The sequence below is a fragment of the Felis catus genome, chromosome C1 (assembly GCF_018350175.1).
Source record: "Felis catus isolate Fca126 chromosome C1, F.catus_Fca126_mat1.0, whole genome shotgun sequence".
NCBI classification, from domain to species: domain Eukaryota; kingdom Metazoa; phylum Chordata; class Mammalia; order Carnivora; family Felidae; genus Felis; species Felis catus.
In genome coordinates, this window is record NC_058375.1 from 193,847,839 (window position 1) to 193,963,630 (window position 115,792).

The 115,792-nt window shown below is 36.8% G+C and overlaps 1 long non-coding RNA gene across 2 annotated transcripts; it reads right to left on the minus strand.

The window, feature by feature from the left end:
- Nucleotides 1–52,435: 52,435 nt before the first annotated feature.
- LOC109502836 lies at nt 52,436–83,029 on the minus strand. Of its 2 annotated transcripts, none has more exons than XR_002161703.3 (5): nt 82,948–83,029; nt 77,898–78,039; nt 69,153–69,240; nt 63,168–63,258; nt 52,436–53,689 (listed from the first exon to the last, which is right to left on the minus strand). It is a non-coding gene; the product is annotated as an uncharacterized LOC109502836 (long non-coding RNA). The 2 variants fall into 2 exon arrangements; XR_006583511.1 differs by having other exon boundaries at nt 77,898–77,959; nt 82,948–83,016.
- Nucleotides 83,030–115,792: the final 32,763 nt, after the last annotated feature.

Here is a 115,792-nt window from a genome sequence, read left to right on the forward strand (position 1 = left end):
TGCCACTCAGTACTATTTGTTTTGTAAGGGTGTATATACTTGCAAAGTGCATACTTGCAAGTGTGCTATAATAAAATTAAAAAACAAAGTAATATTTGTATCTTCCTTGAGGAGTGCCTTACTTACTGAACACAGCTCATGAAGATAGAATATAGGGATATGGAGCTGGGGTTCAACAGATATTTGAGAAGTGTTAATTTGGGTCAGGTTCATGGAGGATGTAAACTGAAAGAAGAGCACACATTTTGCCAACATAAAGGAAGAAGGACATTCTAAATAGTAATAACAGCAGGTGAATTAGCTCAAAACTTTGATTAGGGAAACCAGGTGTATAGTTTCTGACTATAGGATACATCACCCAAAATAAGTTTTTAAATTTATTTATTCCTTATTTCCACTGTTTTAAGACAATAAAAACAAAGATCTCATAAAGCAACATAAAAATAAGAATAAAGTGATAAGAGAGTCAGAGGGAGAGGTTCTTGACCATATTTACTGCCAAGAGAAACTTTTTTTGAACAACTATTGCTGTCATGGGAAGCTTTGTTGTGTCTGGATCTTTCTCCAGCCCATTTATTGTGTTCTTAACTTCCTTATCCTCCATTGTTATTCCACTGCCAAATAAATTTTGAGTCAGTAATTGTTTCTTATCCATATTAACATGGTATTTGAACACAAAGAATACTAAACTAAGGTGGTCAAAATCAGATTGGGGTTTAAGACTATTATATTGCTTATGTGATAATTTACTTTAAAATACTCCATTTGAATTATATGATGCTAGTGGCTAGGTATTTTACCTTTAATATATAACCTTGTATATATTGTAGTATACACACTACAGTAGGATAGTAGCATTTGGAAGATCTTAGCTAGAATATCATACTCCAATTTTGTTTTCATATATTCTTTAAATATTACAACAATCTACTCTAAAAGATTCACTAATTAGTTTGAAGAATGTTAAAAATTTAATTGGTGAAATGAGTGAAGTTCAAGATATAAGACTGGCTAAAACAGTGGTATAGGCACTATTACCTTCCATGATCCAAGTACAAGATCATTAAGCCTGGCTGCCTAGCACTTATACAGTGTAGTGTTGCAGACCTTAGAGATTTATTTAGTACTGTGTATCCTGCATGTTGCCTGTTGCTTGTCCCCAAAATGTTGGATGACCTATCAGGATATTTTTTATACATAAAATTATAAGATATATCTGTCTTTATCTGTCTGTCTGTCTGTCTATCTTAGAATGAGGATCTCCTGCATCCTGTGGTGGGCTTGTTGGAGTGAATCTGGATGGGAATTCCTTAGCGGCTGAGCATAAAAAACAGGCTGCGTGGCTTTTTTTTTGTATCTTGCTAATAAATGTTCATAAGTTTGTCATTTGCTTTTACTATAACGTAACAGAGAGATTATTGGAGAAGGAGGTGCCTAATTTTTCTTTCTTCTAAGCACCAGAGGTCACTGATATTTATCCTAAAGAACTTGGTATTACTAACTGCCAAATGAGCTTGGTAAGTGCACAGCGCAAAATCTTTGAAAAAGTATAAGAATACATTCCATATTTTCCCCTAGAACCTGAATGTCTAGCTGCCTGTTGATGACCTGACTTTTTATGCCTTCTCCCCATGATCATTCGTAACATGTGAGGTCAACTATAAAAAGAACTATATCACATACTTCTTTTAAAGCATATTTTAATAGAAAACAAACTATGGACCTGAAGTAGAATTGTGACTTTTTTAGTACAGATATACGAAGATCTTTTGAAAGAAATGAAGGACATCAAGCTGTTGGACTTCGAAATTTTTGAGATTTTATTGGCCAGTAGGATGAGACCAGGAAAAGATAGAAGTCATGACACAAAAGAACAAAGATGATCACTTTGAACAACAGAGTTTTTCTAAGGCCCTGCTGTATAGAGAAACACTGGCAGAGAGGTAGAAGATCTAAAATAGAACTTCGTGCCTTTAAGGGGTGACAACAACAGGAATGTAAGTAGAAGACAATGAGGAAGTCTTAGATGAGAAATCACTGTGTGGTAAGTCTTAGATGAAGACTTAAACAGAGCGTTTTCTTTCCCTTTTCTTCGTTTAATTAAGGAGTTTCATCTCCTTTACAGAAAAGAGATGGCGTTAAGAAACTTATTTGGAATTGGGGTATTAAGAAGTATAAGGACTGACTGAAATGACTGTAAATGGGGCAAGGATCTCTCCAAAAAGATCCCTTCTACCTTTGGTTCCTATTGTCTGTTTTGAGAGCACTCTGGCTTTTGGTCCTTTTATTTCTGATCAGTATTTCTTGGACCCAAAGTGCACTCAACACCCAAATATAATTTTAATATCAATGAGTGGAAGCCAGAATAAAACTGGCTAGTACCCAACTGCTTTATCTACTTCCAAGAAATCATTCTTTCAGGAAAAAGGAAGTGAGACTTTTTAAAATTAAAAACTGGGGTGAAGAATTATTCTTTTCACTTTTGGTTGAATGAGCTCTGACCTTTATAGTGTGTTATTCAAAGACCTGGGATTTTAATAGCACACCCCTCTAGCTATGTTTCTTAGCTCTTTAATGAAAGCTAAAAATGCCCTTCTTTCTTCTCCTTTTTCCATATAAAAAGATGTATTTTTTAGTTGCTGAAGATCTGAAATCCTATAAGATCTACTTTCCCAGTTTAAACCTTATCTAAGGCATTTAGCACTTTACATTTTAAAACATGTATATCAAATGAGATAAGATTAAGGCAAGAATCTAAAAGGGGAGAATCTGTAATGTGACTCCTAGATTAGTCTAGGATACCCCATGGTACAAATTTAAAATACCTTCTGATATCTCTGGTACTTTTCATGTCTAAATCATTGATAAGATAAGTATTACTTGAATATTAATTATGTGCTCCTTTCTCTTCTATATAATTAAATAATAGGAAGTGAAGGATAAGAAATGGTCTATGCATTCTCAGCCGCTTCTGACCTGTTGGAGTTTATTCTCCTGTATTGCTCATATGTAGAGACCTTGCATACATAGTCCAATATTCCCCGAGTATTATAGTATTCTGGGGCCTCCCTTTGCTTTAATGTCCTAATGAAAGAGTTCACACTCTGTGTCATGTAAAAATGGAAAGCAGAATCCTTTGTTTATATTTTTCAAGATTCTACCTGGTGATTTTCTATCACTTCTTGCCTTGAATTTCTCTTCCTTACTCAGTTGATTCCTATCTGTCAAGATACCTTCCTAGGCTGCTGTTCCACTTTATTTTGTTCTTCAAGTGTCCTCTTCACCTTCGTTACTTATAGTACCACTAACACGAGGCTCTTGTGTAACAATCTTTTGCTGGAGATTAGTAGATAATAGGAAGACTTAAGCAAAGCACAGAAACAAATGAAAACAATATTAAATATCTTGAATTTCACCATTCAGTTCCTTTTCAGAAAATTGGTTTCCTTTTTTTGCCCTGGCTGCTACCCTGGTTACTGGACTCCTTTACTGAGTTTCTTTCTTTCTCTCTTTTCTCACTCTGTCAATTTTTCTCACACGTTTTCCTCTTCAAATCCCAAAGCAACCAAAACTTCTATCTTGAGTGCCTCATCAGTCACTTTACAAGTCTGTTTTATCCAAATCAAGAAATTCAATTCCTTTTTAAAATTTATTCTCTTATGTCCATATTTGTTCTGGGCTTTCACTTTCACACAAAATGACCCCAAGCAGATCTTTCCAAACTAAAAGCAGTATTTACTGAAATGAGGAAATCAGTTTGAAGATGGGTTACATTTTAAATGGTGCCATTTTGTTTTGCCTACATATATACATGATTGTAAATTACAAACAGTTTATATATACTGTTTACTGAATTCTTAAGAGAACACTGTGGATAAGTATAATACTTCCGCTGGAGATTGTACACAGGCATTCCACATTTATTCCCAGCACCTTCTAGTGCCTGTTGTATGGGGGCTAAAAGTCCAAGAACTGCATTTTCCCAACTCCTTTGTCAGAAGGGTTGTGCTAATTGGATGCATTACACAAAATTTGGAAGATAGAAGGGAGGTAGCAGTCAGTTTTCCTCCAACACCAGTGGGCTTTGGCAGGCAGAATTTATGTAGCAACAAACCTCCTCATTTCCCTACTAATACTGGTTTTGGGGAGTGTCTAGAATGGTGTCCTGAAGCTTTCTGAATCTGGATTTAGTGGTTTTCCAGCTCTTCCAACAAGTTTGTAGTATTTAATTTCCACACTTAGATCCGTTTTTTCTTTATAAATGTTGCTTAATAATTCACCCCAAAATTCAGGGGCTTAAAACAACAATCACCTATTCTCATGTATCTGCAGTTTGTCTGGGGTTGGCTGACCTAAGCTGTGTGTGACTAAGCAGTGTGGTTCTGTTTTAAGTTATCTGTCCAGCTGGGCTTGGCTTGGGCAACTCTATGCCATGTATGTGCAATCTTGGCTCTCTGTGGAAGATGCAGAAGCTACCTAGCCGGAGGGAAATTCTTATGGCAGTGGCAGAAGTACAAGGGGGCAAACAGAGACACGCAAGGGTTCTTAAATCCTGGTTCCGAATGGTACCTTGGTATTTTTGTCTACATATCACTGGCCAATGCAACTTACATGTCTAAGCTCAAAGCCAAGAGCTGGTGGAGCATAGTTTTTGCAGCAGTTATGCCAATGGTGTTAGTAACAAATATCCAAATTTAGGGAAAAGACTTCTGAGACTCTGCAGAATATATTCCTGCAACATTTTAGTGACAAAAGGGTACAGTGAAGCAGGAGAAAGAAAGCATGAACACATTAAAGAGGGCCAAGTTCCTCGGGTTAAACTTGGTTTTTGCATCATAAACCACTAGGAGATGCATGAGATACCTTGATTTCAAAGAAGTCATAGTCTCATCTGAGGAAGAAAGGTCTTTTATACCCCACTGGCCATATAGCTAAAGGCAACCTGTGTGATCAAACTCAATGCGAGAAATTCACAGAACATAACAAAGCCAAGAGTAAACCACCAATGCATGTATTTCCTATAAAAAAAAATACTGACAAGTTCATACAGGCTTCTGTTTGGTATGTTCTGAACTCTAGCACAGGACTACGCTAATGATTTGTTTGTATATTCTCTTCAGGTCTTGTTAAGGGTCAATACCATGATTCCACAATTTCCTGGAGAAAAGCACAAGGTTGTAATGCACACACTCTGTTAATGTCGAGGTCATGGCAAAGATGTGGAGAATTGAAATCTGATGCTATCTCCAGACGGATCATGTCAGAAGTAAGCTGATGTGTGCTGGTGTCTGAGAATTGCTTGTTTGTGTGGGGAAAAAACCTCCACACATTTGGTGATCACAATGAGCACCGGATTACATTCATGTGAGAATCCACTTCAAAATTCCTCATTGCTTCTGTTTTTCTAAGAACAAAGTCCAAGCTGCTCACCATTGCTTACTAAAACCTTTTTCATTTGCCTTCTACATGCCTCTCTAGCTCTATCTCTCACTGTGACCCCTTTATTCTACCCTCTTGACACAGGGAACCACCTATACGGATTTCTAGGTTTACCTCAGTTGTGTCCTGCTTGCCCATATTTGTTTACATTATCTTCTCTACCTGGAATGCCTAGATCCCTTTCCTTCACCTGCCCAACCTCTGCTCACTATTTCTGATCATTTCCCAGTTGCTTAGATGCCTCCAAAGCACCTTTTTTATAGTTCTGGCATAGGCACTATTATACCTCATCATAATATTCTTCTAGTCAGTATGTGTGCTTGGAGACTGAACTATTTAAAGACAATGGAATGCTCTTTTACACCCTAATTCCCAGTGCCTAACACAGCAATTGATGTTTATCTTTTTTCAGCAAATATTTATTGAGCAAATACTATGTACCTGCTGCTGGGCTAGGTTCATGAAATGCACCATCAACAAGATGCTCAATGACCTCCCAACAGGTGAAATAGGCCATAAACAGGAATTTGGAATGCCAGTTAGCCAATGAGAGCTGCTATAAGATCATAGAAGCGAAGATGTAGTTTGCTTCCTGTAGCTCTGAGAATTATTAGAAGGAATCTGGCAGGCAATGAAAGGGGGGCTTAAGTTAATACTATATTTGTGGGCTGACTGAACAATTGAATGAATTACCTGGATGAATAAATGAATGAAGAGGGAGCTTTATCTTCATGAATAATTTTTTTCCCCCCAGGAACCAGTGAAAATGACAGGCTTCAAAAATAAGAAATTCTATTCATAGGGCTCTGAAAGCCACTTTTTTTTTAATGGCTTTCCAACAGAGATAATGTTGGCTCATAATGACAAGATTTGAGAGCTTGCCTCTTACAGGTTAATTTGAATTACTATGATTTAATAAGGGTATCTGGTTATTTCCTTATATCAATGAAGTTTCCTGTAGATAGATAGGTATCAGAACTAAAGAAAAGGATTCAAAGACTACAAAATACATTATGGAATACTCGTATAGAGGATGCTAAAGAAAGTTAGCAATATGCTTCATGCATTTCCTTAGAGATAGGCATTCCATATACATATTAACATTATTGTCAAATATTAAAATGCAATACGTGGTAAGGTGAAAATCCTTTAGATCTATAGGGTGTGAACTTCCATCTAATTAGCTAGTTTTCCTCTCTGAATTTCAAGTTCTCTATTAATTATTTGTGTTCCATCATGGAATATTTTTGTTGTTGTTCTAAAATTTAGTGTCTCTGATAGAGTGGGTGCATTAATTTTCTACTGTTACATGACAAATTACCACAAACTAGTAGTTCAAGGCAACACGGTTTTATTAATATTGCACAAAATGTTAAAATATCTCAAGTTCTTCAGGACACTATTCAGGGGGGCTCAGCTGGGTTCTCCATGTAGGGTCTTAGGAGCTCACTCAGGTTGTTGACGGAATTTAGTGTCTTGTGGCTTTAGAACCGAGGTTCCTGTTTTTGCATGAACTGTTGCCCAGAAGGCTGCTCTCAGCTCCTGGAGACCATTCTTAGGTTCTTTTAATGTAGCCTGCTCCATCTTTAAAGCCAGCAAAGGGGCGCCACCTTCTTCTTGTGCTTCAAATCTTTCTGTCTTCTGCAACCAGACGCAAATACTCTCTTTGCTTTTATGGGGCTCACGTGATTGGGGACCACACCATAACCACATGTTCCACCTACACTCAAGGAGAGAAAGTTATTCAAGGGCAAGGGTCATTTTGGAGTCATTTTAGAATTCTGCCTACCACAGTGGGGGTGAAGAAAAGTCTGTGGGTAAACCTTACTTCCACCTAGAGGAATGTTGCACCCAACCTGTGTCCTCTGAATGTCTCATCTTAAAAAGGGAAAACCCCAGTCTTTCCCTCCTATTGTAGGAGAAAAAAAATCCTCAGTTCAGTCTATCTCCTGTATGTTTCTTCCCTGTGAGTTTCCTTTACTTTTACATAAATACTTCACTTCTGACACTTCTGATTACCAAATGTGTGGAGATTTTTTTCCCCACACAAACCAGCAATTCTCAGACACCAGCAGACATCAGTTCAATTCTGACACTATCTACCTGGAGACGGCATCAGATTTCACAGATTAAGGGCTCATCCCACATGACTTCCCCCTGGCCCCCCAACTTCAGATGCCAATAGCAAGCCCAGATTGTCACGCCGGCTTCTGATCAACCAGCTGTAGATCAGAGGTTCCAAAGATTCCTCCTCAGGTTTGATTAATTTACTGGAGAGGCCCACAGAACTCAGAGAAAATTTAATTTACTTTTACCAGGTTTTTATAAGAGGATATGATAAAGGATACAGTTGCCCATCCAGATGGAATGGAGATGAGTATGGCAAGGAATGTGGGAAAGGATGCGGGGCTTCCCTGGCCTCTTTGGATGCACCACTTTTCTAGGACCCTCTGTGTTCACCAACACAGAAGGTTTCCAAACCCTGTCCTTTTGTTTTTTTTATAGTGGCTTCTTTATACAGTCATGATTTATTAAATCAGTAGCCATTGGCAATTGATTCAACCTCCAGCCTCTCTTGCCCTGGAAGTTGGAGGGGTGGAACTTAAATTTCCAGTTCTCTAATCACAAGATTTGTTCCCTGGCAGCCAGCCCCCATTCTCAGGGCCAGTCCAAAAGTCACCTAATTAACATTACAAAATCCATTTAAATTGCTCTCCTCCCTTAGGAATTTCCAAGGGTTTTAGGAGGTCTGTGCCAGGAACTGGTGGGCAGAAAACAATATGTATTTTCTATTATCTCACACATCTGAAAGGGCCACCCAGGGAATTTGCCAACCGAGAGCTGCTAATTTCACAGGGAGGGATGTTTCTAAAGAGGTAACTCCATTTCTGATACAGGGCTTGATTTTCCCAAAGGAGAGCTGCTGTTACCAAGGCTTAAGATAGAAATCAGAAAATGTGTACTCTGTTCTCACTTCTGTTACAAATCGAGGAAGATCTTGTATAAGCCACATATATATTCTGCTCCCTATTTATTCAGGGAGTAGATCTTCTTGGCATTATCAAGAAGTTAAAAGATCAAATTTAAGAATCAATTTGGAGTAGGAAATGAAAGAGATTATGAAGAATAAGTTTGTGTTGGATTACAAAGTGTGAAAACTTCCAAGTCTTTGACCTTAGAAATGTGATAAAAACTCTCAAAGCATTCTTTGATTTTGATCAAGGTACCGTTTAGGAACTTTGAGTCACTGCACAGAATTTTATTTGACTAAGTAAGCGTCCAGCTACTTTCTAAGTTCTATATGCTCTTGGCTAGTTATAATGAAGTCCTTCAGTTTGTCCTTCAGTTTGTCAACACAGGCCACATGCTGAATTCCTGCTGGAGTTTTACTTTAAGAAAAAAGTCTGTCTCTAGAAATGACTGAATCTGCTTTTACTTGTCAGAAAGTGAAAGTGGTACAATGAAAGCAAGCTCATTGCTCAAATGCTGTAATTTTTAATTTTAATTTTTTACATTTATTTTTGAGAGACAGAGCACAAGTGGGGGAGGTACAGAGAGAGGGGGACACAGAATCCAAAGCAAGCTCCAGACCCTGAGCTGTCAGCACAGAGCCTGTCACGGGGCTCGAACTCACAAACCGTGAGATCGTGACCTGAGCCGAAGTCGGACGCTCAACCGACAGAGCAGCCCGGACACCCCTCAACTGCTTTAAATCAACTCTACTATCTTTGTTTTATGTCAAATGGACTCAAGTCCATTTTAAAGCAAGAAGTTTGTTCTTTTGAAAATCTCACAATATCCCAATCTTTTAGGAATCTCTTTTACTTTCAAAAAGAGGCTTGACATAACTTTTCAGGAATATATACTGAAAAATCTGAGAAAAATGCTTACAGCTTCCTATCAGAAAGAAAAATCATTCTTTGTCTCCCCTAGGCCCTAGAAAATGTGCAGTGTTCTCTGAGAATGAAGTCTGAACTACATAGGTTATATAATACTTAAAAGATGCATTTGTCATCACCAATATAAAGAAGGTTTGTAATGGGAAGCCTCATTTTCTGCTTGCAAAAAGGCAAAAAGGAGAGAGAACTTCTGAGTTAATGAAAATGAATTTCAATCAATTATCTATTTACAATTACTTGCAAGAAATCCCTTCCCATTGCCCAGCCAGAGCACTAAAAATTTATTCTTTTCCTATACCATAGAAGCATCTTATGTGAAACTTCAAATTTAGTGTAACTTTTTTTTCCACATTGATTATCCCCTCCCCTTTCAACAATTCCTTCTTTCATACCATCCCTTCTACCATCTACTTCTTCATCATGTTCTTTTCTTATTGTTTATAATGTTTTATTTATTTTTGAGAGAGAGAGGAAGAGTGCGAGCAGGGGAGAGGCAGAGAGAGGGGAGACACAGAATCCAAAGCAGGCTCCAGGCTCTGAGCTGTCAGCACAGAGCCTGAAGCGGGGCTCGAACTCACAGACTTAGAGATCATGACCTGAGCCGAAGTCGAACACTCAACCACTCAACCCAGGCGCCTCTTCATCATGTTATTTTTTAAAAAGTATTAAAATTCAATAGATTAATCCTCTTTACAACCCACCTATATACAGACACATTTTCATAGGAAATTATTAAAGATCCAAAAGCTTTTAAAACCCAAGGAAATCTTCTCTCATGTCAGGCTGTCATTATGATAGACAGTGGGGGAAAAGTTAATTATCAATTTATTGTTTCAATTTTTAACAAGTTTTCCAAGAATGGGAGGCAGGTTATTTTCATGTATCTACTCAAAGCACAGGGGGGAAAATACATTCACACATAGCTTCTCCATAGTCTCATTTCATTTTTTTAACTAAAAATGGTGTTCCCCACGCAACTTATTCAACTTATTCAAAAGTCTTGGTTGGTGCCGAGTATATTTGGGTTATTTCCATACAATGATTCCAAGTCAAGTAAGAAATTTGTTCTCATGGACAGTAGTCAAAAGAATGCATCAAAGGCTATAATGGCATTTCCAAAAGAAAGTAATCCCCAAAGCCCTTCTGAAAAATGGCAGTATTATTAGAAACTTTATTTATTTACTTACTTACTTATTTATTTATTTATTTATTCATTCATTCATTCATTCATTCATTCATTTATTTATTGTTTATTTTTATTTTTTTGAGAGAGTGAGAGAGAGAGAGAGAGGGCAGGGGAAGGGCAGAGAGCACAGAGCCAGACTTGGGGCTCGATTTCAGGAAACAGGAGATCATGACCTGAGCTGAAATCAAGAGGATGTTTAACTGACTGAGCCCCCAGGCACCATACAAGCATTGTTTAACTACCCAGCAGAGCTACTTTGAAAAGCCAGTACACATGTTTTTAATTAACTTGTTTAAACATTGAGACATATACTATATATATTAAAAATCCAGTGATGTGAACTTCTGACATTTTTCTTAGGTAGAGCATGAACTCTTGATGCCTGACTACATAATACATGAAAACCACATCTGAATTCTTACCTTCTGAAGTTTGCTGATGGCCTTTGGAAAATTCAGTGGAGGGAGTTCCATTCCTGTCTCTGACCAGCCCCCTCTTCTACAACTGTGAGTTGTGCAAAGAAGGGACTCCAGACTATTCTTAACTCTGACTTAAATTTTTAAAAGAAAGAGGGAATTTTGTCCATTTTCTTGCATTATTTTAAGTAAAGCCACTTGTATTTTCCTGTGTAAAGATAACTTTTAAAAATGGGATTGTTTCTGATCTTTCAAGACTTGTAAAGACTTAATTCAAAACCTAGTTGCAATCAGGATGTTGATCATACCCACAATGGAAACTCACATATATACTTGAGTTAGTGTTGTCTGGAGACCTGAGTGTATCATTTAGGAAGTTTTGATTTGCAAGTTACAGAATACTCAATCTAAATTGAAAGAAAAAAAGTGAATTTTATGTAATTCAACAGTCCAAGACTAGATATACCTTTAGCCAAGTTTAATCAGCCAAATCCTGATTAAATCCATGATTTAATCAATGCAACTAGTTCCACTTTCTTTCTTTATCTCAATGTCTTGCTGTGTTCAGACAGTCAAGATTTTATTAGAAAATGACTCTGAGATGTGATTAAATGTGCAAGGATATTATTAGGGGAAGTGACTATGTGAACAGAAATGGGAGGAAAGCTGGGAGTATCTAGAGAGCCATCAGACTTCAATGCTGCGAAGGCCAAAGAGAGAGAGACACAGAGACAGAGATAGAAACACAGAGAGAAAATTGGTAGAAGTGTCCTAGACATCTGTGCAATGTAAGGAAGTCTCAGTAAAACTTTCTGGGAGTCCCTGAGCTAAAGTGGATGAGCAAAAAATATTCTGTGTCTCCTAGGAGCTCAATCACCAGTGGGGAGCAGTGCTTGGTACATAAGACCTTGTCACAAGTCCAGTAATGAGTTTCAAAATGCAGCTCCTGAAGTTCCCTGTCATGTTCGTATGGTAGGAGGTCTGTAGGCTCATTCTGTTGGCAAGTTGTCCCATCACAATTCCAAGAGAGCTGCTAGTAAAACCTAGGGCAATGAGTATTCTTATTTATATTCATTGAGAAATAAAAATAAAGTCAATGTCCCCCAAAGTTTAAGGTTCAGATTCAAACCCCTTTAACGGTGATTGGCCCCCCCTGGTGATATGCTCAATCTTGACCTACTCGCTATAGCTGGGGTCTGGATACAATTATTGGCTTAAACCCAAGAGGGCATCTCTGGAACTGAAAGAGATAGTCCTTCCCTGTATCTGTTGCTTAGCAACCCTGGATAGGTTGTTTTTGACTACATGTGAAAGAAACTGCAGCTCAAATTAGCTTAAAAATGAAGATAGTTACGATTTTGTGTAATAGAAAAAAAGAGAATGTGGGTTCTGGGAATGGTTCAAATATTAACTCCATCTATTCACAATTATCTAGCAATTAACTTTATTAACAGGCTTATTTCTCATGAGGTTTCAAGATGTCTATCAGTAGCAACTGAGGTAAAATGCTCCCTTCGTTCATACCAAGCATAAGAACCAACCATGGAATGAAAGACAGTCACCTCAGCCTAGTTGGGCCACATGTTCATCATATACCTATTCTTGAACAAATAAGGGCTGACAGGAGAATTCTATATTCGTTTGGCTCACACCTGGCTTCTAAGGTAACCACTGGAAAAGAGAACAGGACCACTATGATTGAGTTGTAACAATCAGAATCTGACCTTGAGCTGGTGATGAGATCAGTTTCCTTGAGCCATACGGACAGGGCGATAGTTACTTTTATGTGTCAACCTGGCTAGGCTGTGGTGCCCAGTTGTTTGGTCTTCACATCAGTCTTGTGAAGCTTTTATGTGTGGTTAAACATTTCATCAGTCAACTTTGAATAAAGTAGATTACCCTCTATAATATGGATGGGCCTCATCCAATCAGTTAAAGGCTTTAAGACCAAGGACTGAGGTTTCTCAAAGAAGAAATTCTGCCTCAACTTTGCAACTTAGAAATCTTTCCTGGGTTTCCAGTCTGCTGGCCTGCTCTTGAGATTTCATGCACAAGGACTACATTAGCTCTAATTCGAATTTCCAGCCTGCCTGCCTGCCGTACAGTTTTGACTTGTCAACCCTCACAGAGGTATGAGCCAGTTCCTTAAAATAAATCTCTCTCTCTCTCTCTCTGTCTCTCAATCATTAGTTCTGTTTTTCTGGAGAGCCCTGACTTAAAGACCACACGGGAGAGGATTAGATACTAGAACAGAATTTTGATTTCTACGAGAAGCAAAATGGAGGAAATGGCTGTACAGTTGTCAATAATAACATTTCTTACACTGCTAGTAACTCCCATCAGGAAATTTAGAAAGGAAGGAAGAATGCAAACAGGCGCACTGACTACAAATGGTCCTACAACGATGTAGGGTTTTCCTATCAAATTTTGTTGATGAAATGAATTAGACTTTAGTACATTTTGATAACTGAGGACCAATCACTCCTAAAACAAAACACCTATAGATTTCAATTTCAGTTACATTATAAAGGAAAGGCTCAGCTCACCTAGTTTTGGTTTGAGTCTTAGGACATGCAAAGACAATCTGACACACCATTTGTGAGAGAAAGAAGCAGGAAAATGTAACTGGTACTTGAAAAAATTAAATAAATGACATGTAATAAACTGTGCAGGTTAATCTCTAAAATTATTGTACTTATTGTCATTATTATCTGATTTTATGATGGCTAAACCATTTTCTCACAAATGATATTCTTTTTAGTCTTGGTTCCTGTGATGGAGAGAGCACACACATTAGACCAAAATCATGCTTCTTGCATGGAAGGTGCACCTTTCCACCATTTTCCAACCTGCCACTTCTTGCTCTTGACCTTGGAGGTTCCTAAGAGGGGTCATTGGAACAGAATTTGACAGTCCCTGATGAAAAGAAGTAATTTTTTATTTTTTATTATTTATTTATTTATTTTTACATTGAGACATGTATTTACTACGTAGGATGACTACTGCATCCTAAGGATCTACACTTTTTTTGAAAATTTTATTTATTTACTTATTCATTCTAGAATAAACCAGCTCCTCTGTGTTCAGTCACACCTTTTGTCCTGCAAGAGGTCACTTCTTTCTGCTGAATGCAGTCATTTCTTCAGTGTTTATTCCCTGATTCCTAAAAGAAAGATTTCCAATTCACTCTAGTACCTGTTCCGTGTTACATCATACTGAGTGGCAATAGTGGCTGTGGCTAAAAGACAAAGTAACCCAGAATTTGCTTACTCAGATCAGACCAGCTCTCAGTTCAACCACTCACTGTCCTTTCCCTGCAGAATCCTTTGGGTTTCTTTCCTTCCCTTTCTTCCCCTGATTAGCTCATCATGCTTCTGGTTTAAAAGAAAGAAACGAAAAAGAACGGGGCTAGTATAAATGACATTTTAAAAGTAGATACTAAATCCTGAAGTTATTGTACTATGAGAGCATTTCCTGGACTGCGAAATAATTTACCTGTGAATTTAAAATAGAAATGCATTAGGTGAAATCCTATCAATATGTCAGGAGGCATTACCAGAGTTCAGAGAACCAAGAATTTCTGTTCTAAGATATTCTTGTCTTATTTTATGTCAGTATTGCCAGTTCAGGTTTTCAGGGAAAACCAACTATGGTAGGCTGATTTTTACTTTTCAAGTATCCTATCAAACTAATATAGTATTTTATAAGTTTCAAGTACACTAACTCTAAATAAAGAAAAGAAATTAACCTCACATTTATTGGGCCCTTACTCTGTGCCAGACACTGTGTTTCTCTCAATATCTCCATTTTACTGATGAGACAACAGAGGCTCAACAGAGGTTAAGCAAACTGTCCAAGTTCACACCAGTGTCAGTCCTCTATAGTCTGCTGAGCTGAATATTCCAGTGTCTTTAAATGTGTTTCATTGTGAATCCCCAGATTAATAGAGCAATCATTTTCAGGGAGATGAGAAAGTCACCCCCAGATATTGAACAGCCAGTTTTCACCAAGGGGGCAGATTCATATACAGCATCATACATTTCACCAAGGGGGGCAGATTTGTATACGGCGTCTTACATTTACTTTCTAGATGATGAAACTAATAGTTTGAGAAAGTAGGTAGGGAGCCCAGAATCATATGGGTGTGAGTAAGGAGCAAGGAATTAAAACCAAATACTTCTGACCTCACTTTCCTCCACTGGGCAAAAGAGGCATCACCTTGGGTTAAAGTGTTTGAGACTTCAATGTACCATTGTTACTGGGACTAAGTGATTAGTATCCTTGAATATCATTTTGTAAAATTTGCAAAGCACTTAAGAGCAAGTAATGATAAAGACCAAGAAGAGGTATGTAGAAATTCGGAGACTGAGAAACATATCATGTCCTCTTCCCACATATGGATAGGCCAAGAAAGGTTGGGTCCTGTGAAAGCAGTTTAGAAAATGCTTCATACTCTTGTGTTCATAAATCCAATATAGTTAAGTCAAATATTAATCGTGTTGGAAGAATCCATTTTCCTCCATGCATGCTCCTTCTCCCTCTCTTATATGATGTCAATATCAGGGCGTTTTCATTGTGAAATAGCAGCTTTGAAAGAATTAATTAGGGTCTTCCTTACAATGCATTAGGCCATCCCACCTTCCTTAGCATTACTGTGGATATGACACACATATAAGGAAAACCCTAAGTATGTTTGAATTGGGAGTCTTGTCTTTTATAGCAAGATCTGAAAGTTATGTGACTATATTTCTATACTAACACATACTATGAGAGTGGACAATTTTAATTATCCTAACAATTACTTTTCAATTTATTCCACCGTAACAAATATTTTTGGATACCTTTCATGTTTCACGTACCAGACTAATGGCTAGAGATGTTTAGGTAAGCAAAGCAGCACCTGTGCAGCTGTCCTTAAGGAGACAGATGGATAAACAGATGGTTCCCACATGCTGGGGTAGAGATAAGAGAAAGATGTAGGAGAGCACAGGAAGGTGGGAATATACAGCTGGTAGACTTTCTTGGATCAGATGATTCAGATTCTGAATTCATAGACTTGTTCATGGTCTGATCTCTCTGTGGCTCTTGGCTCTTAGTGAAAGAGGACAGGAGCGTTCTAAGTTCTGCTTCCTTGCATATATTATTTTCGTGCTTGCGTCTTTCTTAGATAACTTGTAAGTTAACTTACAAGGGGGAACAATGTGGCTTTTTAAAATTATTTTTAGAATTTATGATAAAGGATTAGTTACATCAGGAAAATATTTAATACATTCAGAAACTGACCTGAATTTTGAGCTCCTATTTACTATTCTTTAAAGTGTTAGTATTTTTCTTTTTTTCCCCCTTTTTTAAAAATTGAAGTTGAAGGGTGCCTGGGTGGCTCAGTTGGTTATGCGTCTGACTCTTGGTTGGGGCTCAGGTCATGATCTCACAGTTCGTGGGTTTGCGCCCTGCATCAGGCTTTGTGCTGATGGTGTAGAGTCTGCTTGGGATTCTGTCTACCTCTCTCTCTGCCCCTCCCCTGCTCATGCGCGCTCTCTCTCTCTTTCTCTCTCTCTCTCTCTCTCTCTCTCTCTCTCTCTCTCTCTCTCTCAATAAATAAATAAATAAATAAACAAACTTGAAAGAAATTGCAGTTAACACAATGTTACCTTACTTTCAGGTGTAAAACATAGTGAAGAATGTGGCTTTTAATGTGGGTTACTCTGAATAAGATGTATTTCTAACATTACACTGAGATGAATATAACCATTAAGTATACACCACATGTGTGATCTGAATTGTATATTAAATTTGATCTAGAGATTTATAAATTTTTTTAATGTTTATTTATTTTTGAGAGAGAGAGAGAGAGACAGAGCACGAACGGGGGAGGGACAGAGAGGGAGAGAGGGAGACACAGAATCTGAAGCAGGCTCCAGGCTCTGAGCTATCAGCACAGAGCCCATCGTGGGGCTTGAACTCACCAATCATGAGGTCATGACCTGAGCTGAAGTCAGACGCTCAACCAACTGAGCCACCCAGGCATCCCTGAGCTGGAGATATATAATTTGATCCTATAAAGCTGATTTTCAGGTTACTATTTGTGGAGAATCAACCTTTGCAATTTATCTCATTCCCATTGTTTAGTAAATGGGCTATTTAGGTCTTAGAGCAAAGGTTTTTACAAGACCAATAATGTTCATTAGCTGTTACAAAAACAGTTCATTAAGAGAGTGAGGATGTAAAGAAGTTAATAAATAGGTCAAAATTTGGGGAAGCTTACCTTAAATCAGGATTTAAGTTATCTCCATGTCTTTGTTGGATGTGCTCAAGTATTCTAATAAACATGCTAATGGTGGACAGGAAAGCAAAGTTTTCGATGAAGTCACAAATAGGAGGATACCTAGCCATCTGAAAAGATACTCCACCTCATTCATAATAAGAGAGATGTAAAATAAAACAATACCGATACATTAGCTTTTCCTTTTATACGGGAAAATGCAACATTTCAACAACACACTCTATGGGAAAGAATAAATAGATACTATAATATGTTGATGTTGAGATTGCAAAATGGTGCAATACCAGTGGGGGAGGATTTGGCAGTTATGTGGTGTATAAATTGATTACTGATGGCTAGCAAACTACACTGAAACTTTGTAGCTTCAAACAACACATTTATTCAGCTTACAGTTCTGTGGGTTGGAGATTTAGGCTGCACTCTAATCATGGCTTAGCTCTCACACGTCTGTCATCAGCTGAGGGCCAGCTTTGCTGATCATGACTGACACATCTCACATATCTGGAGCACTGGCTGAGAAAAGCAAGTTGACATGGTTCTGTCCCAGGTGGTCTTTTAGACTTCAATAGACTTGACTGAGCTTGTTCACCTGATGGAGGCAATGATCCCAAGAAAGTGAGCAGAAATGTCGCAAAACCTTTTGAGGACTGGAATCAAAATTTCATGTAGTTCACTTTCACCACATAATACCGGCCAAAGCAAGGTAAAAAGCCAGTCCTGACTCAACCAGTAGGGAGATAGCCTCTATTTGTTGAAGGGAAGATTTGAAAAATCTCAAGACAAGAGTGTATAAATGCTATACATAGGAGAATAGTTGAGTTCATTTTTGCAAATAATGTACCACATCCAGTAAAATGACAATTGCCTTTACCCTTTGACAAAAAATTCCCAAGTCTAGGCATTTACTTCATAGGAAACATAAAAAAGTCATATGTATAAAACTGTTTATTGGAACACTGTTTACTGTCTTCTAGAAAAAGACAAAAAACAGCCCAACAGTCCATCGATAGTCAATTTGCTCAATAAAATATAGTGGACCTACTCAATGGCATATTGGGCAAGAGTACAGGGGAAATAAGTGATAGGAGTTCAACATTGTTGATTAATTTTTTTCTCTACTTTCACATGTGTATCAACCGTTTCATAATAAAGAAGAAAAAGTGGACATGATTCCTTTTTTCATGACCAGATACACACAAAATTAAAAATAAATGAAATAGAAACTGAACCCCATAATCAAGTTCTTGTCAGAGGATAATGTCTTGTTTCCTAGAAGTAAGCTATTTACATCTCAGGTGCTGTAAACAACTTAGCAGCATTCCAGAAATACTCATCAAAATTCAAGTTTTCTTGGCTGAGGGAAAGTTTCTTCAATCAGTAAGACTGACAGCATCTCCCTAGGGGTACAAATGTTACAGGAAGAAAATAATTGCATGTTCAGAGTAAACATTCTCCAACTTTTCTACAGCCCACATCTTGTTAAATAAACTACTTGAAGTGAGTTTTAGAAACCAGCAGTTGATGTAAAACAATATGGTTTTCCCTTTTTGACATGTCTTTTTTTCTTTGCCTTTGTTATATCAGCACTTTGTGTAAAACATAAACTGCTACTGTTTATTAAGACACCACACATCCAAAAGTTTAGCTCTTGTCCTGAACATAGATTGTCCATAGATTTTTTTCAAAATAACCCTATTCTCATATCTCAAGTTTCATGAAGAGCTGCTCTCATCCAACGGTTTGACAAATATTTCCAACCACACAAGTTGCCATAAAATATCAGAAGTGTCATATATTTAAGAGGGAAAAAATCTCTCCCCTGGAGTCCCTCTTGGGGCTGAGGAGAAGGATTCTGTTGTATCCCATTTTTGGAATGGGAATTTATTCTGAGGACTGAACAAAGGCCTATAGATGTGTTGACCAGTCAATAAAGTAGAAAGCATTTTGTGTTTCCAGTTTGCCAAGTTATCCTTCTAGACTCACAACACTGAATATTATAACAGTTCCAGAGAATCATTAATTGGGCTTGAGATTATCTGACCTGTTTTGGTAGGTGAATGAGTGCAGTGAGCAGACAGCAAGGCAGCTGCATTAAAATTTTTTTAATGTTTATTTTTTGAGAGAGAGAGAGACAGGGCATGAGTGAGGAGATCAGAGAGAGAGAGAGAGAGGGAGACACAGAACCCCAGGCAGGCTCCAGGCTCTGAGTTATCCATACAGAGCCCAATGTGGGGCTGGAACTCATGAACCATGAGATCATGACCTAAGCCATAGTCGGATTCTTAACTGGATGAGCCACCTAGGTGCCCCAGGAGGCTGCATTTTACAGTGACTTTGAGTTCTTTTTAACCATTTGCAACTGATCTCTTCATTCACTATGCTATTAAAACTTTTAATGGTTACCAGATTGTGTAGCTTCTTCTCCATGTTTATTTTCAGTTGATTGCCATTTAATTTTTTTTCATCAATTTACTTCCATTAGCTCACCAGGAGCCTCCCTTATCTGTAAACTGCCCCCCTTGTTCATCCCACACTCTCCTTGAACATCTCTGACCTGTTTATGGGTTAGCCATCAAGCTGATCCTTGAGTTTATTTATAAGCAATAACATGAAGCATATAGTAGCCAAAAATGTATAAAATATCTTACACTTCCAAAACAAAGTATTTCTTTGTGAAGCACTGAAAAACAATTATCTGGATGAGGGCATTGGATCATATGGATCTCTAGTCTTTGAAAACACAAATTGCAGCTGTGATAAAAAATGCATTCACCAAAAATAAATTCTGATGTTAAGGCAGACGGGGGTAAAGAGAGAGAATAAAAGAATAAAAAATTGAAGTTTATGGATTTTAATTCTATTTTATAATTGCTGAGCTTTTTTAACCAAAGGACCAAAATATAATAAATTTCAACTATCTTATTTCATATTATTTTACAGAATGAAAAGTAAATCCAAAACCCAGGGAACAGGATTAGTGATTGTAGATTTTTTTAGGGGGAGGGGCTTGCTATTAACATACTCATTTTAACAAACTTGGTCCTTAAAGAAGTTAATCAGAAGGAAAGATGTGACTAAAAAAGAATTTCCGTGGAAGTCAAGTTCTCATCTGACACTCAACTTCTTTGAATTACCAGCATTAATATCCTTAGTAGAATCATCCCCATGACACGGATGTCAGCAAGAACATCAAAGTATTTTTAAAACCTAGAGAAATGCGTGTCGATCAATTAACTTGTTTTTAATCTGTGATTCTCTTGTATGTTAAATTAGTCAATTTTGTGTAAAGCAGACTCCTAAAAAGTTGAAGTCTGTGTTTTTGAAGAAGGAAAATGAAAATACTGAATTGAGGTTAAAGTTAGCTTAGAATCCAAATAAAATACAAGAAATTTTATCATGTAAAAAAGTGAGAACATAACTAGTATGATTTTGGCCAAAGATACTGTGGCAGAGAATATTTAACATGAGTCAGAATTGTGTTGCCAATTAGCTGAATGACTCTAGGTAGCTCAAGTCAAGGCTCACATTTTCCTTCCTACAAAATAAAAAGTTCAAGCTATTTAAGCTTATAGAATATCTTCAAGATATAAAAATCTATTTTATATTTATCAGGGGGAAGATTTAAAATTTATCAGCCAGGGGTGCCTGAGTGGCTCAGTGGATTAACCTTCTGACTCAGGCTCAGGTCATGATCTCACAGTTTTGTGAATTTGAGTCCTGCGTTGGGCTCTGTGTTGGCAGCACAGAGCCTACTTGGGATTCTCTATCTCTTTCTCTCTGCCCCTCCCTCACTCGCACTGTCTCTGTCCCTCTCAAAATAAATTTAAAAAAACTTAAAAAAAAAATCCCGAAATGCAGCATCCGTATGAATATACACTTGTGGTTGTATTGGGCTACCTTTTTACATGAGATGTTTCTCAGATTACCTCTGATTTTAACAGGCAAATTAACTCATCATTCTGATGAAGATCTCATTAACAGAAAAGTATTGTTCCTTAGAAAAAGGTGTTTCAAAAGCCTTACATCATTTTAATGGATCTCAAAATAATTATTCTACCTACTCTATCAGGGAAATGAAGTAACTTCATGATTAATATTTTGCTCTTTGTGAATATCTCCTTTCCAAGTTCCACCATAGTTAACTCTAATGTCCAAAATTTTTCTCAAATATTGCCCCAATATTTTCCTTAAATAGCTTCTACCTGAAAACACGAGACTTGTTTATCTATATCAGAGTTAAATCACCATGATTATAAATTCTTTAACAGTAAAAGTTAAAAGTGGAGTCAATGAATTATTCTTGATTATTAAAATTCAGGAAGAAGAGTAAAGTCTCCATAAGGAATATGAAGTGATGAAAAACAAAATTCTTTAATAGCTACTTTATTTAACAAAATAAATGTGTATATTATATAGTATGTTAAAGGTGATTAGTACTTTAGAAAAAAGAAAGTACAAAACAGGGGAGGGTGGGGGCGCCTGGGTGGCGCAGTCGGTTAAGCGTCCGACTTCAGCCAGGTCACGATCTCGCGGTCCGGGAGTTCGAGCCCCGCGTCGGGCTCTGGGCTGATGGCTCAGAGCCTGGAGCTTGTTTCTGATGCTGTGTCTCCCTCTCTCTCTGCCCCTCCCCCGTTCATGCTCTGTCTCTCTCTGTCCCAAAAATAAATAAACGTTGAAAAAAAAAATTTAAAAATAAAAAAAAAAAAACAGGGGAGGGTGATCAGTAAAGCAGGGGAGGGGCAGAGAGGAGAGAATCAGTTTCAGATTTAAATGGAATGCTCAGGGAAGCCCACATTGCACAGACATCTGAACAAACACTTTAGAGATCAAAGAGTTAGTCATGAGGGCTTATAAGGAGAGGAGCATTCCTGATGGAGTGCAAGCAGTGCTTGCAAAGGCTGTAAATGAGTCTGGTTCATGGGAGGAACAGCAAAAAAGAACATTGGGGCTGGCAAGCAAAGCAAAGAATGGTAAGAATAAGGATCCGATAGATAACAGGGAAGGAAGAGTCTTCGAAAAGCATTGTAAAGACTTGGCTTTTGTTCTGAGTGAAATGTGGGGCCTTTGGAAAATTTGAACAAAAAAGTAATAAGATCTGACTTGCATTTTAAAAGGATCCAATTCTTGTTGGTTGTATTGATAATGGATTGAATGAAGCGGCAAGGGCAGAATCAAGGAGCCCAGTCAGGAGGCAACGGCAGTAATTTAAGGATAAAATGATGGTGGCTCAGAACAACATGATAGCACAGAAGTCATGAGCAATAGTCAGATATTGATCATGCTCTGAAAGTAGAACCAAAGGATGGTTGTATTTACTTCCTGGGGAAGGCTGAGCTTATACCAAGTGTTCTGGTACTGAACTGAATTCCCATGATAGAGTTGAAACTCCAAGTGCTTGGGCATCCTCTCCTTTTCTAATGAGGGTGGAAGGTCTGGGGGAGACATGTTCTTAGGCCAGTGTAGGGTCATTTTGGACCCCAGTTGGGTTGGGATGAATTCACTCCATATGTTGTCTTCATCATGCACCCTGCTGATGGATGTTCTTTTATTAAAATAAGAAATGTATTTCATGTTAATGTGAAATCAAAACTTATTTAGTAAAGGAAGTCAGTTGCAATCCTCTATACATAATTATTATAAAATGTTGTCCACTAAAGCATCTAGAGGCAGTATAGAGTAGAGGTTAATGAATGGCATGACTTCAACAGCCAGACCTGCCAGTTACAAATTCTGGTGCTGATATTTTACTGGCCTATCTTACCTTACCTTACCTTACCTTATTAATCCTATCTTACACCATTGTGCATTGTAGATTAATTTACACATGTAAAGAACTTAAAACATTTTCTACATAATGATAAGCACTATATAAGTATATGCAAATATTATTATTTCCTTTTGATGCTGGGTAAATGTGATGTTATATTACAGTGCTACCACTGTCATCGAACACTTCTCATAAAACCTTCTCCAAACTCATTAGATCCCCAGCTAATTCCTCATCTATGAAGACAGTTAATCGCTACCTTGTGCTCTTCTTTGCACATGTATATACCAAAAAAACCTGGTTACTGTATGACTTCAACTCCACAAGAATGACTTTAAATCAACTACCTACAGGTAGTCCCAGTTAGAGGTCCTACGATTATCCAAAACATATTTTAAATTTTTTAAACGTTTATTCATTTTTTGAGAGACAGAGAGAGACAAAGCATGAGTGGGGAAGGGGCAGAAAGAGAGAGAAACAGAATCCGAAGCAGGCTCCAGGCTCTGAGCTGTCAGCAAAGAGCCCGACACAGGGCTCGAACTCACGAACTGTGAGATAGTGACTTGAGCCGAAGACAGTCACTCAACCAACTGAGCCACCAGGTGCCCCTCCAAAACATATTTTAAACTAAATTTAGAGATTTTTGTTGTTGACAATATAGCACACTAAATATTATGAAAAGTTCCTGGTACCTGAAGTCAAAAAATGCTCAATAAAAATATTTTTAAATTGCCATTTTAAATGAATTGATAAGCTTACAAGTAATCTGCTGAGTGCTAGATAAAGGCCACATTCTTGGAATAATTTCACCCCACCCCTGATGGAAGTCAAGAATGCCACCAAACATTCAAGAAAGATATTACATTTTAATCTTATGTAATTACTTACAGAGAATAGAGAATAGAAAAAGGAAACACTGTAACTTATTAGCTTGCAAAACCTCGATACCAAAATTTGATAAATAGAATTTAATATCATTCAAGAACAGAGATATAAAGATCCTAAACAAACAATGGATCCAGTACTGAATGAAAAAATGATCTTATGTTATCAATGAAGTGGGGTTTATTCTAAGAATGTAGATTTAGTATTGTATAAACAAGTAATGCAGTTTCCCTACGAATATGTAAATGGAGTAAACTACATTAATATTTTACTAGATGCAAAAGACATTTAATAAAACCAACATACATTCATGATAAAATCTCTTAGCAAACTAGAATTAGAAAGGAAAGTCATTAATATGGTCAAGAGACTATACAAAAAAAAAAAGCAAAAGTTGATCATGAAGCATTGAAAAGTTTCCTTTTGAGATCAGGGACAAGACAAGAAAGTCTACCTCTACTCCACTTCTATTCACTCTTGAACTGGTAATCTCAGCCATACATTAAGTTAAAGAAAAAGACATAAAAAATATAGGATTAAAAAAGAAAGGTGAAAAGCTATCATTTTTGCTTTACAGATAACACAATTTTGTGCAAAATATTGGAATCAATAAGAGAGTTTTACAAAGTAGTTGGACACAAAATTCAGTTTGAGAAATTTGTTGCATGTGATATATTTCTACAAACCAATTATAAAGGTTTAGAAAATATAGTTTTTTTTTTAAAAGGTAAACACTTAAAATAGTACCAAGAATAAATATAAGGACAGATGTTCAAGGTCAATAATATACAAAATAAAATCAATACAGTGTGATAATAAAAAGACAAACTATCAGAAACCTTGTTAGTCTTGAGCAAATCCTTCACAAAAGAAGAAATCCAACTCAGTAATAATCTTATGGAAAGAAGGCATTACTTTAGTAGTGATTAGAGAGATGCAAAATAAAAACACCCAGCGGTTACACAAAAAATACTGACCATCATGTGTTGTTGAAGATACGCATCAAAGAGATTTCTCCCACAGTGCTGGTACAACCACAGTGGAAAAGAGTTTACTTAGAAAAGTTAAAAATATGCATAATCTCTGACCTGGTAATTCCAGTCCAAGAGAAGGTTTCTTACGTGTGCACCAAGAAAAAAATATAAAAATGTTTATAAAAGTCCCAAGATGAAAACAACCCATTTGTCTATTGATGGTAACCAGATAAATAGTTTAGGGTACATTCATACAGCAAAATACCATATGGCACTGGAAATAAAACTATAGCTGCTCACTAACTTAGATTAAGCTCACAAACAAAATGGAGGCTAAAAGCAACAAGTTACAAAGGGAAGCGTGTAATCAGAATTCATTCATAAACAAATTTTAAAATCAGACAACATTAAATTCTATTGTTTAGTAATGTGTGGTAAACCATAAAGAAAAATAAGGACCTTCTTATACAAAAAGAATAGTGGTTACCTTTACAGGATGGAAAATGGGATATAATCTAGGAAAGGTAGGCAGTGGGGTGGCTTCTAAAATATTAGTAATGTTGGAGCACCTGGGTGGCTCAGTCGATTGAACATCTGAGTCTTAATTTTTTGGCTCAGGTCATGATCCCAGGGTCGTAGATCCAGCTCTGCACTAGAGCTGGCTTAAGATTCTCTCTCTCTCTTCCTCTGCCCCTCTTCCTGGCTGGCACTCTCTCCCTTTCTAACATACATACATACATACATACATACATACATACATACATACATAAAATTTTAAAATAATAAAAAAATAAAATCTTAGTGATGTTGTGTTTTATAACCAAGGTAATGATAGCAGGGGATTCCACTGATGATTATTTTATTTATCTATTTGTCTATGTATCTATCCATCCATCCATCCATCCATCCATCCATGCATCCATCCATATATACATGTATCTATTCATCTGTTCATCCATCACTAATCTATCTAATATCTATCTATCTATCTACCTATCTACCTATATACCTACCTATTTATCTATCCATCTCTCTTCTTCTGGAAATATTTCACAATTGAAGAAGATTTTTTAAAAAATTCTAATAGCTATGTGCTAATTAGGTAAACTATGTGCTTATTTATTTATTTATTTATTTATTTTAACGTTTATTTATTTTTGAGACAGAGAGAGACAGAACATGAACGGGAGAGTCAGAGAGAGAGGGAGACACAGAATCTGAACAGGCTCCAGGCTCTGAGTGGTCAGCACAGAGCCTGACGCTGAGCTCGAACTCACGGACCGCGAGATGGTGACCTGAGCCAGAGTCGGATGCTTAACCGACTGAGCCACCCAGGCGACCCAACTATGTGCTAATTAAGAAAACTCCTTTAGAATGTCAACTTACTTGCCAGATTTTTCTGAGGTATTCTGTATTAATATGCCCCCTGGATGACTAAATCATTCTAAAGGAAAAGTTTCTGTAAAGTGATGTAATATAGTATTTGAAAAGATAACCTTCAAAGATGAGGCTTTGCAAAATGCAAATTATTATCTTGCTTTGAAAATAATTGCAGTGGCCTGTCATTACTCTTTTTTTCATATAAAATAAAGGCAAATTGGAAAATATGGTTATAATTTAAAAGAATTAATTTTTATTAAGCAGTCATATGTATGTATTACTTTTCACAGACATTTAAAGCTAAAATATATTATTTTTGCTTCTTTTCTAGCTACTGTTAAGATTTAATTAAATGAATGTCAACAGTAAACAAACCATCTCTAAAGGCTGTCATGAATCATAGGAAAATCTCAAAGACACTTGATTTGAATTCTCTCAAGTACAAAAATAATAAATTCAGTCTCACAAACTTACAGTGAATGAGTGATTTAAAAAAAAAACAAACTTGAAAGGCCTATTTTCAGAAAAATTCCAAGTGACAGAGGTTTCAATTGATCTATGGGGGAGAATATTTTTCTCTCCCAAGTGTCTCTCTTAAATTGGCCAACACAGACACTTATTATTAGATCTCTCCTACAACCTATGTTGAGATATGTGCTAATGAAATGTTAAAATTTACCTTCCCTTAAAGTAGATTCAAGAGTCAATGGTATGTGTGCCATTTCCTAGCAATGATCTCCAAGGACTTTGGGACTCAACCCTTCAACTAGAAATTAAGTGAAATCCCATTCTTTATTTGTGGTGTAAAATTTACTTTTGAAACTCTTCATTTTTAAATATAAATGCATTGTGAAGGAATATAGACAAATCTAAGGAAGATTTGGTGTAGTTTTTTATATGTATATACAAGATGCATTTTGAATGACCAGGTGTGGACCACTAGATCCTAGGTTATTAGAAAAGAAATCCAAATGGAATTAGAAGTTGTATCCACTGCTTGAAAGTACCTCCCAATGGAAAGGAGAAGGCACAGACCTTGCAAACTACAAGATGAATATGGTAATGGGCATAGACACCAAGGCAGCAAGGGTGATTCTAGAAGAATGAGCCAGAGACCCACATAGAAGGCAGTGTATGGCCCAATGCCACCTAGGGCTCAACACTGTCAGGTCTGAGGGTTTGACAATGCACCTGGTTTTAGCATTTCACTGTTTATATTTTCCCAACACAAACAACTCTTGAGTCATCAGAGAAAATGACGTTGTCTTTTTTTTTTTCATTTGGGGAACAGAACCTACATTGTTGGGTCAAAGTACCTTTTTCATTTTAACCTAAAAGCTGTTATCACCTGTTAAGTCGGCACATTGTGATGTAACAGAGAAGACAAGTGTGTTGGATATGAGTATGTGAGAGATTTGGTAGGCAGGGAGTAGGTTCCATTAATGCAGCAACTATCATTTCATTTGTAATTAAAAATACAAATGTCAAATACTAGTGAAAAAAATGAATTTGTAGGGGAGAAGATATGAATTGGAAGCTGTCTTATCTACTGCTGATTGGCACCTGAAGAGAGATGCCAAAACCAAAGTAAGTTAGGTTGCATCTTCTGAATTCTTTACATTAGATTCTTAACATAAAGGATAGGACATTTTCTAGACCCTGTGACCACTGTTAACTCTATAACACAAGAATTATGGTTGAAATTAAATATTTACCCTCACTCATACTTCAGATTTATATTTGAGATAAACATCATGAAATCAGAGATTCTGAGGCAGATCCAGCATAGAGAAAAATACTCATTTTTTTCCTTAACTTATTGACATTTAATTTATTTACTATGAAATATAAGCATAGCCTTTGATGGATTTTGGCAAACATACATGCTCATCTAAAACAACAACAGTCAAGAATAGGGAACATTTCTTTTTTTTTTTTTTAATTTTATTTATTTATTTATTTATTTATTTATTTATTTATTTATTTAATATATGAAATTTATTGTCAAATTGGTTTCCATACAGCACCCAGTGCTCATCCCAACAGGTACCCTCCTCAATACCCATTGGCCACCCACCTCTCCCTCCCAGCCCGTATCAGCCCTCAGTTTGTTCTCAGTTTTTAAGAGTCTCTTATGCTTTGGCTCTCTCCCACTCTAACCTCTTTTTTTTTTTTCCTTCCCCTCCCCCATGGGTTCCTGTTAAGTTTCTCAGGATCCACATAAGAGTGAACACATATGGTATCTGTCTTTCTCTGTATGGCTTATTTCACTTAGCATAACACTCTCCAGTTCCATCCATGTTGCTACAAAGGGCCATATTTCATTCTTTCTCATTGCCACGTAGTACTCCATTGTGTATATAAACCACAATTTCTTAATCCATTCATCAGTTGATGGACATTTAGTCTCTTTCCATAATTTGGCTATTGTTAAGAGTGCTGCTATAAACATTGGGGAGCAAGTGCCCCTATGCATCAGTACTCCTGTATCCCTTGGGTAAATTCCTAGCAGTGCTACTGCTGGGTCATAGGATAGGTCTATTTTTAATTTTTTGAGGAACCTCCACACTGTTTTCCAGAGCGGCTGCACCAGTTTGCGTTCCCACCAACAGTGCAAGAGGGTTAAGAATAGGGAACATTTCGGGGCGCCTGGGTGGCTTGGTCGGTTAAGTGTCCGACTTCGGCTCAGGTCATGATCTCACTGTCCGTGAGTTAGAGCCCCGCAGCGGGCTCTGTGCTGACAGCTCAGAGCCTGGAGCCTGCTTCAGATTCTGTGTCTCCCTCTCTCTCTGCTCCTCCCCTGTTCATGCTCTCTCTGTGTCTCAAAAATAAATAAAACGTTAAAAAAAATTAAAAGCAAAAAAAAAAAAAAAAGAAAAAAAAGAATAGGGAACATTTCTACCACCATAGAAAGTCCCCGTGCCCCTTTCCAGTCAATATCCCCTTCTCTCTGACCTCAGGAATCATTTTTTGGATTTCTATCACTATAGATCAATTTTGCCTATTCTAAACATCATATAAATGGAATCATTATGCATTATTTTGTGGCTGGCTTCTTTTGCTTAATATAATATTGAGCAATTCACCCATGTTGTGCATTTCGGTGATTCATTCTGTTTCGTTGCTGAGAAATACTCCAGCAATATATGTGGTACATATGAATATACCACAATTTATTTATTTTCCTGTGGTTGAAAATTTTAGGTTGTTCCAATTTTAGCCATTGTGAATACAGTGGGGTTGTGACTTTGTTAAATTGCCATGTGTTAAGTAGAGCCCCAGGGTGTGAAAGGGTGAGCCAGGTTTCACCAGACAACAGCAAGGGAAAGTGAAATAGAGTGTATTACTCACAGGAAGGGAAGGAGGTACACAGGCAAGCCATTCGGGGAGATCAAGGCAGGGTCCAGGGAGAGAGAGCAGGGCAGAACCTGGGCCCCATGTCTTCATTGGTGTCTTGAGGGTGAAGTGCTTTAGAGTTCCCAAGCTAAGGCAGAATTTGACAATTTAAAACAGTAAGCGGGATTTTGGTAAGCTTTGGGTGGGGTGGAGTGGGGTGTCTCTTCTAAGGGAAGGGCATTGACAAGGGTCATTGAGGTAGTTGTATCAGGAACTTATATTTACTTGTGACCCTGCAGGCTGTTCCCTAGGTCATGCACCTCCTGGAGGGGCTAGCAGCCAGTTCAAAGCTCCTGCATGGTTCCTTGGCCACAGGAAATAGATGAAATGGATGCGGAATAGATGAAATGGATGAAATAGCAGCAATATTATGTAGTTCAGCTAAACTCCCAACAAATGGCTACTAGTATCTTTGGACAATTCATTTTGAGAATAGGTTTAATTATACAAGAAAATGACAAGTAATTTTCAAAAGTCAAGTTTGTCATTTTTCGTCTTACAAATGATATAAGAGATCCATTTGTTCTACAGGCTCACCATTTGGTATTTCCAGTCTTTCTAACAGCAGCAACTCTAGTGCATATGTAGTGATATCTCAGTGTGGTTCTAATTTGCATTTTATTGATGACTAATTCCATTGAGCAACTGTATATGTGCAAAACAGCCAATCTGATTATCTTCTTTTGTGAAATATCTCTTTTATACATTCCATAAATAGAGTTGTTAAAATTCTTAATTTTGATGAAGTCTACTTTATCAATTTTTCTTTTATGGGTATGCTTTCTGTGGCCTAGGAAATTTTTGCTTGCTTCAAGGTTACAAAAATATTCTCCTGTTTCTTTTATGAGCTTTACAGTGTTGACTTATGTTTAGGTCTATGATCCATGTCAAAATAATTTTTGTGTATCATGTGGGGTAGGATTGAGCTTTTATTTTTCTTTCTAAAACAAGGATTTGAAGTCATTCCTGCACCATTTGTTGAAAAGGTTTTTCTTTTTCTTTACTCATTGAATTGCATAGTAACATTGCTGATAATTTATTTTACACTGTTGAGAATATATTGATCAAATATGAGTGTGTCTGTGGTTCCACTGATCTATTTGTCTATCTTTACACTAATACCTCACTGATTTAACTTTATCGTAAATGTGAAATTCTGATAATATAGGCATTCCAACTTTGATCTCTCTTTTAAAGATTGTTTTGCTATTGTAGGTCATTTTAATTTCAGTATAAATCATGTAATCAACTTTTCAACTTCTACCAAGAAATCTGTTGAGATTTTCTTTTCTTTTTGTCTTTTTAAATGATTATTTATTTATTTTGGGAGAGAGAGTGTGAGTAGAGGAGGGGCAGAAAGAGAGGGAGAGAGAGAAGATACCAAGCAGGCTTCCTGCTGTTAGCACGGGAGCCCGATGTGGGGCTCAAACTCAGGAACGGTGAGATTATGATTTTAACAAAAACCAAGAGTTGAACACTAACTGACTGAGCCACCCAGGTGTCCCTGTTGAGACTTTCTTTGAGGAGGTATTTGCATATTGTTATCTTAACGATATTAAGTCTTGTCATATATGAACATAGTTTAGCGTTCCATTTAATTAGATCTGTATTTTCTCTCAACAATGTTTTATAGTTTTCAATATGGTAGTCTTTCATATTTTTTTAAATTTCTTCCTAAGATTTTATATTTTTGCTTACTAATGAAAATTAGTTCCTCATTTTTATTTCATTTTATAATCGTTTCTAATGTACAATTTTTTTTTAATCCTGAATCCTACAACTGTTTTAAGTAACTTTTAGTTTTATTAGATATTCTAGGAATTTCTATTGATGCAACTATGATATCTGCAAATAGAGACTGTTTTACTTTTTTGTTTCTAAGTTTTATGCCTTTTTTTTCTTTCTTCTTTGTACTATATTTCACTGGCTAGTGAAATATTGCACAGAGATTTGGAAGGGGAGTATTCATTAATTCACTATGCTGTTAGCTACACATTTTTATGGCTGACTCATATCAGAATGAGTTTTTTTCTGTCCTTAGCTTGCTGAGAATTTTTTTCATGATTAGTTTGAATTGTTTCAAATGCTTTTTCCACATTTCTTGAGATAATCACATGGTTCTCTCTCTCTCTCTCTTTTTATATCACGGTGAATTATACTGATTTTATTTGAAATGATAGACCTTGCATTACAGAGATAAACTCCACTTGGTCATGATGTATTATCCTTTTCATATATTGCTAGATTTAATTTGCTAATATTTGATCAAGGACTGTTGTATTCATGAAGTTTATTCTGTTAGTTTATACTTGCCTCATTGAACAGGTCAAGAAGTATAATTTCTCTGCTTTCTAAAGGAATATTTTTGCATATTTGATATTATTTCCCCCTTAATTATTTGATAGATTTCACCAATGAAATTATCTGGGTTTGGAGTTCCCTTGGTGTGAAGGTTTTGGTTATGAATTCAACTTCCTAAGAGCCATTCAGACTTTCTATTTCTTTTTTTTTTTTTTAGTAACTTGTGCTTATGAAGGACTTTGTCCATTTCTTCCAGTTTTAAGTGAATTGTCATCAAGTATTATAACATTCTTTTATTATTCTTTAGATATTTGCAGGATCTTTGTAGTGATACTTCCTCCTTTTTCCCTATACTGGTTATTTTCTGTAAGATTTGGTGTCAGGGCCTATGATGTGGTTGATCCTTTAAAAACAGCATTCTTTCTGTGGCCTTTCCATTGCAAAGCATCAGAAGGCCCCCTCTGGATCTGCCCCTACCTAGGTGGGCCTGATAGAATTGCTATAAAATGAGTGAACTGCAAATATTAACCAGCATGTAACAACATAAGCTAAAGGGGTACCTGGAGGACTGGGCATTTTTGTTGATTAATTCAGGGGGCATAAGGTTGAGAAAGGGAGATATTATGGGCTTGAGGACACTTTCTCAGGACACAGTACTGAATACCTAGCAAACATCCCAGTAGATGGTTCCAACTTGCTGCCCCTGGGGGCCTGGAGATAGTAATGGCTCATCCAAAGTGATGTTGCAATGCTTAAATTCCTGTGGGAGAAAGTGATGAAGAGACTAAAAGGGCCAGGGAAGTGAGAATGCTGAAGTGGATAAATTATGTGAGAACAAAGGACATATTCAAGTGTTACATTTCCCAGAAGACATCCATTTGCACTGGTAAGAGAGTCACCAGCATGTTCAGTTGTAGCTGGTTAGGCCAGCACTGTTGGTCTGAGAAGATTCATGGGGTTTGGTTTGTTAATGGAAAGGAGTATGAAGAGAGGACGCAGTTAATGGCTCTTAACCACCCAATGCAAGGTGTTTTCATCATTGCAATGACCAGCAAGATCAATGGCCTTTACCTTCAGAGGAACATGGAGATGGTAAATGGAACATGGCCTTCCTAGAAGAAATAGATGGACAGTTAACAAGAGTACTGCTTAATGTGCACGATCAAAAGAAAAACAGAAGGGAGCTGTGAGGTTACTGTTAATGGATAAAACAGAGCCAAAGGATATTAATCAATATCCTTACAATGTGTCCCTTTCATCATATTACTAACCATGTGAGCCCCTCATGATATTTCATTAGATGTTTGATGTGGGAGATGCAGGAGAGAAGCATCAAAGGGAAGGGCTGGAGAAGGTGCAAGGCCTTAGGACATGTTTGCATAGCTGAATGCGGCTGCAGCTCCTAAGGAATGCCTAGAGCCATTAACATTGTCCAAGACCAGATTCTCCTTCACACCTGACCCTTCCTAGTGATATAGAAACCAGTTAACTCAAAATTCAACCTTGAAAAGCTAAACCATTAGATTGATTAACATACTTGCTTAACTGACTTTATGTACATAGTCTTTAGCAATTATCCTAATAAAAAGAAACTTCATTCTGGAGCTCATTCCTACTTGAGTATGAGGACCTTCACTTAACTGCACTTTGTTTGCAGACTCATCTTTTGCGACTCCGGCCATACTCCCTGCTACAGTTATGCCTTTATTTATCCAGGTTTCTCCCATTTCATCAGTCAGTTGGCTCTTAAGCATATTGAAATTTAATTAATAAACAATTCACTTCAGTTTTTCCTGTGAAACTGTTCTCAAGTCTTTGAATCACAAAGCTCTGATGCTTATTAATTTAAGTTTTCATTGTACTGACAACCACAGTTTTTAATTCTGCACTTACATACCGGGTAGCAATTGGCTCTTGTTTACTACTGGGAATACAGTGGTAACGGAAATTTCCAAGTCTGCATATGTTTTGATACGTGGCTCTTACCACTGTCTGTCTCATTTCTTTATATTTATTTATTATGAATAAAATTATAATATCTATGCCAAGATAGCAAGCATGGTTCTATCCAAAGGATTTATTTTTATTTCACTCTGCTGCACTTTTCAAAATCTCTGGGATAGCAGGACAATAACAAGAATGATTTTCTCCTTTTTTATCTTCTTGATCCTTCTTTATTTGCCATTGTACTCAGGTACTTTTTGCTTTGTCATTTTAAGAGTTGAATAACTTTGGCTTTGGCCTTGGGTAACGATTTTTATATATTGATTACTTAATTTATTGGATTTAATGTTGCTTAACAAGTTTCTATTTTATAGCTAACACAAGTGAGTGCTTAAGGCAGAATTGTTGCTAATCCTCCTTTCAAGACCATTTCTTTTTTTTTTTTTAGTTTTATTAAAAATTTTTTTTGAGACATTGAGACAGAGCATAAGCAGGGGAGGAGCCTAGAGAGAGGGAGACACAGAACCTGAAGCAGGCTCCAGGCTCTGACCTGTCAGCACAGAACCCAATGCACTGCTCAAACTCACAAACTATGAGATTGTGACCTGAGTGGAAGTCAGACACTTAACCAACTGAGCCACCCAGGCGGGATTTCCTTTTTTATTCCACATTTAATTATTAAAAAATACTAAGATATTTATGTTAAGATGGTTATTTTTCCCCAGCAGAGAAAGTATTTGCATTTGAAAGTAGCCATTAATATGAAACACTTTTGATGTTAAGGAAGCCTTGTCATGGGGCACCTGGGTGGCTCAGTAGGTTAAGCACTCAACTTTTGGTTTCAGCTCAGGTCATAATCTCACAGTTCATGGTTTCAGTTCCTGTGTCAGGCTCTGTGCTGATAACTGTGGAGACTTCCTGGGATTCTCTGTCTCCCTCTCTCTCTGCCCCTCCCTGTTCATATTCTCTCTCAAAATAAATAAACATTAAAAAAAAAAAAGGAATCCATGTCATTTAAAGCAGAATAATTCTACTTAACTCTGTGGAAAGTAAATTCTCTTCTATTTTTATCTTCAACCTTCCAAATCTGTGTATCCAACATATAAAATAGGTTCCGTCCCAACCCTCCCATCCAACGTCATCAACCACCAAGTTGAACGATGTGAAGTAACATAAAATTGAACAAGTGGCCTGTCAGCTGAAGGCAGTCATTCTTGTCAACACTGAGCAGAACACTTCTACAGAATAACAAACTCAATTTGCTATAGGGTACATATAGTAGATAGATAAGACGAAGGGGAAGGAAATGACCATATTAAGAAAGAAAGCCATATGTAAAACTAGTAATGACTTTTCCATTGAATTGGTAATTTCTGATTTATCACAGACACGTGGCTGAGCAGTACTATTCCAGCTTTCTCTTCAGTCTGAATTTCTGGAAAGAGAAAATAATGGATGATTCACAGTTATATTTCAGATTGTATTAATAATCCTCATCTGCAAGTGATCAAAACCTAATTTAAATCAGCTTAAGCAAAGAAAGGGATTTATTAACTCATATAAATGGAAACCCCAAAGGAGGCAGCTATTCAGATGTGGCTGGATCTTAGTGTTCAAACAATGTCATCAAGTCTTTATGTCTTCATCTTTCAGCTGTTCTTCGTCTGTATTGATGTCATTTTCAGACAGGCACTCCCATGGTGGAAAAGGAGTCTCTCACAGCTCCAGGCTCTTACATTTACTGTTTAGTAACATGGGAAGGGAAAGAGCTTCTACTCTGCTAGCTCTGACGGAAAATGCAAAACAAGATTCTATTTGATCTGGATTGGGTCATGTGGGCAGAAGAACAGAGGTCAGACTACCCTGCCTGCTCAAAATACCCTCATGAAATAAAGAGTATGTTACCAAAAAAATGGAAAAGGAATGTTAGACTGGCAAAGCCGGAGGTCTCTACAAACGCCCACTTCTCCTACCCTTGAACTATCCCTCCTTTCCCGGTGGGTGAAACGTTACCTTACGATCTGTAAATTGGGAGAGCACATTTTGCATAACTGGTGCTACAGCAGCCAGTTCCAGCCTTAAGGAAAGGTAGAAAAAGAGTTGTTGCCCTAGGTGGAGAGCAGAGAGGCTGGAGCTTCTTTGTACTCTCTGTGCATCTATAACAATCTCTGTATATACTTCTACCCCATTGTATTCAGATTTCTGCTGACCCATATGTCTTCTTCACTATGCCAAGAATGTTTCCAAAGTAGGGAATCTGGCTATTCATCTACGTATCATGGGTGTTTAGCCCAGCCTCTGACAGTAGGTTCTGATATGCTTGTTGAATAAATATATAAATGCCAAAATAAATAATTTTTAAAAAGGCAAATTTTTTTTATTTTTATTTTTGTGTATATAAAAGAGGATTCTATTTATATAACATTCTAGGAAATTCCGACTAACACATACCAATGCAAATTTTATTTTAATTACCATCAGTGTCATGACTAAAATGGGAGAAAGAGGCCTGTCAGTCTTATTTCAGAATTTATGAATCCAATATTTTAGTACCAAAGATTTCATTCTTATTGTTGTAAATGAGAATAGAAAGCCCTTAAATTTGTATGGTACTTCACGTTTTTTTCAAGGAACCTTTACTACCATTAGCTTTTTTGGTCTGAAACAATTAGTTTCTTTATCTTTGATTTTCTGTAGTTTGAAAATGACATACCTAGGCACAGTGGTGTTTGTTTGTTTGTTTGTTTGTTTGTTTGTTTTGTATTTTTCCTGCTTGGTATTCTCTGAGCTTCCTGGATCTGTGGTTTGGTGTCTGACATTGGGGAAATTCTCAGTCATTATTGTTTCAAATATTTCTTCCGTTCCTTTCTCTCTTTCTTCTCCTTCTGGTATTCTCATTATGTATATATTATGCCTTTTGTAGTTGCCCCACAGTCCTTGGATATTCTGTTCTGGTTTTTTTTTTCTTTTTTTCTCAGTCTTTGATCTCTGCTTTTTGGATTTTCAAGAATTCAATTAGTGTATCCTGTAGTTCAGAGATTCTTTCCTTAGCTGTGTCCAGTCTACTAATAAGCCCATCAAAGGCATTTTTCATTTCTGTTACAGTATATTTTTATTCTTAGCATTTCTTTTTGGTTCTTTCTTAGGATTTCCATCTCTCTGCTTACATTATTTATCTGTTCTTATATGCTGTTTCTTTTATCCATTAAAGCCCTTGGCATATTAATTAAAGTTGTTTTAAATTCCTAATCTGATAATTCCAACATCTCTGCCTGGTCTGGTTTTGATGCGTGCTCTCTTTAATATTTTGTTTTTCCTTTTAGTATGCCTTGTTATTTTTCTTTATAGCCAGGCATGATGTACTGGGTAAAAAGAACTGCTGGGGCCCTTAGTAGGTTAAGCATCAGACTGTTGATCACAGCTCAGGTCTGGATCTCAGGGTCTTGAGTTGAAACCCCACATTGGGTTCTGCATTGGGTGTGAGGCTTACTTTAAACAAACAAACAAACAAACAAACAAACAAACAAACAAACAAACACTGTTGCAAATAGGCCCTTAGTGATATGGTGGTAAGGTGTGCGGGGAGGGGAAGTGTTCTACAGTAGGTCTCAGTTGTTTAGTGAGCCTAAGCTTCTGAACCGTGAACTTCACAAGTGTTTCTCAGTTTTTTTCCTCCCTGGTTAGGTGGGACAGGATGGGTAGGGTGGGTTGAAGTTTGGTACTTCTCTTTCCCCAAGTCAGCTAGGCTCTGATCATACCTCCTGCAGATTAGGCTTTGGTTAGCTAGTTTCCCCTGAGGGCAGGCCCTGTTAAGAACAGAGTGCTTGCTCTGGCATATTTCAAAATTTTTCCTTATTCCCTCTTATTGCCAGAAGACCTAAGGCATTTTTCTCCAGTTAAAAACTGTGGGAACCTGGCTGAACTCCTGGAGGTAAATCTCACAGTATTGTAGGGCACCCCCTACAACTGGGTCTCCCTGGACTTTATAACTCTCAGAATTGTCTGCACTGAGCCTCCAGTATTTTGCCAATTATGAGTCAGGTTTTCTTTCTTCCTCTAGCTCTGGTTTCTGTGACAGTTTTTACTTGTAAGTCTCTGCTCCAGTGAGCTGTGACTTGTGGTATTCACCTGTCTTTCCAGTTTTGGAGGCAGTGGTTTGCCTTGCATCCCTCTCCGCACCCCCTTCTCTTATAGATCCAAGAAGAGTTATTGAATTTTCAGTCTGTTCAGCTTTTGCTTGTTGTTAGGACAATATGGTAATTTCTAAGCTCCTTACGTGTGGAACCAAAAACCAGAAGTCCAATAAGTTTCTCAGAGCAGTTGTTCTAATTTTTATATTGCAGATGAGGTACAGTGAATTTAAGACAGATTACTGTGGGTGCACAGCTAATAAGTATTTAAGCCAGTAGAAAAGCTAAATATTCTTGTTCTATAATGGATTGGGTTTGTCCCGTTGTTCTTCTCCATTATGGGTAGTATATTGCAGCATGAGATCCCAGGACATCTGAAAATAAATAAAAGCCCTGAAAAGTAGGAAAATGTGAAAAAGGGGATGCGTGAAGTCAGCAAAGTTACAATGCCATTGATTCATGCTCTATATTAAGAAAACACACACACACACACACACACACACACACACACACACACATTTCCTAGACTGAAGACAAAAGTTTAATCAGTCATTCATAGAAACATAGATCAAGATTTTCCTTGGAAAAGTATATTGAGAGCTTTTCACATTGTTGTGGTCCAGAAATCAAGTGACCATAATGTAGAAAAAAAGAATACAAAAAGAAAGATGACTAGGATGCAGAGACCCTAACCATTCCAGAATACATGACACGTAGAGTTGTTATTAACAACTTAAAGGCTCAGTTTGGGCTTGAACAACACTAATATCAAGATTATTCAAACAGAATATCTTTATATGAGCACTTCACTCATATTAATAGTAAAAATATAAAGGTCAAATACTGCTCATCTCAAGGTATGATCTTTGCTGGTCACTGGAGATTTAAATAATCACAGAAATGAGTGCAAACTACAATGGGCAAATTTGGGCATGAGCAATGGAAGCATAGCTCAAAGGTGGCAATGCTGAGCATTTTTAATGGTGCTGCCTGACGAGCATTCCTCTTCTCTATTTAAAAGATGGAATGAGTATGTAAATAGCTTGGCAAAAAAGCCTTTCACAAATAGAATCTGACCAGGGTGTCCAGGATCTGTCCTAGCCCCATCTCTCACTTTGTGAAGTAGGACTCAGGGCTACTGACAAACAATAGTCAATAAGGATCTCTGTGGTGATGGATGGTGGCTTAATAGATCTTGGTGAGCAGGATTCTTTAATCCTGAGTATGTGTATAAGATCCAGGGGACAAATGGATACCTCAAACTGGACAAAAATGTTGTCTGCATGAACTTGGAGATATTGAAAGGGAGGAAATAGAGCTTTCTTTATAATATCGAAGACATTTTTGGCAAAAAGCTTAAGAAGCACTGTAGTGGATTTTCACTGACTGTCCTCATAACACCTCTTGCAATGTAATTACTCTAAATCTCACATGCTTCACCTGTAACATTACTATTAATCATTTCTATCTCCCATTTCCCCAAAGCCATGCCTAATATTACATATATTAATTTCAACATTAAATATTACATTACATTCTAAAACTATTTTTTCTATATGAATGAGTTTGCATTTATGTAGTCTGACATGCATTCTAATATTTCCTGGACTATTTGAATAATGTCCAGTTTTCATATAATTACTTTCTCTCTTTTTTGCCATTACTCCCAAAGGTACTCAGGTTGCTATTTAAATTCCAGATATCCAGGAGAAAGACTAAATGGAGACAATGACTGTAGTTTTTCTCCCTTTTAATGTCTTTTCATTTGGGACACATGCATTCTCAACATTGACAACCAGCTGCCATGTGTAACTGAGATAAGGGCTTTCTTTGATCACCCCCCAGCCTGAAGCCCTATCTCCTTGGGAACACTGACACTCTTAAATCTTTGCCAGTTGATAACTGATCGCTTTCTGCTGTTCCCCATGACATATGTTTTCTTTCATTATCATCTTTTTTATTTTGTCTTATTTGCTGCATAACATTTTCACACATGCATATCTTTTTTTCTCCTCATAAGTTACACACTATTAAAATGAAAGAATCATAACTCTTCCTACATTGTATGTTTCCTAGTTCTTAATATAATGGATACCAGGCATTTTATTTATCAAGTAAAATATATCAATGTTCTCATGCCCTATAATCTTTGCATCCATTAAATTGATCACTTCTTCCTCAACTCTCCTTAAGAAAAGAATTAGTGAGAATTTGGTTAGAATTTTAGGATTTGGTTCCATATCTACTATAAGCCATAGGTCAAAGCCTACAGGTTAGCAATTTCACGTTTCTTTCTCACTGCTATCTTTAAAAAATTTTTTTGTTAACGTTTATTCATTTTTGAGAGACAGAGTGTGAGTGGGGGAGGGGCAGAGAGAGAGGGAGACATAGAAGCTGAAGCAGGCTCCAGGTTCTGAGCTGACAGCACAGAGCTTGATGTGAGGCTTGAACTCACCAACCATGAGATTATGAACTGAGCTGAAGTTGGATGTTTAACCTACTGAGCCACCCAGGCTCCCCTTACTACTATCTTTTAAATAGCGAGTCTCAAATTCAAATGCCTACAGAGGCCAAGCAGATGACCTGTCTGTGTATTTATGATGAAGCTTTTAATAATTCCCAGGATACTCAATGCTATCATAAAACAAAGGAGCTAGAAAAATGAACATCGCTGATGCTGTACTATGTATGTGTAGGAATTAGATAAAATGTTCTTTGAAGAGAGAAGAATAGCTCATTAGTGGCCTCAATTAGGTCAGCCTATTAATCTCACAGAGTGGCAGTTCCACAGCTGAAGCCAAATGAAAGAACCTTCAGAGACATTCACAGGAATCCAGGAGTCCAGAGGTCCTGTGTTATCATCAGATGTTTTCTGGTCCATTAAACAATCACTGTGACCTCAGGGGTGCACCAGGGAGAAAAGTAATAGCAGGGAGACAATAAAATTGCCTAATTGGGTATTCATGATGACAGTTGAGATCCTCCTCCAGGCACAAAAAACACAAAAATGTGGTTGAATCAGTCAGTAACAAAGGGAGAGAAAACAGAAGGGTAAATGTTCAACACATAGGTAAGCTATACACAAAGGAGGCCGGATTGGCATGGGAGAAATTAAAGGAAGATTTGGAGAACCGTGCAGATCTTCATAGCTCTTTAGGAACATATTCTATTCTCTAAAAAGGATCAAGATAGTTTAAAATCAAAGAATGGGGGCACCTGGGTGACCCAGTCGGTTGGGCGTCCGACTTCAGCCAGGTCACGATCTCGCGGTCCGTGAGTGGAACTCAGATTTGTCCAGAATTTAGGCTAAAAGGCCAGGACTTTATACCCATACAGCGATATCACTGAATGTGGTTGTCCCCAAGAAGCAAATGCAGTCCTTGGAGGAAGTGCAGCTCTCTTCAGGTGAGAGCCATCACTGGAAGAGGCTATTTAGCTGTGAGCATTGAACTGTCAACACTGACAGCAGGTAGCAGAGTGAGGGCTTCAGTGCTGAAAAGGGAGATCCGAGTGGCACAACACAGTGTTCACTACAAATATCTTGGCTGGAGTTGACTTGTATCACTTCTGCTCACATTGCAGTAGAGAGATCTAGTCACATGTCCCCAACAAGCTCTGAGGAGTTGGGGGAGTGCTGTCTACAACAGTGCTGCTCAAAGTAAACTGTTCTACAAATCCTTGAGACTTAAATGAAAATATAAACCAACACATTACTTCCTTCATTGGGAAAGTTTTTCTGGGGAAAAAATGTTAGCTGAACTTAACGGTGTGCTTAGTGATGTAGTTGATTCATAGTCTGCTCTTAGTTCTTTATTTTTGTTTATTTGTTTATTTTGAGAGAGAGAGAGAGTGCATGTGAATGTGTCGGGTAGGGGCAGAGAGAAAGAGAGTACCCCAAGCAGGCTCTATGCTGTCTGTGCAGTGGCCATCTTGGGACTTGATCTCATGAATGATCATGACCTGAACTGAAATCTAGAGTCAGTAGGTTAATTGACTGAACCACCCAGGTGCCCCTGGTCTTATCTCTTCACAGCATTATGAGTTATAGAGTTCATAGAACAGTGCCAAGCACCACACACTGAGGAGCATAGGACTAGCTGTGTGCCCAGTAAGAGGAGAAGGCATGGATATAGTGAGTGCTACTGATCTCTACCACTTCCTGGTATGTCTGCCAGCTAGCTTCTGCCTGTACCATTCTGCTCTGTCCCCCATCTTGATTGAGTCTCCTTGTGTCTCAATTAATTTTATAATCTGAGATCACCAGTTGTCTCTTCTCTTCTCTTTGCTGATGTTACATTGACTTTCAGCTGCTGGTGAGATGCTACTCTTGCTGTTCCTTATTTCCTAACTCCACAACACAGGAGGTGCTGTGAACTTTGGCGAAAGGACTTATGAAGATTATTCATAGAGCATTGGGACAATGATGCTGGAGGCAGGTATAGGAGATTCTGGAAAATCAGGGGAAGAAAATAAATGTGTATGATTTCATTTTAAATGTTTAAGTTTGTTTTAAAGGCCAACTGTTCCTCAGTCTGCCTTTTCACCTATTTTCAAAAAATAGGTAGTCCTAAGATTCTTTTATTAAGTTCATTGGGATGATCTTGGAAACTGAAATCCAACAAAGTCAGATGATTTTCATGTATAATAGATTTATGCCTCTTAACTATTTGATAGACCCTACTACAGAGAAAACTCTATTGGAGTTTGAATAGTTTCAGGAGGTTGGAGAAAATACAAGAAGAGAATAATTTAGGATTTGGACAAAGAAACCATTTATAAAAGAATGGACAGAATGACACTGAATGGTGTCAACAGATTCTACCAGACAGACCACATGCTTAGATCAATGGTGACTGCAGAATGAAAAGCTCTGACGCTGTCTGATGGGCTGTTATTCAACTAATGTAAGAAAATTTTGTGCACCAAATAATGACAAAGTGGAAAGGATTGAGGTCCTTAAAAGACTGCCCTACATAGTGGTAACCCACTATCAAGAAACACTCACCTAGGTACTACACTATGAAAGAAAAACGTGTTTATTGTCAGACATATTTAGGTGACCTTGGACAACGTCTTCTTAGCTCGACTATCAAACATTCAGTATATTTGATGGTCAGATTCTCAGAGGTGTTAAATTTCTCTCAACTTTATTCCATACATCTTCGTGTCCTAAATAAAAGGTGAATTTTTCTTATTTGACTAAATAATGTCTTTTACATTTTCATTCTAATTTATGCAATTTCATGATAATAAAAATAAGGAGTTTGCCTGTTTGTTTGTTTGTTTGTTTATTTATTTATTTATTTATTTATTTATATTGCTTAGGGACCCTTTAATCTTAACTCCTAACTTGTGACAAATGTTATTTTATTTTATTATTTTATTTTATTTTATTTTATTTTATTTTATTTTATTTATTATTTTTACCTTGCAATGACGAATACTCATCCCAAATTTTGCTACACTGGTGTGTGGCATTATGAAATTTGTGCCCATAAACTTTATAGCTACTTTGGGATAGTTTCTTTTTTCTAAAGAACAAGAGTCTCACATTGTCCAGTTATACTATTGTTTATCACCTATCAGTTCTTCTCTGCAGAAATGAATTCACTGAGATAACTACAGTATGATTATTTCTAATGACCAGACATTTAGAAATGACATTTTAACCTAATGTGGCATAGCTTCTTTTAGAAAAAATCTAAAACATAAAGTTGTAAATATGTTTTGATTCAATTAGTGTTGGCATACAAGGTTCTGATCAAATGGGATGCATTTGAAAAGCTGTAGATTTTCAAACACAAATTCAGACTGCAATTATACATTTTTATCTTTTATCCTCCAAAGAAGCTCCATGAAACAGCAAACCTTCTGTTGCCAGTCACTTCACTTCTGATGAATGGAAAAAGACATACAGCTTCAGAACCAACTATGCTAGTTTAGTTAAAAAATTACTCAGAAAGTATCCTCAAAATTGAATCAGATGACCACATCAAAAAAGTCAACATGTCTTTTTAGTTGCTGGATGACTTTGTACTCTTAAAGATTATTGAAGACTTTTGTTCATGTGGATTATATTTATAATATTTATTATATTACAAATTGAAACTGAGAAGCTTAAAACTATGAAGCTTAAAAACTATTTATTTATGAAGAAAATCCTGCTTTATCAGATATGTATAGTTGGAAAAGGTAGTTGTATTTCAACAAGTTTTTCAGATAATTTCAGAAATATACACCAAATCTCAATAAGTAGTGGTTCCCTAAAGATGAGTTTCAAAATCCAAAATCAAAAATCATATCACTGAACTATGTTACATTAAAATATGTTGTTTTATCTTGTACTTCAAATAGATTTTTCAACCATGTAAGATTTTGAAACATCCGGCATTGGTTATTTTGGTTATCATGAGTTATATATTTGGGCATCCTGAGTTACACCGATCTTCCTAATGTCAAATTTAATTATTAACATCAAAAAATAGTTAGGATCCAAATGCATTCAACATAGTTAAGGTTTTATTTATGTGTTTTGTGTTGTCTGAGAATTAAGACTCTTAATATTTATTTTTCATTTAATTAGATCTACCTAACCCCAGAGAATGTAAGTAGAAGCCATATGATATGAATCAGCTATCATGTGAGATTGGAGGCTATGTATAATAATACTAAGCCTGGGGCACCTGGATGACTCAATTGTTTAAGGATCCGACTCTTGATTTTGGCTCAGGTCACGATCCCTGGGATTGTAAATTTGAACCCTGTATTGGGTCCATGCTGTGGAGCCTGCTTGGGATTCTGTTACCCTCCCCCCTCTCTGCCCCTCCCATGCTAGCTCTCTATCTCTCTCTCAAATAATTAAGTAAACATTAAAAAATTAAAAAAATAGTAAGCCTGTTAGCATATATAGAAATAATAGATTTTTTTCTTAAATTCCACCTTTCTATCTCATTATGAAAATGTAAAATATATTGTGTCCCTCTGCATCACCTGAGATGCTCAAATTTATGTTCTTTTTTGTTTTTTATAGTTGCAGAAAAGTAATTGAAACCTAGCACCAAAAGGGCACAAAGTGGAAAGTCAATGGAGGGTAAGATGCTGACCACTCATAAATTCCACATTCTACTTAAATTTGTAATGGTAAAAAGTAGGTATAGTCCCTTGCTCACCTGATCACTAAACACCAGGGTTGACCACAGTCCTGGGTTCATACCACTTCTCACCACTCAATGCCCAGGCTCTACGTACTGAAACTCTAGCCACCATCATTTTTTTCTCTCTAGAAAACCTGTCTTAGTGTCACTGGGGATTGTTTGTAATTCTTCAAAACCATGAAAATGTATAAATCAAAGATCCAATAATACAGAAAAGAGCTAATACCATGAGCCAGACACTGTTTTAAACAGTTTATTAGATTAGTTAATCCTCGTGATTACATGAAAACCTATTATTATTTCCATTTCATAGATTGGGAAATTAAGGCAGAGAGAGGTTAGCTTACTCACAGTCAACCACATGGAAAATGGGAGGGTCAGAATTCAAACAGAAGCAATCTGATACCCAAGCTCTCACTCGTAAACTTATGTGATATTAAGAAAAAGGTCTGGTTAAAGTGAGAAAGTTACTTCTAAGCAGAACAAATACCCCTATTTTCATCTTAGTATATAGTTTTTAACTACCTAAGTCTTTTTATTTTGTTTTACTATTTTACTCACAACATTATTTTATGCCTGATATTCCAAAATTTCGTATTTAGTTAATTTGTCAAACTATGATTTTTTTTTCAGGTCTTTAGCAAATAGGGCAACATACTATTTTGGAAATTTATATTCTAGTGTAATGTTAAACTTACAGAAAAGTTGCAAGAATAGGACAAAGAACTCAATATAGCTTTTCCAAAATTCACCCTTTGTTAACATTTTCCCTAATTTTTCATCATTCTCTCTTTCCTTCATTGTTTTTTTTTTTTTTGAGACATTTGAGATTGAATTGCTGAAATGATGGTTTTTTGCTCAATTTTTCACAGTGTATTTCCTAAGGATATTCCCTTGCAAAATTACAGTTCAATTATTAAAATGAGGAAATCTACATTGGTACAATACTATTAATACAAGTAAATGTTCAAATGTTGACAATTGATCCAATAATCAACTCTATTATTCTAGTTTTCTTTTTCCAAGTCCAGCATCAATAATGAATCACATTTAGCTATGATCTTTCCTGAGTCTTTTGTTCTGGAACAGTTCTTCAGCCTTTCTTTCCCTTTCTTGATCTTGACAGTTTTATGTGTCAAGTAATTTTGTATCATGTTTCTCAAATTTGGCTTGTCTGATATTTCCTCACAGTTGGATTCAGCATATTCATTTACAGATGGAATATCACAAAATATGTCTTTCTCTGTATCACATCAGAAGCCACATGATGCTGGTTAGTTCCATTAGTTGAGGTGGACTTTGATGACTGGGTGATGTTCTCCAGGTTTCTCTGCAGTAAAATTACTATCTTCCCCCTCTATAATTGGTAATTAATTTGTAGGGAGTTATTTCAAGACTGCCATGTAAATATTCTCTTCTTTATCAAATATCAGTTTTTATTTGTTTGTTTGTTTGTTTGTTTACCTCCACTCCTTTTTCATTTGTCTCTTTGGTGTCTGGGTTCCAGCCAGGACACCTTGCTTCCCTCCCTGTATATCGCTTTCATTCTAAGATCATCTGTGACCTCCTTCATGGCAATTTCAGGGGATTTGTTTTTATCTTCATTTGTTTAAATGCCCTGACAGTTCTTAACACTATTGACTTTCTAACTTCTGAAACTCTTCATCCGTCATTTATATAATACTCACTTTTTCTTTCTTTTTTTTTTTTTGCCTATCTCCCCCGTGTGCCCCCCCTCCCACTCCGCCCCATATCTTTCATCATGTCTTTACTGTGGATATTTCCAAATGCCTCACTGTGGGAACTTCTCTCAATGGTTTCACCTCCTCTGAATGTTGGCCTTCGGTGTATCCAGTTTATTCGTCTGGATCAGTGGAGAAATAGTATGGAATAAGGAAAAAAATATGGTTGCTAAAAAGAGAGGTTGTGTAGAGAGATGTCTCCCTTGAATCCTCATTCTTCAACCTACTATCCCTGTAGTGTTGGTATTTTATTAAAATTTGCAAAGCCTTAGTTCTCTGGGTTCTTTGTGGTATCCCTGTTCTATACTGTGTCACCTGAAACATGGAAAGCAGACCCTTTCAATCACACATCTACAATCACTTACATTTTCTATTATTTTCTCTTTATCAGAGAAATAAGGAAATAAATGAATCTTGGTTATATAAGTTCTTGAAAGTCCTTCAGCCTTGCCTGGTTTCTAAAACTCCCTACTTCTGTATTTCCAGGTACCCCTTTCTTAGGCCCCTGGTCAAATTCAATTTCTTGCCCTTTATGAGACAAAGCTCTTTAACTCCACAGTCTCTTCTCTGCTCCAGGAACTACTTCTGCCCATGTAGACCCTCTCCTGGGCCCTGCAGACCATGTGCCCTCCTGTGGTCCAGAACCGATGATGCAGGGATTTTCATCTTTCCTGATTCCTACCCTCACTGATGTTAAAGAGTTTTACCCACCTACTCCTACTAATGTGAATCTGCAACATCCTTTAGAAGACAGAGTTACAGTCTTGGCATATCATATCATTTTTGTATATACAAATATATATTTCTATAAAGAGCTTTAGAAAATATTGAATTTAGAAATACTTAGAAATATTTAGAGAATAGTAAATAGAGCTTATGTCTCTAGGCTGTGTGACTGTAAGATTTTTATGTTCTTTATGCTTCAAATTATCTATTTTGCAATGGGCGCATGTTACTCCTATAATCAGGAATTAAAGTAAGGAAAAACTCTCCCGTCCTCCCCTCTTCCCTGGCCTTCAGTTCTGTATTTCCAAGAGATGATGAGATGCCTCCCCCGGGCTTATCAGAATTCACAAACATGCCTGTTCTTTCAAATTAGCTTTGCTTCCCACCAACTCCATTAAGCCTCCTTTCATCTTTATTTCTCCTATTATAACAGACCCTGTGCTCAGTGCCGGGCCAATCTGTGAAATCATACATTTTCCTTCTTTTTATGTGTTCCCATAATAAGTAACAAGAGAGGTATTCTGGCATTTAAAAAACAATAGTGTGAGACCCGGAATTTAAAAACTCTTCCAAGCACTAAAGTGAGTTATATATGTGAGTAGTGTTTCCACTGTAGAGTGCTGTAAGTCATATATTGGTATATATTAGTTTTTATTTTCAAGAGTTTTGAAACTCCTCAAAGGTTTTGTTTAAGGAGTTGCATTTTGGGAAATATGGCCCAAAATAGTTTGAAGAAAGATGTTCATAAGAGGCTGGAAATGATGAGACATACCAATGTCTGTTGTAGGCAACCTCTAAGATGGCCCACAGTGAGCTCCACCTCCTAGTATTCAGGCCTTTCTCTTGTAATTCCCTCCCCCTGAGGGTGGGCTGGTGACTGGAAGTGACTGACTTCTAACACATAGAATATAGCAAAAGTCATATATATGTCATTTATGAGATTAGGTCACGGAAAGGCTATGTTCTCTCTCTTTCTCTCTTTCTCTGTCTGGGGAGCAAGCAGCTATGTTGTGAGCACTTCCATAGAGAGGCCCAGACATCAAGGAACTGATGTCTTTGACTAACACTCACTGAGGACCTGAGGTCACTCAACAACCACATGAATGAGCTTGAGAGTAGATTCTCCCTGAGTTGAGCCTTGAGATGGTTGAAATCCTGGCCAATGCCTTGAATGCAGCCTAGGAGAGACGCTGAGTGAGAGAACCTAGATGTCATGTCAAGATTCTGGATCCACAGAAACCATGTAATTATAAATGTTTGTCCTTAAAAGCTGCTAAATTTTGGTCAGTTTGTTACATAGCAAGATTATTCATATGGCCTGGTGAAAAATTACACTTTATATATAATGCATAAAATATATGTTAAATGTTTTATACTTATTTAAAATTTTTTTTAATGTTTATTTATCTTTGAGAGAGATGGAGACAATGTGAGTCAGTTAGGGGCAGACAGAGAGGGAAGCACAGAATCTGAAGCAGCCTCCAGCTCCGAACTGTCACCACAGAGCCCAACGCAGGGCTTGAACTCATGAGCTGTGAGATCATGACCTGAGCTGAAGTCGGACACTCAACTGACTGAGCCACCCAGGTGCCCCAAATGTTTTATATTTATTATGGCGTGCAACTGAACAAGCTAATTATTCAATATTTTTGAATTGGCATATAATATTTTCCATACACATTTGTCCGTATAGTCTACATGTTTATAAGTTTACTGGCCATGTGGTAATATCATTAAGATAATCTGAATTTTCATAATGATTAAGCGTGCATTCTCTAGAACCAGACTGCCTGAGTTTTATCCCGGTGACCTTCTGCAAGTTTCTTTACTTCTCTGTGAAATTGAGAGACTAATAATGTTTGTCACATAGGTTTGTTGTAAGGATTACATAAATTAACACAGGTGAAGTGTTTGAAATAGAGCCTAGCACATAGTAAAAGTTTCAATGAATGTTAACTAATTTTTCTTCTTCCTTTGTTCTCCTCCTGTTGGATGGTTTAGTTGCATCCAACTTGTGATGCCTTTTGACCTGCATCACCGATGCCAGCTGGTTGGCTGCTTCTGGGTTTCTTGTGGCCCTTTTGTCAGGGTGTCTTGTCAGAACACTTGGCAAATGTGTATCAAATGCCCAATGCCTGCCACGTTCTTGAACGGCAGCTGTACAGAAGAAGTAGAAGAAGTCAAGAGAGATCTGACTCCAAACATACGTCTGCTGCTTCCTGGCTTTGCGGTTGGGCAAATCGCTTTCCTTTTCGGTTTCCTTGTCTGGAAGTGGGGCTATTCGTCATGGTCTCTTAGGGTTGTTAAAAGTATTGGAGGCGGGGAATATGAAGATAATGTAAGTTGAGGCTGTGGCATATGGTCTGTGCTCAATAAGTTGGAGCTGCTACTTCTCAGCATGTGGCTAAACCCTCCAGATGCTGTACCTTTCCATCTACGCCAGGCTCCTTCCCAGGGCCTTCAGCTGGGACTGCTTCTTTCTCCGTGGCTTATTCTTTATGATGTGAATAAGCCACTAAAGGGCTTTGTTTATTTATAAATGGTAACTTACTCTCTCAAGTGGCTGTAGTAGGACAGATGTCTTCATGTTAAAAGTAATCGCTTCTCAAAAGATGTCAAGGGTAGAATTTGCGAGGCCTGTTATATAGTTCATAACGTGTGTCCGATAGAGTCATCCGAGGATATTTTTGAGATGGACTACCCAAGGCCCTAAAAAAAAGGATTGTGATTCAGCAGGTGTGGGATGGCATTTGTGTTTCAGAAACAATTTAAAGCAAGATACTCAGAGCAAATCAATTCTCAGCTCCTGTGAGGTTTCTCTAATCTGGAATCAGATGAAAAACACTGATGCCCCGTCTGAAATTTTCAAGGCTTCATTTGAAAATGTTCTCTCCCCTCAGAGTAAGTTTGAACACTTGACACTAAAATATTTTGGCACTTACTGATTTTTAAATCAGAAAGCAATTCTAAAGTTTTATTAACAAAGCCATATTTCAGGAGAGCAACAGTAGCCAATAACACCAAACATATATTTAAAGTAAACCCTAAATGCTGATTGTGACAAAAAATCCAATAGTTTTTACTTAAACCATATTGACTGGCAGGGCATTCACTTTAGCGAAGACCAATGGTTCTCAAATTTGAGGGAGCTTCAAAAATCTCCTGGAGGCTTGTTAAAATAGATAGCTGCAGCTCATGGCCAGAGTTCCTGATTCACCGGGTCTTGGGCAATGCCCAGGAATTTGCATTACGAACCAGTTTCCAGGTGATACCGATGCTGCTGGTAAGGGACCACACTGTGAGAACACTGCCCTAGCCAAAACGTGAGGATAGATTCCTATTGGAGAATGGTGACAAAAGTCTCTCTCAGCTGTCAGGTAGACAGAGGACTACTGACAGTCTTGGGAGGAAATTTACTTGTGATTCATCTATATTTTGTAAAATGTTCGGTATTTCCTTCTGGGAGAAAGAACTGAAACAACAAAAGAACATAGATTTTTTTTTTCCCCAAAAAATCTTAAAAAGGAGGACCCTGGAAATAAACATTTATGTGCTTCCTTCAGGAGTTTTTATTATGCAGTGCAGACGACTCATAGATTCAATCATTTCCCAAGTTATATTGGCTCCCCTGTGCTCTGTTGAACACATGGAGGCACACAACATGCCTGCTCTCTGTGTGGCAGCTTGTGGTTTCTAAGAGCTCATGATCCTCTCTGATGCCCCGCCTGAAGAGAGAAAATCCGCAGCTTTGCTGGCAAGCCCGGACAAACACCGCCCCACCTCCCAACCCCCCAGTAATCCGATGCTGAAGGGGTTTCAGTTGAAAAGTCTTCTTGTCACTCAAGGTTCTTTCCCTGACCACCTGAAGGTCTGCTGGGAGATCCTTAATAATTAATAATCAATTAATTATTAATCAACCTAATTAGCAAATTGGCTGACTCTTAGAATAAGTCACTATAAATAAGCAATAATGCATCTTGGTTGGATTATGTTTCCCCAAAAGATGTTAGAGTCCTAACTTTCAGTACTTGTGAATGTATTTATTTGAAAATAGGCTCTTTTTAGACAATCAAATTAAGATAGGGACATTTGTTCTCCGTATTTAAGAGTCTCTTATGGTTTGCCTCCCTCCCTCTCTGTAACTGTTTTTTCTCCTTCCCTTCCTCCATGGTCTTCTGTTAAGTTTCTCAAGTTCTACATATGAGTGAAAACATATGATATCTGTGTTCTCTGACTGACTTATCTCAGCATAATACCCTCCAGTTCCATCCACGTTGCTACAAAATTTCATTCTTTCTCATTGCCACATAGTATTCCATTATATATATAAACCACATCTTCTTTATCCATTCGTCAGTTGATAGACATTTAGGCTCTTTCCATACTTTAGCTATTGTTGAAAGTGCTGCTGTAAACATGGGGGTACATGTGCCCCTATGAATCAGCACTTTTGTATCCTTTGGATAAATTCCTAGTAGTGCTATTGCTGGGTTGTAGGGTAGTTCTATTTTTACTTTTTTGAGGAAGCTCCACACTGTTTTCCAGAGTGGCTGCACCAGTTTGCATTCCCACCAGCAGTACAAGAGGGTTCCCGTTTCTCCACATCCTCACCAGCATCTGTTGTTTCCTGAGTTGTTCATTTTAGCTGCTCTGACTGGTGCGAGATGGTATCTCAATGTGGCTTTGATTTGTATTTTCCTGATGAGGAGTGATATATATTTTTTTAAGTAGGCACCACGCCCAATGTGGGGCTCCAACTCATGACCCTAAGATCAAGAGTTGCATGTTCCACTGACTGACCCAGCCAGGTGCCCCTAAGCTACCTAGTTTGGGGCATCAGGTTATGGCAGTTCTAGAAACTAATATGGCATTTATTTATGAATACAAATATTATTGTTACCCGTGATATTGTCATATTTCCACTTCATTAAAACTTTTCTAATTTTTTCTCACTGTTAGTTTTATTTGGTATTAACTGTCAGGGAAAGCAGAGTGCATTTCAATAAATAGTTGTTAATATGGTTTGCCGTGTACTTTGAGTGGGGAAAAAAGTGTTCCGAGTGTATTTCTGTACTTGTTTTACTTCTATAGGCACTTGTGGCCTTAGGTAATTAACACTGCTTACACATGAAACTCACTTGTCAATATATTTAGGCAGATCCTAACTTTACAAATCTTTCTCCTCAGAGCAAAAGGCATTTTTTTTTTGTAGGACAGGCATAAAATTTATTTTTCTAGGTGGTGAGTCAATTGTTCCCAAACCACTTAAATGTTAGCTTCTATTTCCTTATGAGACATTCTCTAAAGGAAGCAAATTTTATCTTCAGTAGATTAAGAGATAAAGGTTTTTGTTTTTGTTTTTGTTTGAAAGTTCATGTCCTAAGGGAGAGAAAAGTCAGAAGAAGAAAGGCTATCAGATGAAAATGTCAGCCAACTATTTCATATTTTACCCACCAGAATGTGTCCTTTCTTCCTCATTCATTCTCTCATCTTCCCCCACTCTCATACCTTAAAGACCACAGTGTAAACAATATTAAAGGAACAGTATCTCAGTTTTCTTCAATAAAGACCCAAATAATAAACCAGTTTTCAATTTTTTTTTTTGAAGTGCCGAAACCCTCTAAAATTGTTTTATGGCACTTTGTGTAGTGAGTCATATCATGTAGAGGTCATGGGTGCTGTAATTAAATTTTTTGTGCAGTGAGCTCTAGAAAATTTCCACCAAACCTGTCATTTCTTTGGAACTCTTTGGGATTCACTGGTATAATAGCATTCTCCAAATAATTTCTTTTTTTTTTTTTTTGAAATTTTGGTTCCTTATTAATTCCTACAGGTAAAAATGATACATTTTCTGATCTCTCAGTGAGGTGAAAGGCATACAGTTGTTTGTTGCTCAGACTCCACCGACTGGTAATACTGGAGGAGATTCAGGTTTCTGTCTTCGAAGAGCTACACATCTTCTCAAATGTCAGTGTAGTGGTGATGTTCTGACCAAACTGCCAAGTCTACGGTTAAAATCCAAGAATCTGGCTGGCATATGACAGGTTTTCTCAAGATCATGTCTCATCTGAAAAAAAAAATCAGAACATAAAGTTATTCAGAGAGCAAAACATTTGCCATTTCTGATTTTGAATTTTGTTAAATGCTTGGGAAGTTTTTGCCACCAGGATGAATCCACAAGCCAAGCTTTAAAAACTTTGACCTTCAATTTATTGCTTCTAGGCTTTTTGTCTCCCTGTGCATCCCTCTCTCTCTCTCTAACCCACTAAACTTACAGGTCCATAGGAGCTGTAACCACAGAGCCTCTGGTTCTGTGATTTTCAGAGCAAAGTTTTCTAGGTTCTTCTCACTTTTTTGATTATTCTTCATCAACATCTATGTAATACTTTGTGCATTTGTGATTTACACAAAATATTATCCCTTTTCCTGGTTGTTGGGATAATTTGTCCTTGTGGACTTGAGAGAAGCTGGATATGGTAGACACCCCAGAAGACCTTTTATTCGTTTCAAGACTAAGAGATTAAAACCCCAGAAAAGAACCCCGTTATTCTGATCCTTTATTCTGCCCGTAATGCTAATCATTGCCTCTTCATAAGCCAAGAAGGACAATTGCTTATGTTCACTCTCATCTGAACTCCCACCCACAGAGGTCACATATTATCTTCAAAACAGGGTCATCTTATTGTTTAAATGTAGGTCATATGCTAGGAAATATAGCGCTAAATCAATGATCTGTTTTCCAGCTCTCTGTCCACCATGAAAGAAAAATCATATGAATTTTACTTTCTGTGGGGGATAAGCTTAGGAATCCCCTGGGCTTACATCAATGGGTCAACAAGGCATAAAGAAATACAAAGCCATAAAATGCTCACACCCGAGTTTGGGTAAACCAGATTGGCACCTCAAGAATGGGGGATGGGGTGCAAAGACACCTAGAGAATAGGGGGGCACAAAGGTGCCAGGAATAGGGAGGTGCAAAGGCACCCCAAAATAGGAAGTGCAGAGCCCCCAAAAATGTATAGAGAGAGGCAAAGGCCTGAAATAGAAACAGTGCAAAGGTGCTCAATACATAGGAATAACAAGATTAGATATTCAGGGTGAAAGCACCCCAAGTTTAGTACGATAGCAGAAAGCTGCTTTCATAGGAGAATAGGGCCAGGTTGGTGAATTGGACTATGGACCACTGCGCTGCTGGCAAAGCAGCCCGGAGTGGAGATGGTTAACAAAAGAAAAGGTGTCTTGTTAACCCTGAGGTTATCCCCCCTGTCTGTCTCATCCCCAAGGCTGGCAAAGATAAACAGGCATGGCACCTCCTGTCTGCTGTTAACAAACATATACTCATCTTCCCAGTGTCTGGAATTTGTTTTATATTGACCCAAACCCCAAACATTGTATATCTTCAAAGCCCCCTTTTCCCCCTCACATCCTCAAGTTAATGTTCACAGTTTCTTTTGTTTCTTTGTGCACACCCATCACATTTGTAAGCCTTCTGATCTGAGTAAATACCAGGCAAGGACACTTATTTGGGGCTCTTGTCTTTTTCCCAGATATTAGCCATCTCTTGTTTTAATCCTGCATGTGGTCTTTTGCTGGCCAAAAGAGAAATTTAGACCCAGAGTCTATGACAACTTTCTAAAAGAAAGGGCACAATCATAAATAAATCTAAGAAAAACAAAATCACAAATTCTTATAGAAGTTGTTTGATACTATTTTGTTTTGTGCATATTATATGTTGTTTGAAGTCTGAGGACCTTCCTGGTATTGGCTTTCCTCTCACAGAGAATCTATCCATTAAGAATCAGTGTGTTTTTTTTGTTTTTTGTTTGTTTTTTTGTTTTTGTCACTGAAAGGTAGGTACAAAGGCATCAGTGTAATTTAAAATGAACTTGCCCTACCATGTACCAAAAAATGCCTTGTTTGATGGGGAACCTAGTTGGCTCAGTTTGTGAAGCGTGCAGCTCTTAATCTTGGGGTTGTGAGTTCGAGCCTCACACTGGGTGTAGAGATTACTTAAAAAGATAAAATCTTGAAGAAAATGGCTCAGTTGAAAGCTCAAGGCTTTGGAAAGGCTTATTCTAAAGAACTTGCTCGTTATGTCGCCTGATTTTTTTCAGTTTTAGAAAACTACCTTTGTTGTCTGTTAAAGAACAAACATTTGTGGAATGAATTTGAAGATCTAATTTCCTTTATTCAATGATTCATGACTGGGGGGAGTGGGCAGTGTCCCTTCTAGTAAATGGATAGGTACTCAGAGGAGTTATACAAAGTGAACGTTTTTTAATAGGCAGAAGGAGGGGTATGGGTCAAGGAGGTTGTTAGCAAAAGGAAAGATTTTTTTTCAGGCCATGCTATCTTTTTGGGAGGGTGGGAATGGGAGGGGGTTTTATTATGCAGATGACCTCACTAGTACTGATCAAGAAATTGAAGATTGACTGTTTAAAGGTGACATCTCTGGGCAAGATTGAAACTGCAATTAAGTCTTGGTTTACTGTCATGGGGACAAACAACTCTATTTAGGGCCAAATGAGAACCAACACAATCTATTCAGAGTTTTCTAGAGCAAGGGAGTTAGCTGCCATCACTTGTGTTTGGTAGAGGCTCAAAGGCAGGCAGGGGTGAGGGAAAGTTTTATAGTGACAAAAAGGAAGATCTTATGTATACTCTGATTAGAGGTTGTATACATGGAGAAGCTGGAGGCAGATTAATGAGAAGGGTTATGGGATTTGTTTGGGAGCACATTTGGCTTTCTCTGGTTGATCCTGAGTTGCAAGCATGGACAAAAAATTAAGGAAGCTAGCAGTCACTAAGTCCTGATCATTTTGGGCTGATGCCTGCAGAGGTTGCTGCTTGCGTCAGAGGTCTGTTGTCATATATAGTCTGGCCATTGTCCATTTATGTATTCAATGTCTGGTATAATATATTGAGCCATCGTCCTTTTGATGAAAATTTCCGTGTTTTCTTTTTTTATGCTCTATTATAAGTAATGCGGGTATTTCAACTTGATGAAATTAAATGAGTGTCTCAATCAACAGATATGCAAATTCCTTTGTTTCAACAGATACTTTTTTCTGGCCCTCAAAACTGCCCTTCTAATTTACCTAATTATACAATTGTGAAGCTTCGCTTCAAATAGATGAGTTTGAGAATGCTCTTCTCTTCTAAAACATTGATTGATGAAGATTGAGTTAGACATATTCTACTGACATTAAATCTAATGAGATAATTTACAAGTGAAAAAGAAATTAGGGATCACATAAAGCATCAATAAAGTGATAAATGGATTAGGTCAGTTTGGCTATTTTCCATTTACTACTTCTGTGTTGTACTAAAGAAGAGCATTGGCAGTTAGGATGAGATTTCATAATCCAGTTGGAAATAGCATAAATACTTTTTTAAATAGTAAAACCCAAAATGCCTGGAGTAAGAGCCAAAGGAATAAAGATACTTTATACACAATTAATGGAACAAGTATGAGAGGAAATGAGAAATGAGATACAGGCAAGAGATAATAAATGGGCTTTAAAATATTAAAAGACACCTGGAATGGAACAGAATGTAAAAATTGGAAAAAGCAGTGTTTTAAACATTTGAAAAAAAAAGGATGATACGATTCTGAGTGTCTCCTTATCAAACATTATGCTATAGGAGGCATTAGAAAATCAGAGGTTCTAATCTCAGAAACCTCACAATTTGATTAACATAAGAAATGTCAATGGTATAAGTAAATAGAAACCAACTCAGACTTCCTAAAAGAATAAGGAAATTTATTCACTCATGTGTCTGCAAAGCCAAGAAGAAAAGCAAATGCCAAGGTGGTTTGACACAGTGGCTCAGCAAAATCAATAAGAATCTGGGGACTATTTGGTTTATTTGTTTTTATTTTCTTCACTTCAACTTTCGTAATGTCACCTTCATTGTAAAAATGTCTTTCCTCCTGGACCAGCTGCTTTTGTGCCAATAGCTCTCCAAACAACTTGTTTTGTCTCCAGACGTTGAAGGAAGACCTGAGTTTTGCCTTCATAAGCTAACTTTGGTTCATTTGTCCATCCATGAACCAACTGTTTATGGCAAAGAGGATGGGAATGTGCGACGTGTCTTAGACCAGTCAGGGCTCACACCTGAAGTTCGGAATGGGGACCATGCAGCCATGTGTCCTGGCTGTTACACAATGGAGGAGGGCAGGTTCTTAAAGGAAAATCTGGGCGCTGTAGGCAAAGGGGAAGGGAGGATTGATGATGGGGCTAGACTGGCAACTAAAACATGTCCACTACCCTATCCCGGTTGAGGGCAGTAGTCGAGTGTGCAGATAACCCCAACCCCCGGTGGACAGAATGTAGCAAGTGTTCTAAAGTCAAACGAATATGCATGGGAGGGGTCCACATTTACATGAGACCGTTTTGCTTAAATTTTGTCAAAGTAAGCTCCTTTGACTTTTATGTTATTTGTTTAGTATCTTCCTATGCTAAAAGACCATTTTCAAAGTAGGGTAAAATCAGGACTCTTGTACACATCTTGTACAGATTAATGAACGCAAGTTAAAGATTTTCTTTAACTCATTAGTGAGGAGATCTGTAAGGTATTATAACCAGTTCCAAGTAAAAGTTCAGAAAGTACAAACATATTTAGAGTAAAGGAATACTGAAGTGAGTACGCGAATGAGGACAAAACTAGCTAGGAAAGTCTATTGAACAGAAAAGAATTTGCATGTCTGTAGACAAGAATTATTTTCCACTGTTATCAGTTATTGATAATTTACAAAGGTGCAAAATGGCTCCCATAGAGTCACAGTCATAAAGAGCAAACGGGTGAGCTATAAGTAATGCATAATTTTCTCCCGAAGCACACATTTTCCCTATACTGTGGCTCCAAGAACATTCAGGTTAAAAAAATTATTTTAATGTTTATTTATTTTTGAGAGAGAGAGAGAATGGGGGAGGAACAGAGAGAGCCGGGGACACAGAATCTGAAGCAGGCTCCAGGCTCTGAGCTGTCAGCACAGAGCCCAACGCGGGCTCCAATCCATGAGTTGTGAGATCTTGACCTGAGCCCAAGTCAGATGCTTAACTGACTGAGCCACCCAGGCATCCATACATACATCCAGGTTAAGAAAAAAGTCCGTTAACCTTCCTGAAAGGGAGGTTACACTCAATATTTCTTTATTCCCCAATTATGGATGTAAATTTATTCGCTATATGTCCCAGTGAAAGGAAGAGTGGTGTGTGTTCATTTAGAACACAGTTCAAGTGTAAAAGGCAATAAGATTACAAAGTGGCTAGAATTAAATCAAGACCATCATTATTGGCAAAATTATAAGACTTCCATTTTGTGAAATTTAAATACAAAAATATAAAGATTTAAGGGCTTTTTCATAGGCTTAGTGCCAAATCGATGAAATTATTGAACCCCTAATCACTATGCTGCAGATTTCATTAAGCTTGCATGTAGTAAATAAAAGTGCTTGATTGAATTAAAGGACAGTTCAAACACAGGTCAGAGATTTTAGCTGATTGTAGTGTAGGAGGATGGTTATTAAGGACCCTAAGGAAGTTCCTGGAGACTTCCCACAGGAGAAAGCCTATTCCTTGCCTGTTCAGCTTGCTCCAGGGGCATCTCTCTTTGTAGCTTAGCTCTAAATCCACTCTCAGGTAATTTGCTACAGCATAGGGAGAGAGTGCAAGACTGGACTTGCCTTTCTTTGCTTCTACCTCCATAACCTCTGGAGCAGAGAAAAAAAACAGAAATATGTTTCTCAAGAATGAGAGAAAATAAACCAAACGTTTTAATCAAGCAAACAGAATTAGGAAATAGAATCATTCTCTTCTCAAGAGACGATGCTCTTTAAAATTTGACTTTGCTAAAGAAACAAGCATGAATGCTTCCTTTCCATTTTCAAGGTGCAACATCTTTATATACACAAAGGCATTCAAGCTTAAAAGGAGAGGCTGAAAGAGTCTGAATGCCTGTTTGTGTTTAGATACAGCATCTGAAGCAACCCACAGGTAAAGCGGATTCTAATCAGATACCCCAATTACCAATTACCCAGACCTGGATTTGTGTGTGTGTGTGTGTGTGTGTGTGTGTGTGTGTGTGTGTGTGTGTGCGCGCGCGCGCGCATGCGCATGTTGTTTCCTTCTAAATTAATCTTTTTTCCCTTCCAACTACAGTTTCAATTCAAACAGAATCCTAGCTGTACTTTGTCTTTCACTACCTCCAAAAGAGGCCACAGAAATGGGGAGAGAGCTAGCAATCATTCCTCTCTCTATGAACCGCCATCTCCAGAAATTTCCCTAAAGGGCCAGTCTACACTTTTGGAAACCAAGATAAGCTTATCTACAAAGGTATGTGGGTTTTTTCCCATACTGATTTCTATAAATTTTTTCAGCTGGCTGGAAAGCAGGTACAAAATATACTTTTACACTGATATATTTGATACTCTAAACTTCTTTCCTGTGGCAAATATTCTACTGATGCATCTATGCTACAACTTGCTTCAATTATTATGCAGGGTGTGCCAAAGACTCTGAGGAAGGGCATGGGCTCAGAAAGTCTTTGCTGCTCATTTGCCTTCTGAGTTGAGAACAGTCGCCACCTTGACTTTAACATAGGATAATCAAACTGTATTATCCAGAGTTCTGCTTACATTTTTATAGGCATGAGTACTTTTGCATCTGTAATCCAATTCATATTACATATTTAATATGCATCATTCACCTGTGGCCCATCTCTCCACTCCCCTGCTCTGACAACCACTTCACACCAGTTAGAATGGTGTTTGTTCTCTGTATTTGAGTCTGTTCCTGTTTTTGTTTGTTTCTTTGTTTTGTAGTTTAGATTCCACATATAAGTGAAATCATATGGTATTTGCCTTTCTCTGATGTATTTCACTTAGGTCTCTGCCCCCCACCCCCAGATCTATCCATTTGTTACATATGGCAAGACCTCATTCCTTTTTATAGCTGAGTAATATTCCATTATATATCACATATATAACACATCTTCTTTATCTAGTTATCTATTGATGGATATTTGGGTTGCTTCCATGTCTTGGCTATTGTAAATAATGCAGTAAATGCAGGGGTGCATATATCTTTTTGAATTAGTGTTTTTATTTTCTTTGGATAAATACCCAATAGTGGAATTATTAAATCATATGATATTTTTATTTTTAATTTTTTGAAGAACCTCCATATTATTCTCCACAGTATTTTCATAAATTTATATTCCCACTATGAGGGTTACCCTTTCTCTGCATCCTTGCCAACATTTTTTATTTCCTGTCTTTTTCATATTAGCCATTCTAACTGGTGTGAAGTGATGATATCTTGTGGTTTTGATGTGCATTTTCTTGGTATTTAGTGATACTGAGCATCTTTTCATGTGTCAATCAGCTATCTGTATGTATTCTTTGGAAAAATATTTATTCAGGGCCTCTCTCCAGTTTTCAATTGGATTTTATTTTATTTTTTTGGTGTTGAGTTGTATAGGTTTTTTATATATTTTGGACATTAACCCATTATCAGATATATCATTTGCAAATATCTTCTCTCATTCAGTAGGTTGCCTTTTTGTTTTGTTGATGATTTCCTTTACTGTGCAAGAGTTTTTTATTTTAGTGTAGTCCAAATAGTTTACTTTTGCTTTTGTTTCCCTTGCCTAAGGAGACATATCCATAAATAATGTTGTTAAAGCCAATGAATAAGAGATTACTGCCTATGTTTTCTTCTAGGGGATTTATGGTTTCAGGTCTCAAATTTAGGTCTTTAATCCATTTTGAGTTTATTTTTGTGTATGGTGCAAGAAAGTGGCCGAGTTTCAGTATGGCATTGTTGAAACACTATATTGTAAACCTGAAACTAATAGAATACTGCATGTTAACTATACTGAGAAGAAAGACAGAAAGAAAGACAGAAAGACAGAAAGAAAAAGAGAAAGACAAAAAAGAGAAAGTAGTCCAGTTTTTCCAGCACCGTTTGTTGGAGAGACTGCTGTTTCCCCATTGTATACTCTTGCTTTCTTTGTTGTAGATTAATTGGCCATATAAGTATGGGTTTATTTCTGAGCTCTCTATCTTGTTCCATTGATCTGTGTGTCTATTTTTGTGTCTTTTTTGGTGATTTTATGGAAATTTTAGTGTTTAGACCTTTTATAATGCTGTTGCAGCGTTTGCTTCTTTAAGTGCTATTAAAGTTGATACAAAACAAAACTACATAATTCTATAAAACCTAATCAACTCATTTATGTAAAGTATATGGGATGATTATGCAAGAACAAGTTGTGTTTTTGCCCCAAATCACCAGTATCTATGATAACAATGGAAGAACATAATTCATATTCATGAAACATCCTTTAAGCTGCTGAAAGCCTTCATTTCATTTGTGGATAATATTATTTTGTGTCAGTTTTGAGCAAAAGGTGAAATATAAAAAGTGCTTTTAATCCCACATATAAAGTATTCTGTTGTTACTTCAGAGCTTTGTTTTGTAATATTAACAGCTAAACATAGATGTGACAGGTTTACGCAGATTCAAATTAATCTCAGGAAAAGAAGACACTTCAGAAAATTACTATCCATACTGAATTGGGTAAAATAATACAAGGGCAGGGGTCAAAGTTGGAAATGAGAAGGCAGCTGCTAAATGAAGTTATTAAATCCCTCTGCCCTGAAGAAGAAAGGCTTATTTAAGCAGAAAACTGCTTGGAAAACAATGTTCAGTTAAATAGAGTGAGACAACAACTACATTTGCTAAAACTGAGACATGGATCTTTCTTTAAATATTTTCTTCTTGTTAATAAGTCTAAATTTTGAAGCTGTGCTCAATAACACCTTCCATGTGTGTTGTTTTAGATTTCATAAAGCTTTGTGTATCTGCACACTAATTGCAGATCAGAAAACTAAGCTTCTGAGAAAAGAGATGGTGATGTTGAGGGAGATTGAGTAATTTATCCAACATCGTGAATGTATTTACTACCACTGAACTGTATGCTTACAAACTGTTAAGATGGTAAATTTTATTATATGTGTATTTTGCCACAATAAAAAAAAGGAAAGAAAAAAGAACAAGCAAGGAGATGGCCCAAAGCCTGAGAATGAGGCTCCCTTGCATTTTGTGAGCTACTTATTCTATTTCTGTAATTCATGTCCCCCTTTTTTAAAAAAAAATGTTCATTTATTTTTGAGAGAGAGAAAGAGAGTGCAAGCAGGGGAGGGGCAGAGAGAGACAGAGACAGAGACAGAGACAGAGGATCCAAGGTGGGCTGCACGCTGACAGCAGAGAGCCCGATGTGGGGATGGGGGGCTCAAACTCACGAGCTGTGAATTCATGACCTGAGATGAAGCTGGCCACTTAACCGACTGAGCCACCCAGATGCCCCTCATGTCCTCTCTTGTATTAGATTATTTTAGCAGATGTCCCAGTAAGCCTGAAAAGTAAGTATAATCGTTAAGCCCATTTTATAGATAAGAGACTGAGCATTTTAGTTGACTTTTGAAGTGTAACAGACTGTCACAAAATGGTTTATGACCAAAAGAAATTTATTTTCCTTACTCATAGGTCTGTGGGTTCAACGGAGTTTGGCTGCTTCAGCTGGGCGAGTCCCAGACTGCTTGTCAGGCTCAGGTCTGTTTTCCTGAAACATCTTCTCACAGCCGTTGGCAGAAGTACACGAGAGAAAGCAGAAAAATGCATTATCTGGAAGGCCTCAGTTTGGAACAGTGCCCTGTTCCTATCCCCACCTTCCACTGATCACTGCCAAGCTCATAGTGTTTGTCATTAAATTACCGATTCTGCGCTCCAAACCTACCTTTCTATACTCTGATTTATGTTGCTGGATCTGGGGCCATTTTTCTACTTTGTCAGATGGCTCCCAGCCTGGGCTCATTAACTGGAATTACCAGAGGGGATTTGAAGACTGGAGAAGAGATAGTCATTCCCCTGTTTTCTTGTTCCTGACACTCCTCCCCAGGAAAGTTTCTTCACCCTGACAACGGCAGTTGGCTCCAGTGTTTAGTTTAAAAAATTTTTGCCACATGTCACCAGAAAAAGTCTCATTGATGCTCCCTCACGATACTGTCACTAGCCGGGCATCGTTTCTCTTCAGAGGCCTGAACCCCCCAAAATGGGCCCCTCCTCTAATCAAGAGAACCAGCAGCAGTTGGGCAACACCTTCAAGCCATGTTTGGGCATCACATTCCATACCTTCAGACTCTGACTGCAGGAACTCTCCTCCTTGTGTTCCTACATTCCCAGAACCTTCTCATCCAACAGAGCTGGGATGGGGTGAGGTGAATGAAGTGTCACAGGAGTCCTTTGTTGGACATAGCCTTCATTTGAAACTTGCTGTTTTGTTTACTGTGGATTTTCACATTCATATTTTTTATGTTGCTTTCTGAGGTTTTTGGTGTCCTTTTACATTTTTCCCCTGAGGACAGTGCTTCCCCTGCCTGATTGTAGTCCCTGATGGGTAAGGCACAGGTGCCCACTGCAGATGTCCCAACACTCTCTTATCTAGTTACTGACTGTTTCTCAACACTAGCTCCGTATTTGTGATGACAGGAACCACATTTCAAAAGGAAGGCGCTCCTTCTGCCTGCTTGCATGTGAGGCCGACTTCCAGAGTCCGTCTCAGCCCTGCTTCAGATGTTGAAAACAAACCGAACCATGAATGTTTTCCGCATAACTTTGTCAACCTTGATGCCTTTTTTGCCCTTGGCACTAACTACAACTTCCAGTATGTTGTTGAATAGGAGTCATTAAAATGAAAATGTTTGCTTGATTCCTGATTTATACGTGGGTTTTAAAAAGAGGTTTTTAAAAGAATGGCCCTTAAAAAAATCATAGAGATGTGGTGTTCCAATCAGCAGAACCTCAGGCGGTGGACCCGGCCATCTACTTTGCCGAGAGTTTTATGCTACGTTGCTACAGGAATTTAATGGATTTTTTCCTGCAATAACTTGAAGAGTACTTGCTTGTCTTGAAGAGGTCTATTGATTCGTATGCATTACTTTTGTAATTAAGAGACATGAAACATTTTATTTCTAAATTTGTTCATGTTTTCTGAGTACACATTTAGCTATTTTTTTTTTTTTAACGTTTATTTTTGAGACAGAGAGACAGAGCATGAGCGGGGGAGGGGCAGAGAGAGAGGGAGACACAGAATCGGAAGCAGGCTCCAGGCTCCGCGCCATCAGCCCAGAGCCCCACGCGGGGCTCCAACTCACGGTCCACGAGATCATGACCTGAGTCGAAGTCGGACGCTTAACCGACCAAGCCACCCAGGCGCCCCCACATTTAGCTATTGAATTGAATTAAATGAAAATATTTCTTAACAAAATATACTTTATTTGTATTCTCGGAATTTGTTCATCCTCATCATGGTACATTCTAGTTCTAAAATACTGCTGAGAGATATCTCCTAATACTTTATTCAGATTTGCTGTCTCTATGTTCATAAATGTGATTTACCTATAGGTTTCTGTCTTTGTGGTAATTTTCAGCTTTGGGTGTCTGTGTTATTCTGGCTTTATAAAACATTGGGAGATTTCTTTTTACCACTTAAAATGTTTAAACTGTATGGCCATATAGTGTTTCTTGAAGGCTTAGGAAAATTTATCTTTGAAACAATTTGGGGCTTTAGATTTTTTTTGGTAAGGAACAGTTAGTCAACTCTAATGGGCTTCATTAAAGTTGATTCCTACCACCATTGATTCTTAGAAGTAATTTGTATTATCCAAATGGTAAAATTCATTTGCTTTGCAATTTGCATGGTACTTTTATTATTATTTTTTAATATTCCCCATGTATTTGGTTATTTCCCATTACTTTTTTTATTTAGTATACTTTGGTTTTTACTCTTTTTTACTTCATGTGGCTGGCTGGTGATCATTGTATTTTGCTACTTTTTTTTCTTTTTGTTTTCAGACACAAAATGTTAGTTTTATATATCTGTCCTAATTCTTTTTTTATTTTAAAGTTACTTATTTTATGTATCCTTTACAATTTGCTTTTTTTATGTTTACAATTTGCTTTTACTTTCCATAGATTTACTTGTGATTTTTCTTAATTTTTTGAGATCAATAGTTTATATATTTTTATTATTTCTTATTTATCAGGCAAGATTGAAGACTATCAAGTACAAGTGGATTTTAGTATATATTATAAAAATCCTGAATTTTGTATTTTTTTTCTTGACCTCAATGTTCAGAGATTATTTTCTAAATTCTAGTTTGTTTCTGATGATTCTTAAAATATTTTGATCATTTTATTGTCTTGTATCTGAGAACACAATTTCTCATATTTCTACCTTTTGAATTCAGTGACTTTTTTCTTTTGATTCAGTGTATGATCATTTTTTTCTCTAAACCCTGTGGACCTGAAGTAGGTGGGCCCGTCCAAGGACCCCGAGGACCAGCCGAGGACCTTGGCTTCCCCTAGGATAAAAATCAAAGATGAGCCAGAAGGAAGTGAAAGCAGAGTTTATTGAATAGGGTAAGTAAGTGATAGATTATAGTACATGGAGTGTCTGGGAGACTCAGAAAAAAAAAAAGGAGAGTAAGTCTTGTCATCGCTTGGGGTTTGGAGTTTATATTGGAAAGGGGTCTAGGGTATGTGATCCTTCAGGAATCCAGGGTAATGTCTGATCAAAGGCAAGTGACAAGTGAGTAGTAGATGCTATTTCATAAATCACTGAAGGTAGGGGCTATTGATGCCAGCATGGGCCAAGGTTTGTTGAAGCTGAATTCCTAAAGTTTTAAGCTAAAGATCCCATGTTTGGGATCCAGTTGGATCCGGTGTTGGGGGCCCAGGATGAAACTCAGATTAACTTTCTTGTTTCCCCCTTGGAGGGGGAAATCATTTTTATGGTTTATTCAGAATCAAGGTGAAATGTAGAACATGAGTAAATGGGGCCTAGCAGAAAAACAGCAGAGATGGAGCCTTCCTAAAAATGAAGTCAGAAACGGAGGGGTCAGTTTCCCTTTCTCATATCCTTCAAAAACAGTATGTTCTTTGTGTTCAACTTAAACTAGTCAGGATAATCATATTCAGGTTTTCTACACCTTTCATAAGTCTTTTCCTACTTGATTTGCTACAGGCTAATAAGTGAGAGGTATTGTCTCCTACTACCCCGAGATTTATTTTGATATTCACTGTGGCATTTTTTCCCTTTTGTCCACTATTATGTCTGACTGGTGCATTGTCATTGTGAATTGCTCTTTTTTTTTTTTTTTTTTATCATTTTCAATGACTTTTTTTCCCCCTCATTTAACTTTTTTCCCCCCTTGAGTTTGAACTTACCTGACATTGTCCTGGTGAGTTGGGCTTTGATTTCCTTAGCATATGCTAAGCATATTTTTTCATTCTTTGACTTCCATCCTTTGGGGCTTTAAATGCAGCATTTGTATGAGGCAGGTAGTTAAGTTCTACTTTTTAACTCCCTCCTTTCAAAAATACACATTTGGTTTTTTTTTTCTTTTCTTTTTTGGTGTATCTACAATCCCACTCATCTCATTCTTTTATTTAATTATCTATCATCCCTTTTTTCATAGATTTAATGTTCTTTTCAATTTTCTCCAAATGGCATGCTTATGGCAAATTCCACCCTTATCACATAGGGTGTTGCTGCTGTTATAGCGGATTCTCTATCTCTTTTGTGGGTTATATTCATTCCCTGTTATTTTTCCTCCTCAGAATCTAGCTGGGGTTGCACACAATCATAATTGAATAGGTTTGGTTTCTGCTATATATTTTTCCCATAATTTTTTAAAAGTTATTTTTCAGAGTTTATGTTTTTCTCTTCTGCCATCTATTCTTATCCCCCTGGGGTTGCTCACAGATTTTCAAGCAACTCTCAAATTTGGGTGAGACTTTACTAACATAATCAAAACAGTAGGCATTTAGTGTTTATTCTGCCCTTACCACACATGTCAACAGCCTGTCTTTGGAAGCCCTATTCATCCTGCTCCAGGTGCACAAGAGAAAACCTGGACCTAACATGTTCTGTGTCCACAGCATTAGTGATCCACATGGAAGGAGGAAAGGTCAGTCCTTTCCTGTGCTCCCATTAGTTGTTCCTGTAGTTGGCTGTTTCTCTTCCATCCTGAAAAATCACAGTAACTCTGTTGTTGGAGACCATTGGCCCTGAGTATTATTCTCTTTCCTGTATGTCTTAGCAGCAGGTGCTAATAAAAAGGAAGCCCTGGAAGATTTTCCTGTCCTTGGTGAGACTCTTATAATTCATGGTGTCAAAGAAGCTTTTCCCTAAGACTGCCTATTCATTCCCTGTAGGCCACTTATTTCATCCAGGGACTCTCATGAGATTTTTTTTCATTAAGTACCTACTTTTCCCCCTTATTGGTAGACAAGCATTTTTTTTCATGTTTATTTATTTTTGAGAGAGAGACAGACATGAACGGGGGAGGGGCAGAGAGAGAGAGACACACACAGAATTGGAAGCAGGCTCCAGGCTCTGAGCCATCAGCCCAGAGCCCGACGCGGGGCTTGAACTCACGGACCGCAAGACCGTGACCTAAGCTGAAGTCGGACGCTTAACCGACTGAGCCACCCAGGCACCCTGGCAGACAGGCATTTTTTTTTTGCCATGTGCATTATTCCTTCCTCTTACTTTGAACTCAGATACAAGAGCTGGAGAGATAACAGTCATACTAAGACCAACCGACAGAATTGTAGAGACTGGCCATGCTATTACTCTGGAAGTGTTGAACTGATGCTTGCAAACAAGGTGACCTACTGTGGAATCCTACTAGGTGTGAAGAGAGGTCCCTGAGCTCCATGTACTTTTGGAACTGCCTCTTCCCTTCACTTCAACCCTTTTCTCAGCAGGGGTACAGAGGAACCCAGAGCTGGTGGAAACACTCACAACCTGCTGGTAGGCTAACTTTTCACTCATGCTCACTAGCCTCATGAGGGCCCTTAGTGCTACCCAGAAATCAGACTACATTTTCCTGACATACTTTTTCCTGATAGATTCATTCTCCTTTTCTCCTAAGTGATGATTTCATTATTCTCTCCTTATTCCTCCAGCACCACAACCCCCTCTCGGATGATGACCTAATTTCTAATCTTCCCTGGGAAATGAAAGCAAGCAGGAGAGGATTTCCATAGATGCCCACAGTCATGCCTCCCACCTACTTGCATCTATAGTCAGAGGTCCTGCCTTCTCTGTTTTTATAATAGATGAATTTAAATAATAATTCAATTCATCTTGCTCAGAACGGATGTTCTTAAAGTCTCCCACCTCTACCAATCATTTCTGAGATTCCTTGTGGGCACCCAGGCTTTCTGAGTTCCTCAGTCAGTCATTATGCTCTTTCCTGGGTCCACCACGTTCTGTTAGTAGGATACTCTGGCATGGCTGCCAGCAATACGGTGCCCGAGAGAGTTTTTAATGGAAGTCTGTTTCCTTTTCACTCACAGCATCTTTGCTCTCTACTGGATTCAGACAGAAGTCCCTTTAGGTCACGTAAGGCAATTCCCAGTACCATAGCTAGGAATGACTTTGTAATAGTTTCTCACCTCTGGCAAATAAACTCAGTTTTCTTCCTAGGCCAGTTACTTCTTTGCTCATGGATGAGTTCTTTCCAAGGGAGCTCCTCAGACTTCCCTACAAATACAGTATCGATAAGCCTCCTTTACCAACTGATTCAGCAAACTCAGATATATATGAATCAAACCCATGGTTTCCAAATTTTATTTTACCCTTCTACCCATTGCAGAGAAAATAAAGGAAATTCTTTTATGAGTAACTTCTACTTTCTTTTATTATTATTATTATTATTATTATTATTATTATTATTATTATTTTAGAGAGAGAGAGAGAGAGAGAGAGAGAGAGTTTGAGTAGGGGAGAGGGGCAGAGAGAGAGAGAGGGAGAGAGGGAGAATCTTAAGCAGACTCCACACCCAGCTCAGAACCCAAGTTGGAGCTCGATCCCACAACCCTGAGATCATGACCTGAGGCAAAAATCAAGAGTTGGACGCCCCCTAGGCACCCCTGAATGCACTCCTGAGTAACTTCTACTTTCAAACAAAACTGTTGCTATGGTGCCTATAAGTGAAGGTACTGTCCATACAACCACCCTCCCTTTTCTCCCAAAGACAGGGGACCATGTTGACACTCAGCTGTTGTTTTCTTAAGACAGTACCAGAATCAAAGAAAAGGCAAACTGAAAACTTTATATCCAAGTCCAGAAAAGAGAGGGATGATCAGCAGCATCATACCCACCCTCTCAAATGAACTGGCTTTCCTCTGTTCCATTCCCAGTATTCTTTCTTAGGTACGGGGTAGCTTTATGCATTGAGGCTACCAATTCATAGTGAACAACCCCACACAGGAAGTATGAACAGAATAGAGATCTTATCACCATATTGCAATTACTCACAACAATTTTCTCCTTTGCTTGTGCATCTCTCCCCTTCTCTTTCTACTAAGCATATTTAGTCATAGCCTCCTTGAAAGTGGTTTTCCCTAACTGGCTCCCCAGAGGCTGCTGAAGCAATGGAGAAGTAGGAAGAGGGTTCTTATCCACTTAACATTGCCATTTAGTGCCATGTAAACTGGGTTAAGGTGCTTGACAAGGGTAGAGTGTAGGACCAGATGCTGGCTTACATAGTTGGCTGAGGGCATCCTTCCATGTTAAGGAAATTTAGTCAGGGAAAGAAACAATGGAAAAGTAAAGAAGATAAGTTTCACTATTGTTAAAGTTTCTTTGGGGTGCCTGGGTGGCTCAGTTGGTTAAGCATCCCACTCTTGATTTTGGCTCAGGTCATGATCTCATGGTTTGAGTTTGAGCCCTGCATTGGTCTCTGCGCTGACATTGTAGAGCCTGCTTGGGATTCTCTCTCTACCACCCCCCTACCCCCCACCCCCTGCCATGCCCCTACCCCACTTGCTCTTTCTCTCTCTCAAAATAAATAAATAAACTTAAAAAATTAAAGAAGTTTTTTTCACAGCCTTGATAAGGCAATTTGTGTGGGTGTCATCTATTTTTTACCATTGTATTCCTTCCATCAAAAGAAGTTGTCTGCCTTCTTTTCTACCATTCAGAAGGGAATCACTTTCATTTTTAAAACAGCTAGTTCTCTGTAGATATCCCCTGTATAAAGCTGCATCAGTATCTGCTAAATCATAATTTGGGGTTAAAAGTAGTAACATTGCATGATCCCTAACTTATGTTACTCTTAACCTCCCATACATGCTTCTGTATATGGTGTATATTAGTTTTTATCTCTAAAGGTTATGTGGTGATGTTACTCATTGATGTGCAGGAAAATATGTTTTGCTTTTTCTTTTTTTTAGTGGTGATTGAAGGGTTAGTCTAGGCATTCAGATTCTTTAGCCAAGAATTCCCATTTAAAGAAAATATATTATGCATTTATATTTTGAGTTAACTGACTAGGCCATTATCAACACCATAGAAATATATTTCATGGAAGCAAACTTAAAAGTTAATTTTAACTTCAAAAGTTTTCTGTTTTGCTTTTAATTTTCATTTACCTTCTTTGGTAAGCCTAAAGCAGATATAATAGAAAAGGGAAGATTCTGGACACAGTTAATTAAGAGAGTTGAGAATTCTCTTCCAGCCATATTATACAAGGTATTATACATCATGGATAAAGCTGTAGGATGGCCATTGTCGTTGCTATAGCCTTAAAGTTTGTGCCCCCTCCTAAATTCATATGTTGAAATCAAATCCCCAGTGCAATGGCATTTGGGGGTGGGATCTTTGGAAGGTGATTAGGTTATAAAGGCAGAGCCCTCATGAATGGTATTAGTGGATTAGTGCCTTTATAAAGGAAATCCCAAATCCCAAAGAGTTCCCTTGCCCTTTTGGTCACGTGAGGACACAATGAGAAGGTGCTATCTATGAACCAAAAAAGGGAGCTCTCCCCAGACACTGAATCTGTTGGTGACTTGATCTTAGACCTCCCAGCCTCCAAAACTGTGAGCAATAAATTTCTGTGTTGTGTATAAGCAAACTATCTCTGTTATTATGTTACAGCAGGCCAAAATGTCTAATATAGTCATATTGCAATAACATTTCTTTGAAGTTACTAATTAAAAAAAAATCGTTTGGTGTCAACATTTTCAGAGGAAAACACTTTCTTCTGGTATTTTATATAATACGTCATGACTAAATAAATGACATTTAACCCAAGAACATAAGGTTGTGTTAGCATTTAAAAATCAATCAATTTAATCCATCATATTAACAGACCAAAAAAAAAGTTTAAAAGTAGAATATGGTCATCTCATGAAACACAGAGATAGTAATTGTCAAAACCCCATATCATTTATGAGGAAAAACAAAAACAAAAATGCAAAAACTCAGTAAATAAGAACAGGAAGGAACTTCCTCAATATGATAAAGGACATCTATAAAAACCCACATAGCTAGTATCCTATTTAATGGTGCAAAATTAAATACTTTCCTGAAGATTAGAAGCAAGGTAAAAATATGTGCTGTCACCACGTGTAGTTAATGTTCTAGAAATGGTTTTAGCCAGAGCAATACGGCAAGTAAAAGAAAGAATGTGAATAAAACTGGACTCAGAGAGACTTAATCATCTATGCTGAAATTCTATGGAAACTACAAAAAAGTTCCTAGAACTAATAAAGGAGTTTAGCAAGATTGGAGGGTGTAAAATCAATAAACAAAAGTTATTTCTATTACTATAAATTAGATAAAAGCATTTAGAAATAGAAATAAAAATAACAAAAACACAGTAGCATCAGTAAATATGAAATAGTGATAATTTGACAAAAATATTTAATACTTATACATTGAAAACTACTAAATATTGCTGAGAGATGTTAAAGAAGATGTAACTGGAGAATTATACCATTTCCATGGATAGGAAGGTAGCATTATTATTATTATTATTATTTAATTTTTTTTAATGTTTATTTATTTTTGAGAGAGACAGAGACAGACTGTGAGTGGGTTAGAGGCAGAGGGAGACACAGAATCCAAAGCAGGCTCCAGGCTCTGAGCTGTCAGCACAGAGCCCGACAGAGCTGGACAGAACCTGATGCGGGGCTCAAACCCAGGAGCCGTGAGATCATGACCCAAGCCGAAGTCACGCTCAACTGACTGAGCCACCCAGGCGCCCCAGAAGGGAGCATTATTATTAACGTGACAAACGTATTTCCTTGGCATTTCCATATAGATTTTTGAATTGGTTTGGCAATTTCTTTCCTGTTGGAGTTTTTATTCGGACTGTATACTCCATTTGTTAATAACTATTTGTTTTTATCATCATTCAATTTCTATTGTTGATAAATTTATAAGATAAGATGTTTGTTAGACAATTCAGCTGAAGAATTTATGGAATATATAGTTTCATTTCTTTCTTATATATAATTTTCTTTTTTTTTTTTTTTTTTTTTTTTGAGAAAGAGAGCGTGAGAACAGGGGAGGGGCAGACAGAGAGGGAGGGAGAATCTTCAGCAAGCTTAGCGCTCATCACACGGAGCTCCATCTCACAACCCTGAGATCATGGCCTGAGCTGAAATCAAGAATTGGATGCTTAACTGACTGAGCCTCATCTGTGCCCTATAGTTTCATTTTTTTTCATGTTAAGGCTATCTGGTGATTGGTCAGATTTGTTAAGTGCTAGCCAACTTGGAAATAAAATTACTTCTTAGGGGAAGTTACTTATTTATTATCACTTAAAAAATGATCATCATTAGCTAAGTGAAAGGGTCTTATTGTTTGTATTATAAAACTGACTTAGATTCAAGAAAAAAAATGCTCTTATCCTTTAATTTGTAATTTTATTTTGCATTTTATTGAATTAATGATTTGTTTAGATCTTAGAATCTGGGAGGCAACAAGGGAGTTTCGTCTTGGAAATGATGCACTCTAAAATAATAAATGTCTCCCTGGGCCTTCAGATTAAAGATTAGATAATTTGAGAAGTAATTTGAGTTTTAGTGTTTACAATTTATCATAGAAGGTGGTTGCCAAAGTAGCAATAACATTTGTGAGGAACTGAAGAACTAAAAAGAATAATTCATACTGGTAGGAAAATATATAAGTCAAAATAATTTAACCTACAATAGAAAGTTACTGAAAGCAAAAATTTGAAAGGATACTTATCTTAAAAAGAAATTTTTGGGGGAGGTGCCTGAGTGACTCAGTTGGTTAAGTGTCTGACTTCAGCTCGCATCTGATCTCACCGTTTATGAGTTCAAGCCCCGCATTGGGCTCTGTGCTGACAGCTCAGAGCCTGGAACCCGCTTCAGATTCTGTGTCTTCCGCTCTCTCTGACCCTCCCCGCTCTCCCCCTGCACTCTGTGTGTATATGTCTCTCTCTCTCAAAAATAAACATTAAAAAAAACTTAAAAAGAAAATTTTTTTTGGATTTATGTCATGTGTCACATGTTTTTATATCTGGAGTTATGTTACATAAAACAATAAATATAGATCAACCAATGATTAAGTCCTGGCTATGGCTAATTTACTGTTACTGATTCATTCATTCATCAAATATTTATTAAGTGCCCACTATGTGCCAGTTTCTATGTTGGTGAAAGGTTGAATTAAAATAGTTTTACAGGGGCGCCTGGGTGGCGCAGTCGGTTAAGCGTCCGACTTCAGCCAGGTCACGATCTTGCGGTCCGTGAGTTCGAGCCCCGCGTCAGGCTCTGGGCTGATGGCTCGGAGCCTGGACCCTGTTTCCGATTCTGTGTCTCCCTCTCTCTCTGCCCCTCCGCCGTTCATGCTCTGTCTCTCTCTGTCCCAAAAATAAAATAAACGTTGAAAAAAAAAATAAAATAGTTTTACATTTCACAAGGAGCTCACAATGAGGTTTAAGGCAACTAGGGTCCCTTGGATTGGCTGTGTATTATAAATGAATTTCTGAAAAACCCTGGTTGTCTAGAATGGTTAATCTGGCAGACAAAGAATAACGAATTCATGTATAGCCTAGAGTGAGTTTAAATAATTAAACTAAGATTGCCTAAGGAAAACCATGAAATAAATAGCTTATCTCTGGCAGACCACATGTCCAAAATGTAACAAATATAAGAATACTATCTGAAGGCGCAGCCAAAGATCCAAGAGCAATCTTTGTATATAATGGATGGAAGAGGACAAGAGAGAGTGGGTGTGTACGTTTGCATTTTTCAGTATTGTTTTCCCTAGTTATACTAGCACATAGCAATCATATTAGTAAAAAATAGGGCTTACATAGAGCTGTGGTATCTGTGCCATAAGATTATATCTGAAAATGGCTGGAATAGAGAGATTAACTGGTAATTTAAAAAATAAATTTTATTGGATATTATCATCTGTTCAGAAAACACACATGAGATGGAGAACATGTGAGCATTACACTGTGATGTGTATTTCTGTAGTCTTTTCCTCCAGTGTGAGATCTGTCTTTCTATTTGGAGATGATTCTATGTATATATATCTAGTCTCTGTGAAGGAATATAGAACTATGGGTTGGCAATACACTCACTCCCTTCTGTGCCTATCCCCAAATCAGAGAACACTTGGGAGCTACATTTTGGAGACTTTTTTTTGTCAGCAGAGTTGTGTTTAAACCCCGCTAATTAGGCATTCACACCACATCTGAAAGGTAGACGTGAAGCAAAAGTCATTATCCCTTCCTCTAGCAGCAGCTGGCAAATTCACAGCCTTTGTCAAATACGAGATTTTACAGCAGTCTCTAGGCATTCCCCCTCAAATCCTACATGTGGGTGCTGAAACGCAAGCGACTGATAATAAACAATCTCATAAGATTATGGCCAAAGCCACATTATCTACCTCCAACATGTCGAAAGGCTAGCAAAAATCTGAGGACTAGAAACTCTTCTCATTATTCATAAGCATCTAGTTCTTCTTCTTCTTCTTTTTTAAAAATTAAACCTCTTCCAATTGAAACACTCAGAGAGGGTTCTCTTTTTCTGCCTCAGTCCTGACTGATACACAGGAAATGGCCTACCCTTCACTATGGGATCCAGAAAAGCAGAGTCCTCCCACTGCTTTTCCTGTGGGAGCTAAGGCTTAAGTCCCACACTTGGCTCATTGCTGGGAGGTGAAGCTCAAGTGGATAATTCACTGGTGACAGCAGCAGAGACGTGGCCAGTGGCAGAAACATCAAAGTCCAGTGATAGCGGATATGTCCAGACGAGCCTTATTCCTGACAAAAGAGATTTGCTTTGCTAGTTGATCCTTCTGAACTGTGAAGTGTTTGACTAACTTTTCATGCCTGTTCTATCAGTTGTCTAAACCCTGTATATCTTTCTAAATACAATTTTAAAAATTTTAGTCAAAGCCCAAGAATCGTAACTAATATAACATCATCAAGGGACAGCTCATACCATACAAACCATCTGTAATAATGGAAGCCCAGACATCAGCCTTCAGTGAGAAGTATTGTGGATATACAGGATGCTGATTTGCTAAATCTATAACACATCCTGCCTTCTTATAATTACATCACTTAAATGAGGTTGTTTTATCTTCCTTGTCTTTATATAAGAGTTAGAAACTGTTTCCAAAACTCTAAAGACATATTTACGTCAATTAATATCTTGAAAGTTGAAACAATAAAATTTAGTCCATGTAGACCACATTTTAGCATATGGGACTATTGCGAAGCATTATTGGTAAACCTAATGTCTGATGACACTAAGAACTCTAACAATTGGTTTATTGCAAAATAAGTTTGTCAAAGATATGTATTACCAAGTGGAGGACAATGATGATATAATGTCCATGTAGAAACATTTCTTATTCTAATCTCCTAATAATTTTCAATAAGTGTTTTGCTTAGATTTGTCATTCAGTTATCAAATGTTTTTCATTTTTTTAACGTTTATTTTTAAAAGAGAGAGACAGAGCATGAATGGGGGAGGGGCAGAAAGAAAGAGGGAGACACAGAATCTGAAGCCAGCTCCAAGCTCCAAGTTGTCAGCACAGAGTCCAATGTGGGGCTCAGACTCACGAACTGTGAGATCATGACCTGAGCCAAAGTTGGATGCTTCACCCACTGAGCCACCCACATATCTCTGTTTTTCAAATTTGTAAATTAAATGGCAATAATTTTTTTCTATTCTTGGACATATGTGGATCAATTTTTCTAAAGTTTTTTCAAAGACTGGAAACTTAGCAAACTTATTTTCCAATTTATTTTGTGCTATATATTTTGAAGTATTTTAAGTTTTTTTGAGATTTCAAAATTACTTTTCCTAAATGAATACACTGTGCCTTTTATACATATCAGGTTAGAAGATGTTTTTTACCCTACTTGAGAGTGAGTCAGGAGATGAATCATAAATAAAGTGTTTCTTGCTCTGACTTATAAGTTTTCATTTCCTTGTGTTTAATCCATCTTTTGTTTTGCTAACTATTTATTTAGAAATTCATATGATTTTTCTTGGGGCTCTTATTCAGTTAGTAATATTTCTCCAGTTTAAATATTTTAAATCATAATTTTCATTTAAAACACAACCTATTTTGCATGTAGACATTCTTAAGTAATAATCTGCAAGTTTTGGGATCAAAATCTTAATGAAGCTGTTATTTGCAAAACAACTTTAAGCATGATGTAGGAGAAAGTATATAGGATCTAAAGTCACTATGGTCTAGTCCAGCTTTTATGGTTGTTATCAAAGCTCTGTATGTGTGTGTTCTCTTGGGGAAATTATCTAAACTCTCTTAACTTCAAGTACTTTATCTGAAAAATGAGTATGGTAAGGTCTACCTTTCAAAGTTGTTTTAAAAGTTAAATTATAACACAGAGCAGATATTAAAGAATTATTAGTTGTCGAAAGTTTAATTGTTAGGGAAAAGCAGTAACTATGGAAATGGTAATATTGAAGAAAGCCGCTTCTGGAAAAGAATGTTAATAAAACCTTAGATTTTGTTATAAATTACACAGGTTCATTGTAAGATAAATTTTGGTCCCGTTGTGGAGTATGAGCATATCTTTCTTGGTTCAAGAGACAAGGTGATGAGCGTTATGATTAGCAAAGCCATTGGAGAAAATGTCTCAGAGAAAAAGCCCAGAGGCTCAGTTATATGGTTTATTAGTGCATAGGACTGCTCAGCCAATGGATTGTGGTCATTTTAGAAGATTCCAAGTTTTGAACAAAGTAACATCAAGTTATCTCTAGCTGTTTAAACAGAGAAGAAGGAGGTAGTAGAAGGGGAGAGGTTTAGTATGCCAAGTACTGTTACTCAATACCTGAAGCAGGTAAAGGCAGGACTTCTCTGGTTGAGAGTTGGCTGCAAGTTCAGAAACCTACCTTCTCTGGGCTGATTTCTCTGCTCAGAGGCCTCCCATGAAGATATAAGATATCCTGATATCCTGAGATAAGGAGAGGAAAACAGGGAAATGTGGAAACAAAAGTTCAGCTAGAAGGCTTCCTTAAACAAGGGGAAAAAAATCTGTAAGAGGAAAGAGAAAGAGGTGATAATAGAGAACAGATTAATATATAAGATGTAATTTATTGCCAGTAATAGGCATACACAGAAGGGAAAAGCTTTAATTAAAACAATGCATTTTGAAAGATAAATTTTTGAATTACCATAGACTCATGGAAGAGATATTTGACAGTGAGAGGTCTTCTATCATACTCCAGAGATAACTGCTCACTTCAAAAATATACGTACAGCCTCAAATTCCTGAAAATAGCCCTAGTACATGGTATTCATTGAAACATGTATTTCAGAATAAAAATAATTTGGGTTTGAGTCATGGGTCAGTCATTAAGAGTTTTGAGACTTTGAGCGAGTTACTTACTGTAGTATTATCTTTAAAATATGAGTATATAATAATACCTAGTTCATGGAGTTGCTATGAGAGTTACATGAGGTAATGCATGTAAAGTACTTGACATGGTTTCTGAATACTCTAAGTAATTAATAAAAGATATCTATTAGCTAGGATTTCTGTGGAATTGCTGTATCAATAACCAGGATTCTGGCTCAGCTTCATGCTAAAGAATTAAAAGGGAATTTATTTCAGTTAATTCAAGAACAAAATGTACTGGAAAATAAGAAATATATACACTCAAAGTAGTCTGCTAGCTGTCCACAATTTTATTAAATAATGAAAAATACAAGAATAGAAGTAAAAATATATGGCAAGAAATTCCAGAAAAAGGAATTTGGAAGAGAGTAAGATATACTGAATTCTGCTCATAACATGTTTGAAATGCATTAGTTCTGAAGATGTGCTGCAAAGAATGTCTTTCAAAATTATGACTGTTATTCACAGAACATTCTCCAGAATAGATCACTAGGTCACAAGTCAGGCCCCAGCAAGTACAAAAAAGACTGAGATCATACCATGCATATTTTCTGACCACAAAACTATAAAACGAAGTCAACCACAAGAAAAAAATTGGAAAGACCACAAATATATGGAAGTTAAACAACATGCTACTAAATAATGAATGGGTCAACCAGGAAATCAAAGAAGAAATAAAAAATACATGGAAACAAATGATCATGAAAACATGGTGTTCCAAAACCGTTGGGATGCAGCAAAAGCGGTCCTAAGAGGAAAGTATGTAGCAATACAGGTCTACCTTAAGAAGCAGGAAAAATCTCAAATAAACAACCTAACATTACACCTAAAGGAGCTAGGAAAAGAGAAAAAAAAAAACAAAGCCTAAAGCCAGGAGATGAGAAATAATGAGGATTAGAGCAGAAAGAAATGATGTAGAAACCAAAAAATACCAGTAGAACAGATAAATGAAACCAGGTGCTGGTTTTTTGAAAAAATAAAAAAAATTGATAACCCCCGAGGCAGACTTATCAAAAAGAAAAGAGACAGAGCCCAAATAAATAAAATCACGAATGAGAAAGGAGAACAGAATACCACAGAAATACAAATAATTATAAGAGAGCATTATGAAAAACTATATGGCAACAAACTAGACAATCTGGAAGAAACGGATAAATTCGTAGAAACATATAAACTACCAACACTGAAACAAGAAGAAATAGAAAACTTGAACAGACCAATAACCAGCAAAGAAATGGAATCAGTAATCAAAAAACTCCCAACAAACAAAACTTTAGGACTGGATGCCTTCACAGGTGAATTTTACCAAACATCTAAAGAAGAGTTAATACCTATTCTTCTCAAACTATTCCAAAAAATAGAAATGAAGGAAAACTTCCAAATTCATTCTATGAGGCCAGCATTACTGATACCAAAACCACATAAAGACTCCACTAAGAAAAAAAAAGATCTACAGGGCAATATCCCTGATGAATGTGGATGCAAAAATTTTCAGTACATGAAGAGAATCATTCACGACTATCAAGTGGGATTTATTCCTGGACTGCAATGATGGTTCAATATCCACCAATCGATCAGCATGATACTCCACATTAATAAAAAGATAGAAACTATATGATCCTTTTAACAGATGCAGAAAAAGCATTTGACAAAGTACAACATCCATTCATGATAAAATACTCAACAAAGTGGGATTAGAGAAAACATACTTCAACATAATAAAGGCCATATATGAAAAACTTGCAGGTGATATCATCCTCAATGGGAAAAAACTGAGAGGTTTTCCTTTATGGTCAGAAACAAGACAGGGATGCCCACTATCACTACTGTTATTTAACATAGTACTGGAGGTTCTACCCACAGCAATAAGACAATACAAATAAATAAAAGTCATCTAAATCAGCAAAGGAGAAGTCAAACTTTCACTTTTTGCAAATGACATAATACTCTATGTAGAAAACCCAAAAGACTCCACCAAACTATGGCATGAACTGGTATGTGATGCTTTACTGATAAAGTCGCAGGATACAAAATCAACATACAGAAATCTGTTGTATTTCTATATACCAATAGTGAAGCAGTAGAAAGGGAAATCAAGGAATTGATCCCATTTACAATTGTACCAAAAACCATAAGATACCCAGGAATAAACCTAACAAAAGTGGTAAAAGATCTGTACTCTAAAAACTATAGAACACTTATGAAAGAAATTGAAGAGGACACAAAGAAATGGAAAAAAAAACATTCCATGCTCATGAATTGGAAGAACAAATATTGGTAAAATATCCATATTACCCAAAGCAATCTACATATTTAATGCAACCCCTATTAAAATACACCAGCATTTTTCAGAGCTAGAACAAACTATTCTAAAATCTGTATGGAACCACAAAAGACCCTGAATAGTGAAAGAAATCCTGAAAAAGAAAAATCAAAGCTGGAGGTATCACAATTCTGAACTTTAATTTATGTTACAAAGCTATAGTAATCAATACAGTATGGTATTGGCACAAAAATAGACACATAGATCAAAAGAACAGATTAGAAAAACCAGAAATGAATCCACAACTATATGGTCAGTTAATCTTCAATAAAGCAGGAAAGAATATCAGACAGTCTCTTCAACAAATGGTGTTGGGAAAATTGGACAGCAACATGCAAAATAATGAACCTGGACCACTTTCTTACTCCATACACAAAAATAAATTCAAAATGGATTAAAGACCTAAATGTGAGACATGGAATCATTAAAATCCTAGAGGAGAACACAGGCAGTAACCTCTTTGACAATAGCCACAGCAACTTCTTAGTAGATATGTCTCCTGAGGCAAGGGAAGCAAAAGCAAAATAAACTGTTGGGACATCATCAAAATAAAAGGCTTCTGCACAGCAAAGGAAACAATCAACAAAACTGACAGGCAACCTATGGAATGGGAGAAGATATTTGCAAATGACATGTCTGATAAAGGGTTAGTATCCAAAATATATAAAGAACTTATAAAACTCAACACCCAGAAAAACAAATAATCCAGTTAAAAAGGGAACAGAAGACACGAATAGATATTTTTCCAAAGAAAACATACAGATGACCAACAGACATATGAAAAGATGCTCAATGTCACTCATCATCAAGGAAATGCAAATCAAAACTATAATGAGATATCACCTCACATAAGTTAGAATGGCTAAAATTAACAACACAAGAGACAACAGGTGTTGGTGAGAATGTGGAGAAAGGGGAACACTTGTGCATTGTTGGTGGGAATGCAAACCTGAGCAGACACTCTAGAAAACAGTGTGGAGGGTCCTCAAAAAGTTAAAAATAGAAATACCCAATGATCTAGCAATTACACTACTAGATATTTACCCCAAGGATACAAAAATACTAATTTAAAGGGATACATGCACCCTGATATTTATAGCAATACTGTCAACAATAGGCAAACTGTGGAGAGAGCCCAAATGTCCATTGACTGATGGATAAAGATGTGGACACACTAGAATACTACTCAGCCATTAAAAAGAATGAGATCTTGCCTTTTGCAATGACATGGAAGGAGCTAGAGAGTATTAGGTTAAGTGAAATATGTCAGTCAGAGAAAGACAAATTTTATGTGATTTCACTCATATGTTGAATTTACAAAACAAAACAATTGATCATAGTGGAAAAAAAAGAGAGGCAAACCAAGAAACAGACTCTTAACTATAGAGAATGAACCGATGGTTACCAGAGGGGAGGTGGGTGATGGGATGAGTGAAATTAGTAATGGGGATTAAGAAGTGTACTTGTGATGAGCACCAGCTGATGTATGGAAGTGTTGAATCACTAAATTGTACGCTTGAAGCTAATTTTACACTGTATGTTAACTAACTGGAATGTAAATAAAAACTACAAAAAAGTTCTGACTGTGATTATTTAATATTGGTGAAATAAAGAAAATAGAAAACAGAAATGAAGCCTATGAGGCTCTGATCATGTTTATTATGAGGACTTTTCCACAGAGTATCTCTTATGGTTATCAAACTTTAGATAATGAGAATTAAACTCGATGTTGAATATGTTAGATACTGAGTACTTTTTCCTTTAAAATGAAAACGAAAGCCAGGCTACAAGGATCATATAAACAGATAAAGTAGTTGAGCCATTAATACCCCACTAACTCGTTCTTAATAGAAAGTGAGTTAATGAAAGAAAAACTCCCACTTCAGATTTAACATTTATGAGAAAATCTACTTCTCATAAACAAAGGTCTTTTGGGCCTTTGAGAGACCAGATATAGGAAATAAGTGAGCCCAATCTTCTGTAACACTAAGGACTAATTCAGAGGACAGAATGACTATTTTTTGAAGTCTAATTAGAACCCAGTGAGACTCCCTGAAACAACCATTTGTAATCCAAGAATGCTTACTAACATGTGATCTGTACCCAGTCATATTCATTCCCAGTGAGAATGGCTGGGCCAGACAAGTGCCCTATCCTGAGGACAGAGCATAGGGAAAAGGGCAGTTGGTGCCACTTCTGTTCCTATCTTGATACAACTCACCTAAAAGAGTCTTCCCCATCTTTTTAAGTGCAGAGTGCTAACATGGGCTCAATTCAGTTGAAATAGGCTGAAACAAGAGGGAAAATCTGATAAGGTAGCCAGAAGCCATTCTGTGTAACATGCGTTTATTTCATTAGTTAGAACCAATGCATCTGACCAGGAACTTGAGTCTTTTTGTCTCATTCTGTTTCAATACATTAACACTTGCCTTCTGTTAAAAATAATGAATACTTCATCAGGAAGAGGTTTTCATACTGCCTTTACTCCCAAGTTGTCATTAAAATATCTCCAAAGGGGCGCCTGGGTGGCGCAGTCGGTTAAGCGTCCGACTTCAGCCAGGTCACGATCTCGCGACCCGTGAGTTCAGCCCCGCGTCAGGCTCTGGGCTGATGGCTCGGAGCCTGGAGCCTGTTTCCGATTCTGTGTCTCCCTCTCTCTCTGCCCCTCCCCCGTTCATGTTCTGTCTCTCTCTGTCCCAAAAATAAATAAAAATAAAAACGTTGGAAAAAAAAATAAAAAAAAATAATAAAATATCTCCAAAGAACAATAAAAATATAACTAATAAAACTATAGAAAGAGAGTGAAAAAGCCAGTAATCATATTTATTTATAGAGCAGAAAATCATCTTTCCAAGATTGTTATTTTTCTCTTATAAACACGTAAGTTCTTAAAAAATAATTTGACAGGTTAGAAGTGTTTTTGGCTTACATCAGCTTATTTCCCTCTGCCCACAATGAGAGACAAAATGTAGGACGCAAAAAACCTGTAAAACCTGTTGTATTTCATATACCTTAGGAAGACTGCTTGACAGCAAAATCATATTTTTAATTGTTCAAAAAATAAACATTATAGCTTGTTAGAGCAAGATCATAAACCAAGTTCTGCATAAGTGTTTTGCACAAGATGTATTTGTATCTGCAAGGTGACATTGGAGTGGAAAAAATTTCCTTGAAGGAATGTTTCTGCCATTCTCGTATCAAATTTCTTTAGATTATTGTGACCTCAACCCTGCTTTATGTTTATGTTCTTTGTGTTCTTGTTCTGAAGGGCATGTACTTTGTTTATACAAAGACTCGAAAACTGTGGTTCTCAAACCTAGTCCCAAGACTAGCAGTTATCAACATCACCTGGAACTTGTTAGAAAGGCAAATCTTGGCCCTATCCCAGCCCCACTGAACCAGGAACATGGGAGTGAGGCTCAGGAACTATGTTTTATCCAGCCTTCTGTGGGATTCTTACACATACTAAAGTTTGAGAACCACTGCTCTGGACACCATCACAAAAGAGCCATAAGCCAATGGGAGAAGACTATCCTAGTGAGGTACATGTATATTTTGGTATAATTCAGAAAAAATTTTCTCTAGTAACTTAACACTTCTGAAGTAATTTTGAAAGATGGTTTGTAAATGTCACACATTTTGTTTGGTCATCTTTGTTGATTTCTTAATTAGTGGGAAATCCATGGCATATGGATTTATTAAGACCCCATTAGCTCATCCATATTTAACCTATCCATCACTAATGAACACATTTATTTTCTTTCTTTTTTAAAACATGTTAATCTTTTTATCTCTCCTAATCACCTATTAATTATCAAGATTTTTTATTAAACCACTGATTGCTTAATTCTGTCTGGAAGATAAACATCTTTCCACGTTCAGATACAAGAAGTTGCTTCAGATCTATTGATAGTTTAAGTTCATATGTGGCTGAGTATTTGTAGTTCCTATGTTGCTTTCTTCTATAATGGTTCTAAGAAAACCATTGGTTTCTGGTTTAATATTATCCATCTATGTTATTTATGTTATTTTATTTATTTCTTGTTAAAGTAGTCTGATTTTACTTTCTTAATTCTTATTTAGCTGCAGATACAGATATATAATTCATGATTTCAAAGTAATTAATTGGTTGTAATTATTATTAATGCCAATGGAAGCATGTATGAAGTATTTACTATATTCATAGTACTTTAATATCCTGCTAAGCACATTGTATGGCTGATCACGTTTTTTTAAGAGGGTCTTAGATTTTCTAATAAGTATCACAATTGAGTACATATTAGTGCCACTATATCGATGTGGCACTTTTTTTTTAATTTACATCCTTTTTTTTAAACTTACATCCAAGTTAGTTAGCATATAGTGCAATAATGATTTCAGGGGTAGAGTTCAGTGATTCATTCCCTATATATAATGCCCATCCCAACAAGTGTCTTCCTTAATGCCATCTACCCATTTAACCATGCCCTCACCCACAACCCCTCCAGCAACCCTCAGTTTGTTCTCTATATTTAAGAGCCTCTCTGTTTTTATATTATTTTTGCCTCCCTTCCCCTATGTTCATCTGTTTTGTATCCTAAATTCCACATATGAGTGAAGTCATGTGATATTTGTCTTTCTCTGACTAATTACTCTTAGCATAATACCCTCTAGTTCCATCCACATAGTTGGAAATAGCAAGATTTCATTTCTTTGGATTACTGAGTAATACTCCACTGTATATATATACCACATCATCTTTATCCGTTCATCTGTTGATGGACATTTGGGCTCTTTCCATACTTTGGCTATTGTCGATATAACTGCTATAAACATTGAGGCGAATGTGCCCCTTTGAAAGAGCACACCTGTATTATTTGGATAAATACCTAGTAGTGCAACTGCTAGGCCATAGGGTATTTTTATTTTTAATTTTTTGAGGAACTTCTGTACTGTTTTCCAGAGTGGCTGCACCAGTTTGCATTCCCACCAGCAGTGCAAAAGAGTATCCCTTTTTCGGCATCATTTGTGTTTGTTGCCTGAGTTGTTAATTTTAGCCATTCTGACTGGTGTGAGGTGGTATATCATTATGATTTTGATTTGTATTTCCCAGATGATGAGTGATGTTGAGCATTTTTTCATGTGTCTCTTAGCCATCTGGATGTCTTCTTTGGAAAAGTGTCTAATCACATCTTTTGCCCGTTTCTTCACTGGATTATTTGTTTTTTGGGTGTTGAGTTCAATAAATTCTTTATAGATTTTGGATACTAATCCTTTATCTGATATGTCATTTGCAAATATCTTCTCCCATTCCTTCGGTTGTCTTTTAGTTTTGCTGACTGTTTACTTCACTGTACAGAAGCTTTTTATCTTGATGAGGTCCCAGTAGTTCATTTTTGCTTTTGTTTCCATTGCCTCTGGAGACGTGCTGAGTAGGAAGTTGTGGCAGCCGTCAGAGGTTTTTTTCCTGCTCTCCCCTCGAGGACTTTGAAGGCTTCTTGTCTTACATGTAGGTCTTTCATCCATTTTGAGTTTATTTTTGTGTATGGTGTAAGAAAGTGGTCCAGGTTCATTCTTTTGCATGTCGCTGTCCAGTTTTCCCAGCACCACTTGCTGAAGAGACTGCCTTTATTCCGTTAGATATTCTTTCCTGCTTTGTCAAAGATTAGTTGGCCATATGTTTGTGGGTCCATTTCTGGGTTCCCTATTCTGTTCCATTGATCTGAGTGTCTGTTCTTGTGCCAGTACCATACTGTCTTGATAGTTACAGCTTTGTAGTATAGCTTGAAGTCTGGGATTGTGATGCCTCCTGCTTTGGTTTTCTTTTTCAGGATTCCTTTTGTTATTTGGGGTCTTTTCTGGTTCCATACAAATGTCAGGATTGTTTGTTCTAGCTCTATGAAGAATGCTGGTGTTAATTTGATAGGGATTGCATTAAATAGGTAGATTGCTTTGGGTAATATCGACACTTTAACAATATTTGTTCTTCTTATCCAGGAGCATGGAATATTTTTCCATTTTTTTGTGTCTTCAGTTTCTTTCATAAGCTTTCTATAGTTTTCAGTGTATAATTTTTTCACCTCTTTGGTTAGGTTTATTCCTAGTATTTTATGGGTTTTGGTGCAATTGTCAGTGGGATTGATTCCTTGATTTCTCTTTCTGTTGCTTCAGTATTGTGTGTCGAAATGCAACTGTTTTCTGTGCATTGATTTTATATCCTGTGACTTTGCTGAATTCACGAACTAGTTCTAGCAGTTTTTTGGTGGAAATCTTTTGGGTTTTCCATATAGAATATCGTGGCATCTGTGAAGAGTGAAAGTTTGACTTCCTCTTTGCTGATTTGGATGCCTTTTATTCCTTTGTGCTGTCTAATTGCTAAGGCTAGGACTTCCAATATTATGTTGAATAACAGTGGTGAGAGTGGACATCCTTGTCGTATTCCTGATCTTAGGGGGAAAGCTCTCAGTTTTTCCCCATAGAGAATAATATTAGTGGTGAGTCTCTAATATATGGCATTTATGATCTCAAGGTATGATGCTTCTATCCCTGCTTTCTTAAGGTTATTATTATTATTATTATTATTATTATTAAGAAATGCTGTATTTTATCAAATGCTTTCTCTGCACCAATTGAGAAAATCATGTGGTTCTTTTCCTTTCTTTTATTAATATGATGTATCACATTGATTGATTTGTCGATATTGAACCAGCCCTGCATCCCAGGTATAAATCCCACTTTTCGTGGTGAATAATTTTTTTAATGTATTGTTGGATCCAGTTGGCTAATATCTTGTTGAAGATTTTTGCATCCATGTTCATCAGGAAAATTGGGCTATAGTTCTCATTTTTAGTGTGGTCTCTGTCTGGTTTTGGAATCAAGGTAATGCTGGCTTCATAGAAAGAGTTTGGGAGTTTTCCTTCCATTTCTACTTTTTGGAACAGTTTCAAGAGAATAGGTATTAACTCTTCCTTAAATGTTTGGTAGAATTCCCCTGGAAAGCCATATGGCCCTGGACTCTTGATTTTTGGCAGATTTTTTTTATTACTAATTCAATTTCCTTACTGGTTTTGGGTCTGTTCAAATTTTCTATTTCTTCCTGTTTCAGTTTTGGTAGTGTATATGTTTTTAGGAATTTGTCCATTTCTTCCAGACTGCCCAGTTTATTGGCATATAATTGCTCATAATATTCTCTTATTGTTTTTATTTCTGTTGTGTTGGTTGTAATCTCTCCTCTTTCATTCTTGATTTTATTTCTTTGGGTCCTTTCTTTTTTCTTTTTGATCAAACTGGCTAGGAGTTTATCAATTTTGTTAATTCTTTCAAAGAACCAGCTCCTGGTTTCATTGATCTGTTCTGTTTTTTTTGATTTCGATAGTATTGATTTCTGCTCTAATCTTTTTTATTTCCTGTCTTCTGCTATTTGGGGGTTTTGTTTGCTGTTATTTTTCCAGATCTTTAGGCTGTAAGGTTAGGTTGTGTATCTGAGACCTTTCTTCTTTCATTAGGAAGGCCTAGATTACTATATACTTCCCTCTTAAATTGACCTTTGCTGCATCTGAGAGGTTTTGGATGTGGTGTTATCATTTTCATTGTCTTTCATGTACTTTTAAATTTCTTCTTTAACTTCTTGGTTAATCCATTCATTCTTTAGTAGGATGTTCTTTAGTCTCTAAGTATTTTTGTCTTTCCAAATTTTTTCTTGTGGTTGACTTTGAGTTTCATAGTGTTGTGGTATGAAAATATGCATGGTATGATCTTTATCTTTTTTTACTTTTTGAGGTATGATTTGTGTCCTAGCATGTGATCTATTCTAAAGTATGTTCCATGTGCACTAGAGAAGAATGTGTATTCTGCTGCTTTAGGATGAAATGTTCTGATAATATCTGTTAAGTCCATCTGGTCCAGTGTGTCATTCAAAGCTATTGTTTCCTTATGGATTTTCTGCTTAGATGATCCGTCCTTTGTTGTAAGTGGGGTATTGAAGTCCTCTACTATTATGATATTATTGTCAATGAGTTTTTTTTTATGTTTGTAACTAATTGATTTATATATCTGGGTTTTCTATTTTGGGGGCATAAATGTTTATAATTGTTAGATCTTCCTGGTGGATAGACCCCTAATGATGAAATAATTGTCCTTCTTCATCTCTTGTTGCAGTCTTTCTTTTAAAATCTACTTTGTCTCAGCTCAGTCAGTTAAGTGTCTGACTCTTGGTTTCTGCTCAGGTCATGATCTCATGGCTTATGAATTCAAGACCTGCATCACACTTTGTGCTGACAGCTCAGAGCCTGGAGACTGTTCAGATTCTGTGTCTCCCTCTCTTTCTGCCCCTCCCCTGCTTGTGTTCTGTCTCTGTCTCACTCTCAAAAATAAATAAATATTAAAAAAATTAAAAATAAATAAAATCTAGTGTGTCTGATATAAATACGGCTATTACAGCTTTATTTTCGTGACCATTAGCATGATAGATGGTTCTTCATCCCCTTAATTTCAATATGAAAGTGCCTTTAGGTCTAAAATGGGTCTGTTGCAAACAGAATTTAGATGGATCTTGTTTTCTTATCCATTCTGGTACCCTATGTCTTTTGATTGGAGCATTTAATCCATTGACATTTAGAGTGAGTACTGAAAGATATGAATTTATTGCCATTATGTTTCTTGTAGAGTTGGAATTTCTAGTGGTGTTTCTGGCCCCTTATAGTCTTTGTTTCTTTTGGTCTTTTTGTTTTGTTACATTTTTTCTCCCCTCAGAGAGTCCCCCTTAAAATTTCTTGCAGGGTAGGTTTAGTGATCATGAAATCCTTTAGTTTTTGTTTTTCTGGGAAACTCTCCCTCCTTCTATTTTTGAATGACAGCCTTGCTGGATAAAGAATTCTTGGCTGCATATTTTTCTGATTCATCACATTGACTATATCCTGCCACTCCTTTCTGGCCGGCCAAGTTTCTGTGGCTAGGTCTGCTGCAAACCTGATCTGTCTTCCCTTATGGGTAAAGGGCTTTTTTCCCTTGCTGCTTTCATAATTCTTTCCTTGTTTGTATATTTTGTGAATTTGATGATAATACGCCTTGTTGATGGTCGGTTTTTGTTGAATCTAATTGGAGTTTTCTGTGATTCCTGGATTATGATGTCTGTGTCTTTCCCCATGTTAGGAAAGTTTTCTGCTATGATTTGCTCACATAAACCTCTACCCCTATTTCTCTCTCTTCATCTTCTGGGACCCCTATGATTTGGATGTTATTCCTTTTTAATGAGTCACTGAGTTCTCTAATTCTTGTATCATGATTTTTTGCCTTTGTTTTCCTTTTTTTTCCCCTGCTTCATTATCCTCTGTAAGTTTGTCTTCTATATAGCTGATTTGTTGCTGTGCTTCATCCATCCTTGCCACCATGGCATCCTTTCGAGATTGCATCTCTGTTATGAATTTTTAATTTTGTCCTGACTAGATTTTACTTCTTTTATCTCCACAGAAAGGGATTCTATGCTTTTTTTCAACCCCTTCTGGTATTCTTATTATCGTGATTCTAAATTCTGGTCAGACATCTTGCTTATATCAGTGTTGATTGAGTTCCTATCATTTCTTCCTGTTCTTTCTTTTGGGGTGAATTCCTTTGTTTGTCATTTTGGAGGAAGAAATAGAATTAACAAAATAAAAATAAAATAAAAAATATTAAAAACAATACCCCCCAAAAATCAAATAAAGGAAGCTAGATCCTAGATGTGTTTTGGTCTGGTTGTTGAAAGAATCTTGATAGAATAGAGAAAAAAGGGAAAGGAAAGTAAAGAAAAAAAGGGGAAAAATGTAAGAAAAAGTTAAAAAATTTTTAAAATATATACAATAAAATAGAATAAAATGAAATGAAGAAAGTAAAATAGACTAATAAATTATAAAAATAATTAAAAAACAGTAGAAAAGAAATTAAAGAAAAATCTTTTTCATAAATATGGAAAATAAAAATATTTTTTTCTCTTTCTGTATCAAAGAATAAGAAAAGAAAAAAAATAATAGATGGACCAGAAAATAGAATGAAATCTAAATGAAATTACATGTAGTTTCCCCTAGAGGTCAAATTATGAAGCACTTTATAGTCTGTAAACTAAGCAGGTGGAGAGACTTATGGTGGTCCTCTAGGGCTTGGTTGGCATAGTTGGATTGGTCTTGGTGTAACAGCTCTGTTCTCCACTAGGCAGCACTGCTTAGCTTACTGGGGTAGATTGTTGTGGTGTGTGTAGGCCTGTATGCGCATGCCTGGGAAAGGTGAAAATGGCATCATCTAGCTTCTCAGCCTCTAGCTTCAGAACTCTGTGCTCTTGCCAACCTGTAATCAAGCACCCCTCCTTTGTCTCCAGTTTCCATCCACTCCCGGCTTCTACATTGTCTGTGACCATGCTGTCAGTCTGCCAAGCAACACCTCCTTCCAGCTCCCTACCCTCTGTGGCTTCTCTCTTCCCGAGTTCACCTCTTGGCACCATGTACCTGCTGAGGTCTGTGGCTCAAATGATGCAGATTGTTGTGTTAGTCCTCAGATCAATCTTCAAGGTGTGAGAAATGGTTTGGTGCTGATCTAGCTGCGTTTCAGGGATGAGAGGAGCAGAAAATTTCCATGCTGCTGCACCATCTTGGTCCCCTCCCCTGGATGATCACTTTTAATGTCACAATTATTAACCTACAAAAACCAAATACACACGCTATTGATTTGTATATTTTATATGCAAAGAGTGAATGAATTTTTTACGTTTACTTATTTATTTTGAGAGAAAGAGAGAGAGACAGGAGGGGCAGCAAGACAGAGGGAGAGAGAGAGAGAGAGAGAGAGAGAATCCCAAGCAGTCTCTGCACCATTAGTGCAGAGCCCAATGTGGAGCTTGAACTCATGAACCTTGAGATCATGACCTGAGCCAAGACCAAGAGTTGAATGCTCAACTGACTGAGCCACCCAGCACCCTGACATGTATACTTTAGAATCTAGATTTGAACTAGTGTTTTAATGCCTCCAAACATGAATACAAATACATCATGACCTTGAGACATCTTTAGAACCATTTTATGAATCACATGGAAATTCTGCCTCATTATTTTGGGTACATAAAAGGGAGTTCTTACCCAATAGCATAGCATTCAGTGTTCTGATTTACTTAATTTTATAACCATGGCTCCAACAAGATTTGACTCTTTTTCAGAACCAGATTCGCCTTCACATCTGTCTCTATTATAATTATTTATACTAATGTGAATGCCTTGAAATTGTAAGGGCCTATAGGTACATTTCATTAGAAAAGGAAAAGAGCAGAATGGCACTGAATATAGGCTTGGGAGTCAATAAATTGAATTTTAGTTTTTACTCTCCACTTGGGCAATTCAGAAAGCCTCAATTTCCTTATCTGTAAAGTAGAGATGTCCTGAGATGTCATGACATAAGGTTGTCATGAGGATGACATGACACAGAACATGTCCGTAGGTCTTCCAGTGTGGGGGAAACATGTGGGGGAAACACATTAAAAAAGGAGTCAAAGGCATGAGGACTGAGGACTTTCTGGAGTTGGAGATGGGAGCTAGAGTAGAGAAGATAAAGATGGATATTGGCAGGAGAGAAAGGAAAGGGTGAATGAATTAGTATTACTATGGCCATGTCTATGTTTCCTGGAAGATAATAATAAAGAACTTGAGTTATTTTGAAATAGTTTTAGTGACATGGACTATTTTTATTTATCAGAACATTTTTTCTTCACAGGTAGGGAATGTAGTTTCAGTTTTCCATTTGTGTGGACACAGCCACCAGATGTATTTCTGAGTTCTTGTTTACAACATAGTGAAAATGATTTTCTGAAGGTAGAAATTCAAAATAAGTGCTCTGTATTTCCATTATATAATTTATAATTTAAAAAAAATGATAGGATTTATATATTCAACCAAACAATGCTTAACAACTATGTGTTATTTAGCTTTAAAAATTGTTATCTAAATCGCAGAATGAGTGCAGGTTTTCAGAAGCACCTTTACATGATTTGATGCTTCTTATTCCCTAACAATATTTCCACCACTAGTAGTACAAAGTTCTAAAGCAGCTAGCCAGGTTCTGTTTGTAACTCATGCATATGAAATGGAGAAAGGCAAGAGGGTATCTCCAGCTTTCAGAGTTACTGTTTTTTTTTTCTCTAAGCTCTCTTGATCATATGAGTGCATGTGTGTTTGATTGGCATAAGCAGTAACCTAGGGATATTCTATACATCACAGCAGCTGTCCCTAAAATCCAGGAAAATTGGAAATTTGATGGAAATTCATGTATAATTAGAACTAGAAGGCAGTTGAATGGCTGGTTTGGCCTAGTTTTGCATAATCCTGAGAAACTACAATGTAAACATATTATTAAAAAATGTAAAAATTTATATTTTCAGCATAAAATCATATTTCTTCAGGTATGTAAATAATGCCAAGAGACATGCTGTTTTCAAAGATGTTTTCTTGTACAAAACCAACCTACAGTTTAAAAAATCCATATAAAATAATAACACATTTAAATGAAGTCTGCTTTCATATCTGAGTCATCCAGATAACAAGTAATAAGAGACATTAACTGCACTGATGTCTGATATTTGTCATGTAAAGCAACAGAAAAATAAAAGAAAGCAAAAGACATAGAGGGGCATTGATTCATCTTCTAATATGGATTAGGTTTTGTGTTTGATGCTATTATATACATTATACATCTTAATTCCCAAAATAACCCTTGAAGTGGTTATTAGTCCCATTTTAAATGAAAGTAATTAGGCTCAGTGAATTAACATGACTAGTTCAAGGTCATATATTTGATGCATTCAGCTTTTCCAGAGCATCATAAAAATAGAACCATACAGAATGCACTCTTTTGTGTCCTTTTTTCCCTCAGCATAATTTTAGCCCTAAAACCTCATTGAAAACAAAAATATAGTTCCATTTAATAAAAATCAATGCCAGCATGTGAAACAAAACTTGTCAAATATCAAAGTCCATGCTGGTTTTTTTTTTTTTTTTTTTTTTACTACAGGGACAGAAAGCTAATGTGTGATATATCTTTGATTTCTTTAGGAGATATGAAAAACAAAACATATGAAAAAGGCCTTCAATAACATTGATGATCATGTACAGAGAATTAAAATCAGATATGACTAATGGGGTGCTTGGGTGTTTCAGTCAGTTGAACATCCAGCTCTTGATTATGGCTCAGATCATGATTCCAGGGTCATGGCATCGAGTCCTGGGTTGGGCTCTTCAGTTCAACAAATTGATATAGCAGGTTTTAGAAAACAATTTGGCATTATTTAGTAAGTTTGAAGATTTGCATTTTTTATAAACCAGCTATTTCACTTGTAGGACATGTGTGTGTATATTAAAGGAACGCTTTCATAATTATACCAAGATACATGCAAAAAAAAAAAAAAAGCCCTGAAAGTATTGTTTTCAAGAGCACATAACTAAAAATAGCTCACAACTATTGTAGCCCCAAACTGAAATTATCCTAAATATCTATCAAGAGGAGAATGGACCTATGAATTGTTGTACATTCATACAATCAATTTTATATAGTGATGAAAATGAATGAAGTACAGTTATATATATGAATGGTGCTCCTCAAAATGCTGACTTAAAGGGCATGACACAAAGTGTATTTCTACAGGATATTTCATTTATATTAATTTCAAAGACAGGCATAATGTATTTTTTAGATAAGCATCTATAATTGACAGAACTCTAAAGGAAAATCAATAAAATTAATAGTCATAAAGTCAGGATGGTGATTACCTTGAGAAGAAAGACAAGAGAAGGAAAAAATGAATATTGATTAGTAGGGCCTTAGGAATATGTAAATGTTCTTTTCCTTGATCTGGTTGTTTCCATGACTATTTGCTTTAAAATGATTTTTAAATATGTACACACTTGTGTGTATGTTATCTTACAAATTTTAAGTGAAAAAATAAAAAAAACAAACAAAAAAGAAATAACAAACTTCCCATCCAGAGACAAAGAAAAATTAGATCCCCTGAAAAGAACTTTGACCAATAGTGTGACTAGGAGAAAAACAAGAAAAACAACAAAAAGAGAAATAGGAAGATGAAAACCTCTCAATTCATTACAGGAAACTAGACCACTCATATGCAAAAATTAAACAACTATGCTAATTATGAATATCGATGTAAAAACTAAATATAAAATATTAAAAAATTAAATACTGTATTAAAATATTAATTCATTTTGAACAAATTAGATTCATTCCAAAAATGAAAAAAGAGAAATTCAATGTGAGAAAATCTATTATTGGATGACTAAATATAATGCCAAAGAAATTATTAAAACTCTAAGCAGACCAAAAATAGAAGAACACTTCTATCACCTTGTAAATTGTATGTAACAGAAATCTGACAAACCAGATAAATGTGAACCATATGAAGTAAGTCATCAAATTCAGGAATAAATTAGCAATTCCTGTAATCTCCACTTCTATTTAGCTTGACGCTCTAGCCAACATAATAAGCCAAGGATAGTGAGTAAGAGGCGTCAATATTAAAAAGAAAAAGATTGGGGCTCCTGGGTGGCTCAGTCGGGTAAGCATCCGACTGTGGCTCAGGTCATTATCTCATAGTTCATGAGCTGGAGCCCCGCCTCAAACTATGTGCTGACAGCTTGGAGTCTAGAACCTACTTTGGATTCTATGTCTCCCTTTCTTTCTACCCCCCCCCCCCACACTTTGTCTCTCTCTCTCGCTCTCAAAAATAAATAAACATTAAAAAAACAATAAAAAAATAAAAAGAAAAATGCCATAATTTAAATTCTATATAAGCATTTTCCTGGAAAATTCATAGAAACAAGTAAAAAACTTAGAAATAATAATTCAGTTCCTTCAAAGAGGAAACTGCATGCATTTTCAGTGATGGTAAACCTTCCCTTTCTGAAAATACTACAAATACTACAAATAAACTATGACCATTAGATAAAATATGGGCCAACATGTATTACACACATTCAAAATCTGACTTCCAATAGTATGATGACCCACATAAGTGTATTAAAAAGGGCATTTTCCATGAAATACTGCCATTTGGTATTCATCAAGAATACTGGTCCTTTATTGAACCAAACTATTGTTCTCATTTATATAACTACAAATATGTATATTTATATATATGTTCTGAAAATGTTAGATTTGACAAAGATTGGGCAGAGTTTGCTAATATAAATGAACTTTCTTTCAATTCTCTAGAGGTCATTTATGAAAATGAGATTCACCACTTTGGGCTCATAGTTTTCAAAACTATCTTCAAAGATTCAAAATGATTTCCTTGAGACTTATTTCTGGAAAACTATGATCTAAGTTTTAACTCCCTTACACAGCACAGAGAAAATACCTATGCAAAATACAATCATTTTTACTCACTTTGTATTTATTTGATAACCCTTCATTTCAGATGTGGAATTATTCACTATAAAAATTCTATAATTAGCCTAATTGCCATTCATGTATGAGAGCAAATAACAATAAGAAGGCAGCCTCAGACATGTAGACCTTCAAATTTATCTTTCTTTAAAACAAAGCAAACAGAAATATTCACCTCAGCTGACTGACTTTTGAATCAAAACCAAAGTTTAAAAAAAATCTAATTCTCAAGAATGATGGGTTCAACAGTGAAATCAATTGAGTGTATAAATTTAGGCCTTGAAAACTGTAAATATGTTCCTGGAAAAAATGTTATTTGACAATAATAATTCATAGGTAATGTAAATTTAATAATTTAAAGGAAAATACTGTTTGCAGGTAATATGATTGTGACATAGGACAGCCAGTAGTATCTACTATACGTGTATATAACTAATAAAAGAATTCAGTAACTTGGCTAGATTAAAAATCAATAGCAAAAGTCAATAACCTTTCTGTGTTTCAGCAGTGGTCAGTTAGAACATTTAAAATACTATTCACCATAGAAACAATCAGCAGCAAATTTAAGTCAGCTGGGAAATATAGATAGAAGGGAGATATGCATGCATACTCAGTCTGTGCTTTTGAGCCACTTCTATATTATGTCATACATATGGTATTTAGTTAGGAAGAGCTTCATGGATCTTGTAGATATAATTCATTCATTTTACTATAAATGCCTATTAAAGAGTTACATAACTTAGCAAGGGTCATTCCACATTTTGTTTTACTGAGACATTATTCCCTAGTCTTTGCTTGACCTGTGTTATCAGTTCCAAATATTTGAACTCGTGGGGTCCCCTGATATACATCATTTCTCCTCAATCACATTTTATCTCTTCTACCTTCATGTAACCACATACTTGTTTATATTTTCCACTCATCTAATGGTTGCTTGTTGTCTCCATCTTGTTTTTTATCTTATGATAGTTATTATACTGCTAAGAAACTCTGTACCTTTGAACATCTTCAAGTAATTTTTTTAAATAAGCATTATCTTGTGTAAGTCTGTTAATAGTAAAATGTGTTACTGTTGGAATTTGTTTATAAAATTCTTTAGTTGCAACTTTTAAAAAATTTTTATTTATTTATTTTAATGTTTACTTATTTTTTTTTTTAAATTTTTTTTTTTTTAACATTTATTTATTTTTGAGACAGAGAGAGACAGAGCATGAATGGGGGAGGGTCAGAGAGAGAGGGAGACACAGAATCGGAAACAGGCTCCAGGCTCCGAGCCATCAGCCCAGAGCCTGACGCGGGGCTCGAACTCACGGACCGCGAGATCGTGACCTGGCTGAAGTCGGATGCTTAACCGACTGCGCCACCCAGGCGCCCCCCATGTTTACTTATTTTTGAGAGAGAGAGAGACAGAGCATGAGCGGAGGAAGGGCAGAGAGAGGGAGAATGGAATCTGAAGCAGGGTTCAGACTCCGAGCCATCAGCATAGAGCCCAACGTGGGGCTCGAACTCATGAACCATGAGATCATGCTCTGAGTCTAAGTCAGTCAGACGCTCAAACCGACTGAGCTGCCCAGGCGCCCCTAGTGGCAACGTTTAAATGAAAAGTTTTGTAATAATTTTCCCATTGTATTTTGGCATCTAATACTGCAGAAAAAATATCTTAGAACATCATGATATTTACATTTTGTAATTCTTTTTAGAATACTGATTTTGTTTGTTTATTTGTACTTTTGTTGTTGTTTTTTTATCCTTTTAATCTTTTTAAAAAAAATTTTTTTTTCAACGTTTATTTATTTTTGGGACAGAGAGAGACAGAGCATGAACAGGGGAGGGGCAGAGAGAGAGGGAGACACAGAATCTGAAGCAGGCTCCAGGCTCTGAGCCATCAGCCCAGAGCCCGACGCGGGGCTCGAACTCACAGACGGCGAGATCGTGAGCTGGCTGAAGTCGGAGGCTTAACCGACTGCGCCACCCAGGCGCCCCAAGGGATTTTTTTTTTTTACCCTTTTCTTAGACGTCTATTTTTATCCTTCCTGTCACTGATTTCTTTAGGTATTTAATGTCCTTAAGTTATGTGACTATGCATAGACCAACAATTATAAGCTGCAGGATCCTGTGTACTATCTGGGCTTATGTCTCAGTTTTGCATAGGACAGACTGAAGTGGATTCTGAGTAGGCAATAACTGCTACCATTTTAAAAAGTGAGGCAATTTCACACAATAAACCCAGACTTTGGATTTCTAATGAAAACTCAGAAACTCTGGGAGCAAAGGACTGTATTACCAAAGAAAACACTGGCTAGTGTTGCAAAATTCAATGACGACCGCCCTCTTGGGATACATTCTTGCTTCTGTTGGCTCTGCTTCCAAAGATTTTTTATGGTCGTTTTTTTGTACCTTGTTCACTTTACTCCTTTAAATCACTTGGCCCTTGTAGGTATTTATGGGCATTACTTCTGCTGTATTTTCTCTTTCCAAATAATGCAATTTCCTCTAAACTTATTTTGAGATTCCTTTATTCTAACATTGTATTTCTTTTGGGAGAGTTTCTACAAATTTCACTTACATATGGGTTCCAGATTTAAAATGTTTAAAATCAGTTTGACTTTTTTCAGGAAAAAACTTTTCATTTGAAGCTTATATTTATATCTGAGCTGTATCTATCATCATCTAGAGCTAATCTATGTCATCTATATCAATACCTATTTTTATAAATGGGAGACAATTTCAGCAGAATTCTGTTGTCATCTACAGTTACCAGATAGTAAAGAACGACACAATCTTTTCTACTTATTCCTTTGAATAAAGATTGTTTTTTAAATTGAGATATGCCAATATTTATTCATTGTTATTACTAGTAATTATTACTTACTATTTATTATTTACTAGTTATCTATCATTTTTCAGTTGGCAATACACGCTAAAACACTGTTCTGTGCTTAAACACTGTTCTGTGCTTAAATATATATTTCCTCTGATTTAGTCATCTTTAAAGCTGATGATATTTGAAGATGATAATGTCTTTTATGTGTCTGGATTATGAACATCATAGAAATTATAAATAACTTTTTGAAGGTACAGACATGCTGAGTGAAAGGAATTCAGTGGATCATTTACAGTTACTTCTTCAGCTACTGTTCTGGAAATAAGTTGGTTTTTAAAGAAGCCAGTTCTTCCCAGGCTTTGGAATACCGTGACTTTCTTCATCCTTCAGTTAAAGTCAATGATTTGTTCAGAAGAAATAAATACTATTGGTTTAAGTAAAACGCAGAACTTCATGATAATAAAGTGCTTTGTAACAAAAATCTTCCCATAGGTAATGATTTTTCATATAAAACCATTTAAGAAATGCACGTCTTAAAAACATGTTTTGTTCCATGAAAGATATGATTCAACCTAGTACAGAGTTACGCATTTTTCTTATTTGCACTAGCCATCTGTTTTACCTCTCCAGGAGGCAGAACTTTCCATATTTTAGAAAATTATGATAGGAAAAACTTAGAACCAAAGTTATTTGAGTGGCATTGTTCATTAAACTGAACATTTTCTAATTGAATAATTCTATTTTTCCTATTAAGCTACTTCTTTCCAGCTCCCCTTGAAATCACACAGTAATGTTTAAAAGGATAAGGGCATTTTTGGGGGAGGCACCTGAGTGGCTCAATTGGTTAAGTGTCAGACTTCAGCTCAGGTCATGATCTCGCGGTTCGTGGGCTCCAGCCTCACATCTGGCTCTGTGCTGACAGCTCAGAGCCTGGAGCCTGCTTCGGATTCTGTGTCTCCCTCTCTCTCTGTCCCTCTGCTGCTTGTGCTCTCTGTGTGTCTCCCTCTTTCTCTTAAAAATAAATAAGCATGAAAAAAAATTTAAAAAAAGAAAAGAATTAGAGCGTTTTTAAGTGAAATTTATGGAAGTTTGGTTTTCATACAAGAAAACACTCCAATTTTAATTCTTTTTAATGTTTGTTTTTGAAAGTGAGAGCTTTCCCCTGTGAGCAGGGGAGGGGCAGAGAGAGAAGGAGACACAAGATTTGAAGCAGGCTCTAGGGTCTGAGCTGTCAGCACAGAGCCCGCTTAGAAGAAGCCCATTCTTAGCTCCTTTTTTTGCTGACATTGGCCTCTGTCCCACACAATCTGACAGTCATGATGACCTCCAGCAGTATCACTCCAAGTGCCAAAGGACAACAGCAGGGTGCTGCACAAAGGTCTCCTCAGGAGTCTCCAGGACCTGCAGTTGAAAGAAGGGGACCCCTTGTTCGTGTCTTGGTAACCCTGTTTATTCACATCCCACTTTGGCTGACCCTGCCACTGTTGTGTCCGGGCTTTGCTGGACATTTCCTGTGCTTCTGCCTAAGCTCCGTAGGCAGCAGGCATATCAAGCCTTGTTCTAATGCTAATGGACTGACTACGTGGCAGGATCTCATGGTCACTGTGTCTCTTTGTGCATTTATTATTACTGCTGTTGAGGGATAATTAGTTTTATTCTTTTCCCCCTAGTTTTAGTATGATACAATTGACACACATCTTTGCATAAATTTAAGGTATACAGCATAATGGTTTGACTTACATGTATTGTGAAGCAGTCACTGCAGTAGATTCAGTTAGCATCCATCATCTCAGAAAGACACAAGAAAAAGAGCAAAAAGAGAGAGAAAAAAGTCTCTTTGTGCATTTGAAGTCAAATGCAAACGTAAGTGGCACAAAGAAACCGGGTAAAATATCCTTGAGAAATATGAGCTCTCCAGCCATGGTGGACATGCTCAGAGCCTTCCGGGTTAGTCTAGGGCTGAGTGTTGCTTCTGGTGGCATGCCTCATTCCCCCATCGGAGCAGGGTTTTGTCGGCTGCTTCTCTTCAGCACGGTGTGTGCCTTTCACTACAGTATTTCCACAACAGCTTTCTGCACTAGCTTGCCACTGAAAACCACTGAGTGAATATAGAGTTACTCTGGAATGAATCAACCACAGTTTATTTGCTTAATGTCAAAGGCTTTTCTCATTTTTTAAAATGAGTCTTCAAAATGATCTGTGATGGCCGTGTGTGTGTATGTGAGTACACACGTGTATATTCATCGATATATTTCTGGGTGATTCACGCTGAAATGGTTTTTAATTTGTTTGTCTTTTCTTAATCAAGATCCGTTAAGCAAAAAGGAAAGCTAAAATTGTGTGTAAAGAAGCTATTTCTGTTTCTGAGCTTATTCATTTATGTAACAGTGTGAGTAAGCTGCTGACTCAGAAGACTTCATGCTTAAATGATCTTATAGAAAGGTTTACACATTTTAATTTTAATCGTATTAGCTGTCATGTTCACAGATTTTTAAAGTTGCATACTAACACATTTATATAATATTTTTCCAGAAAAAAGGTTTATATATACATGAATATATATAACACATGTTTATTATATATGTATATATATATGTATTATACATATATATACATATATACATATATAGTTTATATGTAAGAATTAAGAATTTGTTGGTTGTCAGGGAGAAAAGATTTCAGAATTGTATTTTCATTTCTACTTTTCAGATTAGCCACTGAAACAAGACAAAATATAATTCAGAAATTATATTTATATAATATTTTATTCAACATATGAAGTGGATACACTCATTCATAATATATTCTTACTATCTTTAGTCCCGTTCCAAAGGAGGAAGAATCTCTCCTGTGTTTTCTTTTGCTCTTGATCCTTTTCTCTCTCATCTCCTGCTGGATTTTATTTTTTCCCCAAAATAATAGGTCTTATTTTTTTCATACCTTCAAATTCTCCTGCTTTATCTGCTCATTCCTCTCTATATGCACAGATTTCAGTTACCTTTTCCTCAAACAATTAAAGTCTCCTTCAATCTTACACTAAATCAGCTCTCTCTCTCTTCTTTTCATTACAGAACTTTGAGAAGGTCTTTACTACTTTGACTAAGTGTTTTTTCAGCCACTGCTTCCTGGCCCCATCAGACCCCACTGACTTTTCAAAGATTACCTATAACCTTTGACTTAACACAACTGTGAAATCCAATAATCTCAAATGTGTGTTAACTCTGCTTATTACTGAAGTCATTTATTTTTCAAAGCAACTAAATTAAAAAAATTTTTTTTAACGTTTATTTATTTTTGAGAAACAGAGGGACAGAGTGCAAGCTGGGGAGGGGCAGAGAGAGAGAGGGAGACACAGAATCTGAAGCAGGCTCCAGGCTCTGAGCTGTCAGCATGGAGCCTGATGCGGGACTCAAACGCACAAACTGTGAGATCATGACCTGAGCCGAAGTCAGATGCTTAACTGAGCCACCCTGATGCCCAAAAGCAACTAAATTTAGAAAGTAGCATGTCTTAAGTACTCTGGGCACTGGTGTTATAAAGATACTGCTCATTGACTCAAGGAACTTAGAGTTCAGTGAGGACAATGGACATGAAACAAGCATGAAATGTAAGGTAACAACTCATAAAGGTTTATTTTCTTGACAGAGGCACGATACTCATTATATGCTAATCAAGAATGTTTACTTATATAGGAACATGAATATTTTCTAATGTAAAGAATTCCATAATTTATTGGAACTTAAGAGATATGTTAAACCTGGAAAATGATATTATTTACAAAAACTTTGATTTCTTAGATATAAACCATGTATTTTCAATTCAGTAACTGTTTAACATAAGCAAATAACAGCATCACACTTTTAAAAAATTAAGGCAAATTGTTTAATTCTCCAAATAACTTTTTCTATGCCATGGAAATGCACGTATTATACCTTCTAGAATTCTCTCATAGTTTGTTAAAACCTGATTATTATCTTTCAACTGCTTAAATCCATATGACACATGGACGAGAATTCTGTAATATTTAGTGTGTTTGTATTTGTATGGAGATATAGATAAATAAATAGATAACACACAGTTTCCTAGGTAAAGTGATACATGTCATTTTAAGAAGTCAGGTGGTTACCCATTTAAAAAAAATTGTATGCCCTATGCTAAATCAAACCCCGATTATTTCAGGAAGGGAAATTTTATAAACCTACAGAGGAAGGATAACCTATAGCTCTTATGAAGACAGTGTAAGTAAGATCCTACACTGAAGACTCTGAATAATGGGTCAAGACCAAAATCTCCTTGAAAAACAGGAATTTTCCTTGATCATTTTTATAATCTGTGTAATACAGAACCTTGCATAACTGTGCAGGAAACAAACTCACAAAACACTAAGTGCCTGCTGGGGTTGTGCTCCCATCTGAATAATGTGGCCCCAAGCAGTTTCTTTACAATTCACCAAAAGTTTGTCATGTGTTTTGGCTTCCATGGGCACAACTGATTGACCAAACTCTTTAGCCAACAGACATTGTCTATATAGGCTAGATATCCAGAGCCCATATACGGTGAGGTGACTGAGTTTGAGAACTCTGCTCATATGGAATGGAGACTATAAGGATACTCATTCATACCTCCCTTTTGATTTCAGGAGAGAGGAGTAGAATAAGGAACTGTATTACAGAATCAAGGATAATGGTAGAGTCAAAAACAGGAAAGAAACTTGGTCATAAGTACTGGGAAATCAATAGAGTGGGAGGAATCAAAAACTGGCTTCTAAAAAGATGGCAGGCAGGTGCCCAGGGTTTCTTTTAGGTCACAAGGGTAGTCATAGTAACTGGAATGGTTTCAATTGTTGTTTCAGTTCTCCAAGGCATCAAAAGATGTTTGGATTTTCTTAGTTCGTTGTGTTCGGATAATAAGTGCCAAACAGTTTACCTGGCCACGTCCTGTTCCTTACAACTTGAAAATGCCTAATGCAATATTTATGCACTATTTAGAATTGAATGGACACTCTACTGTTGTCTCACGCATTGGAACAACAGGCCAACCTTACACCATATTATTAACATATAGCTTTATGCTTCTTCTAGTACTTTCCCATCAGCAATGATTATACTTTTGCCAAATAATATGCAAAGCATTATGTGCTATTGGTTGAAATTCTGTGCTTCTTTATGTAAGCTGATAATGTAAAAATGCATTACAAAGAAGCCTAACCAATTAGAAGGACTTTTATAATACAGATGCTCTTAGAAAAGTTAGAGTTTAAATGAAAACATCTGCTTTTATTGTATTTTTTTATAAATTCCAATAAAATTATAGAAACAAACATGATTTTTGCTAGATGGGGTCTAAATTATTGGAGATTGGATATTTTTGTAAAACTTGGTTGTGTGCATTTGAAATTTTATGTTATCACATGAATCCCAGAAGCAAATTTACATTATGCAAATTTATTTGGGGGAAATTTTTGAGGTTTTAGCTGTTGTTTTTGCACTTGTTCCCCAACCCACAGAGGTAATTAAATAGTATGACTATAGGGGCGCCTGGGTGGCTCAGTTGGTTAGGCATCTTACTTTGGCTCAGGTCATGAACTCCAGATCTGTGAGTTTGAGCCCCGACTCTGTGCTGACAGCTCAGAGCCTGGAGCCTGCTTTGTATTCTGTGGCTCCCTCTCTCTCTGCCCCTCCCCCGTTCATGCTCTGTCTTTCTCATCTCTCAAAAATGAATAAACGTTAAAAAATTTAAATAGTATGATTATAAAGGGGAAACCTTTATCTGAATCATTTCTTTAAAAATGGTTTTTTAGGGGCGCCTGGGTGGCGCAGTCGGTTAAGCGTCCGACTTCAGCCAGGTCACGATCTCGCGGTCCGTGAGTTCGAGCCCCGCGTCAGGCTCTGGGCTGATGGCTCGGAGCCTGGAGCCTGTTTCCGACTCTGTGTCTCCCTCTCTCTCTGCCCCTCCCCTGTTCATGCTCTGTCTCTTTCTGTCCCCAAAATAAATAAACGTTGAAAAAAAAATTTAAAAAAAATGTTTTTTTAATGTTTTTTTATATTTGAGAGAGAGAGACAGAGCGTGAGTATGGGAGAGACAGAAACAGAATCCAAAGCAGACTCCAGGCTCTGAGCTGTCAGCACAGAGCCCTTATAATGTAAGCCTAAATCGTAGGCTGAACCGAAGTCAGACGTGTAACCGACTGAGCCACCCAGGCGTCCCTGAAGCATCTCTTTAAATTGATGTTTCACTTGGTAGCAGAGCATACAATTTTGATATCTCATGTTATCTAGCACAGCATCTCAATCATATTTATGTCTTAAGAATGTAGACTTATGGGCTCTATTCTTTGAATTATTTTGGACTAGTTTTTACTTCCCCATGTGATGTGCTCCTATGCTCACCATCAGCCTGTTAATATCCTTTAATGAAAAAAATGCATTTTTCAATTTGGTAAAGCACACATTGGTTTCTGATTTTTTGCTTTTGACACCTAATGGTGTCCCAGTGATTGAGACAATCATTATTTGCACAGTAAGATCAGGAATTCAAAGTAAAATGGAAAAACGTCACTCAATTACTCAGAGACATTTGATTTCATACAGGTGATACCCATTTGTGGTGTTAAAGTTTGACTAGAAGTCTAACATAAGATATCCTACGCCACTGTTTTAGATTAGTTGAATTTAATTATTAACCCAACTCAGGGATATTAGCATTTTATTGCTCCTAGACAAAACCCTCTCTATTAATTATTATAAATAAACTGACAACTCTCTTCATGATTATTAATAGAACATGTGATTTCTTCCATTTTTCAGTTATATTTTTATATTTTAAACTGATAATTCTGCACTTGAAATGTGAATTAAACCCCTTAAGTGTTCTTATGCTCATTTTTTTTTTTTTTTTTTTTTTTTTTTTTTAGAAATGGTATTAGAACTTTCTTGAAGAAATTGCTACATACAAAATCCTTGACAGGTAAATGTCACAAAAAGCATTTCTGACATTGTAGCTTCAAAAAAAAAATCATAAAAATATCTTTGAAGTAAAAATGAGGGGAAAAGGCAGCAAGAGAAATAGATCAAAAAAGTTAAGAAAAACTGAACAAATAGGAGAGAGAAAAATAGATTATATGACATATAGGATCATATAATACTTTTTAAAAATTTATATTTTACATTTTTTTAATTTAAAGGAAGAATTTTTATGTCTGAAAAATGGAATAGAAAACAAACTTTAGAAATAGACACAACATGTAGTTCAGTTGGAAGACAATTAGTTGCAGGACTTAAAGTAATGACATCAAATGGAAACAAAAATGTATTAATTTACAAACTTCTTCCCCGAGATTTTGTGGTCCTGGTCTTAAGCAGAAAAATTTGTTATATGAATGTACATTTATACTTAGACTATGAAGGAGCATTTTTATGAATGTCTAAAATAATTTTATTTTTTATTGTGATCTTTTTTTGTTTCAAGTTTATATTTAAATTCTGGTTAGTTAACATGTAGTGTAATATTGGTTTTAGGAGTAGAATTTAGTGATTCATCATCTACATACAACATGCAGTGCTCATCACATGTGCCTTCCTTAATACCCATCACCCATTTAGCCCATCCCCCACCCACCGCCCCTCCAGCAACCCTCAGTTTGTTCTCTATAGTTAAGTGTTTCTTATGGTTTGCTTCCCTCTCTCTTTTTTTCCTTCCCATATATTTATGTTTTGCTTCTTAAATTCCACATATAAGTGAAAGCATATGGTATTTGTCTTTCTCTGACTGACTGGTTTCACTTAGCATAAGGCACTCTAGCTCCACCCATGTTGTTGCAAATGGCAAGATTTCATTCTCTTTGATGGCTGAGTAATATTCCATTGTGTGTATATATATATATATATATATATATATATATATATACACACACACACACACATATATATATGTATATATATACACCACATCTATGAAGGACCATTCAGAATTTTCAATCTAAAAAAATATAGAATTTTAACCATTCTAAAAATGTTAAATTGTACACACTGAATCATAAATGAGAAAGCATATTGCTTTATCATATAGTAGAAATGCTATTAACCACAGCAAAATAATCATTTAATCTTAGGAAAGACATATTAAGCAGAAATTTTTGTCCCCTGTTGGCCATTGTACATTATAACACTGAGCACTTATAATATAACTACTTGAAGGCTAAATGAAACATCTTGGGGAAGACACTGTGTGATAAGAAATAACATCTCATGAAATCTAAACAGCAATACTAGAGCTGTCCCAAATCTCCATTTTGTCAAATGAAATCCAGAGGGATAATCTTTAAATTCGAGGACAGATTGGTATTTAATATGATTAAGGTATCACTAAAAAGGTATAAAAGAAAGAACTGTGATTTATTTTTTCATCAGTCAGGGTCTCAGGAGGTAAAAAAGTCAGGTAATTTATTTAAATGGAGAGAGTTTAATAAAGGGACTACTTACAGAAGAGTACACAGGGCTAAGGAAAAAGAAAGAGATGTTGATACATGCAGGAATTAGCAATGGTGTCTTCTCAGCACTCCTGGGACTAGACCTTTCAGGGGAGGAAATGGAGCTACAATTACCAACCATGGAATCACCAACCATGGAAGACAGTCTGCCCTGCAGGAGCTACAATCACAGAAGAATGTAGTTGTGTTCAGAGAAGCTCCCTGAGACAAGGCATGGAACAACAACAACAACAAAATGCCCCGAGCTTTGTCTCTCTCTGGTTGTTTCGTACATAGCTTACATTGGTAGAACCCAGTCTCAAGCCAGCCAGCAAGGGAGCCTGTACGTACAGCCTCCAAGGACACAGAGAGGGGAGAATACAAGTGAAAAATTCCTTGAGAGAGGGGGAAAAAGGGAAGGAGCAGCATGAGAAAGAATCAGCATCGCTATTGAGAATAGGCTTTTGCATTGGATTATGAAATTGTCTTCCTGCATCTTTCTCATTCATACATTCAATCAAATCTTGTTAAGTTTATCAAGTACCTACAGAAGACAAGGCCCTGGACTTCCATTTCATATTAAAAGATTTACATGGGCATGGAAGTTCTTGATTTTCTTAACATTGACAGCACATTTGATCATATCATGAGCAATATTTACAGACAGTGTAAGGGATTATGCAACCAAAATGTGGGCTTTTGTGGGAACTTATAGGATATAACTAATAATGACAAAAATAGTAAAGCATATGATTTCTTTCCATAGAATATGCATCTAGTCTACGTAACATGCTTTTTTTGGTGCATGTATTGACAATAATTGTGTGTGTGTGTGTGTGTGTGTGTGTGTGTGTTTTTAAGAAATAGAGAAAATAAAGAGAAGAGTAAGCTGTCAGATAATAATTATATTTTAAACTAGAAATGAACTTAGACCCACTAAAGAAATTGTGTGCATCATGTACTGTGTGCAAACACCATTTAAGTATTTTACATCAAGGAGAGGACTTAAACTGGAGGGGGCAGGCTTTAAAAATAGAATAGTACCCACATAGGCAGAAAGGAGCAAAGGAGCATTAGCACAATTTGATTTAATATCAGACATGAGATTAATATCAGTAAGAATTATTCTTTACAATAATAGTCAAGTCCATTATATTCTGAATGGGAATGATTCTTCTTATAATACATAATTTTATGTTATGGCCAATGGCTGTCTATGAGATGAAAAGTAAGTAGTTGATGGTAATGGTTGGACCAAAAAATGAGTAAAATAAATAATTGTTAAAATTGAAAACATGATTTAGTTCAATTGCTGGAATTTCTATTGAATTAGTACATTTATCAGGTAGTCTTGTGAAAATACACCTAATTGAAGAATTAACTATAGCATATTCTTTTCCTGTATCTTTCCTCAACATGCTACCTTTCCCACCATTTATTTCCTCTTTTACTGAAATAAATATGATGGTATACTTTTGTATAACTTTCACTGAGTATATAAGAAATAAGAAACAGTATTTGTAAGGTTGAATGACCTATGGATGTGACTCTAAGGAATCATTTACAGTATATTGGTTTGAGGTAAGTCTTTATAATTATTTTTTAATTTATATTCTAGCTGGACACACTGACTTTTGCACCTTTTTTTTTAAAAAAAAGTTTATTTTTGAGAGAGAGAGAGAGAGAGATAACATGAGTTGGGGAGGGACAGAGAGAGAGAAAGGAGAGAGAGAATCTCAAGCAGGCTCTCTGCTCTACACAAAACCTGGCATGGGGCTTGAACTCATGAACCGTGAGATCATGACTTGAACTGAAATCAAGAGTCAGACACTTAACTGACTGAGCCACCTAGTGCCCTGACTTTTGTACTTTTTTAAGCCCATTGTCAATATTTACAGAAGGAAAGAGTGTTCTTTTAAGTTTTATTTTTGCAACATTGAAAAGAATATGACCAGTGACCAATTTCAGATCAACCACTGGGCAAACATTGCACTAATGGTTAAAAGTGGAATAGAAACATTAAGTCTAAAGGCATGACCCCGCAATCTCAGATCACTCAACACTTTGAGCACATTAAACCTGAATTTTTCTCCAGCTTTTCATGCAGGAAAGTTATTTTCTGTTTATTTATTATGCTGTCTGAGGTGTTTCCTAGACATTTTACCCAGTGAGTTTCAATTTTACAACTTGATTTACAGTAGGTCATCAGATTTAGCTTCGAGGATATGTATTTGACATTATAATTTTTACATTTATAATTTCATGGTATAGGTTTTTAAATCTCTGACCAAAAAAAGCCACAAAAGTGAAATATAAATTCTATGGTTTATTCTTCACCAGAGTATTATTTTCAAAAGTTAAGTTGTAAATAATACCTAAATGCTGAGAAGCAACATACTGAAATAATCAGCTGCTGAATTTGGATGTGAGTAAGGCTTAAAATTCAAAAGTGTCATAGTATAATTTTATTTGCATTATAAAATATACAGAGGCCAGCTTTATTCATATTTATGTTTTTATTAACATTTTATATTATCCATATTTATGTATTTTATTAACGGAAATCTAAAGTTATGGCTTTCTATTTTTCATCAATATTTTCAGAAACCCAGAATTCACTTGCAGGTATTGCCAACATAAAGCTTTTGTTATATCTTCTAGAAAGAAAACCCTGAGACCAGGATTTGAATGCAAAGTTTTTGTTTTGTTTCTGTTTTTTTTTTTTTTTTTGGAAGAGTGTAGGACACAGGTTGATGATTAGTTTTGTGAGTTAATTTCGCTAGGTTATAATGCTGATGTTGTTTGTTCAAACACAGTCTAGATATTGCTGTGAAAATATTTGAAAGATGTGATTAACACTAAAATCAGTAGATTTTGAATAATTGCCCTCCTTAACATGGGTGGGCCTCATCCAAGTAGTTGAAGGCCTTGAAAGCAGTCAGAGGATCCAGGAAGAGGATGCAATTCTGTTTCCATGTTGCAACATAGAAATTCTGCATGAGTTTTCCAGCCTTTGGACTCAAGACTCCAACATCAACTCTTGTCACAATTTTGAGGCTGCCAGCCTGCCTTGAAAATTTTGGACTTGTTACCCCCTCCCCCCCACTCACGTGAACTAGTTCCTTAAAATGTCTATCTATCTATCTATCTATCTATCTATCTATCTCTATCAATGGATCAATCTATCAATCTAGCTATTTCTATGTAGTTGGAAAGTGTGATGAATACAACTGGAAAGGAAGTTGACAAGTCATAAAGGAAGGGAAGGCAGCCAACAAAGAGCATATTATTAAGGCAGTAACCAAAGTAGGCAACTGCAATGTAATTTCTGTAGAGAAACTCAAGGATGTCATTTAGATACATGCCTCAGAATCATCTCACCCAAGACAAGGAGGCTGAGATACTTAGATACAATCTTCCAAATGTCACTGGTTGGGGGCTGCTTCCAGGAGCTGTTAATTCCTCAGCACCTCTATCTGTATACATCTCTAGACAAAGCAGTCCCCATGGTCCTGAAGAAAAACTTCAGAGAGAGAGATGTCTATGCTGGTAGTTGGGAACCAACCTAGGATACATACAATGTATAAGGTCTGCAAGTTGTGAGCACAGCACTGTGACAGCCATGGGGGTACACTACTCAAATCTCCTTTCAAGACAGAACCTGCCAAGAGGAATGAAATTGTGGATACTCTCCAGCTGCAGTACCTGTAGCATCTGATGCAGCATTCTGGCAAAGGACACACTCCCTTTGAGTAGCTCCAGCGACTCATTGAGCATGGCAGGAATAGTAGGGTCTGGCCATTTATGCCCCCCACTAGACTTTCTAAAGGAAAATCTTTGCTCTGAATTCCCACATTCAGCTGACTGTGATTTTCTGAAGTGTTGTAACATGGTTTGAGTCTTTTTCTACCCGATCTTCCTTTCTTCCCCCTCTCCTTTCACAGACGATAGACATATATCATGGTCTGAGATCTTTCTTCCTTATTCCTGCTAATTCTCCACTTTATCATGTATTAGCCCCAATAAATGTCTTGCATTTCTAACTCTGCTTTGGCCTCTGTTTTCTGGGGGAAGTGTGAAGCAGTTTGGACTGTCTTCAGATATCTTACAGAGTACCACACTGATTTATAATGTTGATGACATTATTTTGATGGGGCAGGATTATTAAGAGGTGGCTAACATGCTCAGTAAGACACATGTGCTCCAGAGGATGAGAGATAAATGGTTCAAAGATCCAGACACCTGCCCTTTCAGTGAAGATTTTAGAAATCCAGCAGTAGGGGCATATCAAGATATCTCTTCCAAAGCAAAAAGCAAATTGCTGCATTTTGCAATCCCTACTATAAAGTAAGAAGCGTGATGCTTTCCAAACTTCTTCAGGTTCTAAAAAAAGCACATTCAACATCTAGTAATACTTCTTATATGTGGGGTGAAATAGAAGACTCATATTTGAGAAGAGCCTGGCATAGGAAAGGGCAGTGAAGCAGGTTGTGGTCCAATCAGCCTTGCTGACTTGACAAGATAAATGACTCTGAACATGAGGAGAAGGCAGGTTTTGTTATACAATGGAGGCGGGGGGGGGGGGTATGCATGGAACTCCTACTACTCCCTTGCCTGACCGTGAGTGGACATAAATAACAAACCTTCCCGCAAAAGAGTATATTAACCAATGGCCTAGATGTCCTCAGAAATGAGGGTTTAAGTAGCTCTGCCAGGGAAGACAAGAACTGTAGAGGTGAAAGGTCAGAATTAGACGAACTCAGAATGGATACCGCAGGAGGGAGAGGAGGAGTATTAGGTGTAGTCCGGGACGATCTGCAATCATGAGAGCTTTACTTCTTTCCACTACCCTCCCTTTTCCAAGTTCCTCTCAAGAAATGAGGATCACAGAAGTTGCTACCCAATGTGTAAGAAGGAATGGATTTGCGTAACACAAGATGTAGTCTGTAGCAGTTCTGAAGTACAGCTCTCTCCAATTACACGTATAGTAAACTGCTTGATACTATCCTAGAGTCTATTGGACCTTTATTTTTCTCAACATTTTCTCTCTTTGCTTTTTAGACTCAATAATTACTTTCTCCCTCCCTCTCTCTTCCTCCCTCCCTCTCTCTCTCCCTCTCTGTCTTCAATTTCACATTTATTCTCTCATCTCTAATGTCTTAAGACCTCTAACTGTGTTTTATATTTCAGATAGTCTCCTTTTCATTTCTATAATATGTATTTGGTGTTTAAAAGTTGTTTCCGTTTTTTTCTGCTAAAATTTACCAGTGCTATCATTATGACCATCTTTTTCTTTAAATCCCTAAACATTCAAATTTTAATAGTTTTGAAGACCTGTGTGATGCTTTCCTCACCAGGGTCATCTTGTGGTTGATTTCTATTATTTTCTTTTGAATATGGGTCATATTTTCCTGTTGCTTCTCATATCTAGAAATTTTTAACTGCTCATGTAGTGTGTATGAAGGTTACTAAGACTGCAGCGTCTGCTACCTTCTACATAGTTCTATTCATTCTGGCAGTTAATGTGGCTCAGTTCAAACTCTAAACAGTCTCCCTGTGGTGAGCAGCAGGCGAGATTTCAACTCAGGTTCTTTATCCTTTCATTTATTACTTAGAGGCTGTCAGTTTACTCTATGCAGGTATATAATTCAGGAATCAGCCCCGGATTTGGATACAGTTTAAAAACTGATTTTGTGGTTCCTTTTACTGTGGCTACTTCCCACTGGAAATTCTCCCCTTAGTTTACTTGCAATTGTCTTGGCAGCCCCGAGCTCTATGTTTCTGACTCTTCAAGGCATTAAATATTTCTGAGCATTTCCACAGTGTGAAGTTTAAAGAGTGTATACCAGTGAAAAGCTACACAAATCTCAATCTTACAAAGTGCAGTTTCTTGTTTAAAGGGTAAGATTTACTTCCATTTCTACCTGCATTCATCATTCTCCAGTACCGTCAATAATTTTTTTTTTCCCAGAGACTATAATCAAGATCTGCAGGAGGGCAAGTCCAATATAAGCTATTTTGCCATTTTGATGAGCAAAATGAGTCTGTTCATACCAATGCAGTTGATAACATCTTTTCTCTTAGAGCTATTTTATTATTTTTTCTATTTGTTTCACTTGTTTCTTTTACATTTTACCTCCATCCTTATATTTTACTGAATAATCAAATAATCCGTCATTAACTTTATCATTATGTTTTCCTTTTTATTATAATAATCACAAGTTATTTATTACCTTACTATATATTAGTGGTCATTCTAAAGATTGCCTCATGCATCCATAGCTATTAAAGTTTAATATAAATAATTTTACCACCTCAGAAACAATGTCAGGATTTTATAACTCTAATTCACTTTCACTACCACCTAATTTTTGTGCTAATATTCTTGTGCATTTAATTCTTCATATGTTTTACATTAGACACAATTTGTTAGTTTTGCTATATACAGTTAATAGGCACTTATGTATACCAACACATTTTCTCTTTCCATTCCTCTTTATTCTTTATGTATATATGTGCTTCAGTCTAGCACTGTTTTTTTTTTCTGCTTGAAACTTTTCCATGAGTATTACTTTTAATTATCTCAGTATTTTTTGATAGAAAGTATCTTAATTTCCTGTCATTTTCCAGTTTGTTTTCACTGAATATTGAAATAGAGGTTGAGATTTATTTTAGTTTATCACTAAAAGATGCTATTCCGTGGTCCTTTGACTTACATCATTTGTGTTAAAAGTCTACTATAAATGTTATGGTGCTTCCTTGGAGAGAATGTGTCTTCTCTTCTGTAGCTACTTTTATATATTATTTGTTTTTCATTTTCCTCTGTTTAAATATCGTGCACCTAAATGTATACTAATATGGCTTCTTTTCAGTGTCTCCTAACTCTTCTCTTTTTAGAGCTGCAGTTACACAGATGGTTGACATTTTAACTGTTTTTCTTTTTGAAAAAAATATTTTATTTCTTCGTATTTTAGTCTTTTTTCTGTCTTCTTCATCTAAACATTTTCTGTTGACCTGTCTTTCAGTTAACTATACTCTCTTTTACTGTGTCTAATTTTCCTTGAACCTATCTATTAAAAATTGTAACTTATGGTAATTTTAAATTATGTCATTTCCATTTTATTCTTAATTTTTTTGACTCTGAATACTTTCCAACTCATATCTTATATATCTTTTGGCTGTTTTGATGATGAAAACCATAGTTAAATGTAAGTTTTTTTTTTAATGTTTATTTTTGAGACAGAGAGAGACAGAGCACGAGCAGGGAAGGGGCAGAGAGAGAGGGAGACACAGAATGTGAAGCAGGCTCCAAGCTCTGAGCTGTCAACACAGAGCCCGATGCAGGGCTCGAACTCGTCAATTGTGAGATCATGACCTGAGCCGAAGTCAGAGGCTCAACCGACTGAGCCACCCAGGAGCCCCTTAAATGTAAGTTTTATTATGATAACCCCAATATCTGGGTCATTTATATTCTTTATTACTTCCATTTTCTCTATTATGTCCTGGGTTTTAAATATTTCTTCAATCCCTTGTCATAACTGTGAATTAAAAACTATATACCATTTAATAATTTAGCAGTGGTGGGTAACATTACTTTCCCTCTTCATTAGGGAGATAGAATGGAGGTGGGTCCCCTTAATCTAACCAAGAATCCACAAGACTCCAACTTGCATTAAAGTTTGATAAGGATTTGTCCACTTGTAGTTTGTCCCTCACCTCCCTTTCTCTAGGGTGTAGCCTTCCAAGGATTGCAAACCCTAGGGAAGTCACAGTGGCCACTCTACCATGCACCTGTTCTCCTGAGTAGTATGAGGTTGCTTAAAACTACATCCAGCTCTTCTGAATGTTTAGCTTGGCTTCTATTTAAACTGCTTTCTGCCCGGCTTTAGAATACATCATTTTGTCACAGTTAAAACAGCAGAGAGATCGATTCTCCAATATTCCTCCTTATTTAACCTTCATGTCTCCAGTTTTTATATTTTCAGACTCAAAAAACTTCCATAATTTCTGCCAGTTTTCTGTGTTTCGTAGTGGAAATTACCTGACTTGTTTGCTGCATCCTCAGCCTCTTGACCTCAGCCCAGAATCTGCAAATACTGAAAGAACACAGCCACTTCAGAATGTTGGCTTTCCTCTCTGTGCAATTCAATCATCTGCGTGACTTTCTCATTTGAAGTTCTGGTCATCTCAACAATTCTCTCATCCCTTCAAACACCCAGCTTTTCCTTTCCTTTCCTTTCCTTTCCTTTCCTTTCCTTTCCTTTCCTTTCCTTTCCTTTCCTTTCTTTTCCTTTCCTTTCCTTTCTTTCCCTCTCCTTTGCTTTGCTTTGCTTTCCTTTCTTCTTCTTTTTTTGCTTTTTTTCTAGTTGTCATCCAAGGAAGGTGTAC